The sequence below is a fragment of the Enhydra lutris genome, unplaced genomic scaffold (genome assembly GCF_002288905.1).
Source record: "Enhydra lutris kenyoni isolate GAN:26980312 unplaced genomic scaffold, ASM228890v2 scaffoldscaffold1, whole genome shotgun sequence".
Lineage (NCBI taxonomy): Eukaryota > Metazoa > Chordata > Mammalia > Carnivora > Mustelidae > Enhydra > Enhydra lutris.
The window spans coordinates 26,839,992-26,983,493 of NW_019154085.1; the positions used below are offsets into that span (position 1 = coordinate 26,839,992).

The window sequence follows — 143,502 nt, forward strand, 5'->3', positions numbered from 1 at the left end:
CTTCTCCAAAGCCCCAAACTGACTTTTTTTTCCCCAGTAAACACTTAATGGATGTCCAAAGCAAGAAACAAAGCAGTGAGTATTATGTAAAATGTCAGCACTGATTTTGCAAAGACTAGACCCTCTGGGCTCTCTCTGGAACAAGGGTATGCAAAAGGCTGGAGGAGCAGCGAAAGGACCAACAACCTCAAATGCCTTTTTCTTCTGAATTAAATACTCGTATTCCTGTGCACACATACTACCCACTCCCTTACATCCTCAGTGTTCTCTCTCACTCCCACAACATGTGCCCAACAGGAGGGGACACCTTTGCACTCTGACGGGACACCAGCTCTCATTCAAGGGCAGCTGCCTGGTTTGGGCAGCTGTTTCTAAACATGTTGGAGAATGCAGAGCCCTAGTACTAGAAAGCTTTTCTTTCTCAAGCAGCACATTGCTCCATGGAGTCTTAATTATGTGGCTCCTGGAGGGATTGCTACAGGATGTATCAAAACAGACAACCCACACTCACTCAATGTGCCAAAGCCCTCCTTTTGGGGTGTTAGGTTAAAAATTGTTAAAGTACCACTGCATAATGGCCAATGCTGTTTCTGCTGATGATGATTAACTCTGTTTATATGCCTAAGATCTCCATATTGGGAAAACTTCATTGCCCACTCAACACTTTTACTCCTCAGGTGTCACCCTGTCGATCTCAAAGCACTTAGCACACAGTACTTATACCCAGGGAAATGTGTGAGGCATGTTTATCGTCCTCCCCGGATAGAGGTGGAAGGAGCACACTGATAGAGAGTTCATGTTTATGGGGAGCCCCTTCATGCATTGCAGTAGGTGTTGTCTACTCAAATTCTTGTGACAATGCTATGACATATTTTTTATTTGTTCCCCAGTACCACAAAAGACACTAAGTTCAAAGGATTTAAATGATTTGCCCAAAGCCCACAGCTAAGAAGTTCTAGAGCTCAAATTCTAAATGAGACTTTTATAACCACTAAAACCATGTTTTTTTTTCTGTATTAGTAATTGCCCATTTTTCCAAATATAAGTAACTACCCCCATTGAAATTATTTTTTTTAACTTTTAATTCTGCAGTGATCTCAGATTCGTTTAAAAACTTATAAAAATAGCACAAAGAGTTCCCATTGACCCTTCAACCGACTTCCCCAAAGGTTAACATCTTACAGACTAGTGACCAAAACCAGGAGCTTAACATTGACACAATACTGTTAACTAGTTTACACACCTTATTCAAGTGTCACCAACTGTCCCACTAATGTCCTTTACCTGGTGCACAATGCAATTCAGATTACTCATTGTATTTAGTTGTCATATCTTCTTAGTCTCCTCTAACCTGGGACATTTCCCTCATTGTTCTTCCTGACCTTGACACGTTTGGAAAGTACTGGCTAGTTGTTCTGTGGAATGTCCCTCGACTTAGCTCCCTTTCAATGCATCACTTTCACAAACACTCAAGGGACTTGATCTGTACTTTGAGTATTTATTGATTGAGAATATACTTACTGACAAGACGCTACACTGAAGTGAAGGATGCTTTTGATTTCGTTCATCACAATGGCTTTCATACACATTTTTTTAAAACAAGTATGTATATCTGTGTGATTGTTTTCACTTAGTCTACCTGCAGTGCTTGGGTGTTTTTAGGTTCCTCCACCCTGATGATGTCTTGGTGGCACCTCCAGAGATCAGCAGCCACAGTCACACACACACCAAGGCAGAAATTCTCAAAGAAAATTTGAAGAAGTGAGTAAGGTCAGATAACAACATCAAGGGCTAATGTTTATTGAATATTTGCAAATTTATCATATGTTTGCATTCCACACTATGCCAAGAGTTTTGCATGCGTTATATCATTTGAACTTCACAGCAACCTCTGAGACAGATACTATTATTACCATTCCCATTCTATAGTGAAGAAAAATGAAGATTCTGGGTTTGTAAGTGATTTGCCCGATATTATACCACTACTACACAGCAACACTGGGATTTGAAAGAAGTTCTGCTTGGCTACATAGGCCCCATGTTCTTATTCACTGTCTTAACTTCCTGCAAAAGCATCTTTGATTCTTTGCTTCCATTGTTCCTATGCCTGGAACAGTCTTCCTTGTCCTATTTTCCAAATTCTTTCCCCGATTCGGTATTTAATGTCCAGTTCTAAATTCATTCTTCTAAGGAGACTGCTGTTGGTGAAGGGGGGACTTGGTATGCCAGCCCCAGGTACTGCTCCTCCACATAATATGGCATGAAGAGGATAGCACAACTAGAAGGGGCTTGGATATTTCTGAGGACAGCCTCTTCCTTTTATAACTGAAGAGATAGTAACAAAACAACTGGTATTTATTGAGTGCTCATTGTAGGTCAAGCGTTTCTACATGCTCGATATGTATTCTCTCATTTACATTTCTCACAACCCTAAGAGAGAGGTACTAATATTGTTGAGGGAGGGACATCTAGAATTCACCATAACTGAGTTTCCTCTCTTTCCAGGTGCCCAGGAGGATGATACTCCCCATCCCTACTGCTACTAGGTACTGCCATTCTAGATCCAACCAATGAGCTACAGGTGAAAGCATTGTGTCATTTGTAATTCATGTCATCATGGGTACTCAGTGAGCTATGCGGTGGCAAGCTGCGTACTTTCTGTTGCCTTGCCTTGGGACTCTGGGATTTCCCCCATGAGACCCCTGATTTGCCTTTGTTCAAGAATACTCTCTGAACGTAATTCAGGAGTGCAAATTAATGGTTGTATTAGCCAGGGAAATTAACATTAGGTGGGCAACAGACAACCCTCCAAGTCTCAGCATCTTAATATAATCAAAGTTTGCCTCTCCCTCATGTTACAGACCTGTGTGGGTTAGCTTTTCCATCTTGCGGCCATCCTGTTTGAACCTGATAGCTCTCAGATCACTGAGGAAAGGAAGGAGAGAGATGCAAGAGGTATCCCTTCCTGTCTCTGCCCTGAGTGACACATGTCACTTCCTTCTTCATCATATGGTCCTGTGTCCTCTCTCCACTTCCAGTGCCCACCTGCCTCTTCCTTGTATGTCTGAGAACCTCGGTCCAGGAGACATCTCTTCCCCCTCCCCTTTGGCTGCCTCTGCACACTGCTGCCTAATCCACAGTCTTCCTGAATCATCTGCCTTAGAACTGTCAAAGCCAGTGGTTGAAAATGCAGATTCCAGGGCAGCACTACCTTGGGGCCATGGCCTGGGACTCAGCATTCTTTCTCCCACCCCAATTTGGGGCACTTCTTGGTATCCACAGATGTTTCAGAATTATTATAAAGTATACAGCCCAGGTCAATGTCACCTAAACTTCAGTCACGTACACTCTCCAGGTGTACCATCCATACTATTACTGACTCGATACTTAACATTTTTCTTGAAATGTCTTACATTTTTACTTCAATAAATTTATTTCTAAAGGAGACTTTTGTCACTACCATAAATAAAAAACCAATGTCATTTATCAAAGTAGGAAGAGACAAGCTGTGTTTATATGATAGAATATTATTCAGTGCTAAAAAGAAATGCGCTGTCGAGGTACAAAAAGACATGGAGGAACTGTAAGTGCATATTACCAAGTGAAAGAAGCCAGTCGGAAAAGGCCACACACTGTATGATACCAACTATATGACCTTCTGGCAGAGGCCAGGCTGTGTTTCCAGGAGTTCAGGGGTAGAAGCAAAAGGATTAATGGCGGAGCACAGGGGATTTTTAAGCCATGAAACTGTAATAATACCATATATGGTAGATACATGCCATTAGCCATTTGTCAAAACCCTTCAAACATATAACACCAAAAGTGAACTCCAATGGAGACTATGGACTTTGAGTGATAATGATGTGTCAGTGTTGGTTCATCCATTGTAACAAATCACTACTCTGGTGCGGGATGAGGTTGGGGTAGAGGGTTGGTGAGGAGTGAGTATATGAGAACTCTGGTACTTTCAGCCCAATTTTGATTTGAACCTCAACCTGCTTTAAAAAAAATAATCTATTAATAAAAGAATAGATACACACAACTGCAAACTAAACAAGACTAACCAATTATAGCTAGATATTACTGTATGTCCAAAGACTCTGAGGCTGATGCCTTCTCTTTGTTTATAAAGGAGACTGACAAGAGTTAAAAAGGTGTTAAAGACATATTATCACTCCAATGAGATTTTCCATTAGACATAATCATAAGGCATGAGAACAAACTGAAAAGAGAACAGTGTTCTCACTTGATGATCAACATTATTTAACGTGGTATCTCCCCGGGTTATCCATGTCATCCCAGACTTTCAGAAATCCTTGTCTAGGGATGACCCTGAATGCAAACATCTTGCTGTCACATGTTGGGGAATCATTTCTTCTGCCACTTCCTCTATGTGCTCCTCTGCGTGCCTACCCTGTTTCTGGCCTCTAGGGACTCAGAGCCCAGGAAAGTGTCTTTCTGCATAGTTCCTGCCAAGAGTGCTACTTAATAAAGATCTGTCAGGAACATAGTGGTGATGGAGATAGATAACACTACTATGTTGGGGGTGAGAGACCTGGGCAGGAGAGCAGGGAGGTTGAACTGAATCAGGCAATACAAAGGCAGGAAGTCAGCTAAACAGAAACACTGGATCTGAACATGCATCCCTGAGATCAGGCACAAAAACAGCCAGGAGTTACAGTGGTCAAAGTACGGCCTTACTTAGAGCATCTGCTTTTTTAAGGCTGTAGTACAAGAGAGTTGTAGGAAAGGCAGCAGCGTGGTCTGGGAACCCTACTCCAGGTCTCTGAGCCACGTTGACAGAATGAGGGTAAATATCACTCCCATTTAATGAACAGCTGCTATGTGCCTAGAACTTCAATACAGCATGTTCATCACTTATGATAAGTGTTCAAGCTGAAAATTTTATTCCTGCTTTGTAGACAATGAAATCAAGGTCTAGGGAGATTAAGTCACTTGCCCAAGGTCACCCAGCTGGGAAGGGCCCAAACTGGGATTTAAATTCATGTCTTTCTGACTTCAATGCCTGTATTCCTCTCATTGTTCAGCAAAAGAACAAGAACTGGTCTACTCCTGGCCAAGTGGACTCAAGCCAGGACAACAATCACTATGATTACTAGGATAGGAATCATCACTATTTGTTATTATAGAATCTGAAAAGGAGGTTGGATGGGGTGAAGACAGATGTCGAGGGAGCTTCCATATCCTTCTTGCTTGGCATTTTTAATTTCTATACAGACATATAAACATATGAACACACACACACAAGGGACCAAAAATAACACATAACTAATAACACTATTAGTCTGGAATGAACATGTGCCAAGAGGGATACCAAGGGATCAACAAATTTTGAGCCTCTACTGTATGCAAAGTCATATGCTAGCCACTAGGGTGGCTTTGAGAGGCTTCTTCTGGAGAAGTTGATGTTGATTGACTTCAACCACATCCAAAGTGACCTTTCCATAAAGACGGAAACGAATTTGATCTGTCCACCTCAGCATCTCTGAGCAGTTTCCCTGAAGAAAGCCTCATGAGGGCAACAAACTAGGCCCAAGACTGGGGCTTGAATCATGGAGTTCCAAAGAGCCTCTTTTTTGCTGACAGTTTGCATCTACCTGGAACTCAAATTGTAACTAAATCAATTTTGCCTGTTTTGTTATGAGACCGCCAGTCCCATGTGCACCCCATTTTTGCTTTTAACATATACAGAGGGAGGTATCAAATATGTACTCCATGCAATACGCAGACATAAACTCTATCTTATATATGATACATCTTGGTAGGGGGATGGTGTGCAGCTCAGGCCACACAGTATTCACTTGCCAGCTCCTTTACATCCGGGATCACTTCCAACTTGGCTTCCTTCCCAGCAAACAAGGAGCAGCTCGCTCATTCCCACACTCCTTCGAGTAGCCCTTCTCCCCCTCCCCCCTCAACCTGCTCCCCCTCCCCCAACTCACAGGCCACAGCTGGGCCTCTCTAACACACCAGCTGGAAAAAGAGGAGAGCATCGGTGGAGGGGAGGGGTGGAGGAGAGGAGAGAGACAGAATCCCAGTATCTGGCCTTTCTCCTCCCAGGCTCTTTAGAAATCCATATTTTACTCCATACTACCAGCTTTATTAAGTACTTTTCTTTATGGGGGCTTCAACTTGAAGCCACACCCAATAAGTTAGCCAACATACCACATCCAGACGCAGGCTACAAAGTGAGGAAGGATGGTTCCAAAGTGAACACTGGGTAGAGGGTCTACAGACAATCTAGGTGAGATTCACTCTACAACTGTTAAGACAGCAAGTGCCTCTCTTCCTCCAAACCTTCATTCTGTCTGTGAAAGTGAGACAGGTGCACTCGATGCTTTATTCCTGCACATGCGTGTGCATATATGTGTGTGTAAAAAATAGATAGCTAAATCTGGAGAGCAGTCAAGGACTTGATGGTGAAAGCTGAACTTCCCAATAACAAATGAGAGCACTGGTGAGGACCCTGGAGGAGGAAAGGGTCCTTGGAGATTTTGATTTAAACAGGATCAGGACTGGGACGCCTGGGTGGCTCAGTTGTTTGGGCGGCTGCCTCCAGCTCAGGTCATGATCCCAGGGTCCTGGGATTGAGTCCCTCATGGGGCTCCTTGCTCGGCAGGGAGCCTGCTTCTCTCGCTGCCTCTGCCTGCCTCTCTGTGTGTACTCTCTCTCTCTCTGGCAAATAAATAAAATCTTTAAAAAATAAAAAATAAAAATAAACAGGATCAGGACTGACCAAAGTAGAAGTGGAAAAACCACAGCGGACAATCCAAAGAGGGGAACATGACGTGCTGCTCATGACTCTGGGTGAGGGGTAACTGGGCTTCCTCTTTCTGGGGATGTTCCGCAACCTTAGGTCCATGATGGTATCTGTTGCCTATTATTCATGACATGTGCCTAGTATAAATTCATGAATGCCAACAACTTAGGATTTCTGTGAACACAGGACAGAGACTATTCTTTGTGATCTCTGCTGAAGACACATTTGTACATGCCATCTATTGCATACACTGGGATTAGATACTGGGACAAGACGAACCCTTGGATTGACAAGGGATGCAAGTTCTTCTCTTTACACTTAGATTAAAAATGTCTCTGGACCTTCAAGCAATCTTGTAATGAAACCCAACTTTCAAGCTCAGCAAGGATCTTGAAGATCACTAGCTCCAATCACCAATTTGAGCTCCCTTTCTAAAGCAGCCTATATTATCTTGGGACAGCTTTGATGAAAGTTCTTTCTGCTATCAAAACCAAAGTTGGGTTCGCTGAAGATTTCACCACTGGCCAAGTCACTGACCATTGTGATTCCACAAAACAGGTCTGCCCCTTCTGCACAGCACATTTTTCAGCACTTGATGCCAGCAAATGTTTTTCTTCCGTATAGTCTCTTCTCCCCAGTCCCCCTATGTGTGGAAATGCTCACTGGATGAGCTCTAGAGGATGATTCATTCAACAAAAACTTACAGAGTATGAAACAGGCACCAGAGTGGGAGCTGATGACCCAATGATAAGCAAACACACACAAGTTGCTGCTTCTAGGGATCTTATAGTCCCTTTGCAGTGCCTCCCTTAGACCCAGGCAAGTCCCTTGCTTAGTCCCTTGCTGTAGAAGGCCCCACTCTGGCCCTTCTTCAGCTGCACTCTTCCCATAGGAAATCTGTGCAGTCAAGGAGCTATGCCTCTCTTCTAGAACTTGCTCCAATTACCGGGGACCCCAGAATTCCTGTGTATTCAGACATGAGCCTGCTCTCAGAACATTCTCTTCCTTGGGTTCAAAGGAAGAGGGGCAAGGGACATTAGCCATTTGTTAAAATAGTATGGACAGAGTTTGAGCAAGCCAACTGGATAGTATGGACAGAGCTTGAGCAAGCCAACTGGAGTGTCCATGCATGTGTGACAAAGGCTCATCCTGCTGCCAGAGGTAGCCAACAGTGGAAAGAGAATCAAAGTGGCTTGTAGACCAAGGGCTGGGTACCCCCATATGGCTAGCACAGAATTCTAAGGAATCTAATAATTCTAAACTCAAACCTGTCTTCCAGGTTGTTTTGACCTATTATTTGCCAGGATGGTAGGATAAAACTCTTTTTATTTAATAGTTATCTGGATTTATTACTTTTAAGTATTTTGGCTTGTGGTATGTGAGCCTCTATCTATACTTTTGTTCTAGAGTCCATAAACGTTAGGAATGGGCCTATTCTTTGTGGAGACTGATATTAATTAAATGATCATATAGGCACACACACACACACACACACACACACACACACAAATGTAAAATCGAACCATAGCTAAGCACTAAGAAAAATAATACTCTGTTTGGGTCTCTCCTAAAATGCTCTACTTGATCTCCATTCCCAGGGTTCTCATCGCATCTTGGGGTCTCCAGTTTCCCCTGAGCACTGCGAAGCTCTTCTCTTACTCTCCTGGGACCCAAAACACTGACGAAAATATTTCACACTATTCTTGCTCCTTCTGAACGTGGAGCTCTATGGAAGCAAACCCCAGGAAGAATAAGGGAGGCAAGCCAAGGCTGTTAATCTCTTCTATACTCATTTCCTCTTTTCCATCTGGTCCAAAACAGGTGCCCCCATGCCCAGACTGCCATGGTGGATTTCATCCTCATACCCACCTCTAGGTGCTCCACAGCTGACCCTGCCTAGGAAATGCTTTCACCTCTTTGCCAAGATATCCATGTGTCTCACAGCTCTTCTGCTTCCAGCTGCCTAAACTCAGCCAATAACCATTGCTTCTCACTTGGTCTTCAACAGCAACAGAGAAGCCTTCTCTGACTAATTGGGGAAAAGGTAGCACATTCCCCCCACTTGTGTCCCTGAAAAGGCACCCCATACACTAGCCGCTGTTAAGCACACATCTCTTTCTTGTATCCAATATTACTATAATTCACCTGTGACCCATTGTCTGTGTGTTCTTGATTTCTATCAGTCTCTCTGATGTCTGGGTTAGATTGTGAAACTCCTAGAGGGCAGGGCCACATCCGCCCTGTGTCTCCAGACCCTGCTCAGCAGAGCGGCAGGCATAGGTAGGCGCTTGCTTAATAAAGACTTTTGAAGATGGAAACAGAGGAGTGGCACTCTATGCCTAGAGGATTGTGAGTGCACAGGAAGCAATCTACTACCACCACCAGCCCACAGTCACAGCAGTCCTGCCAGGGACTAGCCTGGGAGCTGGGGCACACTGTTCCTTTTAAATGAGGCAGAGGGTGCACTGTCTCGCCTCTGAGATAGTCACAGCAAAACACTGTGACAGCATGGCTCTAGCTGTGTTGACCAATCTGACGCTCAGCATGACCATCAGTTGGGGGTCTATCATTATTATCCTTGTCTTACAAAGGGAGAACCTGAAGCACAGAGGGGCTGTGCCACTTGTCCAGGCCTCAGACTGGGGCCATCTGGTTTCAGAGACCTCAGCTTACCCACCATGGTCCATCAAAGTGAACCAATGCAGCTTCAACCAGAAACAGAGGGTGAAGAGATGCCAACTGGGCTCTTTTCCCACACTTCCATGGATCCTTGACCCCTGTCCAACCTGGATGAATGGCTGAGAGGAGGGGAGTGGCTACTCAGTCAGCTTTCCAGCATGGAGCCAACTTGGCTCTCCAAGACTTTATTCACACACCATCCGTCTGCCTCCTCCTGTCCTCTCCTCTGTTTCTCACACATGCTAAGCTTGTTCACAGTTAGGTCTTTGAACCTGCTATTTCCACCTCCCGGAATGCTTTTCCCCCAGGCCTACTTATCAGGGGGTTCTTCTTATCATGTAGGGGCCAGATGAGATGGCACATTCTTGGGAAGGCTGTCCCTGATCACTCTATCTAATGTAGTTGCATCTTTCTCAAACCCTCTCTTTCCTTCTTGTCTACTCATTATCCTGTTTGACTTTCAACATGGTGCTCAGCACCATCTGAAATCGCTTTATTTATCTACGAGTTGACTGGTCTGTTTCTGCATCTCTACCAGAATGTCAGCTTCTGGAGAGCAGAGATCTCACCTGTTTTGTTCCCTCCTGGATACTCAGTGCCTAGAACAGCATCTGGCATGCAAAAGTGCACAACAAACATTTTTAAAGTAAATGCATGCATGCATGCATGAATGAATGTAAAGACCACGGTGGACACGTGCAAACCTGGAACTAGTTGGACCCTCCAGGTGCCCCTTACAACATACAAGCCCTTGTCTGGAAGAGATCAGATCTTCATTTGGGACAGTCTTTTAGCCCCTGGAGCAGCAGGCAAATGACTAGGAGTTGTTTGGTTTCTTTGTTTGGGCAAAGAAAAGACCATGACATTAAGCCGCTGAGACTGCCGACTGCTCTCCCTTCAGAGCCACATGTGCACGACTGCCGGACAGCTGGCTCCCCGAACAGAAAATCAGATCCTGACATCTCAGCTCTTCACTTTTGTCTTTCTGTCTGTCTCTCTCTTCCTACTCTAGAGGGTTTTCCCCATCTCCTTTGTTGCCCTTCCTCACTGAATCCTGTGAAGAAAATTGAGTAAAAAGAGGGAAAATATGTTCATATCTAACACATGCTTCTCTTATTACTATGATAGCACAATCTCATTAAAATCTCCTGGCTCCTGCACAAATAATAAAACCCCCCAAATATAATCACCATATGCAGGAAGTGCTTGACTTGATGCAGTCTTATGCCGACACGATGCCCCTATTCCTTCCAAATAATAATAGAGCCCATTCCTTTATTGGTGTTAGCTCTTTTATTCAGTCCTTTATTTATGACACACCATAAAAATAATGAACAAGAAAGGAAAACTCCTAACCTCTGCCCAGATCCTCTATCACATGCAGATATTTCACAGTATTCCTAAAGATCCTTTTTTTCTTCCTTTTTTCAACAAAATACTGCTTTTCCATGATCAAAATACCTGCCATTGTATTTTAATCCCTTTCAAGATGTTTTCAGGCTCATTATCTTCTGAATCCTCCCAACACACTTACAAGGAAAAAAAGGAGGACAGTAAAAGGTGCCTCTAAATCACAGAAGTTGGAAAAGGGGCCCAGAGGCGTAGAATGATTTGAAGAGGTTCAAACCGTGAAATACCATCCAGATTGGCCTCCAAGTCCTGCTGTTTTCTAGAGACAAGGGTGTTTTTGCCAGAAGCCACACTCCCAGCAGCCCCTGTGACACACAGACCTAAGCCAACACATATGGGAGAAAACAGCTTAAGAAGTTGGAAGCTAAGCAATTCTTTCTTATGGGAAAGATGAGGCTCCTGATTGGGGCAAAAGGCTGACCAGGAGCATCCTAAAGTGAGGCCTCACTCTTGCTCTCAGCCAAGCCACTCCACCTTGTGCCCACCAGTGGAAGTGGAGAGAAGGGCTGGATGAAGGGCCCTGAGCAGGTGCCCTGGAACTCCTCACCTAACAAGAGTCCTCAACTCTGGACAGGACTTAATTTGGGACTTCAGTAAGCCTAGTCTCAAGAAGGAGGAACCCAACTCTTAGCTCCTCAGAAACATTTATTCACACTGAGATCTATGTGACCTCCTCTCATGATGCCCAGGCTTCTTGGCCCTAGTCATCTTCTGTCCCTGAAGTATGTTGCCCATTCAGAGCAAAGATAAAACAAATGAAAAGTATCAGCTAAGCCTGTCTCTCACAGAGCAAGCCTTCAGCAAGAGCCAGAGCCTCCTCAAGATCACTGGCATGGCATTCTGCTCTGCCCCTTGTTCAGGAAGCACCCAGACATCTTCCCTCTACTTCTGGGAAGCTACTGAAAAAGTGGCTGATGCGACCATGGAACCCCCTTGACCAAGGTGCAATTTAATATTCCTTCTCCAGGATCACGAACTAGATCAGATTTTTTAGATGAGACTTTTCTATCTGGGATTCTGTGGAAAGTGTTGCTATAATTCATGACTCTAGGATAATGTCCACATACTCTCTCCAGCCTCTAGCAGACACTAGATTGGAAGTGGAGCTGGAAGGGCTGGGGTGAGTCTATCTGTGAAAATCTGAATGAACAGGGAAGGGAAGACCTTCAGACTAGTGCATGATTATACTTGGCATCCCTGCCCTGGATGGGGAGGGTTTAAGGGATATTCTAAGTTGAGGTGCTTCAGGCCTGAGAAGGGGAGTAGATATGACAAGCTTCCTTACTTCCTTCTCCATATCCCTTAAGCTCACCCTCAACCTGCTTACCTATTTGCTTTCAACTTAGGAAAAAAAAAACTTGAGTCAGCCAAGAAGTGTCTCAGCAAACTAGAGAGTTTTCTTGGGACTAGAATCTCTCCCCATTTCTTCCTCACTGACTAAAATATACTGCTGAGGATGTCAGTGTCATTTGGGAGGGGGTAGTTCAAAGTGAAAGTATAGGGTCAGGCTTGTGTGTCAGTCTATGAGAATAGGGAAAGAGGAGATGATCTCTGCATATTTCCCTCCAAAGAGGGAAGAAGTTTGAATCTAGGACTGAAGATGGGCCGAGGGAAATGCCAGTAACAACAAATCATATGAAAAGATATCTTGGCTTCAAGCATGAATGTACCACCAATTTCCTTCATTTTATCACTTCTGACTTCTGAATCTTCTATTCTGAAGATGCTTATAGAGTTTTTGGATGGAATTGAAGACACTAACATTGGAGGAAAATGCAAAAACTAGGGTACAACTGAGTAACCAAACAGGCTCTACCAGGTACCAGACACCTTTTGGGCAAACTTAACCACAAGACATCACTGAGGAGCCCTTAAAACATATATTTCTTAAACTAAAGACAGCACAATGGCTCCCCAGGGCAAGCAGGTGAGTAGTAATCTGCAAGATCTGGAGACACCATCAGGCAGCAGGAAAAGGGAAAAAGAGTCTCACCTGTTCTGGCCCCTGGAAGCAGATGCGGCAGAGTGGGGTCCTCATGCCACTGTCCAAGCTGCTTCCCAGTGAGTAGCAATCCTCAGCCTTCCCCTTACAGAAGTCATCTGAGGAGGCACTGCTGAGCAGCGACGTGGGTGGCTCTGTGGCTGGGCCACTCCAGTCATCTTCCACAGAAGAAGGTGGCAAAGGTGGTGGAGGTGGCAGAGGAGTGGTCTCCCTGCCCACCCCTTCTCGAGGACCCCTCCAGCCTGCCCACCCCCCGGCACCCAGAGCCGGAAGGGTGTTGTTGTTGGCCGCCAAACTGGGGGCCTGGGGGTCGCCGTGCATGGGCAGGGGCGCTGGAGGGGGGCGCCGCAGCAGGAAAACCTTCAGGTCATTGAAGAGCATGCGGCAGCGGCACTTGAGGAGACCCTGGTGGCGCAACATCTGGGGAGCCGGGGCCCACGATCCACAGCGGTACCAGGCACAGCAGCAGCAGCTCCACCACCACCACCAGAGCAGCCCACTCAAGGGTATCAGCATGTGCCCAGTGGAAGCAGAGAGCCCAGGAGGGGCAGCCAGAGTCTTTGCAGAGGAAGATAGTAGAATGGTTTTGGGGGGGGGGGGGTCTACAGCAGAGCTGTGTTATGAAGGGGGAGATCTGCTTTCTCACTGGCTCTTCTTACACCCCCTCAAAGTAGCAAATCAATTGTTCCCAGGATGAAGAACTGTGAGTCACTGATTTTGAACTCTCCCTGGAAAGCCCAACAACAAAAAAGGTTTTCTTGCCTCCCCCTTACCCCCCCACCAACCTTAGCTTTGCTCAGGTAGTTTCCTCCTTTTTGCCTTTGACTTGGGGGTAGTGGCATGGGAAGGGGGGTAAAAAAAAATGTTGAGGAAGGGCTCTTTGGGCCTTGAGATCAAGGTCTCTAGTTGTCAGAAAGTTTCCCAGGAGAAGATATTTTCAGTTCTTCTCAGATTCCTAGGCAGTGGAAAATCTCTTTTCTTTTGTATAAAAGGGTGGAGAAGATTATAAATCAAATTTGGAGTGGACTGAGCTGGGCTTAAGGCAAAACAGCTCAGTGAAAAATTGAGGACTGCATGTGCAGAGTGAGAAGATAGTTTTCCTCAGGTATCAGGAGATTGGTTTGCGGGGGGTGGTGTTCGGTGGGGAGGAGAGGAGGTTGGAAGAAGTTTTAATTCTCCTGGGCAGAAAACTGGGGCAATTAATCCCCAGAAGCACCAGAGTTGCTTTTAAGAGAGCAGTTGGGGGGGGGGGTTGCAGGTGAAATTGGGCAAGGGGCTTGTGCTTTGCCTCTGCAGCCAAAAAAGCTGCAGGGAAGAGGGAAAAGCCAATTAGGAGAATAGAAATGGGAAAAATAATGGACTGAGGAAGGGGAAAGAAGGCGGGGTGGAGATCCTTTAACCCTCGCAAGAGCAGCTTCCTTCCTGAGCATTAAGATCCTGGCTAGAGGAAGGGTGTGTGTAGGGGGGACAGGAGGCCGTGGAGCAGAAAGAAGGGGTAGAGAAAAGGGGCGTGTGGGAAGAGACAGGAGGAAGGAGTAGTTACATGATCTCAGCCCCCAGCCCACCCCTGCGGCAGTCCGTAAATCCGTGGCCCCTTCCCTTTGGCTCCATCAAAAGTCCCTTTGGGCGAGGGGCAAAGGCCAGGAGAAGGGCAGATCCGGGCGGGTGAGTGGCCTTGCCTTCTCTTCCTCTTCCTCTTCTGGGCCGTTGTCGCCCTCCTCCTCTTGCTCCGAGTCTGCCCGCGGCCGCCGATGCTCCTGTGGTGGCGGCAGTGAATGCTGGTCTGCGTCCCGGTGTCTCCGGGGCCGGGGCTGCTCCGGCTCGTCCTCTGGCTGCTGCTCGCCGTCCGGCGCGGCCGCGACTCCCGGCTTCATGATCCTCCTCCTCCTCCTCCTTCCCTGGGGGCCGGCTCTGAGCCCCCGCGCCCGGGCAGTGCTGCCATGCAACCAGAGGCGAGGCAGGCGTAGGGGTGGGGGCGGCTGGGGAGTGAGGAGGGGAGGGCAATAAAAAATGAAATAAAACTAGTGGAAGAATAATAATCGGTTCTCAAATAATCAGGAATGGGTGCTTCTGGAGGGGTGGGGGTGGAGGAGGGCGGCTGCCGGGTCTTCACGGCAGTTCTGCCCTCACTACCCCCACCAAGGGCGGCCTCGGCCGGCTCTCTGCCACCCCCCCCACGCCCCTCCCTCCTCTCGGCTGCCTCCGGCTGGTTGGGCTCACTGTTGCTACCTCCTCACAAATGCAACGAGGTAAGGCTTGTTTGCGGTGCCAGTTGCAGGTGGGGAGGGGGAAACGAAGCAGTGTGGCCGAGGTGGGAGACAGCCAGCACTTGGCTGGGGCTTGGTCCTCGCGACTCCTCAAAGCCGTATATAAATATATCTCTTATAAAAGGCGAGAGGAAGCAAATCAGATTCCAGGCTGCTGCCAGGTGTTGTCTCGTCTTCCGCCGTTGCTCAGCACCCGCCGCCGCGACTGCTGCCCCCCTGGCTCAGTTCCCAAAGGGGTGGTGCTGTAAGGAAGGTGGCGGGGCGGTGAGCTGACCGTCCGAGAAATGGAAACAAGGTTCTTGCCGCGGAGAAGGCTCTCAGCTATCTCCGCCTCTGCCGCTGCCGCGGCCGCCGCTGCTGCATTCAGCACCCCAGGCGAGTGGACAGCTCCCACCCAGACCCCGCGCGTCACGCAAGTAGGGGCCTGACGCAGACGCCGCGGAGGGATGGAGGAGGGAAAGGGGCCAAGAGGAAAAGAGGCTAGGGAGAGAAAGAGAGAGAGAGGAGAAGAGGAGAACTGTTAGAGGGAAGGAGATGGGGAGGGACCAAGGGAAAGGAAAGGAAGGAGGCTAGGGAGGGATTTAGGAAGGAAGGGAGGAGGGAACAAGAAAGGGAGAAAGGCAAGTGGGGTGGAAAGGAGCAATTCAGGGTACATTTTCCCCCAGCTGGAATGTATCAGTGTGGATAGTAAGGTTGTAGGGTTTCCTCCCAATGTACACTATGACCAGCCCTCTGAACGCGCATACACAGAGCCTTCTACATCTCAACCAGAGTCCATTTCCAAGCTCATAAACATTGTAAGCAGATAGAAATCTGCAGGCTTTGGGGAAAAAAAAATAAGTTTTGTGACTCTCTAACGAACTCCGGGACTCGGTGGAGACTAAGTCCCTCATGACTAAAAACTCAAGAGAAGAAAATGCTTCAGAGAGGGAGGGGGATGCCAGCACCATTTTTGCCAGTTTCTTCTAGAAATTCAGTTCCAAAGGACATGATTTGTTTGTTGCTGTTGTTTGGGTCCATTTTAATCCTCTGTGCCTAGGTCAGTAATGACATGTAGTATGTGCTCAATGTATATTTGTTGAATGGAATATGACCACCATCGCCATCATCAAAGTCATCATTACTCCAAGGTATAGACCTCTCCCAACTGTGAATCATGAGAACCCAGAGCGATATTAACCCTCCTCCTAACCACTATCTCCAGCTTCCCTCCATCCAAGCATTTAACTGAGCACTGACAAGAGGTCATTTGAAATGGATTTTAATTTCCTCTTTTATTTCTGTTTCTGACTCATGTCACCCTATCTCATCCTTGTCAAGGAGTTTCTAGTAAATAGTAAGGGGTCCCCAAATGTGAAGAGCAAGAAAAAGAAAACTTAAAGTGGACTATACAAATAACTCAGTACTTACAGCTGTAGACTTGGGTCATTTAAAACTTAGGTTTGCTTTCTTGCCTTTCTTCATAACCCCTTTCCACCTCAATACACACAGACCACAAGAGTCATAGACATGGACAAGCTATCCCAATGAGTCATCTACAAAACTGTGGTTAATGCCTTTGGAAATATTGGAGCCACAGACAGAGAAGCATGTAAAATCTCCACACCAAAATATCACTGGCGTGAAGATGAGCCCTATGAATCATAAGAAAACTACCCCTTTGCTGCCATCTCCTTGAATGATTTATTCCTACAAGCTCTAAGGAGCAAGGACCTAAGTCTGGGTCTTGATTAAGCTGGGGTGCCTGCTTGTATGCATCATTCCTCAACACCCACCATGGATGCTGACCCCTGGTCCAAGGTGAGTGGTTGGAAGAGAATACTACAAAAATAACTACAAAAACAACTACAAAATAATATGTATATTACGAATATCAGCACACCCACTCTGCCACAAAAGAGAATTTCTTTGTTATAAAAATCCATCTGCTCTCAAGGAAAATTCTCTGTGCACCACATTACCCTGTGCTTGATTCTGACATTGCACAAATAATGATCTCATCATGTATTCATCTCCCTCTTTAAGACATAGAGCTCTTTGAAGGCAGGGACCAGTATTTATGTTTGCAACTTCAGCATATAAACATAGTGCCTAAACCCTACTGGGTGATCAAGAAAATGAATGCTAAATGAAAGAAGGGCCTTTTTGTTTCAGTGAAGCGACCCTATTTCTCCCCTTCAACCAAAATAGATTCATGTGAGTGCTCTCAGACATGACTGAATATCTACTTTACCTAAAATTGAACTTCAGGGTCTTGTAAAATGCTAATCCTCATAAAATACTAGTTTCAAGTATGTCGTGCAAGTAAATTGGGGTAGAATACAGAAGAGCCATACAAAACCTGTATTCAGAGTTAAAGAAAGGGGTGATATCCATAAGACTGTCTTTCCCAACCTTTCCACTGAAAGGAAGAAGATTCCTAGAAACAGGAGGCTGCTATGCACAGGGAGCAACAACAGGGCTGTCTTCAGAAAGACTGGAAGGCTTGAGGGCTCTATTTTGAATATAATGTAAATCCTGAAAAGCACCTCAGTGAGTGTCTCCTAATGCTGTTGATAAAACAAAAGTTGTGAGCCCCAAGAGTAAAAGCCACAGTAATGGAAATGTAAAAATCAATGGGTCTCCATTCAAGTATTCAAAAAATACTTACTGAACGCCAACACCAATGGTAGGCAAGGAATTGTGTTGGAAGATGGCAACACAAGAATGGATTGGTTGGAATCTCATCCTCAAAAGTCTAGTAGTATAAATATGTACATAATCATAATATAAAGTACAAAATAATAAATGCTACAAAGGTGTAAGAAGTTTGGGGAGTGTTTAAAATAAGGAGGTAACTATGTTTATGTCTTAGCGAAGGTGGAGAGAAGTGAAGATGCCACATCTCCAAGAAAGCCCTTTTCAAAAAGTGACATTTGAACTGAATTAAGATGTAAGTTAAGGTATAAGAGGAGGGGATGCTGAGTACTTTAGTTCTTCCATTTGACTGGAGCATAGGTGCTTGAAATTAAGCAGCTAGAAGATAAGTCTGAAAGGTAGGCTGGAGCCAGATCATAGAAGGCCCTGAATGCCAATCTGGGAGAAGATTTACTCATTGACCAGTTATTTGTTTTAATGGTTTTAAAGATTTGAAGCTGAAGGTGAGGGTGGTAATACACTTTATCACTGAGCAGGTTAATTAACTGGATGTGATTTCATTGCTAACAGGTGAGAAGCAATCAATATTTTTCATTTCATGCCAGAAAGTTCTCAGCTCCTTAATAGGTTTAGTCTTTTAAATGAGGTTGTTTTTCAAATATATTTCATTACATACAGAGATGCTGGGGTCATATGAATTAGAAGAGTAGAAGAATGAGAGGCTCCAAGGAATAGTCTTTAGGAATAAATACCAGGAGATGAAGATTTCAGAAAAGACTTATGGAGGTCATTGCACTTGCTTCTTTAAACAGGGGAGTCCTAAAGTGATCTCATACTAACTGCTACTGTTTCTTCTTTATCTAGACAGATAGTACTAAAGCTAGAAGACATTTTACAGAGACTGAAAAGAAAACAAAACAAAAACAAAAAAAGAGGTCCAGAAAGATTAGGTGGCTCTGTGCCCAAGATCCCACAGCAAAGTAAGTGTCAGAAAAGAGCTCAAACTTCTACATCTTCTGATCTTCAGTGTAGTTTTCTTTCTACTATATCAGTTGGGTCTCTTCAAACATATAGTTCGTCAAGAATAATTGCAGAATTAAAGTTATGCAAATCATCAATAGCTACCATGTACTGAGCCACATGCCTTTCTCATATATACTTAGAAATATCTGTGCATTTATTAAAAATAGAAATTATTAGGTGCCACCTAGGTCTACTGAATAAGAATTTCTTGAGGAGAACCTGGGAAAATGCATTTTAATCAATGCCTTATCTAAGTGATTATTTTATTTTATTTTAAGATTTTATTTATTTATTTGACAGAGAGAGAGAGATCACAAATAGGCAGAGAGGCAGGCAGAGAGAGGGGGAAGCAGGCTCCCTGCTGAGCAGAGAGCCCTACGCAGGACTCGATCTCAGGACCCTGAGATCATGACCTGAGCTGAAGGCAGAGGCTTTAACCCACTGAGCCACCCAGGCGCCCCGTAATTCTTTTATTTTAAAAACTTGTTAGGTAGTGGGTATTTTCCTTATTTGGGGGGTGAGAAAACCGAGGCTCAGAATAACTAAGTCTAAGATTATACAGCTGGTGAATACCAAAGCTGAGATTGTAACACTGTCTCTCAACCTAAAGTCTATGTTTCTTATGATGCCACAGTGCCTTTTAAATTAAATTTCTGTTCCACATAGAATCCCCACACCGTTATTATCTGTCTGCCATATTGTGTCCCATGTTTAAAACTCAGGCTAAGGTAGTGGTAGGCAGCCTCTAAAAGGGTTCCCCATGATCCCCATCTCTGGGTAGTCAAGCCCTTATGTAATCCCCCCCTTTTGAGTGTGGGCTGGACCTAGTGACTTGCTTCTAGTAAATAGAATACAGCAAAAGTGATGGCATATCACTTCAGAGATCAGATTACAAAAGGCAAAAGGCTGACTTTCATCTTGCTCTCATTCTCTCTCGCTCTTCTCACTTGTCCACTCTGATGGACATGTTGTGAGCTGCACTATGGAGAGGCAGGGAATGGAGGATAGCCTCCAGCCAAGAGCCAGCAAGTAACCAAGGCCCTTAGTCCAACAGCTCATGAGGAAGCAAATCTAGCCAACAGCCATATGAGTGAGCTTGGAAATGGATCCTTCCCCAATTGAGCCTTGAGATGACTGTAGCCCTGGCCAACAGTTCAACTGTAGCCTTTTGAAGGAAGCTAAGCCAGAGGACACAGCTTAGCTCTGCCTGAATTCCTGACCTACAGAAGGCATGAGATAAATGTGGTTGTTTTAAACCCTCTGTACTCTATCACAGCCCCTACCCCAACACACACATACAGAGACATCTACCTCTCAGCCAGAGTCCATTTCCTAGGATGTAAGGAAATACATGAGTATTTGAGTAGATATCCAACTGCAAGCCTTGGAAGAAATAAAGTTTTGGAGGTCCCTCACTGAACCTGAGGACTTGGTAGAGACTAAGCCCCTCATTATTGAGAATTCATAAGAAGGAAATGCTTCAGACAGGAAGGGAGATGCTAGCTAGCATCATTTCCTTCCATTTCCTCTTCTAGAATTTAAGCTCATGGGGCAGGGATTTTTTGTTGTTGTTCATTTCAATCCCTAGGTGCCTAGGTCAGTGATGGCATGTAGTAGGTGCTCAATACTCACTTGTTAAATGGATTGTGACCATCATCATCATCACCAAAGTCATTACTCCAGGCCCTAGACCTCTTTAAATTATGGATCACAAGAATCCAGAGCAATTATTACAGCCTCGCCTTAACCAAAAGCCTAGGCTCCTCATTATCTAAGCTTTTTACTGAGCCACCGGTAAGGGGTCATCTGAAATAGTTTTAATTTTCTCTTCTACTTCTGCCCCTGACTCATTGTCACGGCACTCCATCCTTCTCAAGGAGTTTCTAATGAGCAAAAAAGTGCCCCAAATGTAAGAAACACACTCACTTTGGGGGTAATTTCTTACACAGCAATTGGTAACTCTTACATAAAGGCACTGAGAACATCAGTCATTGTGCCCATGCTTTCTATGCCCCAAGCCACTCTACTCTGACCTCAGACAGTTTGATAAAGATGCAATGCAAGTATAAATGTGAGTACTCACCAGGAAAAAGCACAAATATTTTGTATGCTTAGCTGGTGGACTGAACTTAAGACCTAAGAGGGCTCCTCTGAAGCTGAAGTATGCCTCTAAGATGACCTGTGGTGCTTGTTAAAAGTGCAGATTTCCCAGTAGACTCTCACCTCCAGAGATTTTTACTTCCTCATCTATTATTGACTTGGGATATGTATTTCCTACTAGCTCCTTGGGCAATTCTGAAACCGGTGGTACTTGAGTTCCACTGTGGAGAAACTGACTTGGAAGATAAAGCTCAAAGTCAGGCCTCCACCCTCCAGTTACCAGCCATTACATGGGCAGGGTGGCCACTTCCCTGCTAGAAGTTGATATTCTCCTCCGGACATGAGTGAGGAAAGAGCACATTCCAAATCAATATCAAAAAGAGGCGACATAATGATATGGACAAGTGCTGAGCAGAGATTTGTGCGTTCACCACTGGAGTCCTAGACCGTTCTCAGTGATGAGGATACAATACAGAGCAAGATAGATGAAGGCCTTGCTCTCACAAAGTTCACATCCCAGTGTGGAAAACAGAGAAGCAGGCAAATAAATAAGTTAATTTCATACTGTGATAAGTGCTAGAAAGAAACTAAACAAGTTATGGGGCACCTGGGTAGGTCAGTCCGTTAAGCAACCAACGGGATCTTAGCTCTGGTCTTGATCTCAAGGTCATGAGTTCAAGCCCCACATTGGACTCCACATGGGCATGGAGCCTACTTAAGATAACAATAACAAAAACAGCAGCAGCAACAACAACAATAATAATAAAGAAACTAAACAGGGTAATGTGTGATAGGGAATGACCCAGTAGCCAGTGTGTAGGCTGGAGGGTAATAGATGGTGAGGACAGGGAGGGCTTCTTGAATTTAGACCTAAGATGTGAAGAGGAACTAATGATGTGGAGATCTGAGGCAGCATTCCAGTTAGAGAAGCAGCAAGCACAGAGCTCAAGGCAGGAATGATGTAACTTGTTAAGGGAACAGCAAAAAGGCCAAAGTAATGGGAGACTAAGGAATGAGAAGAGGTGATGGGAGATGAAACTGAAGAGGAGAACAAGAATTATATCATGTAGAGACTGTAAAAATGGTGAGAGAGATTGCATTTAATTCTAAGTGAACTGGGAAGCCACTAAGGAATTTTAGGTAATAGATTTCTGTTTTTAAAAGGTCACTCTGGTTGCTTAGTAGGGAAAGAATGAGAGGTCCAACCATTTCTTGAAGGCTTACGAGATGCCAGACACTGTGTCAAGCACTATATATGCTTTTTCTCATTTAGTCTGCACCAAAAAACGTATGGGTTAGATATTATCATTTCCCCCATTTTATAGAAGAGGAAACTGAGCTCAGAGTATTAAGCAACTTGCCTGAGATCAAACAGCTGATAAATGACTATGGTCATTAATTTCAGTGGTCACCAATATTTCTGATTCTCTTCCCTTTCCTGGATACATGGAAAACTGTTATTTCTCACCTCTCTTTGCAAGTGGGGAGGATTTTGTGACTAGTGTTGTCAATGGGTTGTGACTTCAAGGGGAAAAGTACTCCCAGGCTGACACATTTCAGAGCTAGCATGTGATCTGCAATCCTGATTCCTCTGCCTGTGCAGTCATGGTAGCATATGTTGAGATGGGATGCCATTAGATTAAAGCAGCCTGCCCTGCTGAGCACTATATGAAGGGAGCTGCCCTGCAGAGTTACTCAGACCTGCACTGACTTGGTGGAAAGGCAAAATAAACTTTTATTGTGTTAAGAAACTGGAAATGTGGTGCTGTTTGTTACCGCAGCACAACTTAACCATTTCAAGAATGGAAATAGACTCTTGTGTTATATGAAGTTTGCCCTCTAATCAGCTGTGCAACTTCAGAGATCAGTTGGCCTCTGGGTCTCAGTTTTCCAGTCTGTAAAATGTTAGCTTGGGATCAGAAGAGTGATGTGGTTCATTCCAGCTGTGCCACTGAGTGAAATACACTGCGTTAGCCTGAATTTGAGCCGAGCTCTTATATGTTAGTGGAAAATAAGTCTCTGGTTTCCCTCTCACCACATGCTATGGTCACTTGATACCAGATCAGCACTTCCTTTTCCTCTGTAAGCCTCCTGACTGGTGCCTGAAACCACCTGCATGGCCTCCTTTCCATGCCACATTCTTAGCTCAGAGCCATCTGTTGGGGTTTTCAGTTTGGGGATGCTCCTGGAGGGGAATGACTTGCCAGCCTGCTCCATATCATCACAGCCCTCCTGAACACCTACTGTACCAGTGTCTGCTCAAGCTTCTCCAAGTTCTGTTCCTGGGAAGGCAAATCGTATTATTAAATATTCAAAAAGCCTTCAATGACACAGTGAACATGAAAGACAGAATCTGGTTCTCAATTGTGCTGAAAGGGCAGTTGCCTGCTCAGAGTCATCCTTGGACAAAGAAAGAAGTGGTCTCAGCTGAAGAGTCCCCAGGCTCCACTGGATGTGCCTTTGATGGTCTATCCCACACCTGGTTCCAGAGCATGAGGGCTTTTGTCCTTTGTGGGGACCAAACCCTTCACCAACCAGCTCTCTTTGGGAACAGTGACATGTGACTATGCATGGAATTATAGGCACCTGAGATGTACACATACATATGTAATCCTAAACAGAAATATAATCTGTATTTATACCATGAACTCCCCCTGGTTCACACATGTACAATGATACCCACACCCGGCAAACTTCAGCCATGTGCTATATATAACCCATTCTAACAGAAAACTCAATGCAATGTGGCTTTAAAAAGAGCCTATTTTAGGGCACCTGGGTGGCTCAGTTGGTTGAGCGACTGCCTTTGGCTCAGGTCATGATCCCGGACTTCCAGGATCGAGTCCCGCATCGGGCTCCCAGCTCCTTGGGGAGTCTGCTTCTCCCTCTGACCTTCTCCTCTCTCATGCTCTCTCTCACTCATTCTCTCTCAAATAAATAAATAAAATCTTAAAAAAAAAAGAGCCTATTTTAAATGGCTGTCTGATGTGCACATGTAGATCGATAGCCAGACAGATAGAAATACTGATTTTTAGATACATACATAGCAATAATAAAACCTTGAATTTATATACCCTCCTTGTCCTGGGGAATTCGCAGAACATGTCGTCTCTTTATGTGGAGAGCACAAAAGTTTATCTGTGCATGAGATATGAAAAGAGTTAATAAAAACCGAAGAAAGCCCCTTAGTATCCTGATTTATGCTAACTTGCACCTCATACATCCTAAGTGTCTGGATTCCCTCCAAAATAAGTAAGACCTGAGCTCTATAACCAATACCAAGAAGATATAAGTAATACCATCCCTGTGCAGTCTATATCACTATATTCTAAACAATATTAACTGGAAATTTTTAAACTGCACCTTCATTTCCTGTGATATTTATCATCTCTAACTTTTCAGATTGGATATAGCTATGAATATAGAGAGTGCTACATGACTATTTAATTGTGCAAAAATCCATTAAGCTATCCACTAAATATTTGTGCACTTTACTGTGTATGAGTAAATAACTCTTTATAAGAAAGTAAGAAAACACAAATTTGCCTCAAGAAGTCCAGGATGCATTCTCATAAACTGGAGTCAAGTTAATAAAGGGTATAGTATATGGGCATGTCTCAGAATTCGGTTAGTGCAGATAATGTGGGACAGAGTCTTGAATCTGTTAGTTCCTGGTTGTCTGACCTTGGCCACCTCACTCAACCCTTCCATGCCTATTTCCTTATCTGTACACAAAATAGAAACAATCTTGCAGCATGATATAAAGATTAAATGAGAAAATTAATGTAAAACACTTAACATGGCTTCTGGCACATAGCGAACTCTCAATAACAGTTGGCTATTCCCCTTATGATGCAGGGACCCCTAACTCCTTGTGCTGACACAGCCAGAGACCACTCAATGCATGGCACTCTTCACATGCTGCAACTTCTGCCCCCAACCTCCACCACCACCACCACCAAAAGCATCTGCAAAAACAAAAAGGTTTAAATATGATCAGAAACCTAATGAATGACTTTTTAAGGTCCTAATTGTCCAACCCCATCCATAACAGCCAAATGAATAAATTTTGGTCTTCCAAATTTCCAGCTGAGCATCATGTTTTTTCTAACATCTTCAGCAAACAACACAACATCCCCCCCCCCCCACCAACTCCCCTACACTAACGTGCTATCACACCTCAGCTCTGGTTTTCTAATCTTGAGACTCTACCTCACAGTCCTGTCACCCCGCAATTCCCTTTTATATACACCCCTACAGTTCTGATGCTCCAGAAAAATTAGCTCAGCCAAAACATTCTCTTCCAGTTTACTTAGGTGGGGAACATGTGTGAGCAGTGTGTGTGTATAGAATGAACAAAGACATGGGCTTTGTAGTAAGAAAGGCCTGGATGCTCCTCCTAGGCATGTCTCTCAGGGCATGTCATGTGACCTCTCTGAGCCTTAGTTTCCTTATCTAGAAAATGGCAACATGGATCCCCATCTTAGAGGGTGTGGTGAGAACGGATTACCTGGGTTCTTTCCAAAACAAAACACTTGGCAAGTGCCAAGCACAATAGCTAGCATTAACACCACTGACCAGAAACATAGGTTACTGTTAAGTCGGATGGAACATGATGCACATTCCTTGCTGAGGAGACAGTTTGCAGTTCTGTTGGACAGGATAACTTTTTATTAGGTGAAATAAAATTGTGTGCCTCCTTGAGAATTATCTTCTCTGAGCATTTTCATTGAGAGTTGGTCCTAGCGAAGACTGGCAAGATTTGTGCAATTCATACATACTCGTGAAATTCAAACACATTATCCCTTACTGACAAACCATAATGACTATAATAAACAGGGAAGCCTCTGTTCTTCTGATAAACTTCTGAACTTCTAATAAACAAGTAATTATAGTTGACAATAAATGTGTAAACGTGATGCTAATTAGCAAATCCTCCCATAGCTGTTTCCAGTTCGGGGGCCCATACACATGCTTGGGAACATGGGTAAGACTGGATGGTCCATGTTCTCATCCATAGGTATATGAATATATGGGCAATTGGTGCCACCTTCCTTGTCAAAACTTTTTCACCCACAATAGAATTATCTTCTTCAGTGGAGAAAACAAAGTCATCTTAGCATCTTGGTTTCCAAAGTAATCCCTTTAAACTCAGGTTTTCTAGTAACCTTATGGAGCTGTGATTTATTTCACAAAGTGCCTTTAGATATGGGGACACTGGCCTCATTACCTGGGTTCTTTCCAAAACAAAGACGTGGCCTGTCAATCCTGGAATTTGGGAATGGCAGGTCAAAGAAGGCTGAAAAGAGAAAATGGTTGAGGTTAATAAACTTTCTTAAACCAACAAGTTGTCTTTATTGAACTAAGAGGGAGAAAAACCACACAGGGAGATAGTACCCAGAATGGAGGTTCTATCCTGCTTTCAGGCAGAAGCGTTATAGCTTGGAACTTCTCTTCCAAAGTAGAGAGCATTCCCATCTATGCTTCCCTAAAGATGAGCTGCAAAATTATTTCCAATGAGGAGCAGCTGCAATTAATTCCCTGGCCATATGCAAAAATGCCAGAGGCCCCAGTTATAAAAATTTTCCCAAGGAATTCTTTTTTTTTTTCTTTACTATTTTTTGTTGATATAATGACCAAAAGAAAGACAGGCATGATGTTCTCCTGATCTCTTTCCTAACTCTTTTATTCCTCTAGTAAGAGGATTTACAAGTATCACATTCCTTTCACATGCTCCCTTTCTCTCATCTTTCCATATTGACAACTTCTAAGAAGTCTTCTTGGAGAAAGAGGCAGAGAGAAGCAATATTGCTTAGTGGTTAAGGACACTGCCTTTTGGCTCAGAAAGACTTGTATTTGATCCCAGCTTCTCCACTCTTTCAGTCAGCACAGGTTAGGTTATGTTGCAGTAACAAACAGCACCACATTTCCAGTCTCTTAACACAATAAAAGTTTATTTTGCCTTTCTACCAAGTCAGTGCAGGTCTGAGTAACTCTGCAGAGCAGCTCCCTTCATGTAGTGCTCAGCAGGGCAGGCTGCTTTAATCTAATGGCATCCCATCTCAACACATGCTATCATGACTGCAGAGGCAGAGGAATCAGAATTGCAGGTGACATGCTGGCTCTGAAATATGTCAGCCAGAAGCACCTTGTTACTTGAAGTCATAAACCACTGAGAATGCTAGTCACAAGACCTTCCCCAATTGCAAAGAAAGATGAGAAATATAGCTTTCTATGTGTGTGTGTGTGTGTGTGTGTATGTGTGTGTGTGTCTATTTCTATATATTTCATTATTCAGGAAGGGGAAGAGAATCAGAAATATTGGTGACCACTAGCATTAATAACCATAGTTACCAGCTGTTTCATTTTGTTACTTAACTGTCTGAGTCTCAGTTCTCTCAGCTATGAAACAGGAAAAAGAATAGTATTTAACCCATAAGTTTGTTGTGCAAATTAAATGAGGTGAAGCATATAAGGTGTTTGGCACAGTATCTGGCATCTTATAAGTGTTCAAGAAATGGTAGGTAGCATTATCAAATACAACATCGTCAGCACACTTTCTACTTATTTAGACAATAGGGTAATATGTTGGCAGTGACTGGAAGTGGAGAGGGATAATAACCCTCAAATCCATAATTTTATCTAGTAGGCTTCCCAAGAAGGCTAGGTACTAAAGAACAAGTGTGAATGACTATCCTTTAGACTTATAGAATACTGGGTGTGATCAAAGCATGTAACACCGGGTATGACAGTGTGGCTCAGTGGATCCTGGACCTGTCACCTGCCTATTTTTTTATTATTCAGAGGTAGAATGTAGTGATTCATCAGTTGCATATAAGACACAGTTTCTCATTACATCAAGAGCCCTCCTTAATGCCCAACCCCCAATTATTCCTGCCCCCCCAGCCACCTCCCCTCTAGTGACCTTCAGTTTGTTTTTTAGATTCAGCATCTCTTATGGTTTGCCTCCCTCTCAATTTTTATCTTATTTGATTTGTCCTTCCCTTCCCCTATGTTCATCTGTTTTGTTTCTTAAATTCTACCTATGAGTGAAATCATATGGTATTTGTCTTTCTCTGACTGACTTATTTTGCTTCACATAATACCCTCTAGTTCCATCCGTGTCATTGCAAATGGCAAGATTTCATTCTTTGTGATGGCTAAGTAATAGTCCATTGTATATATGTATATACCACATCTCCTTTTCCATTCATCCATATTTTCTGCCACCTGCCTATTGCATGAGTCAGGATTCTTAGAGGAACCAGACAACACACTCTGAGACTTTCTACTGAAGCTATGATATACAAATGCGTAGTTAAGAATAAGGGAAACAATAGGGAGTGTTAAGCCACTCAAGAAGGTGACTTCCAGGGGTTAATGGCCCCTTTAGTTCTGAAGGATCAAAGGGAGGGATTGGTATGATGGAGTCTAAATGAAAGAAACATCATGAAAGAAGAATGACTCAACAGAAGCACTGGTCATAATGGAACGTAGCCACTGTAAGAACAGTGACAGCAAGAAAGAATCCGGAGAAATAAATATCTGAATCTCTCCTCCCTCCCTTTCACCTCCTGGTGATGTCAACTGTAGCCCAGCCATAAGCCAGAGGACAAAGGGGCTTGGGTGATGCAGTGCATAGAGCTCAGTTCCAGGGCGGAGTAGTCATCTGAGGCTGGGGACGCACAGCACACTTGTGCCTCAGCTCTCCCTCTCTCTGAACACTTCTTAGCCACCACCTCTTTCACTCCTTCCCTCTTCTCTGCCTCTCCTGCTTTCACTGTGCCAGGCTGACTGAGCATCTCCTTGGGTGAAAGGAGCTGCCTAGATGGAGGTAATTAAAGCCACAGGATGTCTACCTACCGTGTGCAATGAAGAATTCACTGGCACCAGTCCAGAGTCTTCCTAGACAGTCCCATTGACCTCCCACTGCTGCTGCTGCTATTTTGAGTCCAAGTGCAAACACAGTTCTTGCCTCCATAGCCTCTTGATGAGAGGAGGGTGGGTGGTGGGCATCTGTTGCTTTGCTGCCCAGCATCTATTCACCTCGTCTTGATTACCATCCCCAGCTCTCTCTGCAGTATCATGCTTTCTTCCCCCCACTCTCACCTTCAGGTAGGGTTGACTCCTCCTGACTCAGAGGTAGAACATGTGACCTAGGCTTAAGCCAATCATTGTACCTCATCCTCCCATACAAAACAATGGGGTCAGGGGTGGACATGATAGTGAGATTTTCTTAGAAATGCTGGGATGAAAACTGTTGTTTTCTGGATAGAACACTGTGGAAGACATTGTGGTTGACTCTTCACTAACCACTCCATTCTAGGTAATTGTCTAAGCCAACGTTTTTCAGTCTCAGCACTACTGACATGTTGAACCAGATAGTTTTTGTTCTGAGGGCTGTTTCCTGTGCTCTGTGGGATGCTTAGTATCATCCCTGACCTCTACCTACTTGATGCCCAGTCCATGCCCAAAAGTGTCTTTTGTGACATGTTGTGAGACAACATCTTCTCTGGTCAAAAATCATTGGTCTAAGCTAACATGATAATTGCATTCCACTTGTCAGTTGTTGGTTGAAAAATGGACAAGTGGAACCATTCTGTCCCTTGAGACATGAAAAGTCTTCTAGAAGATTCTGGGAACATTTCCTTTTTCTGAAGAAAAAGCAGGAGGAAGAGGAAGTTTTACTTCTTTTGCTGCATATTGCAATGTCTAGACATGACAGTTGGAATTCCAACAGCTATGTGTGACCATGTGGGGGAGGGACCATTCTGAGAGAAAAATTGATACTGAAAATAAAGGAGTAGGAAAACTTGGCTCCTCGATGACGTTATCGAGGCACTTAATTAACCAATCTGGATTGTGCTACATCTTTGGATTTTTTGTTGAGTAAGGGGAAGATTTCCCTCATTGATTAAGCTAACTTGAATCAGATTTTCTGTTGTCTGCTGCCCAAATTATCCCAGCCAATGAAGACTTTAATGTGGATGAATGTGACCCTGAGAGTTTCTAGATGTTTTTTTGTGATCAAAAGGAAGATCCTACCTAAGAGTTGAGAAAATACAGATGATGCAGAGCTGAGAGGAGAGAAGAAATGTATTTTAGTAACGATGGTTCATACATATGAGACAATATATTTTCCTCGCTTGGGTTTAGTCCATTAGAGTTGGGTCTTCTGTCCCTTGCAATAAAAAAATGATCTAACTGATACAGATGAAAGAAGAATAGAGCCTCTAACATCAGAAAGTCACTTCAGAGTAAGCAAGAGATGTGAGTACTTAAGATACCAGTTCACCCAAATTAATCTGAACCTTTCGGATGTGTATATACCAGCGAGTAAAGTAGAATAAGGCACTTCGCAACCTCCCCAGCCTACCTCCCCAAGGGTACAAAATATTCCTGCCCAAAATATTAATAACATTAAGCAAAGCGTGGCCCTCAAATATGGACAACTTCTCCCAGTTTCGAATTCCACTGACTCATACTAGATTTTGTCTAGATGCTCCCTGTAGCTATTTGATCGAATTGAAGGCTGTTGGCTCCCTAAAAGGAAAGAGTAAAACGTAAACTTAGATACATCCTGTCTGACTTTTTCATTTTTCCCCAGGAGGAAACCGAGGATCAGGGAGGGGGAATGATGACCAAGATCACACAGTTCCCAAGTGGCAGAGCCCAGACCAGAAGCCACGTGTCCTGACTCTTACCACTCCTGTTCATCCTTCCTCACTTCAGCTACCAGATATCGCGTCTCGTTTTCTGGAACAGTCCCTGCAGAGACTGGGGACTTGGCCAGGCTTTCCTGAAGTGCTAGAAACCACTGTCCCAGCATCCAAATATTCTCAGTCGGTGGCGCCCATGAAAACACGTGCTTTGGTATCTGGAGCAGCTGTGTCCGCAGCCCTGGGAAGCTCTGGGACAGCCGGGACCGTCCTCCTCAGCTGGGATGAAAGGCCCTTCTGGTGAAGCTAGTTCAGCTGCCTGCCCTCCCTTAGGCTGAGCCAGAGCCAGCTGGATGTTGGAGGGGGTTTAGCTGGAGACAGCAGAGTGGGAGAATGGGCCCTCCCAGCGGCAGGAGGCACAGCATCTTTTGTGCCACTGAAAATTCCATCCAAGTTTAAAGCTGACACAGGTGGAGTGGGCGGGCCTCTGTGATTTGATGGGTTCTCTGAGGTTCTGGCTGCCTAAAAATATCTTCTCTACCCACCTGCCTATGACACCCTCCCTTCTTATCGGGCCTGTGATTCCTGCCATTAGAGTCTCGAAGGTTTTAGACGACAAAGGATGGAGCATGTTTCCCAGCAGGTCACGATGAAAGTTTCCTGGGAGTGGAAGGGAGGCCCTTGTGTCTGCTCCTTTTAGCACAAAGAGCTAATACTGCCAGGAGCTCAGAGAAGACGAGACTGGCCTACTTTCGAGTTTTGGCTCCTACTGAGACGCCAGTCACTCAATTCATTCATGCCATATGACCAGGGCTTTGAAGAAATTAAGCAGCAGGCTTTAACAAAACTAAGGTGAAGATGCTGACAGGCGGGGAGATTCTGCCTCTCCCTCGAATTCGTATCTAGGTTTCTTCCCCCGTGGGAATCGGGGTCCAAGTTGGGGAACTTTCCCATGCGCCTGCTGCAGCCCACCAGAAGCCTTCCAGAGCTCTGCAGGGTGCGCCAATCACTGTTGCTCCCATTTTCCCCTAAATCCTTTCCCATTTCCTTTTGTCGTCACTTCCCTTGGACCAATCCCAGAAAGAAATTGAAAATCCTGGCATGCTCCTGAGAAGTAGAGGGATGAAATGGTGAAGGGTAGGGAGGGGCAGGGGGAGAGGTTCGGAACCCTGTTCATTGATTTTGTCCATCCCATTCAGACAGGTGTGAGCCTCCACTCTGCTCTGTGAGAGACTGGGGCGAGGGAAAAAGATGGACAGGGAGGGTCAGAGGGAACGGTTGCTGACAGAAAGGGCCTGGCAGGCTGCAGAGTGATTAATGGTTTTGGGCTTGGGGAACAGACAAGGGCCACAGGAAGGGAGGGTAGTGTTGATGGGGTTGGGAGTTGTGCTAAGAATTTATAAGCTCTGGTGTGAAGGGGAAGCTCTCTGAATACTTAAGAAGAAGCTTGGTGTAGGGCTGATTGGTTGGGATGCGTGTGGATGCCTTGGGTTTGGTCAGATGATGCATGCATACATTTACTAGGTGCGGGTGGATAAGACAGGAGAACCCAGTTGAATAAATGGATTAATGTCAGACCAATTGGCAAGATGATCTTATCTGGGCCAGACACACCCTGGTGGCAGGGGGTGGGGAAGATGGGGCGTGGGGGATGGCTTGCCCTGGAAGCAGATGGATCCTCCCATTGTTGATGGTCCTGGCGAGACTTTAATCAGTTGTTGGCTGTGGGAATATAAGGAGAGACTTCCATTGGGGGAAAAAAAAAAGCATATTTATTCTCTTCAGAATACACCTTCAGCTGGTGGGTCAAGGCCAAGAACAGCCCCAGGATATTTCTGGTGTGAGCACATGTTCCGGCAGGGGGAGAGTTGCCCTTTGTCCATGGAGGTCAGCCAGAGGCCAAGCAAGGGAACAGATTTAAAGGATGGGCTTGATATGGGGCAAGAGTTTTTGACCATTCTCAGTTTTCACAATTTCCTCTCATTAATCCCAGACTTAGAGAAAGTTCTTCTTAAGATATATAACCTGGTTTCAGTGACACTGTCGTGGCTGACACAGCAGCTGGCACCTGTCCAGGACCCAGACGCAGAGCAGTGAGCAGCGGCCCCACTTCCTTGAGGCTGAAGAAGTAGAAATAGTGGCAGTCACAGGGCCCTTGTATGCAGTAGGAATGCCATGGAAGTCAGGGGCTGAGGCAGTGGCTTGCAGATAAGGCAGAATGAAATAACCTCATAAAAAAATGAAACAAAATGAAACCAGAGAAGAAAACAGACCATCAGAGACTCAATCTCAGGAAACAAACTGAGGGTTGCTGGAGTGGAGGACGTAGGAGGGGTGGGGTGGCTGGGTGATGGGCACTGGGGAGGGTATGTGTTGTGGAGAGCACTGGGTGTTGTGTAAGACTGATGAATCTCAGACCTGTACACCTGAAACAAATAATACATTATATGTTGATTTTTTTTTTAATGTGCAAAAGTGAAAAAAAAAAAAAAAAAGGAGGAGGAGGAAAGGAGAGAAATAGGCCAGAGGATTGTTCATGACTTTACTGAAATTCTTCTTTTTGGTATACTCTTCCTCACCAATTGATAATATTACTAGTAATAGCTATCATATTAAATCTTACTATTTTATTTTGCAAATAAATAAATAACCTCATAGACTTGTTCCTGAACAATGGGTAAGGCAGCATTCTGGGAAGCCCTCAGAATGGTCAGAGAGAACTAGGATCTCAGCTCAGGCCACTGTAATCTTGAAGCACTTTCTTTTATAATATCAAACACATCCTGAGGGCCCCGGCATTGTGTTAGGCTCTAAGGGTATAGGGATGAAATGGACATGATCCCTTCCCTCAGGGCCCTTCCTGACTAAGTGTCTTTACCACGTCCCTCTAGGTGTCTGGAAACTGAGGGCCATGGTAGGAAAAGGCACTCGGAATCCCAGGCTCAGAGGGAGTACCCCCACTCGATTCCCTTTGCATTGTTCACTTTGCCAGGCCTGTGGCTTAATTTTAGGAACCACCAGTTTGTAAGATCTGGGGACAAGGCTGGAGAATATCCTATTCAACCCTCTGATTTTGCAGACTTAGGAACATCTATATAGTAGGATCCTGTGGGTGGGGTGGGGGGGAAGGATCTGATAGGATGTGGTGTCCAGACCTGCCCTTACCAAAGGGGCTTTTTCTGGAATTTGATAGCAGAGCCTTACCCTAGAATTGAGGGTACATTAACATTTGTGGCCAAGTGTGCAGGCTCACACGCAAGGATTCAAATCCTAGTTCCAGCTCTGTAACCATAGACAATTGCTGAAACCCTCGAAGCCTCATTTCCTTGTCTATGAAATGGGGACAATAACAGCAACGATTCACGGGCATCCACTGGGGATTAAATGAAAAAAAAAAATCTGTGTCAAGAACTTAGCACTCTGTACAGTACATTAAAAATGCTCCATGGGTTTTAATTATTTAAGAAAAGCTTTTTCTCAAAGTATGCTCGAGTTGGGATTGATTGGCCTTTCTTTCTGCCTCAAAGTACGTGTCAGCTATAAACCTTGCTACTTTTGATATCATCAGTCATTACCAATGGATGAATAGACCCTTGCTGAAGCTCTTGACTCTCATTTCCCTGAAACTCTAGTGCTTTTTCCTGCATCTCACAGCTTCTGTAACACTACTGCAGGTAAGATGTAATGTTCCGGTTAGCTACTCTAATGTAACAACAGCTTAAAACGCAACTGTCTATGTTCTGTCTCATGGGTTTATGGGTCCAGAACTTGAGCAGGGCTTGGCTGGGTGGTTCTTTTGCTCCATTTAGTGTTGACAGAGGTTATTTGGTGATACTGAGTTTTCCCTGGTGCAAATGGCTAGAATTCTGGGCTCAGCTGGGGTGGCCAAGTGCTTACACTTAAGCTATCCATCAAGGTGGCTTTTAGGGTAGTCAGACTTCTTCTTTTTTTTTTTTTAAGATTTTATTTATTTATTTGACAGACAGAGATCACAAGTAGAGAGGCAGGCAGAGAGAGAGAGAGAGGAGGAAACAGTCTCCCTGGTGAGCAGAGAGCCCGATGCGGCGCTCGATCCCAGGACTCTGGGATCACGACCCGAGCCAAAGGCGGAGGCTTTAACCCACTGAGCCACCCAGGCGCCCCAAGGTAGTCAGACTTCTTACCTGGAGACCGGGGACTGTATGAGCCAGTGGAACAAGGGTATAACCTTGCTTCAGAATTCCCAGGACATCAGTTCCACTATATTCAGTGGGTCAATCAAATCACTAAAGCCAGATTCAAGAGAAGAAGAATTAGACTCCACTTCTCAGAGATAAGAGTAACAAAGAATTTGCAGCCATATTCAATCTACCAGAGGTAATGAGAGCCTACAGATCAACACTTTTAATGTAAAAATAGAAACCACTGGGGGAAAAATAAAAGGAAATATATATGATTGTCTGTTCTCCCTCCCCCACCATGGATAGGGAAACTCTAAGCATAAGAGAATTGAAAGAAACCAGTGACGTCAGTTTTGATAGAGTTCAAACTTTTGTATTTCAAAAGCATTATAAACAAGACAGAAAATAAAACTCAAGCCATAAAAAAAAAAAAACTGCTACAACATAGGTTAATGTTTCTAAGGTAGAAAATTAATAGAAATAAATAAGAACAAATAAAGCCAATAGAAAATCAGGCAAAATAAATGAATAGACAATTTCCCCAAACAAGAAATGCACATGACCAAGAAACACGTGGAAACACATCCACTTCAGTCCAAAAATAGAAATTAAAACCATTATAATATATTTTACAATCTTTTTGACTTTGGATGACCAAAAATACTCTGCTGGATCCTGGCAAAGATGATGGGGAGACAGATATTCTTCCTGGAAATCAACTTGATAAAATATATCAAAAGCTTTTAAAATGTCATATCCTTTGAACCACTAATTCTGTTTCCAGCAATCCTAAGGAAATAATTATCAGTATGCACAAAGACTTAGAGACAAAAATATTCACTGTAATATTGTACAAACTAAGAAAAAATGGGAAGAAATCTAACATGAGATTGCTTAAATAAATTATGGTATGTTTGCATAGTGTAATACAATGCTGCCATTGAAAACAATGTAAAATATGCTAGTGACACAAGGACATTTTCAAAATACATTGTTGAAGGAAAAACTTGCAGTATGATTCTATTTTTGCAAGAAAAAAATATATATTTACATAGAAAACAACTTTGGTACCAGACAACTGTCATTGCTTCTACTATGGCCACTTAAAAGTATAAATTTACTCTTTCAATGTGATGGTCATGGGTTGCACTGTGTTTCCATAAAAAATATTCAGGTCCTAGCCTCCAGTATCTGTGAATGTGACCTTATTTGGAAATAGAATCTTTGTAGATTGCCAAGTTAATTTGAGGTCATTAAGGTGGACCACAATCCAGCATGACTGTGCCCTTATGGAAAGGGGAAACATGGATACAACCATATACCTACAAGGGGAGTGCCATGAGAAAACCCAGCAGAGATGTTGGTGCTAACTGCAGAAACCAAGGAATGCCAAAGATCCCGGCAAACCATGAGAAGTTAGGGAAGAGGCATGCATGGTATAAATCCTCCACCCAAGCCCACAGAAGGAACCAACCCTACTGTCATCTTGATCTTGGACTTTAGGCTTGCAGAACTATGAGACAAGGGATTTGATTTCTGTTGGTCGCACCCCTGGTTTATGGTACTTTGTTATTCCTGCCTTCACAAATGAATAGATTTGTGACCCTCACTACCAGAGGAAGCTTCCTGGCCTAAGCTGGTGGTCTTCCTGGACTTGGAATTGGAACAATGAAAGATGGAGCCACTGAGACTGAAGAATCATAGAGGCCCCAGAGCAGACATGAGGACCACATGAGAACTAATGAGTGAGCAAAGGAAAGTGGTCTTCGGAGACAGAAGATTGAAGCAGGTAGACCAATAAAGCAGAGATGCCCTGGGAGGGAGGTCTTCAGGCCCCCTTGGAGCCAGGGAGGGCAGCTTTGGTGTCTATTGGAGTTTAGTGCCCTTGAGGCCCCAAGACTGTGTGTCCTGTAGGTTTCTCTGGAGTCCATGGCAGCCTTTGATCAATATTCTTGTGGTGGGGCCAGCTGAAGTGGATTTCCATTGCTTACAACTCGGAGGGCATTGAAATGAACAGTCAGGATGGATCCATAGTAAATGTCAGCACTGGGTATTTCCAGATGATGGTTCTTATTTCATTCTTAAGTCTTATTGTAGTTTCTTATTTTTCTACAAGGAACCCATATCATGTGTTTCATTTTTAAATTAACTAGATTAATTCATTTATTCATTCACTTGATGTAGTTATTGAAAAACTTCTAGACCTTGAGGATGCAATGAACAAACACACAAAAATCCGTATTCTTGTGGAGCTAAAGATAAGGAAGATGAGTCAATAAAATATAACTGGTGATAAGGGTTATGGAAAAAACAAGGCAGGGGAGGGAGAGGAAATTGCCAGGTGAGGGAAAGACTTTTAATTTTAAATACAGTGATCAGGGAAGGTCTCACTGAGAAGGGGAGTCTTGAACCAAACCTTGAAAGAGGTGAGAGAGCAGGTCACTGTGTATCTGGGAGAAGAGTGATTCCAGGGGTGAAACCCACAAATGCAGTGTCTGGGGCAGCAACATGCCAGGAGGCTGCGGAGCACAGACCTCCACAACCCCAGTGAGTGACCCAAGACAGACAAGGTGAAAGTCTCAATGTCTTTTCTGACCTGGCCTAAGAAGCCGCATTCCATACCCAGCATTTGCCATATTGTATCGGCCACACAGATCAGCCCTATTCAACAAGGGAGGAGACTAAAACAAGAATGTGAATACCAAGCAGCCCTTTTGGAGGCTGGCTACCACAGCTATTCTATTTAAATGATAATTTCGAACACATGCAAAGACTGATGATTTGCCAAGTTCAACCCAACATACTTTACAGGGTTTATCGAAATATAACTAATTTGAAGAAGCTGGTAATTCTCTAGTTGTGACCTCCAAGGGACCTAATCTATGGTAGTCAGTCTTCAATCTGCTAATCTACTCCTGATTGTCATTTGTCCCCAGAATCAAAGAATCTTTAACAGACATCAAGGTAGCCAGCTTGAGCACAAAGAAATGGAATTTGGGGAAAGGATATGACTTTTCACTAGGAGTTGCTTTTAATGTAATTCATCTCCCACATCCAAGACTTCCCATCTCTCAGTTCAAAATGCCAAGTTCCTGTGAAAGGGCTCTGATGGGCTTGAACTGGGTCAGGTGGGTCCCACCCCAACCTAGACCAATCACGCAGGGGTTGGCGTGGGGGGAAGTGGAGGTATGTGATACAAACTCCACAAGTGAGGACTTACCTTTGTGTTATATGGAGGCAATTTCCAGAGAAGCACAACACCCCAAAAATATTTTCTATAAAGCTCACAGACATACTGTACTCTGATGGTCACTACTGAGATTGTAATGTGAGATTGATTTGCTTTTTTGTATTATTGTATGCACATTTGTCGGTATTCTGACATGAAATTATTTCATTTTTCAATATTTCAATATTCAACTTCATTATTGCATTATTCAATAATGAGTAATTATTTCATTGTTACATTGAACAAAATCAATAGCCAATCTTTCATATCATCCTAATATCCAGTTCGAAAGTTTCTCGATTGTCTCAAAGTGGGTTTTTTTTTTACATTTAAAACATCTTCGTTTTCATTTCTTTTTTTATTTTAACCTTTTATTTACCTTGACTTACATTTTGCATTTAATTAATTTTACTCACACTCTAATTTTTAGCCTAGCACAGGATGACCCCTCCAGGGGTCACTTTGGAAGGGTGTGGCTTGTTTGGGCTGGCTCAGGACTGGGTAGGGGGTGGGTGCACAGGTATAGCTTGATCTTTTGTAATCTGTGGGACAGTCCTGCACATGCCAGACCCCACACTGTGCACAACTTTCCCATGTCCCACCACACTTTTATAGAGCTGGAAACTTAAAATCATCTGATCTTTTTTATTTTTAATTTTTAAAGAGATTTTATTTATTTATTTGACAGAGAGAGCACAGCAAGGGGAGCAGCAGGTGGAGGGAGAGGGGGAAGTAGACTCCCCACTGAGCAAGGGGCCCAGTGTAGGGCTCCATTCCAGGACCCCTGGGATCATGACCTGAGCTGAAGGTAGATGCTTAACCCACTGAGCCACCCAGGCTCAGCCCCTCCTCTGATCTTTAAAATATAATGTTGTACACACAAAACAGATAATCATGTCAAAAAATGGGCAAAAGACATGAACAGACACTTCTCCAATGAAGACATACAAATGGCTATCAGATACATGAAAAAATGTTCATCATCACTAGCCATCAGGGAGATTCAAATCAAAACCACATTGAGATACCACCTTACACCAGTTAGAATGGCCAAAATTAACAAGACAGTAAACACCATGTGTTGGAGAGGATGTGGAGAAAGGGGAACTCTCTTATACTGTTGGTGGGAATGCAAGTTGGTGCAGTCAATTTGGAAAACAGTGTGGAGATTCCTTAAGAAATTAAAAATAGAGCTTCCCTATGACCCTGCAATTGCACTACTGGGTATTTACCCCAAAGATACACATGTCGTGGAAAGAAGGGCCATCTGTACCCCAATGTTCATAGCAGCAATGGCCACGGTCGCCAAACTGTGGAAAGAACCAAGATGCCCTTCAATGGACGAATGGATAAGGAAGATGTGGTCCATATACACTATGGAGTATTATGTCTCCATCAGAAAGGATGAATAACCAACTTTTGTATCAACATGAAAGGGACAGGAAGAGTGAAATAAGTCAAGCAGAGAGAGTCAATTATCATATGGTTTCACTTACTTGTGGAGCATAAGAAATAACATGGAGGGCATGGGGAGATGGAGAGGAGAAGGGAGTTGGGAGAAATCGGAGGGGGAGATGAACCATGAGAGACTATGGAATCTGAAAAACAATCTGAGGGTTTTGAAGGGGCAGAGGGTGGGAGGTTGGGTGAGCCTGGTGGTGGGTATTATGAAGGGCACGTATTGCATGGAGCACTGGTCATGGTACATAAACAATGAATTCTGGAACACTGGAAAGAAATTTTTAAAATTAAAAATAAATAAATAAAATGTAATGTTTTACATGTAAACAGAAGGGCTTTTTAAAATGGTTTTTCGTATACATTCAGTGTACACTAAGAATGGAACTGCTAGGCAGATTACAGGAAGATTGGACTTCATTGGGCTCAGTGCTTTTCCAGGGGTTGTCCAGTGTTTTGCTAAGTCACATTACTGACAGCCATGTGCTTGTGGTAACTGAGTCTCCGACATGTCTGCCTGCACTAGCCTCCATCCGTAGCAGTCCTGATGCGGTGATTTTACTTGTAGGGTCTGTTTCATTGTCTTCCGGTGCTGGCCTCTCTGTAAGTGTCTGCCAGCCCCTCATTATGGCCAAACCGGACACAGATGTCTCCAGCTGCATTTCCCTCCAGGTTTGGAGGGGGTCAGGACAAGAGGTGAGCATGCATTTCCCAAGCTCCCTGACATTCATTCAGGGGGCAAGGAATGTCCCTGTGGGTCACAACAGAAGCAGAACCAGCTGGGGCTTACCTAGGAAGAAACATTTAGTTGCCTCCCTCCCACCCTCCCTGACACCCCCTGACACCTGACACCACCACAGCTGCCCCCAACCCCCCCCATCATCACCACCTACCTTCAGAACAAAACTCCACTGCACTGGCTCCAGGGTCAACTTACATCTCTCCAGGTGCTTCCACTCTGCCTGTCATTGGGCCTGGCATCTCACGAGCATTGATGCAGGCATTAATGTCCCATTTCACAGGTGAGGAAACTGAGACCCGGTTTCCACAATGTGGAAAAGACCCTGAAAAATTCTCCAAAATCCCTCACCTCCTTTCAGGAAGGGCTGGGTGGTCCTTTTCAAGTGCAGGCAGAAACAGTTCTTCTCTCTGTTCATTGCCTTTGTCCCTTTTTATGCCTGGGCAGGCTTGGAGGAAAAGAGGGGCTGGGAGGAGTTCTGGCCAGATGGCAGGGTAATAAATGACTCTGATTTAATAATCTGCTGCTCTCCTCTTAATTAAAAGGCTTTTCCCTAAATGACTTGCTGATCACCCAAGAGCATACGCTGCTTGGGTGAGGTCTGGGGAGGGGGGCAAGGGAAATCTAGACTGAGAGAAGGAGCTGGAGGGCCAGCTTTGGGGGCTCCCTCCCTCATCAGGTCTCAAACATATTCCATCTAATGACTGAGCAGTGATTAGAAGAAGAACGAATTCTTCTTTGGGGTCTGGACTGGCCTGGAAGCTGACTTAGCCATAGGGTTTTTTCATTTCTAGAGCCAAATATTTTATCTAACATATACCTTGGCACTCAGGTTCCCCAAAGCCCTTTCTGGCCTTGGGGGTTGGTCAGATGACCTATGGCCAATTTTGTGTACGTAGTGTTTCTTACACCCTTGCTCTACGGGGCAGTGCCGGGAGGAGTTGGGGTGCCCATCGTTCCAAGCACTGTCTACATCTTCAGTTGCAATCAGATGACATTGTTTAATAAGCCCCCTATTTCGTCTGTACAATTATAACCTATAAGTCCCGGTGACTAAAATCTGCTTTACAGCAATTATTGTTCAGCCGCATGCTTTCAAAGCCTCGTGTGTAATTAGAACATGGTATTGATAAACTGTTAGCTAAAGATTTAGACTTTGAGTTTGCTCATGAGGGATTGGTGTAGTTAATATTGATACTGCCCTCCCCCCAACTTAAACTATAGTTAAGAAACTGAGATGTCAGATTAAATGGAAGCCCACATAACACCCATGACCAAGAGACTGGCCATCACTGACTGCTTTAGATTTGTTCAAAGGACCCCAAAGATCATGCTATTCCAGAAACTAGCCTGTCACACTGGAACTCTTTTAAAACATATTTAATTTAGGGGCACCTGGGTGGCTCAGTCGGTTAAGCGTCTGCTTTTGGCTCGGCTTATAATCTCAGGGTCCTGGGATCGAGCCCCACGTCGGGCTCCCTGCCCAGCAGGGAGTCTGCTTCTCCCTCTCCCTCTGCCCCCCACCCCAGCTCATATTTTAAAAAAAAACCCATATTTAATTAACCACATTTTCTTTTAAAAAAATATTTACTTATTTATTTAACGGAGAGAGACATCAAGAGAGGGAACACAAGCAGAGGGAGCTGGAGAGGGAGAAGCAGACTTCCTGCTGAGCAAGGAGCCCAGTACAGGGCTCGATCCCAAGACCCTAGGATCATGACCGGAGCTGAAGGCAGACACTTAGTGACTGAGCCACCCAGGTGCCCCTAGTTAACCACATTTTCCTCAGCATTTGTCATTTTGTCAGATTGGATCATGCTTGTAACTAGCCTTTTCCCCCTTTATTTTTGGAGGTCAAAGCCCTACTTATTCTTCAAAGGCCAGTTCAGACAGCACTGCATCCACTTTGCCTTCTTGGTCCTGCCCTGGCTCTGCCGTCCCCAGAGGTCTAGGGGAGAAGCTCTTTCTATATCATGTTTTTGACATGCCTCTTTTTTCTTCCCCTAGACTTTAAGCTCCTTGAGACAACCTTTTTCTTTTCAGTGTTTGCATTCCACCTACAGACACAAATAAAACAGAGTTGCAGGTTTCATTTCGTTCACCAGCTTCTATGTTATCAGTACCATACTATTTCCATTACTGTAGCTTCATTGTGTATTGCAATTAGTAAAAATGGAATAGTAACTTACCTCCATTGATCATTTACTATGTTCTCTGCAATGGGCTAAAGGCTTTACATTATCTCATTTAATGGTGATAGGCAGTCTCTCAGATAGGTACAATGATCTCCATTTCACAGAGGAAGAAACTGAACTACAAAGAAATTAACTTGCTTCAAAACAAATGCAACAAGTAAAGCACAGAACTGTGTAGAGCCTATTACCACTTATATAAAAAAGGAAGGAGGGCTAATTATGTTTTTCCTCAAGTGTGCACAAAACATACCCAGAAAAATATGCAAGATATGGCCAATGTTTTTCTGGTTGGGAAGGGAATGGGGTGGTTGAGACAGGGATGGGGGCAAAAGCAGAGTCAAGTTTTGGAGGCACCGAAGTGCATACAATTTGGGCAAGGGAAGCTTTTAAAGAAAAAATAATGCAGGGTGATGAATAAAGAAACATTGGTGCAGGTCTCAGAAGGGGCCTATGCAAACAGGGGTCCCTGAAGCCAACGCTTCTATAGCTTCATGTTCAATCCTCCTCCAGCCAGAAGAGAACCTTTCCCTGTATGGCCTTTTGCATGTTGGACTTTGAATCATGTGACTGTACTGCCTATCCAAAAAGTATATAGTTATTTTAATTAATATTTTAAAATGCCATCTCTCCAACTGACAGCGTGAAACGGGCCCTTTAAATTTTTCAAAAAGCAAATAACTGTTTCATTTATTTACAAGCAGAGAAGGATGTATTGACAGCAAGCTGGAGGGGTGCTGAGAAGGAGTTCTGGAGCTGTTGAATGCAAGTGGGGTAGCGGAAGACAGGCATTTGCTCTCCTCGTTTAAGAAGTAGAGGCTTGTCCGGAAGCCTAAAATCCTTGAGTGTGTAACACACACTGGACGACACATCACTTGCTGTACAAGTAGGGCCCAGAAGAGAGTCCTGATCTTTCAGAAGCTGACAGGGGAAAAATAAAATAAAAACTAGAATAATATTGAAGTGATGGCTAAGAGCTGATTTTCCGAAAACAAGTGCTGGAGGACCAAGGAAGTGAGTGGCCTGGATGCTAAAGCTCTTTCCCAAATGGATCTGATGGGCCGTGGTTTTCTATGACTGCATCTAGGAGTAGGAGGTCCTTACCGTACACCACGTAGAAAGCACTCGTTCTCTTAACCACTCAATTAGGATAATTCACCTTCATGATGAATGGCACAGCTCGTTCTCTCTGATTTAGTCTGTGCTGGCCCTCATCGAGTGCAAAGACAGATGGTTCTGTTTGCAGCAGAGAGCCGACCCTGCGTCCGCCCCATCCCGATGCCTGAACCCGCAGTTGCGCGCATGCTCCGCGGAAGGGAAGGGTAGGAAGCCCCTCGGGTCAACAGAACATAAGGTAGCTAGCAGTTCTTTCCATTTACCTTTCTCCTGTGGGCAGAACAAATCTGAACTTGCAGAGAATTCGGAGTGGATGCCCAGGAGAGTCTTCTGACAGTAAGAACTGAAATACTGGGATAAGGGAAGGAAGGCTTTCCCCCCAATCCATAGGCACGCCACACGCTGGGTAGTTATTTAGATGTCCTCTTGGTTACTGTGGAGACAGGATACAGCCGCCAAGGCCTGTTAAATTTCCCCCTACTCTTGAACTTCCTCCACAGTCGAATGACGTTTTGTATGATGTTTTATTTGGGTCAGGAGTGGGTCACCTTTCCTTTTCTATTGAAGCAGAGGAGGCAATAGATATGACCATGGAAGTAAAATAAACAAATGAGAGTGGAGACTAGGGGAAAGGGCTATGAAGTGTTTCGCTTATACTCTCTGAGAACTGAAAACCGGGAAGCAATTCAACACATACACGGAAATACGGAAAATAAGCTTTGGTTCATGCTGTGGCCAGACTGGACACAGGGTGAGAGGAGCAGAAACAAAAAGAGAAGAATAAGAAGTAAATAAATGGAACATAAAATGAAAAAGAAAGAATTAGGAAGAGAGGAACATACACAAGGAGACACAAGATGTAAAAAGAGACCCAGACAGAGGGACAGGTGTGCCCAGAGGGACAGGTTAACATGATAGGGCGGGCCAGTTTTCATGGACTCTTACTCGCCCCCTTGTGGCCTTCAGGGATAGTGCGCCAAGCCAATGACAATCCAATGTTAAATTTACACTCCCCGTAGAAGCAAATGGGGTGTCATCACGTGAGCAATTTCCCATGGGAGAGGTCAGACTATATCCAGAGTAGAATACTGAGCAGGGGCTGGTGGATGTCCCCCTCGTTGTAGGATCCAAGGAGGAGGAGCATAGTGAATGAAGGGTAGGAAGTAGGGCATCTGAGACAGTGCTCACCTCAGTGTTACTTGTGCCTTTGAAGAAGCTACTTTGCTTCTCTTTGACCCCATTTTCAATGAATAATCATGAAAAAAAGGAAAGGTTCCAATTCGTACTTTGGCAATGAAGTTTCAGAAAAAAAACAACAGTCCCTAAGAGAGTTCCATATACTACCCTGATTTTCTAAGCCACTTTCACGTCTCTTGCAGCCAGTGGGAGGTGAGCAATGGAGCCCTGAGTGTGGGTGTGTGCTGGCCTCAGACATTCAGGCTCCTGGAGAAGGAGAGACGGTGCTGGAGCCTCCCTCCAGGCAGCTTTCCAAAATGAGCATCCAGCCAGGCCAGCATCATCTCTTCCCTGGACCCCTGCCATGGCTTCTGAAAAGGCCTTCCTGTTGGCACTCTTGCCTTCCTCCAGGGCACGCTCCACTCAGAGGCAGGAGCAATCGTCTCAAGACACACATCGGATCACACCATTGCAGCATGGATCCTTCAGTGTTTCCCTACTGTTACCGCAGCAAAATCCAAACTTCTCAGCATGGCCTGCAGGACCCTGAAGTTCTCTGTCCTACTCGCCTCTCCAGCCCTCTTCTCTCACACTGTCTGCAGCCACACTGGCCTTCATTCAGCTCTGCAAACGTACCCAGCTCTCTTGTCTGGGTGGACTGGTACTGGCCATTGATCTGGTTCAGAATCCTCCTCGCTCCAATATCTACAAAGCTGCTCCTCTCCTTCAGTCTCAAGGTTAATGCCTGCCGCCCTCCCCCCCCATCCCCAGGAGGCCTTTTCTAACCACTCTGAAATGGTTCCCTCTTTAGTCTCTGCTTGAATTCTCTGTTTAGGTCCTTCAGGCCCTTATTTTTTTTTTTTTAATTCTTTCTTTCTTTCTTTCTTTCTTTCTTTCTTTCTTTCTTTCTTTCTTTCTTGTCTGCCTCACCAAATAGACCATAGGCTTTATGGAGAAAGGGTGACATATTCAGGTTCTTCTTCACTGTTCCAACCCCAGTGCCTTTGCACTGTATGTGGCCCCTAGTAGGTCCTTGAATTGTTGTTAAATGAATATATGAATGGATGGATAAATAAAGCAGAGTTTGGGATTTTGGAGAAGCGGGAAAAGTGAAATTTTACAGGTCTAAAAAAACTGGATGAGGGTGTTGAGGGGGATGCTTTTGGCAAAGGATATACAAAGCCATCCTAGGCAGAAAATGCGCCAGATTTGAGAGAGAAGCTTGTGAAGTAATCACAGCCACCAAGACCAAACAGTTAGAGAAATTAAGATGCTTGGAGAATACTCACACCAAAATATGGAATGCACAGCATAGAAATAATCCTGGAGTTTCTGTCTTCATCATACATTTCAAGTTTTTGGGGAGAGGAGAGCTAGGGAAAGGCAGACCCATGAGAGAGAAAAACTGAACTGTCAGACTCAGAGCAATTAAGTCTATCAGAACGGAACAACCGCTAAGGAAGGTGAATTTCTTGGCTTATAAACCTTCACATTGCTCCTCTGTGCTTTGGATATGTAAATGCCTTTGCCAACTGGCAGCACCAGAGGAGGGAACAGCCTCCTTATCCACCCAAAGTCTTGCATCTGCTCCAGAATCTTATCTGGTATAATTAACTTGAGCGATGACATGCCCTTGAGGAGGCTGTCAAAGGTCTCTCCCCAAAGAGCTGTCAGGCTCTCTTGGGGGGCGCGGAGGGGGGTCAGAAACAGAGGGAAGTGGGAAGCCCACCACCTATGTCACTAGCATGTACGCTCCAGGCAGAGGGACCTTAACCTGATGTAGGTTCCCACACATACTATCAGGCAAGGGCAAGCATGCAACAGCTGTGTAATTAGTGTCTAGAAAGAGCCCCACACTGGGACCGAGCTTCCCTTTCTATGCTGGTCTCTGCCTGGTCTGTGACATGCAAGCTAACTTCTCCCGTGCATTTTTACAACACACAAAGGCTGATCTGACCTCTATATCCTCCCCTAGGAAACTATATAGGTTCTCTAGTCCCTTCTAGCTTTAAAATTTGGTGTATCAATATTGCTGTAAATCATCTATGTATCAATGTGTATCTGTCTGTAGCTCAGCTAAGCCTGACTGATAACATAAGTGGACTGCTCTTATGGTTGTCAGATAAAATACAAGACACCCAGTTAAATTTCAATTTCAGATAAACAACAAATTTTTTTTTAAGATTTTATTTATTTATTTGACACACAGAGAGAGATCACAAGTAGGCGGAGAGGCAGGCAGAGAGAGAGAGAGGAGGAGAAGCAGGCTCCCCATTGAGCAGAGAGCCTGATGCAGGGCTCGATCCCAGGACCCTGGGATCAGACCAGAGCCGAAGGCAGAGACTTTAACCCACTGAGCCACCCAGGTGCCCCAACAAATACTTTTTTAGTATAAGTAGGCCCATGCAATATTTGAGACAAACATTTAGGACCTTGGCTAAATCTGACAATTTTAATTTATTCAATTAATAATTTAATTTATTTAATTTATCTTCTATCCTCCAGATGTTGTAAACTTTTGGAGAGATGGTAATAGATCTTACTCATCTTTGGAATCCCTTACAATGGTGTCTGCCAGATTTTTGGATTTCACAGACGAAACATGATAGGATTTTCTTTCAGGGGAAAACAATTTTTTATTTTGGTAAGTAAAAGTATTTATAACCATCATGGCTTTACTAAAGAAAACCAGGTAAACATGAAAAAGTCTGACACAAACTCTCAAATCATTTTATACAATTACGTATAATTATGTAATTATATAAATAATTTTAAAAACTTAACTTTACAAAATACTCATTACATTGTCCTTGTGTGTGTGTGTGTGTGTGTGTGTGTGTGTGTGTGTGTGTGTGTGTGCGCGCGTTTCTAAGGCAACCAGGCGATGCTTCCAGGCAGTTTGGCGCTGCCCAGCTGCCCCGTGTTTGGGAACTTCAGCTGTGTGGTGTTTGCCCGAAGGCCGGGCATCACTTTTGACTTTTCTACTTCATCTGCCTGGGAGGGTGAGTTCAGTTAGAGCTCAACTGTCTCAGCTATCCTCTCTTCTCCCTCCATCCCTTGACTCATGTGCTGTCCTCCAGGCCTTCAAACTTTTAAGGAGGGAATTTTCACTCTAAGTTGGCTTCAAAACCTCAGAAGTATAGGGGGGAAAAAAAACCCTTGCCTACAGTAAGTCCTCAACAAATAATGCTGTTGGCAAAGCAGATGTAAATATTAAGTGGTACCTGATTATACCACTTTCTGAAGATGATTTTTCTTTTTCTTTCTTTCTTTTTTTTTACTGAATTATTTTCTTTTTTTTTAAAGATTTTATTTATTTATTTGACAGAGATCACAAGTAGGCAGAGAGGCAGGCAGAGAGAAAGAGGGGGAAGCAGGCTCCCTGCTGAGCAGAGAGCCTGATGCGGGGCTCGATCTCGGGACCCTGGGATCATGACCTGAGCCGAAGGCAGAGGCTTCAACCCACTGAGCCACCCAGGCGCCCCTTTTTTATTGAATTCTTATATTAATTTCCCATTCTTAGAATTTTAGAAAGTTAGGAGCTAGAAATGTAATTGGAACTCCCAATGCCAGACCTACTGAACTGGGGACTTTGAGCGATAAGATCCATAAAATCTGGGACCCGAGTTCCCCTGGTCCACATGCCCTCTTGGTAGGTATCAAAGGGCAATCTGTCATTTTCCAGGAGAGAAGACTGAGCACAATAGAGTGAAGTCACTGTTATATAAATGGGGGCAGACACGGGTGAAAAGTATAGCACCCAACCTTCTTAGCAAATTAATGGACTCTGTTGGGGGACTGGAAGGGCAGGGAAAAGTGTTCATTAGTTTCTGTTCATCTGTATAATAGAGTTCATGCCGGGTGTAGAGAAATGAAAGACCAAGAAGATTTACCTCGAATATTAGCAACATCCATTTGGCATCTGTTTTGGGATTTTGCAGTTCACTAAGCATTTCTCTTGTCTTGTTTTGATCCCCAGCACAAGATTTGGCAAGGTGGTGGTGTTTTCTACCTTAACTTTGTAGAGGAGAAAATGAAGGCACAGTCACCATGCTTATGTGGCCACAGAAGAGGTAGAGTGAGACTGGCCCACTTTCTAGTACTTAGCATCACTCAAGTGGGCTAAGACAGGCCAATGTCTTTATAAGTTCAAAAAAAATTTTTTTACATGTTCCAAAAACGATTTTGTGTTTCAAAAGTCAGACAAGTTCTATATGAGTATTATAAGAAAATCCAAATCATTCAGGAAAATATAGGTTAAAAAGAAGAGTGAGTTTTGATGTTTCCTTTCCAGACATTTTTCTATGAGTTTACATGCTTTTATAGTTAAAACAGCCTCCTTTCCTCCCTCCCTCCCCTCCTTTTTTTTTTAATAAAGATTTTATTTATTTATTTGACAGAGATCACAAATAGGCAGGGGGGGGGCAGGCTCCCCGCTGAGCAGAGATCCCAATGTGGGACTTGATCCCAAAACCTTGAGATCATGACCTGAGCCAAAGGCAGTGGCTTAACCCACTGAGGCACCCAGGTGCCCCCCTTCCCTCCTTTCTTTTGAATAGCTCAATATATACACATTGCTGTACTTTGTTTTTCTTAAAATTATGTCTTGGCCATTTTTCCAAATCCTTAAACAGAGATCTACCTCTTTGTTTCTAAGTGAGCCACGTTTGAAAACTGAATAGCAACATTCATGTACACTGACAACAGAGAAATATTATATTTACCACCAATATGTAATAACTGAGTTGATTGTAAGAAAAGGGGTATTGATGCTCAGAAATGGGGTAAACTGACTCTAACAATGTCAGTTTAGTAATTTCCCCTGAAGAGTGGGGACTTCAGAATCACAATCACAGCTAGCCTAACACAGCCTTGAAAAAAGTTAGCAAAGAGTTGTCTTAGTTTTCCCACCTATAAAATGGGAATACTAATAACACACGTTCCATAAGGTCATCGTGAGGATTAAGAAAGAAAATTTACATTAAATGGTCAGCACAACAACCGACGAAAACAATGATGATTGACGACGCCAAAATTCCTTGTCCGGAAAGGTCAGGTTGGAGTTGAACAACGGGTGGGTCTTAAACGGCGAGGTGATCAATACCTAGAAATGATGCTCCACCAGATTTTTTCTTTTTTTTTTAAGAGCTACCAAATCAATGTCTGGGATGCCCCTTGGTACAGTTGTGACCCCGAGACTTCAGCTTTGGAAACCTCAACTTTCCAGGCTTTCAAGATATGGTGTTTGGCCAAACCTTTGTGAAAACAAAGACTACAATTCCCAGGCTGCATCACTACAGCCCCGCTCCGCCCCGCCCCGCCCCGCTCACGTCGTTGCGTATTCCTAATCATCGCCAGTCTCTTGGCCGGAACTACAGATCCCAGAAGACCTTGCAGCATCGGTCCTGCTCTCCCGGCCCGTCACTCCCACTTTGCGAAGCGTAATTGCGGCCGTGTTGCTCATTGGGAAGCGTAGTTCTGCGGTGACCGGGCCCCTCCCCCTCCGGGCCCAGGCGCCGCAGTAAGAAGGACGAGCTGGCGGCGCTGGAATACCTGCCCTTAACCGCCCACCCGGAAGGGTAACCTGGCTGGAGAGGGCTCTGGAGACGCTCCCGGGGTCGGGGTGGCCGGCAACGTGATTCGAGTTCCACGCCTGTATGGGTGAGAAGTCGGACGAGACCAAATGCCAGCCAGGAAGAGGGAGTGGGCCAAGGGGACGGGTGAATCCAAGTGGAGATAATGGGGGTGGGAGTGGGGCGTGGCACTCCCTTATTGCCTGGCCTGGCCTGTCCGAGGCGCGCGCGCGCGCGCCCAATCCGGTGGAGCAGGGTGCGGGCAGAGAGGCGGCGGGGAGTCTGGGTGGTGGGCTGTCTTTAGGGTTTGGGGCTGACTAGTGAGATTTCTTCATTCTCAGGGGCTCACCTCCCCTGGCTCCTGGAGGCGGCGCATCCGGCCTTGGGTCTGGGGAGTTTGGGGGTGTAGGGGAGCCCTGGTGGGAAAGTTAGGAGTGTGTTACCCAGGGAGCCTAAGCGCTTCAGCTCTGCCCCGGGAACAAAGCCTTTCCCAGATCCTTCCTTATGGGTGGTTGGAGGAAGTGAGAGGTCTCTGGAGGTACCCCAGAGAGGTACCATGGACACCCCATATGTTTTGGAGCTCTTCCCAAAGGGAGTCTTCAGCAGCAAGAATAGCTTTGAACGCTCTCGGTCTCAACAGTGCTGCTGGAGTCATCCCCATGTCATCACTGTAAGCATTACATGGCAGTAGGTTGAATGGAGGCTCAGTCTGAACCAAGCCAGAGAAATTGGGGTCCAGCTCCTTGGTTCTAGAATATTGTAAAAGATTGTATGGTTCGTAGAGAAATGTCCGGAGTAAATTAATTGAAAAAAAAAATCAGGATACAAAACAATGTGTGTGTATGTATGCATATATATATATATATATATATATATATATATATATACACACACACACACATATACATATATAATGTACGTTTATATTTATATGTATACACATATATAATATACATATAATGTACAGAATGATCCTTTTTTGTGATAAATACACATCTCCTAAATATGGGGCATGTATCTATGGATATGAATAGAAAAAAAGAATAAATTAAACCACCAACAGTGCTTCTTGATGGGTGGTGAGATTACAGATTAATTTAACTCTTTTCTGTACATCTTTTTGTAGCATCTGAGTTTCTACAATGAGCATGCACTACTTTTTTTTTTTTTTCTCCTTATTTTTCCAAAAAGTCACGGTTGCTTCGCAGTGGTGCATTTTGAAAGGCAGGCTCACTGCTTTGTGGCTTGCACCTGCCACCTGCAGCTTGGTTTGCCAGGAGTGATAACGGGATTGAATTAAAAGGGTGAGTTTAGTGTGCAGTCTACATGAAGCTAATGTTTCTTTCCTTCTTCCAGCTTGGCAGGAGTCTGATAGCAAGTGTCTCACCATGGTATGTGGCTGTTTGGGTCTGTGTCAGTCTAATCCATTACTGCTTCTGGTTTCAGATGTCATCCTTCTCATTATCTGATAGATGAGGGGGCACTGCCTAACTTCCTTGGGGTCTGCTCACTCACATTGGCTGGGGGATGAGAGAGAGAATAATACTACAGCTAAAATACCTGCTTAGTTTTGGATTCCATCTCACCTTGCTCTTTGCTTTTTGTCAGGGTCTTTGTTTTAGTATATGCTACCTACTGTCCCTGTGTGTGTCTGTGTATGGTATGTGTGTGTCTGTGTTCAATTATAAAAGAAACCTTTCACATATCCCTTGATTGTACAAATTGTGCATTTCCTGGAGGAAAGCTTTTTAAAATCAAGGTAGGAGCATGAAAAATAAATACATTTAATGTTTATTTCAATATTGTTTTTCCTTTCTCAGCTTCTGCCAATTTTCTGATTAAAGACTGACGTCCCTGCATAAGCATTTCCCTGTTAAAATGTCCCTGCCTCTTACAGAGGAGCAGAGGAAAAAAATTGAAGAGAACCGGCAAAAGGCTCTGGCCCGGAGAGCTGAGAAATTATTAGCAGAAAAGCATCAGAGCGCAGGCTCTGGCTCCTCCATTGCCACCAACTCTCCCCAGTCCAAGCAGGGCCCTCTCCCAAACTTCCCCAGGGATCCTTCTAAGCCAGCGAACCATGGTGTCATTTTCAGGCAACAGAATCTCAACAGTTCATCTAATGGTGACCAAAGGCCTCCTAATTCCCATAGTTTTCATCTAAGTGCTCCAGAGCAGGCAAAGGGGATCTGGAAGAGGCAAGATGTGCCCACAGCCTGCCAGAGCCACAGCCCATCAGGTCAAATGACTCACACTGGCATCTCTCCTCCCTCTGCACAAAGTCCTCCAGAGGGCCCCAGACAACAAATGTTGGGTGGTCCGTTAGGTAAAGGTCATCCTCAGGCTTCACAGGAGATCAAATCCACACCCGTTGCTAACACAACTCAGGAGCCTTTGTCCAAAGCCAAGAGTTTCCAGAAGACACTAGCTTCTTTCTTTGGACAGCCACCCAGGGATCCCGGAGTAGAGGCCAAGGCAGTGAGGCCCTCTACCTCGGGGCAGAACATTTCTGACACCAACTGTGGTTCAGGGAGCGTGACACCTGGGACAGAAGGAAGGCACCCACAAAAACTGGGGGCCTCACACCACAAAGCAGGAAGCTCCCAGGAGGGAAGGTGCATAAGAAGCGGAGATCGTTTCCAGGTGAAGATTGGGTACAATGCCGAGCTCATCACAGTTTTTAAGCGTCTCCCCAGCAGAAGTTACGGTAATGAGGCTTCCATCTTGTTCTTCACATGGTTTTGTTTTTGTTTTGTTTTTTTTTCTTTTTTCTATTTTTAGAGTCTCTTTTAATCTAACAGTTTCTCATAAATATGAAGAGAGTGCATTGGCACATTCTGTCCGTCCAGTTATTGAAATTTTTGTTTTAGCTCATATTTCCTTTTGTAATACACGTTCTTTCCAACAGCTGCCAAACTTGGGGGCCGCCACATGGCCAGATGGAGAAGGGATGAATATTTACTGGGAGGCCAGTTCCCCTGCCGGGTGCTTTGTTTGTGTTGTAGCACTTAAGCGTAACAACAGTTTTTTGAGATAAGTAAATGTTAATTCCATTTTCAAGGCAATAGGGCTGGCTCAGTAAGGTGAAGTAAGATGCTTGAGTTGGTTCCTGTTGGAAGTGCAGAGCCAGGCTGTGCTATCTCTACAACAGCCCAGAGGGCCTGCTCTTTGTTCGGTGTGCCTGGCTACACTGGGTCCCAGAGAACTTGGATTCTAGTCCCACCTCTGTCCTCTGCCCCCTTAGGCGAGGCCATAAGGTTCCAGGGCCTGATGAGTTGCACTATATGGAGTAATAGCACTGTCCTTATTTGTATTTGCCCTTTGTCCCCCACAGGGAATCTGTACATCTGTAGTGGCTCTCCACTGACTGTTTTTCGAACCGAGCACTCATTCATTCATTAAACAAGCTTTTACTGAATGTCTCAGTACAACTCAGAATGACAGTCATCAACCTGATTATGGGCAACTAAGTACTTCTGTTTCATTTCAGATCCTGCCACCAAGACGTGGAACTTCAGCATGACCGACTATGGTGCCCTAAGTAAGTAGGCACGTCCCTGCCCTGCATGCAGGGAAATCCTGGTATTGGGAGGCCCCTAGAGCAGCAGATGTGGTCTAGCTTCTGGTTTAGATGGCGTTTAGGGCACTACCCCAGTGCCCTTCTCCTTTCTCACTCAAGGCCAGCCTACTGAGGCAACTCCCTGGGTGAAGGTCACTGTATTAACCAAAGCCAGCACTTACTGGAGCCACTCTGCCGAGTTGTTCTAAGCCCCTCATACAGGCATACCTCGGAGACATGGTGGGTTTGTTTATAGACCCCCACAACAAAGCAGGTAGCACAGCAGAGTGACTCAGATGACTTTTGGTTTCTCAGTGCATATAAAAGTTATGTTTACATTATACTGTAGTTTGTGAAGTGTGCAATAGCATTATGTCTGAAAAAACAGTGTACAAACCTTAATTTAGAAATTGGTTGCTCAAATGTTACAACCATCACCTGAGCCTTCGGCAAGTTGTAATCACTCATCCCAGATCACCATAGCAAATGGAATAATAATGCAAGAGTTTGAAAGACCACAAGAATTACTAAAATGTGACATCGAGACAGGAAGGGAGCAAATGCTTTTGGGCAGATGGCGCCAATAGCCCTGCTCCGTGTGCAGGGTCTCCACGGACCTTCAGCGGGTAAAGACAACTCTTTATCTGCAACACGCAACACAGCACAGAGCAGTAAAACGAGGCATGGCCATATACACTAACTCTTCTGCCTCTCACAACACCTGTTTTACAGTTGGGGAAACGGAGGCCCGGAGAGGGTAGGTAGCTAAAATGGGATCACACAGCCAGTGAGGCATACACCTGGGATACAGACCCAGACTGCCTGACCTCAGAGCGCACATTCCTACGGGGCTCCTGGCTCCAGCCATGACCACCCTGACAGGACTGCTCAGCGGACAGCCACATCCTCACAGCTCTCCGCACGGTCAGCTCACCTGTAGGGTAGGGAGAAGGGGTTGCCCGGGCAGGCGCCAGTGGGCCCCTTTAACCCAGTCCGTCGTCAGAGCTCTCGAGGGGCACCCCTCCGTCTTCCCAGATTTTGTTGACTCTTAAGCGAAGGTTTCCATCAGCCCTTGGAGCCTGGAGCCTCTTCCTCTGCCAGCACTTCAGCCCTGCGTGTTCTGGCCTCCCGTTTTCCTCCTCTCCTCCTGCAGCCATTTCACTCCTTTCTCTTTCCCCACCCAGTTCAGACAGGGGAAAGGTGAAGATGCAGGACGGGGAGGTCACTTCTTTGCAGGTGTGGGGCCTTGGGTGGGATTCTCTGGAGTCACCAGCACAGCTTCTGGGGGCAGGGGAGGGGCAGCCCCCTGCACAATTCCCTGTGTCTCTCTGTGGCATCCACTGCTTTAAATGTGTGGCATCGGGTGGGGTCCCTTGCTTTGGTAGTTGCTGGTGACCTTTTGGGGGGGAGGGGGGTGACACTCACTGTTATTTTAATCCCTGTGTTAGGTGTTGGGAGAGGGAGGGCCTGTACTCCCAATTAAGACTGCTGCAGGTTTCAACACCTGCATTTCTCATTTTTCTCATTTTAAACCAGTGATTTCCACGACTGTGGTTTTTGTTTGTATTACCGTCTTTCTACTCCTGTACTCTCATTGCTTGGGGACTTGGATAACTTCTGGTTTTACAGATTGATTTTGGTTTTCCTTGTGGTGTGGTTGCTTTTCATAATGCCCTACATCTTTTTTAAAAACCGGTTATTGGACACAAAATTCTCTGTATGGCTTTCAGATGAATGTTACTGATTATGAATTAGTTAGCTCATTTGTGTCCTTATCAGCATTTCGCACACTTGACTTGCTGTCTACAGAGATGTCCCTTAAACACTGGTGTGATGGTTGTGGGTTCTGCATTTATCCCTGTTCTTTTTTCCCCTCTGTTGAAGTACAGCTGACACACGGTGTTACATTTGTTGCAGGTGTTCAACATGGGGATTCCACAACACTGTGTTGGTCTGTGATCAGCACAAAGGTAGCTCTCTTCTGTCCTTGTTTAATTTTCAGATAGGTTTATGGTGTGCCTTCCTAGTAGGTTATCCTTTTTATCCGTGTAATCAGTGTGATGTGTAAAGACTGTCAGTCTTTCTGTCATTTTGCTTTCGGCATACCTGTGGATTTTGCCTTTTTAACCCTCCTATACATACATTGCAGAACATGTGGAAAGTATATCGTCTTGCAAAAAACGACTATTCCCCCATAATCTCCTTACTCAGTTAACCACTATTATTATTTGATTTTCTCCTTCTAGCCTTTTTTCTGTGTGTTATAATATACACACTTTATCTACATTATATGATTTTTATCTTGCCGTTTTTTACTTAGTGTTCCAGCAGAAGCATTTTTATTTTAATGGTGAGTGTTAGCTGCTAATTCCAAGTAACTGCAATACAGGTATCCCCTATCGGATACTTTGAGCCCTAAGAAAATGATTTCATACTGTTGAACTAATATTGGTTTTTGTATTTTTGTCTTTTCCAAAACTTCTTGCTAAAAAAAAATTAACGGCTATATAACATTCCATGGTATAAATGTGTCATAAATGGCTTCAATCATTTCCTTTTTGCTTCACTTACCTTTGCTCCCGATTTGCGTAGGATTAAAGTTGCAAGGAGTAACTTTCTCCATAAATCTCTGTATTTTCAGTTGTTAGTTTGGGCAGATTCCTAGAAGTGGAATCATTATGATCACTGTTTAGGACTCTTGTTCTAGATTACCAAATTATCTTCAAAGGTTTTATTCCCAGCTAGCAATGCAGAGAACTGGTTGTTGTTGTTGTTGTTTAATCTTGCAAATTTGATGAGTAAAAATGACTTTTTATTTCTCTGATTATTTGTGAAGTTGAACATTTTTCCAGGTGTTTGTTGCTCATTTGCCCCCCTCTTCTGAGTTCGTGACGTCTCTGTCTTCTTGCATTTTGTGGTCTTAGTATTTTCTCAAGTGCTGGCTCTACTCAGATTTCTTGCAAAAGTCTCGATTCAGTAGTTTTGCATTTCAATTCCATTTCTTTGTTGGTTTAGACAGTTTAGTTTTACCTCATCAAATTGGCTAATCTGACAGTGCATCCATAACAGATAGAATCGGGCTCAAAACTTCATTTATGGGCTGATGGTTCTGTGTCTCTTTCCCTGGCTCTCCAAGCAAGAGCAGCGGTGACCTGGGGGTTGGGTTCCAGGGCCGATTCCTGGGCCGTTGGCTTCAGTGGCTCCTCTGACCCAGCAGCAGCAATTACCCATTGAGTTCGCACATCTTGGTGAGGCCCCTCCTTCCCCCGTCATTTCTGAGTTGCAGGTTTTGTAACTTGAACACTTGAGGAGCAGACGTTACATTCAGTAAAGACTGGACTTCCTGATGCCCCAGCGAAAGCTCACTTGCAGGCCTTCCTGATCGAACCGTGTTTCTTCCCTCCCTGTGTGGAAGTCAACCACCTTGTCACATCTCTCCTTTTCTTCTGCAGTGAAAGCAGCCCAGAGCCTCCCCACGGTCACCCTGCAGCCTTTGGAAGGGGCTGAGGACAACAGGGAGTCACCCTCCACTTCTGGCGTAGCCCAGACCTGCCTGCCTTTAGCTCCCTCGCTGGCCTTTGTCAAAGGGCAATGCGTGCTCATCTCCCGGGTCCGCTTCGAGGCAGACATCGGCTACTCCGAAGACCTGATCGCACTGTTTAAGCAGATGGAGTCCAGAAATTACGGCAAGTAATTGGCTCTTGCCTGGTTCCTAGGCTGCATGATGGTCTGTGATCTCTGAGCAGGTTATTTCTCTCTCTGTTTGAATGTTCGGAAATGACTATTGTCCCTTAAGAGAGCTTGAAACACAGGCATATGCCATTAAAATAAATGCCCTTGAGTAGACTGAGTCCATGGTTGTCAGATTTGAGCATGCATCCAGACTGCCTGGAGGGCTTGTTAAAGCAAATTGTCGAGAGCCACTCCCAGCCCGATCGCTGGTGACTGGTGCCCACCCAGAGATGCTGACTGAATTCGTTTACATGGCCAGAATCGAACACCACTGGCCCAAGCAGAGCAGTTTTGCTTTATTTTTTTGTGTGACTCTTTAGAAAGTGCCTGGTCAGAATCAGGATCTGAAGTTGTTTTGGGATTTGGAGCTGCTGGGTCTCCTCAGCTTGGGCCGTGTCACTACAAAACCACATGGCTTGTATGGATCGCTGATCTTCCATCCTTGAGGTGGTTTTAGTCTTTTCCTTAGGTAAATAGGAAGCAGACCCTTAACACCTCCTGTTTCGGAAACCTCATGTTCAAGCGGTGTTGGGGGGCAGCCTCTCTAGAATTACTTGCTTGGTGAGCTGTCCTCAGGGTTTGGGGCTCTTTCAGGAGGAGGGCGATGCCAGCTATTAGGTTTGTATTAACTACCAAGGGCAGCCTGCTAATAGGATTTAAGGGAGAGGGGCCGGGGCCTGGCCTGAGTCATGAGAGGGGCCACACGCACGAGAGCCAGCGTTCTCTGCCTCCCCTGCTCCCTTGGGATTTTGGCTTCAGTGTGGGGTCACCCTTACAGGCCAGTGCAGATGGCCTGTGTGCATTCTGCAAGTGGGATCTTTGAAGTCACACTCCTGGTGTGGCCTGCTGTGCTGGGAATGTGAATGACTAAAATATCTACCCCCAGTCCCCCCCACCCAACTCAGATATGCAGAAACCGTGACTGGTTTTTTTTTTTTTTTTTTTTTTTTTTTGCCATAGTTACTCTTTAAAAACTTTCCTGTTTCCTCTTCTGCCCCGGGTCAGGATCGGGCTGTTGTCAGGAGGAGCCTCCCATGCAGTTCCAACATCAGGAGTCATCTGTGTGCCTTTGATCTGTCAGATTATATCCCGGCTACCGTGCTTTTTTCCCTGACACCAACTCGCTGTGTTTGTGCTGCTTGGTCCCTCACCACCTTGTCCTCTCAGTGGTCATGCAGAGAAGACTGAACGTCTGCTGTCCAGAACACCTTTATCTGGTGGAAGTTGTCATGATTTTCTCAGGAGGTAGATCAATGAGAAAACTCTAGAAGAACTTAGCCAGTGTTGGGGACTGAGATGCTTGCCCATTTTGGTCAGTATCGGATGTAGTGTGTGTACATGATACGCATCAGCAGAGGGTTTCCTACTAATAACAACAATAATAATTTATAATGGCCAGCTTGCTTTTGAGGGCTCACTGTTTACCAGATACATGTTCATAAACATGTTATTTATTTTTTGAAGGGGAGGTGTAGAGGGAGAGAGAGAATCTTAACCTACTGAGCCACCCAGGTGCCCCATCATAAACATTTTTTTTTTTAAGATTTTATTTATTTGACACAGAGAGATAACAAGCAGGCAGAGAAGCTGACAGAGAGAGGGGGGAAGCAGGCTCCCTGCTGAGCAGAGAGCCCGATTCGGGGCTCAATCCCAGGACCCTGAGATCATGACCTGAACCAAAGGCAGAGGCTTAACCCACTGAGCCACCCAGGCGCCCCCATCATAAACATTTTGAGGCAGGGGCTCTAACGTCCTGATTTTTCAGGTGTGGGCACTGAGGCCCAGAGAAGGTACATAATTTGCCCAAGGTCACACAGCTAGGAAATGGCAGAACTGAGATTTGAATGTTGGCTGTTTGTCCTCTCTGACAATGTGCTGTTTGTTTCTGTGTAAAAGGAAGCTTATAATGGTGCCCAGCTCTTAGGGTCGTGAGGAGCAGAGGAATGGCATGTGTGAGTCTCTTGGCACCATGCCTAGCTTAAAGTAAGCACTGAATAAGTGTAAGCTACTATTATTACCCCCATCTTGGAAATGGAGGGCATTTCTGACTTTCCGGGCCATCCCTGGTCACGGATCCCTGTAGGTCCCCGTAGGACCCTCTGTCACTCCCTTAATAGCACAGTATTGTTGGGGTGTCTGCTTGTCTTTTCTCCCCTAATTCTGTGGCAGCCTTGAGGGAAGGTACTCTCCGTTTCTGTATCCCTAGTGCCAGGCGCAGGACTAGCCACAGCGTCCTAGCTTACTGGAGATTTCTGGAACCGGGGAATGAATGAGTAACGTGACGACGCATCCGGAGGGTACAGGGTGTCACACTTGCTTGTTTCCTGTCATTGCAGATGTGAAGACCAGGAAGTGGAACTTTCTCTTGGAAGAGCACAACAAACTAAGTGAGTTGCCTACCTTGCTTATTTTATATCATGCTGTGTTAAGCTTTCATTATCTGCCTTAAATTTAACATATTTTAGAGGAAGACCCCCCGCCCTGGCCCCAACTCCGCACCTGTGGTAATTTCACATGCTTGTGCGCAGGACAAGTGAGGGGGAAGATGTTCCCAGGCAGCTGAGAGGGTGGCTTTCCAGCCGCCCACAGACTCAGGACCCCCTCTTCCATCAGAGTGTGGCGGTGTGCATCAAATTCCTAGGGCCTGTGAGACAAGTATTAGTTGGGGACCTTGGGCATCAGACGTGAACTCAGTTTGCTAGTGTAGATGGGAGCCACTGTAGATTCCCCCTAAGAACAGCCTCTCGGTTTACTTTAGAACTGGATGACCAGCGAGGGTCAGAGAGTCTGCGTGGTTATGGGCTTCGGAATAGGCCTGGGCGCACACGTATTTAATGAGCACTTTGGAGACTGACCAAGGAAGGGGTGTGTGTACGGGTGTCAGTATAGGAAGCAGAAGCCAGTTTGGGCTCAATGTTTGTCTCTGTGCTCTGCACGGGCGGGGCCGTAAATTCTAGTGTGCCTGAGAAAGGGGAACGTGGGCATGGCTCTGCCTGTCCCGGAACACCCATCTGTCACCCATCTACCAAGCTGTCACATGCCCACAATGGGTCTGCAGCTGGCACAACTTATGTTCCTCCTGCTTGGCCCCCTGAGGACTCGTTGGGCCTCCCAGGCAGTGCTGGTCCCAGTCAGGCGAGGAGACACAAGCTCCAGCCGAGGAGCTCCAAGTCATTGCCCATCTTGCCCAGCAGGCCAGGGCTCTCAGCAAGAGGGAAGAGCTGGGTTTCATCCCTCGGTCTCCTCGTGTGATTTACAAGGTGAAATCGGGCAGATGATTGAACATTCTGGGTTCCCTCGTCCTTCCCGTGAAAGAAGGGGTCTCCAATCCGTATCTGCCCTACGGACAGAAATTCAGTATAAGGGAAGCGCCTTTGACTCCTTGCAGAGAGACATGCTGCAGACTCAAGGTTCAGACTGAATGTGATGAGATCCTTATTTAGTATCAGCAAAGGCTAGCGGAGGCAGAGACGATGCCTGACATGCCGAGACTCCGTGGCCCTGCTGTTTGGAACTTGTGATTTGCAGCGAACTGTTTGGCCAGAGCTGAATTATTGATGAGCAATGGGCCTGAGTGTTTCCTTCTTGACCCCTTGTTTTCCAACCACAGAAAGACATATAAATATGTGAGCCATAAAGACTGACTTTTGTGGACCAACATGTGAAGCAGGATATGGACAGTGTTAGCAGAGGATTGTAACGAAAAACCATGGCTTGCGACTCACATGACATTATATAATGATGGATCCACATCTTGTGTGGGCCATAGACTTTGGAAGGTCTGAGGGAAACGATGGATTCTTCACCCAGAAATATGCACATAATGGCCACACACAAAATTTTGCCTTTTATATTAAGGACTCCATGGGTCTGGAGTTAGGAGTTCTAGAATTAGGGCTCAGATTGCTGTTTTGTGTGTTGGCCTGTCAATATAGTGTTTTATAGAAAAGAAGATGGATTCTCCCTACTTTGTAGTGTGTGAAAAGCTTGAACTCAGAGAGAGAAGCCTGTTGTTTTCCCTTCCAGGAGCATTGCAGGGTCACAATAAAGTCCGTGATGGAGATCAGGCCACATGGGTGATCTTGACTTTGTAATGTGACCCATTCGGAAACATAGAAGCCAGACCTGTGAACAAGAGGCTGAGGAGATGAGGCACTGCCCAGTGACCCAGCCTAGTCCCTATTCCACTGCTCACAGACTGTAAACCTCGGGGGCCCCACGACCCTCCCCTCACCCTAGGTCTTGTTCCTGACCCTGAGCTAGTGAATGTGTGCATCCGAAACTCATTTAAAAATGACAGTAAGACCTCCTGAGCATATGAATGACGTGGTGATGATTATTTCCTCCAGATAAGGCAAATCTAAGAGTTTCCCTCCTCCCTCTTTTCTCACTGACTTGAGGCCATTTGCCCACAGTGAGATTGGCAAACGGCCTTTTGTTTTCCCCGGGCTGTCACAGTCCAGAAGGGCTCTGCATCCCCCTCACTGATCTGGTCTTGTCAGCTGCTATTTGAAAACATTAGCATCTCTCTGCTGTGTGGCTCCCTAGCATTCTGCCAAAGAGCTGTTTCACAGAAACGATTTCTAGATGACTCATGAAGCCAGACAGCACACTCCTGTCATCTTCCAGCACCTGGAAAGGACATCCGTGAACTGGGGGGCTGTCTCAGAAACACAGCCGCGTGGCTGAACTGGCGGCACAGGGTTAGGGAGGCAGTAGCTGGCGGGAGACAGAGCGGAGGTTGCTTTTTCCTCCTGAACGGCTGGAAGAACATAATACTCGCTGAGCTCCACATCTCGCACCAGCCAGATCGTCAGGCCTTTTCTAAGCTTCCATCAGGTGTGCGAGTGCTGGCGATCAGCAGGATTAAAATGAAAATGGTTTCTGAAAGCACATGTGGTGCTCGGTCTCCTGAAGTGTGCAGAAGTCAGCATGTTCAGATGGAATTCGGAGGCATAAAATGTATTTCTCCATCAGTACGGGAAGTCTTTTTTATATGAAAGCCACCAGCCTCACCTAATTTCTTATCGTGATGATTGTGCTCACCCAAAGCATTTCCAGAAATAGCTGGTATATACATTTAGCGAAAAATGGAAGTGGATTTAAATATATTGAGAATACAAAGAGACTTAAGGTGGTGGTAGATGGCTCGGCCCTCCATGTTCAGATCAGTATTTGCTATGGTAGCCAGCTGATGGTGTGGCAGAGAACTTGGAAAATGTTGTGAGCATATTAGGAACACACATAACTGTATGGAGTACAGAACCAACAACCGTAGAATTTCGAATAATATTGGGGAAGAGTGAAATATACCCAGTTTCTTATTTGGTTCCTTTTACCAAGTTCCTGGAAGCAGCCCTTTGGAGGATGACAGTGACTCCCAGGGTGCCCACTTAAAGGTAAAGGATGAAGAGAGTCGAAGATCTGCAGACGGTAGTTACTCTCCCAGGTAGATTTTTCAAAGGACAGTGGTAAAAGGGAAGGGCATCTCGAAAGCTACCACCCATAAGACAGCGGGCTGTAGTAGATGGGTAGTAATTCTACCACTAGGGATGTCTAGGCCTGTCATCTTTAATTTTTAACTTACCTCTCTCCTACCTCCAGAATTATCTGTTTTATTTGTATCTCTGGTTTATTCTTTTTCTGTTTCTCTATTAAATAAAGGGGCTTTTTTTCCCTTCTTAATTTTAAAATCAGATGAGGCTAAATTCCTTCAAAAAGCAAAATCATTGAGATTAATTTGCTTTCATTTCATGAAGATCCCAAGTAATTTTTCCCACTTGAGGTAATGGGTCCGACTGGAAGGAGAGAGTTCCCCAACCATTATACAGAGAGGTCTGGAACCACTCACTTGGAAGGGAGGTAAAAACCCCTAAATACAAGCTTTAATTGAAAGAGTCAGAGTAGTGATCACTCCTAGTAATAGTTGAGACTCTGAGCTTAGCAGGGCTTGGTGAGTTATTTCTGTGAAGATAATAAAGACTTGAGGCTTTGTAGGCTCTGTGGTCTCCCACCTGCTCAAGTCAGCCACTGCGGCAAGCCCGCAGCCATGGATGTTCCATAAGCAAATCGTCGTGGCTGTGTTCCCGCCACACTTTGTTTACAAAAGCAGGCAGTGGGCCAGTTTGGCCCACAGGTCTTGCTTGCCAACACCTGCTTTCGAGGATGGGTGAGGTGCTGTCAGGTTACCTCCAGACCAAGGGACTTGCCGGCTGCTTCACCGCTGATGTCACTGCTCAAACTCCCCTCTCTCAAGGGGAGATCCGCATTCTCTTAGGGAAAGGGTCACCAGGGTGCAAGGCCACTTATATTTTTATCACTTGGTAGGCTTTGACATTGCTACTGTTGTCTGTAAATAGCCCTCCTATCCTCCTGATCTTTGTTGGAAACCTAAGAGCTGCTCTGAACAGAGCACAGCGCACTGGCAGCAGGTAACGTCGAGTTCTCATATTCTCAAACATCAAGACCCAAAGAAAACATGAAGAGAATGGAAGCAAGACAAGATTTATTCATTCTATACCTTGCCTTTTTTTAAATGGGTCTTTCAGGACTGATTTTTAAGAATGTGGGACCTTATTTATTTGAATGGGAATACTAATATAATTTCTTTTAAGTTACTTTAGGTCAAAGAAGAATCAGTCACAGAAACATTTTGCAATACTTCCCAGCATCCGTGTAGTGTAGGAAATCAGTCTGACATTCGCGATTGCCCTCTTATTTGCAGGAGCTAGTAGAGAGGGAGCATTAGGTCTCTAGGATTATGTACTTGCTCAGGATATGACTGTCAGCCCTCGGTTTTCTCTCCAGTTATGGTTTTGAGAAGGTGACACACAGCAGAATTCCAGTCACTGAGCTCTATCTCAGAGTCTCTTCACGGTCCTTCGCTCTCATGGGCATTAACCTCCAAGTCACACACCTCTGTCCTCCTTCCTAGTCCAGAGCGTGCGCTGCCTTCCGCAAGTTCATCTGGACCCTCTGCCCAAGACACTCACCCTGGCATTCGCATCGCAGCTAGAGAAGACGTCTCCCTGCCTCACAGAACCCATCCCTGAGGCAGACCTTTCTGGAGTGGACCCCAAGCTCGTGTCCAATCTGCTGCCCTTCCAGAGAGCGGGAGTCAAGTAGGTTCTCGGGTCTTCCTCTCTCCTGGACTTCGTGACTCACACAAACTGGGTTCAGCTGCTCCTCACTCTTTTAAGAACACTCATCTTGCATGCACATCTGGAAGCATCTAGGCACTGCACAACCAGGTGTGCTGTAAGCAAAGCCTGATTACAACCATTGATTTCAAATTCCATGAGTTAATCAGGACTCTAGATTGCAGGTGTGCAGAAACCCAACTCAAGACGGGTTCAAGAAAAGAGATTTTTCGGTGTGCGTAGTAGAAAACCAAGGGTCTTCAGAGATCTCATCAGAACTCTCTGTCCCACTCTCAGTTTGGCTCTCTCCTCTGTTTGCTTTGTTCTCAGCCAGGTGCTCCTCAGATGTGGCGGCTAGGGCACAGCAACCCAGTGGAAGCTCTCTTTCCTGATGGCCCGACACTGAAGGGCCTGGAATCCGGTGGCCATGCCAGGACCAGTCACTGTGGCCTGGGGACTGGGGAGTCTTACTGGTGAGACTGGATGACAGGCCCATCCCTGGAGCCAGCTGGTAGGGCCCCAGTCCCCAAGTTACTTGGACTGAGAGTGGAAGGTGTTGGTTTTCCAAAAGAAAGTCAGGGTGTTCTTATTACAGACAGAAAAGAAGATAAGCCCACATTGTGACCTGTCCTGTTTTCCAGAGCTTCTTGGGAGAAGCCAAATGACAGGTTTGAACTTGCCTTCTAGTGAAAACACTGGAGGTCAAGGAGAGGAAAGAGATGGTAAGAGCTTCATCTGTCATTCAGCAGTGTAGCTGGGGATGTAAGCCAGGATAAGGAGAGCAAGTCCTTGTGGACCTGGTGAACAAAGACAGCCTGCCCGCAGGCAGCCTGCTCATGAGGTTTTGGTAAAATCTTGACCACTGTCTTAGGGTTTTGTTCTGAGATTTGGGCAGTCATACCTGCATTCCCGTGGTCCCAGCTCTGTTCACACCCTTTCCCTTGTTTTCCCTCCCAATTCCATCTGTCTCAGATAACACGCTTTGCACAACTTCATCTTGCTTGAGAGGTTGCCCACCCCCACCCATGGGCAGCCTCTGTATCCGGTGCCCAAGCTCCTCTGGGCCCCATTAGAGATCCTGGGCCCGTGTGGTACGTGCTGCCTTGCCAGTTAAGCCGTCATCACCAAGAGGCTCTATGTGGATCCCCCAGGCCTGATGTGAGCCCGAACCAGAGCCTGGCCAGCAGCTTCCGTCTTTTCCCTTGTGGTACTTACAGCCTTTCTTCGAAACTTCCAGTTAAATCCAGATATTAACTGTCATCCTCTGAAGAGGAGGATTTGAGTGTTAAAGAACAAGGTCTGGCACTTCCAAGTTGGTCTTGTAAGAGCTATAAGGAAAACACTCTTAAATTTATGTAGTAGTCTCTAAGATCTAGATCAGGTTCCTGTAACGTCTAAAACGTCCCTTTGAGCAAATGAGTGAGGTGAGACCCAGCATGACAGTCGTGTGCCCAGAGTCACTGAGCTTCCAAGAGTGGAACTGGAGCTGAAAACCACGTTTTGTAATGATGAGCACAGCCCCTGTGGTCCTCCAACTGCCCTGTCGGAAATGGCGTTCAGATTGTTTCTCTGTTAGGCAGGCATTTCCTTTGTTCTTTTTTGTCTACTTTGTTTCTTAGTTGGGCTACTTCAAAGCAGGGAAAAAGAAAGGGTCTGTTCTGCTTTGAGAATGCCTGGATGGACAAACCACAGGGACGCGGCTAATGGCCGAAGCAGAGGGTACTCAGGTGTGTTGCCTAGGTGCCCCCCTCCACCCTGGCCGTCAGTTCTGTAAACTAAAAAGTGGGGTAAAAAATGAATCTTTCCACACTTCCTCCCCCATCTGTGTGGCGAGTTGATCCTGGAGATAGTCGAGAAGATTTAACCAAGGCACATGTGCCGAGAAGAGGCTGGGCCTGTCTGAGAGGCGAGGTGGCCCCACTCTGGGCTCCCTTCCTTGCCACTGAAGGCATGTGGTGGTCATGGCCAGGGGTGCAGAGGGGCTGCTACCTGCCCTGGTGGGTCGTCGTGGTCCCTGGGGGGACAGAGCAGCACTGTGATGTGGTAGGTGTCATCCACCAAGCCCAGGAGGCTGGCTCCTGCCACCTGCAGACACACTGCTCATTTTGCTGCCTCTGCTGAGCGGGCGCTGGCTTTCAGAGGGCGGACAGCTCAGAGAGGCCCCTGCAGCTCCTGTCAACCGTGCTTCTGCTGATCAGAAGGGGCTACACTTGCTGCCTTGGCTGTGTGAGGAGGAAAGAAAAAGGACTCATCGACCAGCTTATTCTCAGGTTTCTGGGCGAATGATCAGTTTTTCAGAAATTGAGATGGAAGAGGGCTGGTGTTTGGAGCAGGAGACCAGACATCTGGCACTTGGGATCCTTTTCCCTTTTCACTGATTCATTCGTGAGTCAAGCAAGTCCTTTTTAGCGTTCATCTTGATTGTTTTTCTTTCTGTGGGGTAGTAGTTAGAAGAGAAACACTTCCCAGCATGTACGATGGTGCCAGGCCCTGTAGTTGGTGTCCTAAACATTAACTCTGTTAAACCCTGTCCACGGTCTCTGGGGCAGGCCCTTTTATTTCCATCTCATGGCTGAGCCACTGAGGCACCAGGAGCTGAGGTAACCTGTGGGAAGGTACCCTGCTGTGAAGCAGCGGAGCTGGAATGCCCCCGCAGGCCACTCGGGCTCCCAGAGAGTGGAAGAAGGTGCCCTTCTTCACAAAGCGTCTTCAAGAGCTGTCACGCTGGAGGGGCCCCAGTGGCTGCTGGTGGAGGAGAAGCTGCTGAGGCTGGTGTTCTCTGGTAGACAGACACCCTGGTGCTGTCCTCCCCTCGGCCTGTCCTGTTCTGCAGTGTTCTCTTGTCTTTGCCAGTTCCTTCCCTTTGCCTCTGTGCATAAATGTCCTCTCTGACCTTGAGAAAGCCTGCTTTTGATGCCACCTTCCTTTCTAGGCATACCTCTCATGCGAACAAGGCCACCCCTCCTGGACCCTGTTTAGGGGCTGCTTCCAAATCTCCTCCTCTCTCACTCCCCCAGGTCTTGCCTGCACTGGGCTGAGGGGCCCACCTCTCAGAAGCTCCCTCCCTTGGCTTGCTTGACCCATTGCCTCTAGAGCCTCTCTCTACCTTTTGACCGCTGTTCCACATTGTTCCTATTTTGACTCTTCAATTTTTTTTTTTACTGTCATGCTGTCCCCTGCTGGCTCCTGTCTTCCCTTTCCTGGGGAGCAGGGCCCGTGCTGCGGACTGCGGTGGCCCATACCAAGTGCTATTGCTTTACATGGTGGCATGATGGCAGGTTAACCCCTGACAGATGTGCCATGCCCCTGTCCTTCCCTCTTCTGCTTTCAGTTTTGCCATAGCGAAGAGAGGCCGCCTGCTGCTGGCTGATGACATGGGCCTGGGGAAGACCATCCAAGCCATCTGTATTGCAGCCTTTTACCGGAAGGAATGGCCGCTCCTGGTGGTGGTCCCGTCATCTGTGCGCTTCACCTGGGAGCAGGTCAGTCCCCCTTGTGTTGTGATTTTAACCAGGAAGTGTTCTCAGTGTTGAAGCAGTCAACTAACAATTTGGGGGCAGGGCCTGGGGGAGCTTTAGAAGATCCTGTGTCAGCTGAAGGAGGAAGGGAGAGGAGGTGGCCTTCAGAGGAGAGACTCTTGGTTTTCTGAACTAGAATCAGGTTATGCCCTTAGGGAAGAAAGCAGAGGGGTTAGGAGCTCAGACTTGCCTCCGTCTGGCAACAGATGCTTCCTGAGCACCTCTCATGTCCCTGCTGCTCCCCCCTGCCTGCCAGTACCACACAGAGGTTTCAAAATGGCTGCCTCCTTTACGTCCCTGGATCCCATAGCAGCTGTGTGCGCGTGCATGCAGTCGGTATCAACCCCGTTTATAGATGACAAAACTGAGTCTTACCGAGGTAAAGCAGCAGGCTCACTGGTAGTCAGACCTTGAAGGGGCATCTCCTGAGCTGTTGGCCTAGGTTTTGTGCACCTGGAGAAGGTGGCGTGGGCAGGATGGTCGCTCTCAGCCGGGTGCCGTTAGAGCTGGAGAACTTGATGTGGGCACTGCGTTAGCACTCGGCTGTGAGCTTTGTCTTCCATGAATCCAGGGATCAGAGGGCTTCCGTGAAATGAACACCCAGAGAAGCAAACCTGGTGGAGAAAGGAGGAGACCTAATTCATCGTCCGTAGTTTTTCCCAGCTCTCTGCTCTTTGTGGCAGCTGTCCACTTCCTCACACGTTGGCTTCTTCCTAAGCTCCCCACCGTTAGCCACTCGTGGAGAAGAGGCAGCTCCGCCTCTTGCTGGTCAGCCAAATGCCAGACACGCCCTTCCAGCTGAAGAGAAAGCAAAACTTTAAAAATGTGCATCACAGCAATACCTCTTTTTTTTCTGTCCTTGTGACCTGAATTCCACCCCTGCCTCTAGAAACGAATAGTTCAACACATATTTATTTGATGTGGTTGGGTTCCCACAGCACCCTCAAAAATTCTCAAAAAAAAAAAAAAAAAGAAAAAGAACCAGGCAGTCACTTAGAGCAGGACCAAAACTGGAGGAAGAACTAGCCCTTAACATCACCATAGTGTCAGCCCAGGGACCTAGCCACTGAGATGCAGGTACCTGGTGGCCTTCCATTGTCTCCAGGCACTGGCTTGGGCTAGGGATGACAAGGTTGCAGGAGAGCAGGTGATAAATATTTTTGTCATTATCCGTGTCTTTGGTATATACCAGCATCTGCTAAAAATTCCTTTATAAAATTCCTCCTAAAGCTGGTGCAGCCACTCAGCCACTCTGGAAGATAGTATGGAGGTTCTCAGAAAGTTCAAAACAGAGCCACCCTACAACCCAGTAATCACACTACTGTGTATTTACCCTAAAGATACAAACGTAGTGATCCGAAGGGGGCACGTGCACCCGAATGTTTATAGCAGCAATGTCCACAACAGCCAAACTATGGAAAGAACCTAGATATCCATCAACAGATGAGTGGTTAAAGAAGATGTGGTATATATACACAATGGAATATTATGCAGCCATCAAAAAATCTTGCCATTTGCAGCAATGTGGATGGAACTAGAGGGTATTATGCTGAGTGAAATAAGTCAATCAGAGAAAGACAGTTATCATGTGATCTCTCTGATATGAGGAATTTGAGAGGCAGGGTTAGGGGAGTCATGGGGGGTTATGGAGGGAACAAATGAAACAAGATGGGATTGAGAGGGAGACAAACCATAAGAGACTCTTAATCGCATGAAATAAACTGAGGGTTGCTGGGTGCGGGGGGATAGGGATATGGTGGTTGGGTTATGGACATTGGGGAGTGTATGTGCTATGGTGAGTGCTGTGAAATGTGTAAGCCTGATGATTCACAGACTTCTATCCCTGGGGCTAATAATACATTATATGTTAATTAAAAAATAATTTAAAAAAAATAAAATTCCTTCTAGAAAGAGTCCATTCTTGCGCTGCAGAAACTTGCCATCTAGTTAGATATTTGAGGCCTGAAATCCGCAGACAGCACAGTGACTGCTAACAAGTGCTTCCTTACAAAGGCAGGCCATGTGGTGTTAGTGGAACGTGAAGGAGTGGATGAGTGGGAGGGCAGTGGAGGTGATTGTTAAATTTATGGGCCTAAGGGCTCCAGCAAATACAGGGGCATGAGGAGAGAGAGGCGCTGAGTTCGTCTTTTGGGAAGCGTTAACATTGTCTACTGAGAGGGCCGCTGATGGGTGGGCTGGGGTCCCAGCTGGCAGCTGCCGGCCAGATCCCCGAGGTTTCCTTCTCCCCTGTCATCCCCAGGCCTTCCTTCAGTGGCTGCCGTCTCTGAGCCCAGACAGCATCAATGTCGTGGTGACTGGCAAGGATCGCCTGACGGCTGGCTTGGTCAACATTGTCAGTTTCGACCTTCTGAGCAAGTTAGAAAAACAGCTAAAAACCCCCTTTAAAGTTGTCATCATTGTAAGTGACTTGGCAGAGTCTTTAAGTGCTTTAACTCTGGGGAAACTCGCTTCTTAAAAGCTCCGGGAACTTTCATGTCTGTGCTCTCCTGGAGCTTCTCTCTGTTTCTAGGAGAATAGAAATCACTGTCTTTATTTTGTGGGAAACTGGCATTTTACTCATCTCAAATAACAGTTCTCAACCCTGGCTACATATTAGAATCTCCTGGGGAGCTCTTTGAAAGTGTCAAATATTTACTAGGCCTGAGCTGTGGGGTTGCAGCCCATCTCCCTGCCAGGAGGTCATGGATAGAGGCCAACTTGGGGGCCCTGGGCCCCAGCCTGAACATTAGGGGCGTCTGCCTTCATCCGGTGGCCTCTCTTGTCCAAGTGTCTCAGATCAAACAGTAAGTTTTTTCCCAGCCAATATAAAGATACTCCCTCCCTCCCCCACCAAAAAAAGTACAGCTGACCCTTGAACAACATGGGTTTGAACTGCGTGGGTCTGCTCATAGGCAAATTTTTTTCAATAAATACAGCACAGTATGGTAAATGTGTTTTCTCTTAGGTTATTTTAAAATATTTTTTTTCTCTAGCTTTATTGGAAAAATACAGTAAGTAATCATATAACATACAAAATACGTGCTAATTGTGCATGTTATCAGTAAGGCTTCTGGATGAGATGTTAAGTTTTGGGGGAGTCGGAAATACGTGCTGACTTTCAACTGCAGGAGGCGGGTGTTAGCAGCCCTAACCCCTGCGCTGTCCAAGGGCCAGCTGAACTTACCACAGGTTTTTGGTCTGTTTTTTTCTTAAGTAGGCTTTACTCAAGTTCTGCTCTCAGATGAGATTGCGTCTCTTTCAGTCAGCTGGTTTTCCTGCTTTTCATTCCTCAAGTCCTCTCTGAGGAAAGTCTAGAAAGGCCTGGAGCCAGCCACGTGGCAGAACTCCGTGTATTCATGGGGCTCACAAATAAAGATGAGGAAAAGGCGTGCAGCTCCCAACTCCAGAGCAGCTAACCATTGACAGACGTTCTGGGCCACAGAACCCAGTGGAGGATTTTCAGAAGTTTACCTTTGTTTTTCCTCTCAGCAAAACGGGAATCCACTGCCTCCAGATGATATGTAAGGTTTTTCTTTATTCAAACCTGTGAATTTTAAAAGCCCATGGTATTTTCCTTCTCTTAAAAATAGAATTCTCTGCTGACAGTGGCTTCCCAAATCCTGAGGCTCAGAATGTGTACTGCATGTCTTATCTAGAAGGAGGGAAAGGAATGCGTTTTTAGGAGGTCCAGAAAAGTCAACAAGATTGCGGTGGAGCCTGTGGGTTTCTCAGCTCGGGGCTGGCTGTCAGGGAGGCTCGTTCATCCATGGGTTCGGCCAACACTGAGCACCAGTTTCACACTGAGGGTGTGGAGGGAGGAGAGTCGGCCCCATTCTCCAAGATACCACAGTCCAGTAGACAGACTCGCGTGCAGAGCATTAGGATACATTTTAGTGCCCAAGTCTCGTGGGAGCTTAGAGGAGGGAAGAAGGCACAGTTGCTGTCCTCGGGGATCTGCTGTCATTTGGACATGAGAGCCACACTATGTTCCTAGCCTAAGCAAACTTAAATGTCTGTGTGTTTTCACAGCTGTAAGGTAATGAGTCTTTAGGGAAGTTGTTTCTGGTTTGGCATAAATTCAGGTGTGGCTCTGAGAGTATGTCCACATACACATGAAATGCAGACCTTTATTTTTTTTTTTTTTAAAGATTTTATTTATTTATTTGACAGAGAGAGATCACAAGTAGACAGGCAGGCAGAGAGAGAGAGAGAGAGAGAGGGAAGCAGGCTCCCTGCTGAGCAGAGAGCCCGATGTGGGACTTGATCCCAGGACCCTGAGATCATGACCTGAGCCGAAGGCAGCAGCTTAACCCACTGAGCCACCCAGGCGCCCGAAATGCAGACCTTTAAAGCAGTATCCTGGGATGGCAGTGATGGTTCTCGAGTGTGTAGGAAGAATCATGCGCTCATTTCTTTTTTTTTTTTTCTTAAGATTTTATTTATTTATTTGACAGATAGAGATCACAAGTAGGCAGAGAGGCAGGCAGAGAGAGAGAGGAGGAAGCAGGCTTCCCGCTGAGCAGAGACCCCCCCCCGATGTGGGGCTCGATCCCAGGACCCTGAGATCATGACCTGAGCCGAAGGCAGGGGTCTTTACCCACTGAGCCACCCAGGCGCCCCAGTGCTTTCATTTCTTGCGTGTTCTTCTGTGTCAGGTACTTGACGCGTAATTGCCCCTCTTCCCCGAGGCCCCTGAGGCAGACACTGTGTCCTTTTCACCACTGATGGAACTGATGTTGAGAGTGCTCACGTGATGTGCCCACAGGCGTGAGGCCAGCAAGATGGGGCATCACTGATCAGAGCCGGACTGCATCATGTGTGTCTGGCTCAACACTTCAGTCTGCCAGATGATTTTTGGCAAGCCACTCACCACCCGTGTTAGTTTGTCTTCAGTTATTTAAGAGCCCTGTCCTCTTCTGATTTCAGAGAAATGTTACAGGAAGGAATAAAGTGTCAGCTCTAAGATGTCATACTTCTTAGAAGAGAATTCAGATGGAAGCCACTCCCGGTGGTTAGTTATAATAGTGCAACATTTTAGCCCATTGGTTAAAAGGGTTCATTCCCTTCCCCATCCTCTGTCTTTCCTGCTATTTCTCACTATAAACCGTTTCCTTCTTGGCTGTCTTGCGGGCTCATTGTTAGACAGGAGTACGAATGTTACACCCCAGGTTTCTAGGAACAGATGTTCTGACATTTGCGGGTTCATCTTGCGCTCCTCTCTGTTGTGCTTTTGAGAACCATATTGGTTCATCATAGCTGAAATGGAACAGCAGGTTTCTTGCAGATCACCTCTCGAGATAGAGCCAGGATCCCCTCTATGTCCCCATCAAAGGGTGGCCCATACCTCTGAGTGCTTACTGGGCTCGGTGGTAGGACTGTTCTAAGGGCTTTATGTGTGTTAGCCCTTATGACTTACGGCAGCCAGGTAAGTCAGGTAGCGGTGTCTTACCATTTTATCCATGGAGAAATTGGCACCGTAGAGAGGTCCGTATGTACCTGTATGTATACTGTGTGTGCTCAGGTCCATAGCAGGTAATTTGAATGTGTACCAAAATAGAAATTTCTTTCCCAAATACTAAGAATGTGTTAGTTACTCATTTGGCTTTGGAAAATACGACAGGGGTGGCTGACTGGCTTAGTCAGTAGAGCACATGAGTCTTACCTCAGGATTGTGAGTTTGCATCCCATGTTGGGTATAGAGATTACTAAAAAGTAAAGTATCTGGGGAATCTGGGTGACACAGGTAAAGCACCTGACTCTTGGTTTTGGCTCAGGTCTGCTCTTAGGGTCCCAAGATTGAGCCCCGCATTGGGCTCCACGCTCAGTGTGGTGTCTCCTTGAGTTTCTCTCTCCCTCTCCTATAGCCCCTCCCCTCCGCTTATGCACTTTCTCTCTCTTTCCTAAATAAATAAGTAAATCTTTAAAAGAAAAAAAAGTCTTTAAAAAAGAGAAAATGCTGTATTCTAGTTTGCTTATAATCAAGCTCTGTGTGATAAACCTGACAGTGCCTTCAGGATGGGCGTTGTGTCTCCTCCCCCTCCTCAAGTTCCCACAGTACTTTTTCACACTTCCTCAGTGACAGGCACTTACAACGCTGTCTGCTCGGTTGTGGCGTCTGGTGAGCTCCGGGGGGGCAGGAGCTGGGCGCCACTGCCGCACACCAGGGCGAGGCACGCAGTGGGCCCGCTCTGGCGTCGTGCTGTGCAGACGAGAGGCGTTTCTTACTAAGCAGCAAACCATCTCTCAGCAGTTCCCGTTGAGCGCTGCCTGCAAGGTGGGCTGGGCAGAGTCACTAACCCCACGTCCCACTTGGCCAGCGGCCCCAGAGATGGAGCGACTTGTCCGGAATAAAGTGGGGAAGCGGCACCAGAACCTGGGTCCTTAACTGAGGCCCACAACCCTCTCCTTGAATGAGAAACCAAGGGAGGCGTCCCCAGTGTGGCTCCGTGTCAGGGTCAAGGTTAATGTGGGCTCCGGCTCCATCATCCACTCAGGATTTGGCCTTGTTCACCTGTGTGACCCTTTCTTTTCAGGATGAGTCTCACTTCCTCAAGAACATTAAGACCGCCCGCTGTCGTGCAGCTATGCCCCTCCTCAAGGTGAGTCCTGTGGAGAACAGGTGTGGAGCTTGAGGCCACTCAGCATTGAGGGCTCGCTGTATCTTGCTCAGGCTGGCAAGGGGGTCAAGGAGAGCAAAGGCTTTCATCCGAGGCGAGGGGCTGCGGGCCATGGACATGACTTAGCGTGGACTCCAGCTGTCACTGTGTCGGGCTTCAGCACCAGACTTGTTTTTCTTCCTAACTTCCTGCTAAGGAACTGTCTTCTCAGTCTCTGTGGGGGCAGAGCTCTCATGGTGCTGAGAACCAAGGGAGATGAGTCCTATAGACTTGGAACCAGGCCGTCAGGAAGCAGAAAGAAGCCCCACAAAGCTGAGGCCTACCTCGTAAGCTGATGCTTTTCCCGGGGCTCCCTAAGCCTGTTTGGTCATTGAGAGGCTCAGCCACCCACAGCCCTTCCTCTGGTGGGCTCAGTTGGGGCCTGAGTGCTTCGGTGGGTCGAACCTTCAGAGCAGGCAGTGGCGTGGACCTCGCGTAGCTTCTCATCTGTATCTGAGTGTTCTTTTCCCACATCCCACCCCAGACAGTGCGAAGGCCCCCAGACTGCCTTCCGTCTTTTTATGGTGAGCTTTTTCTTAATATCGGGGAACACTAGTACAATTAGGAAAGTTGCTTTTTCTCAGAGCCAGATAGAAACCTCTCACAGATGCCTTCGGGAGAATCTACTTTGGTTTATGTAGACTGAGCAAACAAAAGTCCGTGTTTATCGTGTGCTTTCCTAAAGCAGCCTTTGTGGTGTGCCACACTTTCGAACTGCACCTTTCGTTGCTTAAAAGAAGCTCTACGTTGTACGTCAGCTAGGGAAGACAAGTATGCTCAGTGTTGGTGAAGCTTATTAACATTTGAAAATTAATTTTTCCAACTCCCCTGTAAAGCACAACTGTCTACTCGTTTCAGGCTTTGTTTTCTTTTGTTTTAGGAATAACAAGTTAACATGATACGTCTTCCAAAGCAGGATTACGTTCTGTGCTTCAGATTTCAAAGTCCTTTACTTAAAATCCTTGATTCTCTGCTCACATTACCTATGAATATTTATGGACACACTGAAATGAAATGTTTTTCTCAGAGTGGCGGTCCTTTTAGGAGGCTTCAATATGTTTCCTTTTGAAAAATGTTAATGTTCGGGGCGCCTGGGTGGCTCAGTTAGTTGGGTATCTGCCTTTGGCTTGGGTCATGATCCTAGGATCCTGGGATCAAGTCCCACATCAGGCTCTCTGCTCAGCGGAGGATCTGCTTCTCTCTCTCCCTCTCCATCTGCCTCTCCCCCTGCTTGTGCTCTCTCTCTGTCTAATAAATTTTAAAAATATTTCAAAAAATGAAAAAGGGGGCGCCTGGGTAGTTTAGTCATTGGGCATCTGTCTTTGGCTCAGGTCGTGATCCTGGGGTCTTGGGATCGAGCCCGATGTCAGGCTCCCTGCTTGGTAAGCCTGCTTCTTCCTCTCTCACTCCCCCTGCTTGGGTTCCCTTTCTCTCTGGGTCTCTCTCTGTCACATAAATAATAAAATCTTCAAAAAAAAAAAAAAAGAAAAAGAAAAGAAAAGAAACATTAGCAGATCTTCTTACCGTGGTTCTAGTATTACAGCCATACCTAGAATTAAATCTGTGCCCCTGATTGCTCAGAAGCAGCTGTGCAGTAAGTAGGGTATATCACTACAGGTGCAGAGGAAAGCTTTTCTTTAAAAGATTTTATCTATTTGAGAGAGAGAGAGATCAAGGGAGCACAGGTAGGGGGAGGGGCAGAAGGAAAGAGAAGCAGGCTGTCCACTGAGCAGAGAGCCGGATGTGGGGCCCGACATGGGGCTCGATCCCAGGATCCTGGGATCATGACCTAAGCCGAAGGCAGACACTTAACCAACTGAGCCTACCAGTCGCTGGCTGGGCAAGCTGGACTACATACTTATTTCTGAAACATAACACTTCTAGGCCAGACCTTTTAAAGCCACATTTACATCTTTAATATCGTGGGTATATTTCAAATGGATACATTTAAGACCAATCTTTTAGCTGTTACCTAGTTTAGATGATTCTGCACTTACTACAGAACTTGGATGAGTTAACACGTTGAAGGATAGGACCGTGAACATAGCCTGCTGTTTATGGGGGTGTCTCGAAGCCCCTCTCGTCTGAGATGTTGACTTCACAGGATTCCAGGCTGCTGGTGGGATTGAGTGGAGGCAGGGCTGAGGCATTATGAGCCATTCTGCTAACCAGACCTTTCATTTCTCTGCTGCATTTTCATCTGGATCAGTTTCTCCGGCTTGACAACATGGACACTTTGGGCTGGGTCATTCTTTGCTGTGCAGAGCTGTCCTGTGCCCCGTAGGGTGTTTCGCAGGATGCCTGGCCTTCACGCACTAATCGCCAGTGGCCCCGCCACCCCCACACCAGTGGTGACAACCAGAATTGTCTTCCGATACTGCCAGACATGTGCTGGGAGGGGCAGATCACTCCTCTCCCTCTCTGTTGAGAACCACTGATCTGGATACTCTAAAGACATGGACCTAAATGGTTTTGAACAAGAGGAGACTTGGGAGAAGTAAAATATGGCTTTGAAAAGCCACATAAGGGCTTAATTTAGTACCTCTTGATCCTCTGACTTGTGCATCTCCTAGAAATGTTCTCTCAGAGTTAATGTTTCAAGCCATGTTCAGCAAATGTGTGTGATGAGGTAACTTGGCGATATCCTACAGTGTGTGAGCTAGCCAGGCCAGATTGTGTCCTGCAAGTGGGGGTCTCGTAAAGGTACATGTGGGGCACACGTGGCTTAGGTTGTAGGAAACTGGTGTCGTGGTCCCCTGGGGAATGTGACGTCTTTTCCCCCACAGCACTATTCGTTCGGGCTACTAAGCAAGGTAGTTCTGTTTTTTATGTACACGTGTGGAAGTAGGCAACAGGAAGCTGTGAGGAACAAAATTCAAATCACCTTAATTCCCTCCGACAGAGGAAACCACCATTACCATGTCCATTGCAGGGCAAGGTCATCATTGTTAATGGCTCCAGAGCCTTCTGCTGGATGGATGCATCCCATAATTTAACCCTTAGTGTTGGACATCTCTTTGCTATTTTATAAATAATTCTGCAAGTGAACGTCATCAGCATATTCGTAGCTTGCACACTTTGACCTAGTGGGACAGATTCTTATGTACAGAATTGCTGGGCCAGGAGTTCACTTTTTGATCGATGCCTCTGAAGTCCAGTGTGACCAGGCATAACCATCTTCACTCCCCCTCAGCCCTAATCACCCAGTCTTCTCCATAAGACTGCAACCTGAAGGCTATCAGTCTCTTATTTTAGAGCAGTGAGGTATGTGTTTGAGTTTTTCTTTGATTTATAGCGCTTTTTCTTGCCAGACCAGTGTTCGATTATTTCTCTACAGGAAAAAGCCCTCAGAATCCCACCGTCCTTTCCTACTAAATAGCTGTTTTTCTTTTTGTGGAAAGAGTCCTTTTTACATCTCTATTGATTGGTGAAATGAAACAAGAGGAGCGGCCTGAAATGTACGAGCTTTTTCTTTTCTCCTTTCTCATTAGAGGAGTTTAAGTAGATGATATATTCAAAAGGGTGTACCGTGAAAAATAACTCTTTCTCCCACCTCTGGGCCCCTCATTGCTTGATTTCTGTCCCGGAAGGCGGTCAGCATTACCAGATTCTCACTTTCACTTCTAAAATTTAGTCTGTGCCCAGCTAAGCATGTGTGTACGTGTTTCCTTCCTCCCTCCTTATCCTCCCTCCTTATAAAAAGGCTCCAGCCTTTTTTCTGTGAATAGTGTATCTTGGAAATCATCCCACCTCATTTCGGATGACTCAACCTCATTCTTGCAGATAGTATTGTATTGTGTAAATATATCATAATACATATCATCTGCTGTCTTTTTATGCGTTTGTAACCAGTCTTCAGCCATTACATACAGTACTGTGATGACCATCTTTTCACATCGTATGCAAGCACGTGGTAGAAAACCCAGTGTCCCCGCGTCTAGAAGAGATGCTCTTGGTCCCTCTCAGCCCGAAGGGAAAGTGCTGTCATTGGCAGGGTCCGCTCTCCCAGTGTGATGAGGCTGCAGGAGGAGTCCCTTGTGGTCCTGCCGTTCTGGTGAATTTCCTCCATTTTATCACAGAATCAGGAAGGAAATTACTGGAGTCTCACACTTAAGGGAAATAGACTGTTTTTTCCAGAGGAAAAAAATGTACTTAATATTTAATTTGAGCCTCTGTGTTAGATTAATAACAGCTATGCCCATGCATGCCTTGAAACAACGTAACTTTCCTTAGCTGTAATTATGCCATTGGATGTGTTCTCGTACATTTTGGTATTTTTGAACCAGAACACTTATAGTCACATCCTTCTTTCTGTTCTTCCCTCAGAACTCGTTACCTTTTACGTAGCGTCAGTATTTCGCTAATGTCAAAGCAATGACGCTTGCTTGCCTTGAAAGCACGCCAGTTCCCGTGCAAATCAGTTTGGTGCTGGCAGTAGCACTCAGACTTGTGACTGGAGCTTTGTCTCCTTTTGGGAGAAGGCTGGATCCTAGAAGGAACCGTTTTATGTGAAATATGCTGACCCAACCGGAGTCAGAAAGGCCATTTATGAGGTATCATTGGGCCGTAGGTGGCCCTCTGCAGATCCCTGGAGTGGCTTCTGGTTAACAGAGGCCGTAAATGATGCCGTTTGTCTTGGTTTGGCCTTGCGTGTCCCGGAGAGAGGGAAGAACTTCGATCTTCTCCCAGATTCCAGTCACTGGATGGCTCTTGAAGAGTGAGTTTTCCCTCTTATTCTCAGGGTTTAGATTTAACCACGGGTGTTGACTCTTCTGTTGCTTCTTGGCTCGTGCCTGTGATCTGCCTTTCTTCTTGATCTGTGTACTTTTGGTCCCATGCCCCCAACCTGTGTTTGCCGTTCTCCTTGTTTTTGAAGATTTTATGATGACTGCTGAAGTCGTGACTGCGTAGCTCCAGCGTCCCTGTGACATGGGGCTTGTGTGTATCAGGACACTTGGGTGGCATGGGCGTGACCTTCTCTTTGATGTCCCCAGCCTTCTCAAGCGGTACTTCTGAATCACAGGGGACTCCACCTATAGACCAGACTTCATTTAGAGTACCATTAGGAATAACATGGGGCAAGAATGGGGTGCCGCTTTGGGGAGCATGACTTTCCCCAGTCTTGAGTCTTGCTGAGGTGTGTTATACCCCATCAGAATAATTTGGTAAAGCAAGTTATCGGCTAAGTTGGAAAAAAAGATGTAACAACAGAAAATGATGAAGAATTCCCAGGCTGTTTCTCGTATGAACTTAACAATTTCAGCTCTTCTTTGCAACAGAACATTCTCTTGGCTGATCCAAGATCTGTGTGTAGTTTATTTACTCTGAGTTGGATTGGATTCTCCTTGGCAAATTACATCCACTAACTTGTCCTGCTAGCAACTTGTTCCTCAGGGCTGAACTGATGACCTTAATCTCTGAGGAGACTGAACCTGTCTTCGAGGGTCATCTGCCCCCAGTGGCGTCTGCTCCTGTGAATCACACCATTTCTCTCAGACATCACACAGAAATGACTGTTTTGCATCGCTCCATGATGGGTTTCCTGAGTGCTGCTCTTTTGTTAGCCAGAGGAATTGACTGTAAAGTGTTCCGTTCTGTGTTGACTTACATAGTTTTATGCATTTCTGTTTTCCGGAATTGGAGGTTCTCCAGGTGGAGGGTGCCCACAAATCATGGGCAGCTGGGCAGGATTAAAGACCGTTTGGACGACAGTGATGACGGTACCAACTTGTTGGGGCTGCGTGGGGAGCAGGCTAAATCATTCCAGAATAAAAAAGACGCTGTTCTGGTTTCTTTTCAAGGCTTGCCTTTTTCTTTTTCCATAATGATGCCTCCGCTTTTTAAGCATCCGCAAATGGCCGTCTTCAATGGTCACATCACCCCTAGTCTGGGCAGTGTATGGGAGAATGGGCTCAGAATTAACTCTGTCCTGTAAGTACCAGCCGAGAACCTGGGAGTTATTTTCCATCACCTGATTGGTGAGCTGTCTCCACCCAGGCTCCATCCCCAGACAGCAGCAGCGATGTGGGGAATTGGTTTGGGATGATAGGCCGATTTTCTCTTATTGATAAGACTTCTCATTTTCCCCGTTTCATTGAAGCAGTCTTGAGCCATGGCAAGGGATGCTACAGACGTCATTCGAGAAGCTCATTGTTATTTTAATGAGGCTGCATTAAACCGTGTAGGAAATTAGAAGCCTTGGTAATTGAACTGTGGGAAATTATAGCTAGAGAAATTCAGAGCTCTCCTGTCATAATGGAATTAGGTATTGCCAGTCACTGTGAGGGCAAAAGTGCGTCTTGGGAGTTGTATAGATTGTATATTTATAAAGAAACATTTTTCTTCCCTCTGTTGCACCTTTATTTATTTATTTTATGAGGCAGCATATCCATTTGAAAACCTCATTTTCTCCCCTAGGTGATTTACTGCTTGCTATTGCCTTATACTCTCCTCATTAACTCAAGGTTACAGTGGTTAACAAGGTGTTTGTAGACAACAGGGCTGAAATGGATTTTACTTCTAAGAATTTTTGGCCGTTCTGTGTCCTAATACAGTGGGGGGTGTCTTCTTTATTCTCACCCTCCTTCCCATCTTAGGAAGAGGTGCAGTACTTAGGTCTGATCTCCTCAGGTCAGGTTGGGGTCTAGCCAAGTGAGGAACCTGGAGTTCATCATTGGAATCGACCATTTATTTCCATCCTGCCCACTGCTGAGCAGGCTGCTGCACACACAGGCTGAGTTTAGGGTAAATGGACCTGTGTCCCCCTTTTGAAAGTCCTAATTACCTGCAAAATGAGTGAAATTAGGGAGCTCTGGGGTCAAAGCATTGTGCAGCTGAGTTAGCGACAGCCTTTTTTTCCTCCGAAGAAAATCAGGGAGAGGCTGGTGCACAGGCCACCCCGACTCTGCCTCCTGGCGGTGAGAAAGGCTGGCTCCTCCGTGTCAGGATCTGACCGGAAGTTCAACCCCGATATCAGAGATCCGCTCTGGAGGCTGGTCAGACCTCCTTTCCCCGCCACTTCCACTTGCTCTTCCAGTGCTGGATTCTTGGAGTTTATCTATCTTCCCCAGGGACATTGGGTAGCGGAATATTTCTCAGCATACAGCAAACATTTTTAAGTGCTTCAGAAGATAGAGGTGACCACAGCCCTGATCTCAAGACGCTCGCAGTGAGGGAGATGGAGAGGTTGGAATTCAATATCACATGCTCAGTCCTGATGGAGGGACTTGTGACAAAGCCAGCCTAGGTGCAGCATCCCGCTGCTTACATGGGTCACACCATGAGGGTCTCAGAACATGTGTGTTCCTCTTCTCTGGCCACAGTACCTTTGCTTAGAGTCTCCAGGTTTGGGCCACACTAGGATCTGGAGTGAGGCCAGCCTGTGGAGTCGTTGGGATGTAGATCTGCCTGGTTTCCAAGAGGAGCAAACTGCAGAACTGCCAGCAGTCAGGGTGCCCGGGAAGGGAGGGGTACTCTTATTGCATTCCAGGGGAATTTTGTTCTTCCTGGGACATCCAGCTCCAATCCTAGTGGGGCATTTGGGATAGTCCCTAGGTGCTCCTCTGTGCCCTCTCAGCACCTTTGGCTCTTTGTCTTCTAGGTTGCGAAGAGGGTGATTCTGCTGTCTGGCACACCGGCCATGTCCCGGCCCGCAGAGCTCTACACCCAGATCATCGGGGTCAGGCCAACTTTCTTCCCTCAGTTTCATGCTTTTGGACTTCGCTACTGTGATGCCAAGCGGGTATTTATTCTTCCTTCTCCCTCTCTACCCCTCTCCCCCACCACCCTGTCCCTCTCCCTGATTTTGATACTTACCTTTTGTTCCTTCTCTTTGGCCATGGTTGATCAGAAGCACACTGGCCAGGGAGCCAGACCCACATTTTCGTCCTGCTTTGCCCCTAACTCTGACCTTCCTGTGTCCTTGAGAATAAGAACAGTCCTTCCTAGCTTTAACGCTTATGATTCTAGGGTAGTGTTTCCCGATAAGGGGCCCAGTGGCTTTTTTATAGGTGCCTGGAGCTCTGAGAAGTGCCCAGAGGTGAGCTAGGGGTATGGCAGGGGCCTGTACCCTCTGCACAGAAGACACAGCAGAGGCCTTGAAACAGGTAGAGGGGGAGTGATCTGGAGCTGCCTCAGTGGGCTCTCATCAGCCAAAACATGGACTCATCACAGTGAATTGTGCCTGCTCAACAGGCCAGAAGCCCTGGACCTACAGATTACCTGTGAGAACATAGTGCCAGCAGGGCAGGTGCCCCTGACCTAAAGATTACCTGTAGGAACACAGTGCCAATGGGGCAGGTGCCTCTGGGGCTCTGGTCTCCGCAGCTTCAGTCTTCAAGAATGGCAGAGGGAGCTTGTAACAGTGAATGCCGTTGCAATCACACCCTTGATTTCCAAAACCTCGATTTCTTTTAACTGAAAAAAAGTACTTAATGACTTGGGGAAATACAAGAGTGGGGGAAAAAGTAGGATGCGAGATTTTTCCCATCATTCATTCATTCATTCCTTCTCTCTTTCTCCATCTCCCTCTCCTTCCCAAACCCTCCTTCTCCTCCCCGCACCTCTCTTTCATATATGATTGGAAAATAATGTACACCAAAGTGGATTACTTTTGTAAGCCCGAAAATGAACATTTTAATGTTTAAATGACATTGTTCACTGATCTCCATTCCTCTTGATGGGCCATTGCGTCAGTCAGTGTTCATCAGTCTGATCAAGCCAGCTGAGCATGGGACACTGTCCTTCTCAGCAGAGAGGCTCCTCACCAGATTCCCCACGATTTCCTCTCTCCTGTCTGCGGCCATGCCTCCCTCCATGTCAGCAGTGTGTTCATGGTGGCCCCAGCGTGTCTCCTGAGCTGGGGGTACCTCTCAGTGTCAGGCAGCCATAACCGGCTTGGCCAGAGCCTGTGCACGTTTCCAGTGTTCTTCCCCAAAAACAACTCGAGAAAGGATGACATGGAGAATCAGCTGCTTGTTTGCCGAGGTGTTCATTTTTTTTTCCTTACTCAGCTGAGCTGTTTTCTTCTGGGACTGGGCCACTTTCTCTTCGGGAGGGGGCTCCTCCTTCTTGGCTGCTAGTGCCTTCTGCACTCTCTCCAGACCTGCCAGTGGGATACAGCTCATCTGTTTGCTGGGCTGCCAGGGTCTGGCGTGGCTGTGGGAGGTGGAAGGCCAACTCCTGCTTGACGACCTCGCAGATGAGGACGGTTGGGTTGTGTGCCAGGCTGGCTGGCATTGCTTCCTGGGACCCTGGTAGCTCTCTCTGACCCAGGCTCTGGAACTTCCACAATTGGAAAACCCAAGGAAGGATTCATTGATTTTTCTTTCTCATCTCTGTTTTTGAAAGTGGCCAGGGCAGTGAATTTATCCTTCAGCGGCTGATCTTCATCTCGCAAGGTCAAACTCCCAAACTCTGTTCCCACGGGGGTCCATATGGCCATGAATTAGAACGGCAGACTCCAGCCCCTCTCTCAAGTGTAGATCACTTCTCCTTTTCCTCAGTTGTCCTGCTGTAACTTCGTAAACCTCGACACTACAACCCAAGCTATGCCTTCCTTTTTTCTTGTGGTCATAGCCCCTGCTGCAGAGGCTCCGACCCGACTTGAAGACTCCCATTAGTTCAGGCCTTCAGGATTCCTGTTTTGTGATCAAATGACAAGCATACTGAGCCACTATTTGCATCGAAGATGCTGACACTTTGGAGAAATGGCTGTTGCTTACCCATGACGCATGCCATCTTGAGGAAAAAGCCTTGCTATGCAAGTTTGTGATGTAAATAAGATTGTCTGCCTTATTTTTTAAGTACTTTTTTCAAAAAACTTTTCAAGTACTTTAAAAATACCCATTTACATTCAAACAAAGTACTTATAATGTAAATTGTAGTGCTTTGCGAAGTTAATTGCAAACCATTTTTAGCCGCTTATTGAGGCAGGAAATTTCTGTTATTAAATGTATTTAAAGCCATACACTTCTTTAACAAAATCCGTAATGCACTTTCCCCGTGAATCAGTCCAGATTAGATTCCACATGGTTGTCATGGTCCCGCAAAACTCGTCATGAGTGATTCGTACCTCCGTCCTATTTGCAAGTGACCCACTTTCTGGAAAAGATCTTTTCTTCCTTGGCTATCTAGGCTCATGGTATAATGATCAGCTAGTGACGGTAGGGGCCAAAGACAGAATTTGTTGCCTTTACTCCCAGACTGTCCCTTCCCATGTCCCCAGTCTCTGCCCACCATCCCTCCAGTCTTCATGCCACCCTTATTAAATTCATCCTTTCTCTCCGTCTCACTGCGTCCCCCTCCCCACCACTAACAACCAAGAAAACAAACACAGACAGTGCCTTCCTCTCCTTCCACGTAGCCCAGTGCCTGCTACAGGGTAAATTTTCAGTAAAAGCTTGTTGGATTGTGAATATTCTAAATTTTAAATCTTTGGTAATATGGGGTTTTAACCTACAAGATTAAAAGCTGACATAGGAGCAAGCTATCCAAATTAATTATGGTATCTGCTTGTTCCCAGTAAGATTTTTATTTAATGCAGCCCATATAGCAGGGCTGCCTTTTTTTTTTTTTCACTGTGACTAGCTTCTTGCATTGAGAGAAGCCACTGAAGAGAATGCCCCCTGCTGAGCTCATTTTCGACCCCATTGCCTGAAGACAGTTGCTGAGAACTTCTAGTTGATTTCAGAGTGTTTTCTTAAAGAAGAAGCAGTTTTTGATCATTTTACTTCTCCGCCTTTGACCATCTCTTTCTGTTCTCTGTTTAGCAAAGGACACCTGCCATGTCTTCACCATTGGAGACTAGGTCCACTGACCATTGAAATTGAACAAGCCTAGCTTCTACCTGAGGCGGTTTATGGTCACGGGAGGTGGAGACAGGAAGGGAGACAACAGCTGGAAACATAAAGCAGCAGAATATACATCACCTCATTTTCTGCAGGACTGTAGATGTTGGTTCTATTTTGAATAAGATTGTTAGCGCAAGACACGGTTTTCATTTTAACATCTTCTCTAGCTGTGTGACGGAATAGATATTCTTGCTCATTGCCTCCCATGAGCTACTAAGTGAAGAAACCATTTTTATGAAGGACTGCCTGGGTACCCTTAAACCCACCTCTGGTCTCAGGCAGACTAGCCAAAGCCTGTGCTCGCGGTTCCTCCCTTCAATCCCCACCACCAGCAGCAACACACTGTGTTCATCTCACTTGAACAACCAAGCTCAGCTTTGTTGTGCTGGGCTAGCTTGTGCTGAGGAATAGCAGCTTTGTAAATCTCAATACATCTCCTCAAAGAAGGCTATTACTGAAAAAACGTGATTTATTACCACATGCAGTGGACTTCAGGATAAGCCCTGGGGAAGACGATTTCCTTATTTAGAATACAGGAGTAGTCTGACAAGCAAAGCGTCTTGTTTGTTTTTAAATGTAATGGACACCGGAGCTCTCAGCGTCTTGAATTTGCTGCTGGAAAATTCAGCATGTAGAATACCAAGATAGATGTTTTTAGTTCGTTTTATTCCAGACTTTCTCTTTTTCTTCCTCATTCCCATCTGTATTATATAAGGTTTCATTCATCCTTTAGAGCCACCTGAAATTCTCTGAGCAAAGCCACAGGGAGAGGTCCTCATGAGCCCGCCGCAGTTGCAGCCCAGTTAGCTTGGCCCTAGGAGAACCTAACTGGCTGTGTGTTTTGGTTCTCCCTTCACAGCATCCCTGGGGATGGGATTACTCAGGCTCCTCCAACCTTGGCGAGCTGAAGCTCTTGCTGGAGGAGGCAGTCATGCTACGACGCCTCAAGAGCGACGTCCTTGCCCAGCTCCCGCCTAAGCAGCGCAAGATGGTAGTCGTTGCCCCCGGCCGGATCAGCACCAGGGCCAGGGCTGCCCTGGATGCCGCGGCCAAGGAGATGACCACCACGGACAAAACTGTGAGTCTGGGGCTTGAGGTGGGGATTTGGAAGTCCATGTGTCCATAGCTGTTCCTTCCTGGGAGGGGGTCTGCAGGGGTTACCCAGAGTTCTCTGAACTTGGCATTCCCGGGCCTTTCCCCACGCTCCTGGGCAAGGATAGTGAGTCCATGTCATCTCTCAGCCGACCTAGTCTGCTTCCAAAATCTCTTCCTCGTTTGTGGTTTTGTATGTGTGTAGATCACTATTGACAGATGGTCATAAAAGTAAACCCCATGGCAACTGCAGAATGGTGATGTATATTCAGAATGTCCCAAGGACAACTGGAATTTATGTGTGGTGTTTTTTGAGAATGCCTTAAAGTCTAGTAACTGTTACTCAGTCTAGTAACAGTTAAAAATTAGTTCTAGGAATATTTGTTACATATGTTAACCTTCTTTTAACATTTTTTTTTAAAGATTTTATTTATTTATTTGACAGACAGAGATCACAAGTAGGCAGAGAGGCAGGCAGAGAGAGAGGGGGAAGCAGGCTCCCTGCTGAGCAGAGAGCCCGATATGGTGCTCAATCCCAGGACTCTGGCATCATGACCTGAGCCGAAGGCAGAGGCTTTAACCCACTGAGCCACCCAGGCGACCCTAACCTTCTTTAAATCAAAATAACAAATCGACACTTACATAACAAAAGTAGGGTTTTCAAATCCTCTTAGCCCTTAATCCTTATTATAGTCGTTTATGATTGGCAAGGAGCTGGTATCCCCATTTCATAGAAAAGGGAAGCTAAGGCCCACAGAGAATGTGATTTCCTCAAAGTCTTACAGCTGCTCCATGGCAGAACTGAGGCTGTAACCAAGCCTGTTACCCCTCCATTTTAAGGTCTTAAAACTACGGTGGTTTTATCTTTTCAAAACACTTTTGTATCTGTCTTTAGTGTCACACTGTGCTAAGTGCGGTAAAGTAATTTACACTAGCTCCATTTCTGTCCTTTTGGGATAAAACCTTGCCGTTTTCATTGCCAAGAAAATAACAGTCATTGACATTTTTTGACATTATCATAAAGCATTATCTGGGCTTGTTATTACCCTGTATAAAGACAGTTACATCAAGATGAGATCCCAGGGGCGCCTGGGTGGCTCAGTGGGTTAAGCCGCTGCCTTCGGCTCAGGTCGTGATCTCAGAGTCCTGGGATCGAGCCCCGCATCGGGCTCTCTGCTCGGCAGGGAGCCTGCTTCCTCCTCTCTCTCTGCCTGCCTCTCTCCCTACTTGTGATCTCTCTGTCAAATAAATAAATAAAATCTTTAAAAAAAAAAAAAAAAAAAAAAAGATGAGATCCCAGCCTTCTGGGAGAGCACAAAATAAATAAGAATGACAAGAGACAGAATGCGTGGGGTTTTCTATGTTATTTTACCATGTTATGAGCAAGACCACTGGGTAACTTTTAAGAAACAAGAGTGTAGGGTAGAAGATGCACTGGTAAGTTGTCAAGCTGTATGTAGTTTATGGTGTATTATATATAATAATCTGGGTAGTCTGGAGGAAGTGAGCAGGCATAATCTCTTTGCTGTGGGGTTTTCTAACAATATTCCCCATTTGCCACTGATGTGGAGACATGGACCAGTGGTTCTCAAACTGTATTTCAGGAGAACCCGAGGAGAAGCAGGTATTCTGTTGCCAAAATCACTGCTGGTGTACCATCTTTTTCTAATTTCTAGGGATAAAAATTCAATGAATGGAAATTCCTTTTTTTTTTTTTTTTTAAGATTTACTTATTATTAGAGAGTGAGGGCTGGGGAGAGGGACAGAGGGGGAGGGAGAATGAGAATCCCAAGCTTGGGGCTTGATCTCACAAGTCAGATCAGGACCTGAGCTGAAATCAAGGGTTGGCCGCTCAACCGACTGAGCCACCCCTACCCCTGAATGGAAATCCTTTTACTCAGTTTTAAGCTTTCCCTTATAATTCTCTTAAATCTGTTATGTCTACTAACTGTTGCCCACGAGTGAACTCTGCCATCAGGAAAACCAGTGAACAAGTATAGCAAATATAATATTAATGGGAAAAATTCAGATGTGGGATATTTTTAGGTGCAAAGATCTGAATGTTTATAATTATTTTACACTTTAGTTGCTTGGGTGTGTGGTGGAAGTAAGCCTATCGATATTTCGTGGAATTCCCCAGAGGACCTCCTCACCTATCCCTGGTCTCCCTCCCAAACTAGGCAGAGGCCAGCCAGTATAGACCACAGAAAAAGGGGTCAGTAGGCATTTAAACTGAAGAGGAACAGTGTATCGAGTGGCCAGGGGGCAGCTTCAAATTGTGCAATGTAGCTCAAAAGGTGTGGAAATTTTTAACTTAGTGCAGCAAGGTTTGAAAGCATTTTTAAAATTTTTTGCCAGTTTATATAGTTCCTTCCCTTAGGTTAGGGGGCTCTTTTTAAAGATGATTTCAGATGCAACCTGGAGTTTGATTGCTGAGTTTATAGGCAATAATGTGAAATTTACTAGGCTAAGCCATGGAAATCAGGAATGTTGGGTATTTTTATAACTTCTAGTAGCTATGTAAATCCCCTAAATTCTTTGGGATATTTTGATATTTTCCTAACCTAAAAAGGGGAGCTATAATGTGCCTCATAGGCCTGGCGCTGGAGAAGTCCCCAAGGACAGCATAAGTCACTCTGAGTCCCTCCTGCTGGGTGGTTGTTCTCTCTGCTTCTTCACCCCAGAGTTGTACACTGTTGTGCAGATTATGAAAAACCTCGATTGCAGTGGAATTTAAGACTCCAGCAAAGAAAGGGTCTTGAGCTCTTCTCAGCCCAATTCTCGGGAGTTGCTGTTTTCTTGGCATCTTGGGAAAATTAGGAGTTGGTTCCTAAAAGAGAGAAACTGAGTCAGTACAGATAACCTGCGGTGTGACGCTGAAGACAGATACTACATTCTTTCCGATAAGTCCTTAATAAATTGGTTCCCTTTTGTGTTCTTTAATGTCCGTTCATTTTTATGATCCAACATCCAAGTAGAAAATGAATTTCGGAGCTTTGCCCTTTGGACCGCTAGAACCTTTCTTCCTCCAAAGCCACTGATGTAGTACATCTGTCTGCTGTGGATCTGATCGGAGGTAACACCCTCCCTGAATTCAGGATGGGGAGCTGGTGTCAGCTGGAAGTCCAGCCAGGTAGCCCTTGACACCCCTTCCAGTGGGGTGTCACCCCTTCCACTGGGGACTGGCTGTGAAGTCCTGAGTTGAAAAAGCGAAAATGGGGGTTGGTGGTTTTATGGTTTTAGGCAAGTCAGGAAAGCCTGTGAATCTACAGAAAGTTGCCCCTCCCACTTTTAAGTTACTTTGTAGCCCCAAGTTTCCCTGCTGAGTTGCCCTTGGTGGTGGTCCCAGTGCAGCACTGCTGAAATGGGCGATTCTTCCTTCCCTCACACCTTCCCATCTGGAGGAAGACATTTTTTCAAAAGCTTTTAATCACAGAAGCCAAGGTGAAGCGGCCCATTTATAAAATATAATGTACAATGAAAGCTCTTTCTTATTTTCAGCCGAAATAATAGCTATCTCTTCACAGGCTAAGAAAAGCTGACACTAATCCTCTTTTGTCTATAGTAATTTTTTGATCAGCAAGACCAGGAACAGAAAAATAGAACAAGTCCACACAGACTTCTGGTGACAGTATCAGTTCACCCTTCTGCCGTTCGACAATGCATTCAAATTCCAGCAGAAAAAATAAATTCAAAACCCCAGTGGGTCTAATTTAGTAAAAGCCTAGGAACAAAGAACACAGGTTATTTGAAATTTCCTGGCCCGTGGCTGGCAGAAGAAGTGAGATCATTAATGCAATAGTATTGTGTCTACTCAGTTTTGGGGAGGTTTGCGTTTTTTGTTTTGTTTTTTTTTAAGATAAAACTATTGATCTCTCCTACATTAAAATAGCTGTCTATTGCATAAAATCTGAAAGGTGAAGAAAAGTACTTAAAAGAAACATCGATTAAGTGTTTCTTATTGCTGTTCTGTGAACAAGAGTCACCTGTCTTTTATATCATATAATTTTGGCATCTGTCATTTGGGTAGTTTTTCTATAAACTGTATGTATATTTTGCTTTAAACTATGCATTATTTATGTATACACTTATACATAGATACAGATATAATTTTACGTGTATAATAAGTAACATTTTTAAAAGCAGAATTGATACCCTATAAACATCTATCAGGTGGGGAGGAAAACGGTTTACAAAACTCCATCCTGAGCACTTCTCTGTGTCGTTAAATGTTCCTTTTAAGCACAATATGTGTTTTTCTCCCATGGCCATATTAGAATTATGCCAGTAATTTTGAGTTGGACATTTGGGTTATCAGCTCCCTATTCGAAGTAACCAGACACTGAGAAGGCAGCTTCCGTAGGAATTTATGAAGATGGACTGTATGGTGAGGGTAGACGTGAAGGAGTGAGTTGCTGTGTCCCAGGGCTGGGCACACTTGGAAGCATCCCACAGGTGCCCCCCAGACCGACCCCGCAGCCGAGTGTGATAGGGGGTTTGCTCCCCACACCTCATCCGCGCTCAGTGGCGAATCTCAAACAGGAGAGGTTTTTCAGCATTCTTTATGCCGCTCGCCCATCTGTTTGTTCCGCCCTCTCCTTCTCTGCTTAGCAGGTGTTGCGGGAGCGAGTGAGGGTGAGAGGGAAAGACCTCACGGGAGCAGGGGGTCATCTCCGAAGGGCACGGGAGTCAGTGTGAAGACAGGACGACTCTCCTTGAGGCATGCCCAGTGCGGATGAGGTCAGCGCCGGGGAACCTGGCTCTGTCCCTTTGGTGTATCCTACCAGGGAGCACATTATGTTAGAGGGCCTGGCCTGCTGTGAGGGACCCTTAAAGGAGACGTGAATGCACCTCAGAATGTCTGTGAGCCCTTCGTGCAGAAGGGAAGAGTCGTGTGTGTCCAGAGCTTCATCAGAATCTATACTGGGTCTGTAGCCAAGAAAGAGTTTAAGACACACTGTCATGGGGTCGCATCTCCAACAAGAGTTCTCAGGAGAGTTCAGCTGGACCTCTGTCACAAGGCAACCACCACCGCTACAACAATGACATGGCCCCACTAGCCTGGCGGTGGCCCCCCAGCTTTCTGTGGTTGCAGGTTATCTTCCTTGTCTCTTGTCAGGTCCTCGAGGAAAGACACTGGTGGGAGGCGGGAAGCCATTTGGACCAAGCAGCCTGTCCCACCACCTGTGGTGTCTGTTGTTTAAGGTGCAGCCTGGCTTCAGAGCCACGGATCTTATAGCTGTGGGCTCCCTTCTGTGTTACATGAAGGAACTATCGTGTCAGTCAGGGCCTCACCGGGCCCCAAGGGCATCTGTAATCCACACTTGCTAGTGGAAGGAGAGAGCCACACTACCAGTGATGGTAAGGGTGTCTGTCATCTCTGGAGGCCCAGAGTGATAGTAAATGTTTTCTCATAATATTGTGAAACTGTCTGTCTCCTGTGCTAGCGTCCTTGACTAGTATTTATTTAGATGCCAACTGTAAAGAAAACATGGTTTCTTCTCCTGGAAGGTCAGTGACCTAACATGGGAGCCAGGCCTAAAGACACGTGAATAATGGTTTTGAGATGTTACTAGAAGAGACTAGTCGGGGTCAGTTGGAACTGATTCAGTAAGTCTTGGACAGAAGGAAGCTTCGTCAGTTGGGTATGGACACAACGTGGCAGAAGAAAAAGGGGAGGCAGAAAGCAGCTTGGGCCAGTGTCGTGTGTAAGCTGTCAGCCGGCTGTAGGAAGTGGTTCACAGCATTTCAGCTGATCCTCTGGGCCTGTGTGGATGGCGGAGCATGGCTGAGACGCCTTTCCCAAGGGCTCTCATGTTGCTGGTCTCACTGGCTGTTCTCAGCAGTTGCTGGGAGTTGACAGAGCACCTGCATCGCCATGTCTCCAGTGACACACTAGAGTCTCTACAGCTCCTGTAGCTTGACTTAACTGAGTGGATAAGTCAGGGTTTCCCAGCTCCGATACCTGGCATTAGGATTTGTAAAGCTCCAGGCGGTGATAGTTACATTAGCTCATCCCAGGGTTCACAGACTGGGAGACTTTCAACCCGAGACTTCTCTTTCTACAGAAACGGCAGCAGAAAGAAGCCCTCCTTCTCTTCTTCAACAGAACAGCTGAAGCTAAAATCCCATCTGTCATGTAAGTGGCCACCAAGTGTCGACTTCTCCCTCCCACACTCTGTCTCTCTCTCGTCTTTAAAAAGAAATACCTATTACCTTAATCTGCCAGAATGGTTTTGCTGCTCTGCAAGAAGGGATCAGAGCCTAGAATTCTAGCTGCCTTCGGTATAAAGTTCAGGACAGTGTAGCCTCCTCAGCCACAGAGCAAGGCCTGTCACAGGAGCACTGCCAGTCAAGTTTGGGGTCCCTGAGAGCTCCTGTCTTAACCAGTAGTCTAGAGCTGCCGCCACTTACAAGGAGGGTAGTGCTGGCCGAACACTAAAGTGAGCTTTTCCCCTTAATTGGAAACCTGTGGTCATTTGCCTAGAGACACAAGTGAGGAGTTTCATGGAAGACCAAGAAGGCTGCCTTATGGGGAGTCTCTGGTATTCTCCAAAGACTTCATGTCTCAGCCATTATTTACCCACATAAAAAGGCAACTGTCAAAGTTTGTTCAGAAGATACGGGCAAGGGGCCATTATCACACTGAAGTTTTCCTTCCGCCTTCTAAACTAAGGCTGAAGTCATAATTCCTCTTCTTAAATGTATTCACTGATTTGAAAAATTGTCTGCCTTTCTCAAAGAAAGGAAAAACCCACTCATGTTCAAATATTCACTGTGGTAGAAACTTGAGGCAATTCTCATGACGTGCATTTGCCTGATTTTTTATTGTTTAACATTCATGTGAGACTCTGGCAGGATAATGGTCCAAGTGATTTAATTACAATGAAAATGAATTTAGCGTGGGTTGAGCGGTGCCAGCTTGGCTGTGGGGACCAAGATATGTGGATAAATTGAGACACACACAGCCTATCCCACCCTCTCACTCAGCCTCCAGATCCCCCAGCCTCTCCGGCCTCTCCCTCTGCACCCCTAAATACAGTAAGAGAGTGCGCTCACCACATGATTCAGATCTCAGATCCCCACACCCCAAAAAGACTGCTGAATGTTGGCCAGCTCTCCTTCACCCTCGGGGCACTGCCCTTTTCATTTATGAGACAGGGGACTAATGAACTCCAGATGTGGTTTTACAACCTGGAAACTTCTCTCTCCAAAACTCATCAGAATTGCCCCCACCAACCCATTTCTCACGAGCTGCTGAAAAACAGATGGCAAGGGTGTGATCCTTTTCCCTCGCCCTCTCTGCTCATGACCTACAAAATTCAGGGTCTACTGAGTGCTGGGCCCAGAACCACCCATTTCTCTTGGAAATTTTAAATCTGGCCATTCCGCCGCCTCATAAATAAACTTGGGTGCTACCTGGTTTTAGTGTGTATAGGCTGCTGTAACAAAAATACCATACACTGAGTGGCTTGAGCAACAGAATTTTTTTCTCACGCTTCTAGAGGCTGAGAAATCCAAGGTCAAGGCAGCAGCAGATATGGTGTCCGGTGGGGACCCTCTTCCTGGCTTGCAGACAGCCGTCTTCGCCCTGTCCTCCTCGACAGAAGGGGCGAGGGTGCTCTTTGGGCTGTGGAGGGGTCTCTGATAAGGACATTGATTTCATTCATTAAGGCTCTGCCTGTGTGACCTAAACCCTTCCCAAAGGTCTCATCTTATAATAACCTTCCCTTGGGGTTATTATTTCAACAAGATATGCGGGGTGGGGGGGGGTGTAAAATTCCATCTATAACATACTTTGCACATACTTTTTCAAAATTCTGTGATAAATAGTATAGTGCTTTCTAATTTCCAACCAGTTGTGACATCTGCTAACTCATTTCACACTTATAGCCTCTTTATGAGATCAGTCAAGTAAGTCGAACTGGCCCCATTTTTAAAAAATGCAGAGACCAAGTAAATTTCATGTATATCTCTGGGCCTCAGAGTCACATAACTCTTAAGTGGAAATTAGATTATAAATCTTAAAACCCCAATTTCCTTTGCTAATTGTTTTTCTTCCTCTTTTTGCTGTCTTCATTTGTTTTCATTTTAATGGGCATCTTTTGATATAAAAGCCAGTGGTATTGTGGTAGGCAGATATTTCCAGCCTGGTAACTTAGGCACTCGGGAAGGATAGGAATAAAAAGCTACATCTGAGATGTAGAGGGGAGAGAGGAACTAGGAAGACTGGGACCTGTAGTTGTTAATGAGCTGTCCAACTTGATTTTATGGCCTCGTGACTTTTTGATGCTGTAGCAATAAACTTTCTTGCTTATATCATGGCAAATTTTATGTCTCTCAAACTAATTAAAGTAGATTCTATTAGTACAACTGTTCACAGATTGAACTCAAATCCATTCCCTGGTTGACCATAGTGTTGCTTGAAAATAACTCTTAGATGCTTAGAGGATGGGTCACCACCTGCCTGACAGGAAACCTTTGAGATTTTGTCCTTCTCCAAGGAGGGTAGTGTCTGTTCTGTGCCCAGACACACCCATGTGTGAGGATCACCTCGGGCCAAGTGAGTCCTTCTTGTCAAATGCAGTGACTATATCCTGGACCTACTGTTTGTGTCCAAGGAGGCTTACCTGCCCGTTGCCTGTGTGGGAACAGTGACCTGTCCTGGGATTGTGAACCTCCTGCAGGGCCTTAATCCCAGGGAAGCCATCAGAGTCTGCCGACTGGGTGATCCCCACCCCTTCCAGGGCCTGGCATAGCTGCCCTCCTTCAAGGCCATGGCTGAAGATGGTGGGGACGGGGGGGAGTCAAGAAAAAAACAGTGATGCAGGAGAGAAGTAAATCAAGGGGAGAATAAAGAGCAAGCAAATAAAGTTCTTCGCTCCATCTTCCTTTGCCTCAGAAAAAAATTCCCTTACCACCGATTTAGCTGGTGGCCCTGTAGCTTGCCGTCCACTGTGTGAGGGAGCTGGGGAGCTTTCCCCGACTATCTCTTCAGTACTATTATTTATGTTTCAATATTACACTTCCAGAAATTTGATTACTGTCTAAAGTCCCCTAATCCCCTGCCTAGACATTTTCAGTTCTTAGGCGACATTTCAATTTGTATTGAAAACACATTATATTGATAGTAGCAGCGAAAGTGAAAACTGGTATGTATCTTCTGTGATCCCAGATAGTAAGAAACTTTCAGTAACATATCAGAGACACATAAAAAGGAACGATACTTTGATTTATCTGCATATGGGAGATGACTTAAAAGCAGGGAAGAACTCTTTCTGCACAGAGCAGCTCCTAATTTGGCTGCTGCTACTCAGGTGACTTGGCCTGAGGGGAAGGGGGTGAGAGGTCAGCTCGCAGAGAAAGAGGGAAAGGGCAGGGGAGAGCAGCTACCTCGAAGGTGTCTGGTAAAGATGCAGTGGAATAATTTCAGCTAGACAAGTATATATTAAATTTATTGTGCTCTCATTGTCCAACACAGTGAATACATCCTGGACCTCCTGGAAAGTGGGAGAGAGAAGTTTCTAGTGTTCGCACACCACAAGGTAGTCCTGAGTGCAATTACAACAGAGCTTGAGAGAAAGGTAAGCTCCCTTCGAAATTCAACACAGGATGCTTCTGTTGTTTGTGTGTTGGCTGCTGAGTTGTTCTGAGCAGGTTGAGGGCAGGTCTGAACCAAAGAAGTGAGGTGATGTTTCCAGAAACATTGCCGAAGACTTTCCAAAGAATTCTCGCTTGTAGAACAACACTAGGGTCAGACTACTTCCCAGCAGTGTCCTTGAACGTCTTCCTGCCCTCTACAGATAGCGCTGGAGCCTTGCTTTAAGAACAAGGATCCACTGCAGGGCACCTGGGTGGCTCAGTGGGTTAAAAGCCTCTGCCTTCGGCTCAGGTCATGATCCCAGCGTTCTGGGATCGAGCCCCACATCGGGCTCTCTGCTCAGTGGGGAGCCTGCTTCCTCCTCTCTCTCTGCCTGCCTCTCTGCCTACTTGTGATCTCTGTCTGTCAAATAAATAAGTAAAATCTTAAAAAAAAAAAAAACAAAACAAGGATCCGCTGGGACCAGGAGCTCTTTCATGACTCTGTAAATAAGTACAAGATTGTCAAGAAAGGAGGTAGCGGAAATTCTCTTGTGTGGAAACAAGTATTTGCTTGAATACCCTCCTCTCTTCCTCTTGTTCTTCCTTAGCACCATCAAAGTGGCTTCATTAATTCTACATGGATTACATGCAGACTTCAGTACAGAGTTTGTGGTCCTTACTACATTGAATGAAAAATATCCAGAAAGATTTCCAAGGATGTTCATTAAAACGAAACACATCAAATAAACAAAACTTGTGAAGTTGTAACAGTTATGGAAATGTTGCCCGATCTTCACCAGTTTCTGCATGTAGAATTAAATCAGGACAGTTTAAACACATTGTATTTTTACCTCCCTTTTCATTTTTGGTTAAATTTAGGACCATAAATTGCTTTTTTTTTTTTTTTTAAAGGCACCCCTGTAATGTTTCAAACATAGAGAGGAGTACAGAGAAACATACAGCAGGCACTTACATGTTCTCCACCCAGATTTAATAAATTAAATGTTTTGCTATATTTATTTCAATATTTATGATTTTATAGATTTAATAAATTAAGTGTTTTGCTATATTTATTTCAAAGTGTGTATGTTAAGTAATAACATACTTAGGCCCCTCTGCAGCCATCTAACTCATTCTCTGTCCTCCCCACCAGATGTAACCACTGTCCCTAGTCCTTTTCTCCATGTTGTCATATTTTATTCCAAAAGTATGTATTCTTAATATATAGTCTCCTCTATGTATTTAACATATGTAAATGGCAGCATAGTGTGAGTATCCTGAAATTTACCTTTTTGCTCAATGTTATTTTTGAGATTTTTCCGTGTAGTATTATAGCTATAGGTCATCCGCCATAACTGCGGAATAGGATCTCATTGGGTAACTGTAGCACAGTTTATCCATTCTCCTGGTGAGAGACATGGAATTTTACTTACAGTTTTTGCTATTATATGAATACTGTCACATACATGTGTGTACGTGCACACGTACACGTATGTGTATGCATGTGGGCATGTCCAGGCGTGATGTTGCACAACCATTGGACAGGCTTGTCTTCAGCTCTACTGGGTATTGTCAGATTTCTCTGCAAGGTGTGGTAATTCACATTTGTAATCGCACCAGCAGCATTTGGAAATTCCTGCTGTTCTGAGTGCTCACTAACACTTAGTATTATCAGACTTTTTACTTTTGCCAAGCCAGTGAAATGAAATCTCAGCTCATTCTTATTTTCATTTGCATTTCCCTGACTACCACTCACAGTTGTGTCTTTTTATATGTTTAGTGGTGATTTCAGGGTGTCTTCTATAAATATTCTGCCTGTTTTCCTGTTAGATGATCTTTCTCTTACTGATTTAGAAATATTCTCTATAAGTTTTGGGTATCTATCAGTTAACAATATTTTCTTTTCGTTTTGTTGAAGTTTTATTGAGCAAAGTTTAATTTTTGCTTTAGTTGTTATAAATGAAATACATTTCAAGTTTATTAGTTTTTCCTATATGGTTTTTAATTTTTATGAGTGAGTTAAGAAATCTTTCCTTACTTAAGGTCATAAAGATATTCTCCTGTGATTTTTTTTTCCTGAGAATTTTAGAGGTGGTTCATTAATACACCTGGGTTTGAATTTTGTATATGCTGTGATCCAGGAAGCCAGCCAATGGAATTAAAAGCTATGATCCCTGGAAAGGAAAAATCAGAGCTGTCACTATATTCAAGCAACTCAAGACAGTTAATTAGAAAACTATCAAAATGTGTAGGAGTTTAATACGGTGCCTAGATTCCAAATAAATATACTAAAATAAATAGCTTTTTTAATGTACCAGCTATAACTAATTAGTAAATACAGTGGAAAACAAGATCAAATTCAGAGCACCAAAAACATATAAAGCACCTAATAGTAACCTCACCAAAAAGAGTGTAGAGACTGATGAATTGGAGGGACTTGGGCCATGCTCCAGTGCAAACACTGTAAAATACTGGTCCTTCCCAAATGAGTTTGTAGGTCTAACTCAATTCAAATAAAAATGTCAATTGGGTATTTTAAAGGAAGGAACCTTATATTATTATGCTAAAGGAGTCTCAAAAATAAGGAGGAGAGCTATCTAAGGCAACTTCGAAAAACAAGAAAAATGATAGACTTGTGCCTCCAGATATTAAAATCTGTTATAAAACTCAGCCATGCTAGTCCAAGAAATGGTGGTCAGAAGGGTGGAATAGAATGGACAGCCCTCTTCAGTATTAATAACTCTTTAGTTGAATAGTCCTGTAGTATTAAGAAAAAGTATAATCAAGGAGTCATCAAAAATTAAGCTTAATTTATTCAACAAATAAAGTTTGGGTAATTGACTAAGTAATTGGGTGGAATACTTAAATGAAACTCAGCTTCACTATTTATTAAATCTCAGACAAACCAAAGCTCATTAAGACCATAAAGCGTTAGAAGAAACTATAGATGAATATATAGCTGATCACTGGGTGGGGAAGACTTTCTACACATAAAAACAGTGAAAGAAATCACAAAGGAGAAAATTGGCTTAAATTACCTAGAACTATGGATCTGTTCTTTCACACATATACACAGTGGCTAGACCATGGGGGGTTTCATACATTTGGTACCTTTTCTTGGCAATTTGGCACCTTTTCTTGGCAATTTGGCAGTAACTTAAGGCACACTCAAATTTTTCCAAGCTCCTCTTCTAGGAACTTATCCTAAGGAAATAATGAGACCAAAGATTTATTTATAAGATTAGTGATGTTATTATTTATAATAGCAAATAATTATAAACCTAAGTGTTTGTCAATAGGTATTCTGTTAAATAAGAGCCTGTTCAGCCATAAAACATAATAATGTAGATCCATCGTTCTTAACTTCGTGGAGATCACAGGAGCCTTTAAGAACCTGAGATGAAAAAATTCAACTCCACTGAAAATCAAATAAATGAAAATTAACCTATCACATCAGCAGAGGTTTTATAAATGTGCAGCGCTTAGCATAATCCCCTCCGGTTCCATCCATGTTGATGCAAATGGTGGGTATTCATCCTTTCTGACGGCTGAGTAATACTCCATTGTGTATATGGACCACATCTTCTTTATCCATTCACCTGTTGAAGGGCATCCCGGCTTTTTCCACAGTTTGGCTATTGTGGACATTGCTGCTATGAATATTGGGGTACAGATGGCCCTTCTTTTCACTACATCTGTATCTTTGGGGTAAATACCCATTGGTGCAATCACTGGGTCATAGAGCAGCTCTATTTTTAACTTTTTGAGGAACCTCAACACTGTTTTCAAAATGGCTGCACCAACTTGCATTTCCACCAACAGTGTAAGGGGTTCCCCTTTCTCCACATCCTCCCCAACATTTGTTTCTTGCCTTGTCAGTCTTTGCCATTCTAACTGGTGTGAGGTGGTAACTCAGTGTGGTTTTGATTTGAATTTCCCTTATGGCTAATGATGTTGAGCATTTTTCATGTGTCTGTTAGCCATTCGTATGTCTTCTTTGGAGAAGTGTCCGTTCATGTCTTCTGCCCATTTTTTGACTTGATTATCTATTTTTTGGGTGTTGAGTGAAATAAGTCAAGCAGAGAAAGACAATTATTGTATGGTTTCACTTATATGTGGAACATAAGGAATAGCATGGAGAACATTAAGAGAAGGAAGGGAAAAATGAAGTGGGAATAATCAGAGGGAGAGATGAACCATGAGAGACTGTGGACTCCAGGAAACGAACTGAGGGTTTCAGAGGGGAGGTGAGTGGGGGGATGGATTAGCCTGGTGATAGGTATTAAGGAGGGCACGTTTTGCATGGAGCACTGGGTGTTATAAACAAACAATGAATCGTGGAATTCTGTATCAAAAACTAATGACATACTATATGTTGATTAACATAACATAATAAAAAATAAATAAAAATAAATCTTTCTAGAAGATTTGGAAAAAAATGTGCAGCCCTTACCATTGATAACAGTGCAGCAAGCTGGACGTGCTCAGACATTACTTATTGGAAAGCAATTTGGTGATAATATCAGGATCCTTAAATTAAGTCTCCCTTTGTCAAAGTACTTTGATTTTTAGTAGTGTAGTCTAAGGAAATAATCAAATATGGGCAAAGAACCATGAGCATGTTTATTTTAATCCATCCTAGAAACATGTTTTAATTCTAATAGCTTTATAGAGATATACTTGGCAGGCAATGAACTGCATGTGGAGTGTAGTTTGGTAAGAATCAAGACAGTGAAGGAGCATCTGGGTGGCTCAGTTGGTTATACATCTGACTCTTGATCTCAGCTCAGATCTTGATCTCAGACTTGTGAGTTCAAGCCCATAGTGAATGTGTCTGTTGGCCCCAGGAGTTTCCTTGTGCCCTTTGAAATCCCTCCCATTTCTCCATGCCCTCCCATCTCCAGGCCATCACAGATCTGCTCTGTCACTCTAAACTAATTTGCATTTTTAGGGCTTTATATAAATGTGGAATGATTCAGTGCGTACTCTTTTTTTAAATTTGATTTCTCTTAACATACTCTGAGATTCATATCTGTTATTGCACATATCATCAGTTCATTCCTTCTTATTGCTGAGTCATATTCTGTTGTATGCATATACCATGATTTTTATCCATTCACCTGTTGATGGGTGTTCACCAGCTCATCTTTTTTTAGTGAAAATGAAGCACCTGGGTGGCTCAGTTGGTCAAGCTTCTGACTCTTGGTTTCAGCTCAGGTCATAATCTCAGGGTTGTGAGATCGAGCCCCCAGTCAGTCTCTGTGATCAGCAGGACATCTGCTTCAAATTTTCTCCTTCTGCCCTTCCCCCAACTCATATTCTCTCTCTCTCTCTCACTCTCTCAAATAAATAAATCTTTAAAAAACAAACAAAAAAAAATCTCCCAAATATGAAGAAATACACAAATGGATAAATTATACTGTTGCCACATAATTATACGGGCGTTAATAAATATGTTTTAGAAAACCTTAATAATTTAGTTTATTTCCAATATAGTGTTTTGTTTTGTTTTGTTTTTAAAGATTTTATTTATTTTTTTGACAGAGTTCACAAGTAGGCAGAGAAGCAGGCAGAGAGAGAGGAGGAAGCGGGCTCCCTGCTGAGCAGACAGCTCGACATGGGGCTCGATCCCAGGACCCTGGGATCATGACCTGAGCCGAAGGCAGAGGCTTTAACCCACTGAGCCACCCAGGCGCCCCTACAATATAGTGTTTATTGGAGAAAAGCAGGATATAAAACTTTGTGTTTAAAAGATTATCACACACATTGAGAAGAGAGCGCTTGGCAGAAATAGATTGGTGATAGGGGCACCTGCGTGGCTCAGTGGGTTAAGCATCTGCCTTCAACTCAGGTTGTAAAAGGGCCACAGAAGAATCCTTTTGGTGTTAGAACTGTTCAGTGTCTCTTTTCTTTTCTTTCTTTCTTTCTTTTTTTTTTTTTTAAAGATTTTATGTATTTATTTGACAGAATGAGCACAAGCAGAGCAAGGAGAGAGGCAGAGAGAGAAGGAGAAGCAGGCTGAGCAGGGAGCCCAATGCAATTCAGTGCTCGATCTTAGGGCCCTGGGATCATGACCTGAGCTGAAGGTAGATGCTTAACTGACTGAGCCACACAGGCACCCCTTTTCTTTTTTTTAAGTAAGCTCTGTGCCCAACACTGGGCTTGAACTCACAGCCCTAAGATCAGGAGTCGCATTCTCTACTGACTGAACCAGCCAGGTGCCCCTTAACTTTTCAATGTCTTGACTGTGACAGAGATTCCTTGCACATGAGTGATAACACTGGTAGGATACGCACATATGAGTTTAAGTAAAGCAGGACATCTGAATAAGACTGGTACATCGTATCAAAGTCTATTTCCTGGTTGTGATATACTATAGTTTCACAATATACTACCACTGGGGGAAAGTGGGCCCAATGTGCAAGGAATCTCTGCATGTTTGCTTAAACTAATGGGAATCTGCAAGTCTCTCAACACAAATTTCCATCGGAAATGAGAAGACAATTAGCTCTAAAAGCAGGGTCAGGGGAGGACTCAATGCTGTGGCAGGTCAGAGCCAGAACGGCAGCGTGGCTGTGTCCTCAGAGCCGCAGCTGCTGAGTCCCCCGCCCCGGTGCTGCCCACCTCGCTTCCCTCCTTGTCTCCGCAGCACGTGCCGCACATCCGCATCGACGGCTCGACTTCCTCCGCTGACCGCGAGGACCTGTGCCAGCAGTTCCAGCTTTTCGAGAAGCATGCCGTGGCCGTGCTGTCCATCACCGCGGCCAACATGGGCCTCACCTTCACCTCAGCTGACCTGGTGGTGTTCGCCGAGCTGTTCTGGAATCCAGGGGTAAGGGACACAGGGGACTTGAATGCCCCAGGTGCGCAGGCGCGTGGTTGTGGGGCGGAAGGCGTGGGTGTCAGTCGGAGCAGACAGGGTTTCCAGGAGCTGTCCCCAGCACCAGTTTTGTCTTCCATCCGTTTCTGCTTGGCCTCAGAAACGTGTTTCTACTTCCCACGGGTCAGTCTTCAAAGAAGTGAGGACTCGCACATCTGTTGGCTGGTCATTAGATGTTCATGGCAGTCTTCTAAGTAGTAGGATTATCGACTCCATCTTATGAAGGGAATACTGAAGTTTTAGAAGGCCAGGAGGAATCTCAGGAGGCATCCCTCTGTGAGGAAATGGGGGCATAATAGTTCGAGTGCACAGCTGTCCCCGAAGGGGAGCCTGTGGCCGCAGCAGCTGCAGCCCAGGCCTCTGGCCTTCCAGCCTGGGGGTTTGTATTAACCATCACTGTGAGCTGCTTAGCCGATGCGGCCAGTGGGCAACTGCCCGCCCTGGGGGTTCCACTGGCCTTATCTCCTGAGCGGAGAGCTGTGACAGCAGATATGTCATTGGCCACACAGTGCACTGTTTCGTGATGGGTGGACTTCGAGGCTGAAGGCATATATAGTAGAAACGATGCCCTTGGGCCTTGTTATTTATTACAGAGCTTACCATGTTAAAGAGCCACCCGACCCCTAATCATCCATGACGTCTCCCTCAGTTCTTTAGAAGGTCATGGTTTCTGTCCCAATAAGAAGAGCAGAGGCGTGCCGGGCTTCTGTTATTTGCCGTCAGCACGGCCTCCTAGCAGAGTCAGCGCTGGCTGTTCGTTCCTCCCGGCACAGTGCTGGGCCCACCGCTGGCTGGCTGCAGGTTCTAGTTCCCCCAGAACTTGGGTTTGGTTTGGTTTGGTCCTCTCTTGTGTCTAGTGGCAGCTTGTTCGGAGGTAGAGGCTCTCAACCTGCTGCCTTGGGTCATGGAGTGAAGTCCTCTGAGAGGGATGGTGTGCTGGGCTCAGGGGCAGGGGGCTGTGTGCTGTGCTAGCTGGAGCCCTTTCAGGCCTTGGCCCGTACACATCCTGATTCCCGGACCCCGCAGATACTGCTCCAGGCAGAGGACCGGGTACACCGAATCGGACAGTCAAGCTCCGTGAGCATCCACTACCTTGTGGCAAGAGGCACAGCTGACGACTACCTCTGGTATGGCTGGCCACGGGGGTCATGCGGGGGTTGACACCAGTGATCTATTTCCTTCACTCCCTAACCGCTTCCGCTCTTGCTGATGTCTTCAGAGCCCCGTGTTGAGGAGCCCGGAGTCATGCCCTTCCCCTTGCACCCGTGAGCATGCCGGGCCCCCTTCACAGCATTCACTCATGGCTTGCTGGGTGAATGAGGATGAAGGGGATGTGGCTCCTTTCCCACTGGCCTGAGACAAGGGGGTGGGAGGAGCCGATGGTGAGGAAACATAGGTGCAGGTTTGCTCATAAGACACTCTGTCCTGCCCATGAAGGCATTGCTGAGACACGGTGATGTCCCCCTCTGCCCCTTTATGCCGTGTATTGGTACATAAGGCCATCCTACAGGGCTGCTGCTGACGTTTGGGAGAAAGTGGCTCCCTGTGGGCCATGTAGTGCTTCCATAGCAGACCTGGGGTACAGTGTTCAACAGTAGGGTTCATGTCTGGTACCTAAGCAAAAAGATCTCCAAATGCTCCTTCCCAATCCCATTTACCCCTTCCTGATTCTACGTTTCTTGATTATCTCGTTAGTTTCCACTACTCGCCTATCTCCAGCTTTATGACTAAGGGGTCTTACCTTTGCCACATGTGTTGGTTTTTCCTACTCCCGAATCTTTGGATTTGTGGATTTGTTCACTGGGCCCCAGGTTGAGAATTTTGTTGTAATGAGACATTTATTTTCTCTACATTTTCCGGTAGAAAGAATTTTGAACCTGATTGACTCGAACCCTAAATTGGTTTATAGCCGAGAGGAGGCAAATATTTGAGGTTGGGCATTGGCGGTTTGAGAGCTGCAAAGAAGTGGAACATGCCTCTGCCCCATAAACACAGGGAGGGGGATTTCCTTTTAATCAGCCCCCTGGCTCTGTGCAGCTTATATTCACTGTGGCGCCTTTGTCCTCAACAGGCCCCTAATTCAAGAGAAGATTAAAGTTCTGGGTGAGGCCGGACTTTCTGAGACCAATTTTTCAGAAACGACAGAAGCTACTAATTACTTCTACAAGGTAACACCAGCAAATGGCTCCTTGCCCCTGGCTGGGGGGTGGGAGGGGTGGAGCATTAAGTTGTCTGCTCAGCCCTTGGGTCCCTGGAGAGGTGGTGTGGGTCATTCCTATGGATCTCACTCAGCCTCATGCGGAAAAGCAGTTTTACTGCAGCTCGTCTGGAAACCAAAATGTCTTCTCATGGAACTGCCCAGAATCAGAGTCTGAGTGAAATCAGCAAAATCTTCGAGTGACAGGAAGACTAGAGTCTGAGGATTTGATCTTTCATTTACAGTGAGGAAGCAACTAAATGCTTCCTTCCAGAAGTAATTATTGAGATAAATAAGATTCAGAAGTCTTATTTTTATTTTATTTTTTTTAGTTCTTATTTAAGTAACCTTTACACCCAATGTAGGGCTTGAGCTCATGACCCCCAGATCAAAAGTTGCAGGTTCCTCCAGCTGAGCCAGGCACCCCCAGAGATCATATTTTCTAATGTAGAATATAAATTATCATCCTAGATGTAAAGAGTTAATAAGCTAATTGTGAAACAACCTTATTTTTAAGCTTTTTAAAGAACTCTTTAATTCAGTTGAATGGTAAATATTTTCACAGAGCCTAGGTTATTATGTGCCCTTTTGAAAGCAAGGAACCTTATTTTTAAAGGATTCTCAACCTTCTCAAACTCAATAATGAGTTTATTTAGAACTCATTTATTTATACTGCCCTTACCCTCACTCTGAATTAGTTAAGAATTTCTGCCTGAAATACAAGTACAAGATAATATAAATGCCATTTATCAATACTTATTTTGATTAATAATTATATCTATCTTTTTATTAAAGTGGAGCTGGAAATTTCATCAACTACTAGAAAAAGAAAATGTTGCCTCTTCAGAGGAGATTAAAGCAAAAGCGGTTGTCTTGCTGAGACAGCCTGCCTTCCCAGAGGGGAAGTGAAATACTGATCAGATCTTGGACCTTGCTTCCATTAATCAGGCATGCTCTGAAAGCACAGTATTGCCACCACCATAATCAAAGGCCATACTCAAGTGCAGGTTAACACTTATTTTACTTGGGGCAGTGTTTCCTTAACCTTGTAGTTGTTCAGACAGAGACTGATGAGGTTAGTTCTTAGAGGAGGATGTGCAGATCAGGGGAGGCTGACCTTAATGACCCTTAATACCACTCCTCATTGGGAAGGCTGGGATCCTGAAAGGTGAGGGAGTGTTGGGTGCAGGTATATCAGATAATCTGAAGTTTTCACAGGACTGCTCCCACAGTCAGATTTCAGGGCCCCCCATCACCAATGCGGGAGGGAGTGGGGGGCCTTCTGTTAAGGAACAGTGAAGAAGTAGAGACCAGCTGGAATGAGACCTGATTGTAAAGGGGCTGAAAAGCCAGGGAAGCTGCTTCTGCATTGATGAGGTCAACACAGGGGGCCTCCGAGACATGACGAGAAAATCCTGTGAAAGGACAGTGAGGGGCAGAAATCAGCCCGGCAGAGACCTGCCAGGGATTGAAATGGGGGTGCACCACTGCAAATCTGTGCAAGTGCCAAGTGTTGAAGCCCGGGGAAACAGTGTGCCTGTGGAACATCATGGAGGAAACAAGACAGGAGAGGCAAACTTGCTGCCCCTTCGAAGTGTGAGATAGACTGTCGGGACGCCCTGGTGATGGCAAGCCAGGGGGAGGAGAACAATGTTGGTAGACCCTCTGTGAAATGCATTCCTTTCCTCTGAGGTCCCAGACCCCTACCTCCTTCTGCTTAGTTCAGATTGACATGTATAACCTCATTTTGCCTGACCATCTTTGGCATTTCCACGTCTGTGTGGGTTCCCCGTATGTATGCCTATTGATTTTCTCCTGTTTAAAAAAAAAAAGTTGGCAGACCATCGAAACTAGGCTTTGTCCAAGAGAGTTGCTGGTTTGAGGATGTAGGATTGAGAGGAGAGATGACTTTGGTTTTTAAACTGCCATTTGTTTAAGGAAACCACGATGTCAGTGGAAACATTGAAAGCACACCTGGCTTGAAAGACGGTCAGGGCTGGGAATTCACACTTGGGAGAGATCAGCAAAGGGGTGACAGTGAGCCCATCGCGTGCTCTGGTTGCAGCTGCTGAGCATGATTTTAGCACTGCGCCGTGGCCGACAACGCACAGAGACGGCTGATGGGTCTTTTGATCATTGGCAGATTTTAGATAGTCAGAAACAAAAAAATGGGAATCTACTTCTCTGTATGTCTAGTATGGGTATGTTTTGCCAACCACTCCAAAAATTAGGTGTAAGCCGTGGCTGAGCACACGGGTTTGGCAGTTGAATTCCAACCTAAGCCCTCGCTGGAGAACGGCTCTGCAGGAAATGAGAGCTTGGGAGCTATTTCAATACCAGTTTGGAAAGCTAGAAAGAAGAAGGCATTTTCAACATGAATTCTAGTTTGAGAGCAGGTTCCTTATTGCTCTCACACCATTTCTCCACCACCACCCCCTTTTCCTTTACTCCACGAGCAGCAGAGAAGAAACAGTGTCAGGCCGTAAGGCCGCTTTGGTCTGCGCTGGCCATCATGAGGCACCTGATGCCATAAAATGGGCAGCCCCCACCTCCGGGTCTCCTCCCCAGCCTCAGTGGCACAGGGAGAGTCGGTGCTGGAGCCTGCGCTCTAACTTTGTTGTTTTCTCTCTCTGATGAAGGACCCAAAGCAGCAGACGATCTATGACCTCTTCCAACAGTCCTTTGAGGAAGATGGAAGTGACTTGGAGCTCCTGGAGGTGGCAGAATCCTTTGACCCCGGAAGTGCATCTGGTGCACCTGGAAGTGATTCTCAGGACCCGGGAGGCACAGTGGATGAATTCACGTTGACCGGCAGCCCCGTGAAGAAAAGGAGATTTGAATTTTTTGATAACTTTGACAGCTTTACCTTTCCCCTATAGGCAGGGCCAAAAAAAAAAAAAAAAAAAAAAAAGGCATTTAAAAATCATGGAAATAAAGCTTGAGCTCCCCTTGACGTTACAGCAGTGCTGGCGTCTGTCTCCAGCCTTGCAAGTTACCAGGCCTTCCCTTTCTGATAAGGAAAGGAAACAGGGGCATTTCCTTTCTGGCTTTTCTGTACGGGTCTGCTGGGGTCTTAACCTTAGCTTTTCTGGCTGAGAAACAGAGACAGCCCATTGCAGTAGTGGAATTCATGTTCTTGAAGTAACGTGGGGCTTCCTGTGAAACCCCTGAAATCTGGATTTTTAAAAAATGTACTGTTTGAACAAATATTTGTAGAGCACCTGATATGTGCCAGGCAGCGTTCTAGGTGCCGGCAGTAATTCCCCAAAAGAGAGCAAGCTCCTACCTTTGCAGAAGTTATATCGCAGGAGAGGTAATAGTTATACATCCTTCAAAGAAAAGTAAAGTGAAGGAGGTAAGGGTTTGGAGCAGGAGGTGAGATGCTTTTCTGTCAGTCGTTAGACAGTAGCTGTATTTGGCTTCATGAGCGAGGTTGTCTCTGTTGGAATGACAACTCTGCTGCTGTAGGGCAGAAACAACCATAAGTAATACAGAAACAAATGATTATGGCTCTTTTCCAATAAAACTCTGTAATGGACACTGAAATTCGAATTCATACGATTTTCATGTGTCGTGAATTTTTATTTTTTTGATTTATTTCCAACCATTAAAAAATGTAAAAACTGTGCTTTGTCCACGGGCCATACAGAAGCCTGCAGTGGGCAGGACTTGGCCTGCAAAGCATGATTTGATAACTTCTTGTTTAGAGCAGCACCATCTAGCAGAAATACACTATAAGCCACAGATGTGATTTTAATTTTCTAAGAGTATTTTAAAAAATAAAGGATCAAATTAGTAGTATTTTCTTTAACTCATCTTCAAAACATTGTTCAACATATAATCACTATTAAAAACTTAGAAACTTAATCTTACATTCTCACTTTTTTTTTTTTCATGCTAAATCTTCAAGACCCGGTGTGTAATTGATGCTAACAGCGCCTTCCAGTGTGGACTAGCCCATGTCAAGTGCTTGTTTCAAGTGCCCTTGTGGCTGGTGGCGCTTGTGTCGGCCAGCACAGGTTTAGAGAGCAGTGAGGGGTGTGGGGTATCATGTGAGATTATAGGTCATGTAAAGAATCAGATTTAATTTTGAACGTGAAGCCACTGACTGGTTTTGAACAGGGATAGGAGACAATCTGATTATATTTTAAAAGATCCCTCCAGGGGCGCCTGGGTGGCTCAGTCTGTTAAGCGGCTGACTCTTGATTTCGTCTCAGGCCATGATGTCAGGGTCGTGAGATCACACCCATCATCGGGCTCTACTCTGGGCATGGACTCTGCTTGAGATTCTCCCTCTTCCTCTGCCCCTCCCCCACTCACGCACACTTTTAAAATAAAAAAAAAAAAGTCTTAAATAAATTAAGGAATGATAGATCCCTCCTATTTGTGTACAGACAATAGATCGGGAAGGATGGTCAGGGAAACAGTTTTGAGAAGGGGCTAGTGAACTACTACAGCTGACCACAGGGCAACAGTGGGGTGGGGCCCGGCTGAGCAGCAGTGGGAAGGACGTGAGAAGTGCTTGGATTGGATACATCATGATTGTGGAGCTGAACGAATTTGAGATGAACTGACTGAGAGGCATTTGAAATGGAGGAGTCTCTAGACCTAGGATTTGGCCTGAGCAAAGCTGTAGTGCCGTTGACTGAGATTTTTTAAAAAAGAAAAGAAAAAAGATGAAGGACAGCTAGGTTGGGCAGCAAGGCAAAATCAAGGGTTTGGTTATGGACTTGGTGAATTAGATGGAGACACCCCACCCAGCTTCCCCTTCAAGAAGCTTCCTGTCCAGCTTCAGGCAGCACAAATAGCATATAGCTTCCACCCGGCCACAACCAGCAGTCCAGGGAAAGCCACTTTGTCCAGGGTTGCACCCTTCCGGGAGCAGCCTGTGTCAGTGACTGAACAAGGAGAGCACAAAGGCCGAGCCCCTTGAACCCTGATGCGAGAAACCTCTCCGGGACCGTATTCACTGACAGAGCTGCCTATTGCCCACTGGGCTGTCTGAGGCTCCAGTTTGCCTCCCTCGCCTGCCCTCCTTCCTCCTCTTCCTTCGCAGACATTGATCTCTGATGAACACCTTGGACCCCACACTCTGTGTTTCTGTGGCAAGATCCAAGGGGCTAGGTTATGTAGGCTGTAGGATTTGGGTCTCCAGCAGGAGAAGGTCACCCCTCAAGCTATGAATTCCACCCTTACCGGCTAGAAATGGTGTTGATAGTCTGGGACTGGATGAGAATGAGCAGGTAAAGTGGCTTTCGGGGAAAAAGCAGATCTAACTTATCCCAGAGCATGCCAACAGTTAGGTCTGGGAAGAGAAAAAGGAGGGCAAACAGCAAAGAAAAAGGAAGAAAACCAAAATGGGTGTCCGGAAGTGGGATATTTAAAAAGTGTTTCAGGGGTGCCTGGGTGGCTCGGGCTGTTAAGTGTCCGCCTTCAGCTAGGTCATGATCCCAGGGCCCTGAGATCGCGTCCCACATCAGGCTTCTTGTTCAGCAGGGAGCCTGCCTCTCGCTCTGCCTGCCTCTCCCCCTGCTTGTGCGTGTGCGCTCTCTCTGACAAATAAAATCTTTTAAAAAATGTGTTTCAGAAAGGAAGGAGCTGGCTGCTTTACTTGGTATCGTCAAAAGACGGTGGGCCAGGGTTAAGTGATTGTTCCGAGTTAGCCCAGTTCTCTTGGCCGCCATGCAAGATGTCTAAGTTGTTCCAGCATGACTGTGTGTGCATTTGTTTGTTAGCCTTGGATGGTTTTCACTCTCGTACTGTTTGCTGTGTGTCAGGCACCAGGCCAGACACTTTACCCGTGTTGACACTGTGAGCCCCGCCTTGGAGGAATGTAGTTTGATTTTCATGGTGCAGATACAGAAACCAAGCCAAGGGGGTCTCAGCCAGGAAGTGACAGAGCAGGACCTCCAGCCAGGCCACTCCCTGCAGAACCCACCGGAGGGAGGGTGCACACTTCCTACACCAGGAGGCTCGGCAGTGCTTTGCTGGGTCTGGGAGCAGTTGACTGCACCGCTGTCTTCCCGAGGGGCCTCAGCCTACCTGCAGGCTCCCAGCTAACTCTGTTCTCACTAGAACGAGACCCTAGAGCGCACCATTTTCTTGTGCCTTTCAGTCCCCTTTCCAGGGCTCCTAGACCGCTCCAATGGAGAGAGAGATCCTTGAGAGCCACCCAGCCCCCTTTAATTGATGCTCAGGGATGGTCAGGCACACCGACATGTCAGTACTGTCCAGTCCGGACTGCCGGGCCATGTCCGGTGGGAGGCTTTGGCCTTGGCAAATAACCGGCTGGCTTCTTGCCTTCCTCAGTCGGACCAGGCATTTGCTTATAGAACTTCTTTTAATCACTGTATTGATCTACTGCTGGGAGCTTCTCTGCAGGGTCAGAGCTCCTCAGGAAATCCAGCCTGAACACCTACGTCTGAGGACTATGAATTACTGCTCCTATCTTTCTGCAAAGGACTGTGGAGATTATTAGCAGCTGAGCCTGCTTTCTGCCAGCTTATCCTGCCCTGAGAAGCTTTGCCATGGTACCAGATCTCCACAGATAATTAGGCCTTCCATTTCCTCTATCACCTCCTGAAACAAGAATGACCCAGTGTTACCTAGAAAAAAAAATCCAGAGTCACGGGCCTGAGAGAGAATGCTTGTCTGGGCCCTCCCCTCGGCCACCCGAAATGGTCTTACACTATCTTACCACCTCCAGCTCTCTATTTTGTTTTTTAAATTTTGTAAGCTGTACCAGTTTGTTTATATTAGTGACATGTCTTGTTGGAAGCTTCCAAAGGACAAGTAATGGGTCTCTCTAAAGTTTACTCTAACATTGTTCCAAATGGCTCCTTAAAATAAATATTTGTCTAAGAGTAATTAAGAGCAATGGCTGCTGTGTCATCAAATAAATTGTCCTAAGTTCCCTTAGGAGCAGGTGTTCTGGAAAGCCAACTTCATCACTTCACGGTTGCTGCCCTTGGAGTCCATAATCAATGTGCCACAGACACAGCTGTCAGTGTAGATCTGGGGAAGGATACAGATGATCCTGCCCTGGGTGGCCTGCTGGGCGGTGGCCCAATGGGGACAGAATCTGCAAAGAAGAAATGCTAACATCCTACCTCAACGTTGCTCACGAGGTTTTTGCAGTGATTTTTTTGCAGCCTTGGTGGCTTATTGATGGAAACAACATGGTCCCCTCATTAGGGAGAAGTCTGTGGAATGAGTTAAGGCCCAGGAAGCAGAAAGATTCTGGATCACAGTTAGATGCTGAGTTACAGGAAGGAGGATTTCTTCCTCGTCTGCCCCAGAGCCTAGCCACAGCCTCTGCTCTCTGTCCTGACATCACATGGCTTGAGGAGCATTACGAAGCCCTCTTCTGGGAGTCTGTGGATGTCTCCAGAGACTCATCTGCTGCTCACTCAAAGAAGATTGGGTGCAGCTTTCTCATGAGCTCTGCTGGAGTTTGGTCAAGTTCTTTAATGTCTCGGAGAATGAGATCATAACATCTCATTCCTTATTTTTATTAGGAGTTCCTCTTTACTCTAGAGCTGTGGTTAGTCTGCAATGGGTATGCTTCAGAAATACAGTGAAAGGTACAGGTGATTTTGAGACATATATATCTAGTGTTGGGAGCATTGGTGGTCATCGTTAAATGAATAAATCTCTGCTTTATTCACCTTGGGGCCTGCCACAAGGTGTTGGATCAATGCCTGCCCTTGGGAGGGTTTGCCCTTGGTTCTTGCAACTTGGTGTCCATGTGCGAAACCACTATTCCACTGTAAATATGGTCTGTTGAGCCTCCGTCCGAAGCCTCTAGCTAGTCCTCAGTCTCAGCTGCTCTAGAGAAAGACTCGCCATCTCTGAGATGTCCTTGAGGTCCCCCAAAGCATATTTATTTATACCATGAAGACTGTATATTCTAAGTTATACCATGCTGAATGTACCTCTAGAATTTATTGAGAACCATCCAGCCATTTCTGTGTGATTCAGAAAAGACACTTGGACTTATTTATAGAGAGTGAATGCCTTTGGGTTTAAGTAAGGATTTCCGCAGTCATTCTTTTTCCTCCTTTACTTCACAGCTCAGTCCAGACACATACCTGCCACCATCCACTGTGTTTCCTGGAAATGTCAGTTCTAATGAAGAAAATCTGGGCCTATCTCATCCCACTTCCTGTCCCTGCGATTAGGTGGCCTCTTAAAGGGTTTTAGGAAAGGTCCCCCAGGCCTACCTGAGCTGGCTCTGCCTACCCTCACCAAGGTCATTATTCCCTGAATGACCCTGGTTAATTTCTGCCTCTGGGGTTGTCATCAGGAAGACTGCTAGAGGGAGCAAGTGATCCTGTAAGCCTTGATCCATTTGTACTCGAATTAATGGTGTGTTTTCCTTCTTGGCTTCCCACAAGCCTTTTTCTAGGTTGGAAAGAAACAGAGCTGGAGGCACCATCCCCTCACTGCTGACTCCTGGGTTTTGCCTTATCTTTGCATTCTTGTCTACTGGAATCTTGATGCTTTTCTTTTTCTTCTTCTTCTTTTTTTTAAAGATTTTATTTATTAGAGAGAGAAAGAGAGCAAGAGTGCATGAGCACGAGCAAGGGGGAGGGGCAGAGGGAGAAGCCGACTCCCCTCTGAGCACGGAAACCCTGGGGTCCTGAGCCTCAGAAGGCAGACGCTTAATCAGCTGAGCCACCCCGGAACCTTGATGCTTTCTGAAGCTCTTTGTAGTGAAATTTAAGCTGCAAAAGGGATGAAAAGAATTCCAACCTTATTTCCTGCCCTATCCTCTCACTTTTTACCACGTGTAGGATTACAAGGTTTAAAAAAAAAAAATGGCACGGAAGCTTAAAGAGATTTTGTTGGAGCCCTCTCTCATACCTGCAGTTGTGGTTTTGTCTTTTCCTGTGAGGTCCCAGGGAAGGAAATGGATTCCTAATCATAGCAGAAAACATCCAGAAGCCTGTGAGTCACAGTGTTTGGGATATTATGACAGCCAACAGTTATTTGATTTTGCAACACCCTCTGCCCACACCTCCCCCACCTCAACCCATTCATCTGACTTATGGAGTGCCAGGCTCTCCTCCTCTTTGTTTTTAACTCCCCTTTTCTAGGATGAAATATCATACATAAAAGAATTCATAAAACAAATTTACAGCTTAACAAAATATTACAGAATAAATAGTCATGTAAATCACAACCCCCAAAGTTGTGAATATATATTCTAGAAGCTTTATTGTTTTGCTCTTCATGTTTAGAACTACAATCCAATTGCAGTTTATTTTTGTACATGGAGGTAAGGTCAAGGTTAATTTTTCCCCATGTGAATATGCCATTTCTCAGCATCACTTATTGAAAAGACTGTCCCTTCATCTAGGGCTCTGCAGTGCTTTCTTTTCACTATTATAAATTTGATGTAAAATTTAACTAATTGGAACATCTGGGTGGCAGAGTCCATAAGCGGTTAAGCGTCTGACTCTTGATTTTGGCTCAGGTTATGATCTCAGTGTCGTGGGATGGAGCCCCGCATCAGGCTGTGCTCAGGGTGGAGTCCCTTGTCCTGCTCCCTCTCCCTTTGCCCCCCCTCCCGCTCATGCTCTCTCTCAAATATATAAATAAATAAAATCTTAAAACAATAATAAAAATGAAAAAATGAAATAATAAAATAAATAAAACAAAATAATAAAAATTTAAAAATTAAAATGTATAAGTAAAAAAATGCAAGCCCTGCATTCTCATCCCTTGTACTCCTAGCCCTGCTTCTTACAGGTAATAACTAATACAAATAATTTAGGACGGAGCCATTGGTAATTTATTCCCAATGCATATAAATACATACATATACATAGAATTTTTTCTTCAAAAATGGAATGAAACTCTTCATATTGGAAATGGCTCATTTCACATAATATATTTGGTCATTGTTTCATATTGATTTACCTTATCTCTTTTAAGAGTTACCAAGTAACACCCATTCTGATGGGTACATTACCTGTGAAATGTCCATTAAAACAAAAAGCAAACGACGAGAATGATGAATTTAAAGTAAATTTGTGGAGAGAAGAGAAGAAGGAATGAATCCACATACTGAATTCTTTTCAGACACCTGATTATTTCTAGGTGTTTAGGAGTTGGCCTCAGCAGGGCTCCCCCTCCCCTAGCTGAGTCTACTGCCCCTTGTGGAGGCAGCCTACAGTGCTCTTAACATTGTGCGCAGACTTCACTCTTGCCCTTGAGCTCAAGCAAGAGCTCTTTGGGCACGAAGGAAGGAACAGCATGGAGCCTGGGGCTCCCGGATAAACCCTTTTGGTCTCCAGCATGAGATCAATTGTGGATGACATTTGCCCCTCAGATTTCCTTCAAGAATCAAATGTTCCATATGCCCCAAAGACAACTGGTTGGCTCAACAGCTAAAAGAACTCACCTCTAGAGACAACTTTTAACTTATCTTTTTAAGGGCAAAAGTGAATTTTGTGACTCAGCAGAGATTTTTACTAAGATTTTATGGATACATATTACAGTTCATCTGTACACCTGATGGTCCTCTAATGGGGTTGGGGATTTATTAGCCCACAGATAAGACAAATTGAGACTTTGTCCACAGTTCTCTGAAGCCACTTAGAGCTGATTTCATGAGAGTGCTATTTGCACATCCTCAAGCTCGCTATTTAAGGAAAATTGTTCAGTTTTGAGAAAATTGCTCTGAGCATGAACAATTTCCTCCTATTATGGAGTGTCTCATTTTCAGGCAGTCTACTGCATTCTTACTCAGGCATTCTACCTTCTCTTGCTCTCTCTCAGACCCCCTGAAGGAAAGAGATGTAGGAGGGTACACAGGAGATGGGAGGGGGAGGAGGTGGTCAATTTCCTAAATGATGATCTGAACTGGGCTCGCAGCCAGCCCAGGAGGGCTCACCTTAGAGAGTGGAAGTTGGCCATGCTTACGCACTCACTCAGGGCAGGTGAAACCCACTTCTGCTCAACCTGCACGTGCAGACGGGAACAGGAGGACTATTGGAGTGCTTGTTTCTCAACTCTTCTTCCACCAATCCCATTTGTTTGCACCGGTAGGAATATATTTTGCTTTTATTTGTAGTTTTCTAGAAGCAGGACATAACTTGGTTGGGGAGGCATCCAGAAATCATCCCCAACAGGCAGTGTATTTCTCTCCTGAGGGAGGAGAGACTTACTCCCTCCGCCCCTTGCCATTCTTCACCCTATAGGAGCAGAGGGTACTTGGAGGCTGTGGTGGAACTGGGAGATCTTGAGCACATCTTGTTTCCCCAGCGGGTAGATGTGTTTGCACAGTTGTAGTGGTGTGTAAAACAAGGTGCTTGCTGTGTCTCCAGGCATCATTCTTCTTGATGTAGATTTTACCGAAAGGTTAATGTTTTCAGTATGCTAATGCCAAGGAATACAATATATAATTTAATTGGTGAAAATGTGTATTTATTTAATTAGAACATAAAAATAATCTCCCCAAGTCAGTACATGAAGCATTTTTTTAAAGATTTTTATTTATTTATTTATTTGTCAGAGAGAGAGAGAGAGAGAGAACACAAGCAGGCAGAGTGGCAGGCAGAGGCAGACTCCCTGCTGAGCAAGGACCTCGATGTGGGACTCGATCCCAGGACCCCGGGATTATGACCTGAGCCAAAGGCAGCGGCTTAACCAACTGAACCATCCAGGCATCCCCAGTGCATGAAGCATTTTTTAAAGAAGGGATGTAGTTATTATGTTTTAAAAGATGTGCCTTTGTTTATTATACTACTTTTTCTGCTTTTGTCTGTATTTGAAATTTTCTGTAATGTTTTTAAAATGTACTGTGGAGATTAATATCAACAGCTTCATCACTGGACGTTTTTCGTTTGAGTATTTATGTGTCAATTTTAATGTGTACTTGGAAAAACACTCACATAGAACATACGCCCTGGATTCCATAGATAGTTCTGGCTTAGGACGAAGCTTCGTTTCGTTAAATTTTCTAAAAAGTGATTCAGTTTTTAAATAAATGATAAAACAGTCAATCCCGGTATGGCAAAAACTGAAAATGCAATGTTCGAGGGACTGGAGTTTGAGAAATACCGGTCTAATATTACCAGAAGCCAGTTAATTAAGTAACTAACTAATCTCCTTCCATACCTAGCAATAAGCCTGTGATAAATCATTTTATTTCTATTTAGCCTGCTTAAACAATACACATTTTCAATACAGAAAACAAAAGAACCTCATTCCCCACGGAAGGCGGCAGGGAGGAAGAGACCTCCGGAGCATAGAGTTCAGTTCCTAGCTGGGCCTCCCATTCGCCACTTCCGCCTGTTTGCCTAAAACTGCGCTTGCGCGCTGAGTCTCTTCCTCTCGGGGCTCAGACCTAGTTTGAGGCGACATGGTGAGTGTTGGTAGCGGTGAGGCCTAGAGGTCTATCCGCCCGCATCTGACCTTTTCTTGCTATCTTTGCCCCCACCCGGCGTCTGCTTACCGGCCCTATTCTGCGCCGTCCTCGGCCTTCGTGCCGTGACCGCCCCTCTCGGACACAGACCGGGGCGGAAGGACGGAGGCGGCTTGGTGGCGCCTGACCGATCAGAGCGGGTGAAACGGTGCTGTCGGAGCCCGGGGCCCGCTCTGGCCTCACATTTTGCCAGGATGGAATGAGGGGGACCTAGGACCTGGCAGCGGCTGGGGTGATTGGAGGAATGGCGTTTGGGGCGGGGAGTGGGTGGCAGAGGCTCTGTCAGCGGGTCCCAGTATCGCTGGTTTCTCTCTTGGCTCTTAACAGGCTAAACGCACCAAGAAGGTCGGAATCGTGGGCAAATACGGGACCCGTTATGGTGCCTCCCTCAGGAAGATGGTGAAGAAGATTGAGATAAGCCAGCACGCCAAGTACACTTGCTCCTTCTGTGGCAAAGTAAGATGGGGGGGGGGGGGGGGGGCCAGAGGGAGGGGAGGCTTTCCGGCACGTGAGCTGGCTCCTGAGGGAAGTGTGTGGGTAGTTGCTGGGTTGTTGGTAGCTCGATTTGGTGGACTGCTTCCCGTTTACACTTGGGGACTGAAGGGTCACACGTTGGACAAGGAGCCCCAGCCTAAGTCAAGCCCGCTTTGTGGGAGATGACTCTTGTCAGTTTTGTCTCCTGGTGTTGCTAGAGAGTTCCGTGTAGCGTTTGTATGTCTATGGTGTGCTGGAATACGGTTGGAGGGGGTGTCTTTGACATTCCTGGCAGTGTAGCATTGTGGCGAATGCCGGTTTTGCATTAGAGAACGTAGGGTACTAGGAGCACATAGAAACTCATAAAACACACCCATTTTCTTTCTTTTTTTTAAAGATTTTTTTTTTTTTTTTAAGAGCAGCAGCAGGGGGAGAGGGAGACACAGGCCCCCTGCTGAGCCGGATCCTGAGCCTCCATCCCAGGACCCTAGGGTCATGACCTGAACCACCCAAGTGCCCCCAAAATACACCCATTTTCTAGTGCAATTTAGACTACTGGATGTTGCTGAGGTAAAGGCTTTTATTGATTCATAAGGAAAATTGATTGTCTTTTGCAGACCAAGATGAAAAGACGAGCTGTGGGGATCTGGCATTGTGGCTCCTGCATGAAAACCGTCGCTGGTGGCGCCTGGACCTACAAGTGAGTCCCTTTTCTTTGTGACCTTTGAAGTGTGTGGATCACCTCAGAATTCCAGGTTTGACGCTGGACGGGCTAGTTTTAACTCTTAACAAGACTGAGACAACAAGAATGCTTTTGTTTTTTTCATGACTCATTGAGAATATGGTTTATGTTCAGTGTTCAAAGAAAAGAAAACCACTGAAATAGAAAAGTGTGACAGGACTTGAGGATTTCATAGAATTGAAAGGGTCACCACTGTGAGCACAATGATACCGTACAGGTCCTTTAGTGGGACTGAATCTGTACTGAACTTTGATTTGTATGGCAAGCTGATTTTATAAAAATGAGGTCAATTAGCTTGTTTGCTGTATATGGAAACTTGAGGCCACCTGGACCATTACACTTTTGCTGTTCTAAACAGTACTAGCTGGACCTCAGCAGCTTTGTGACCCTGACAAGTGCCAGATGATGGTGCTGAGATAAATGTACCTGTGCTGGTTATTGATTGAGTGGACTCTTGAGTTAATCCATTTTTGGAAATGAAAGCCACCTTGAAGATCTCTAGTTTTGGAATTCATCGCTGATCTTAAAGGCTGAAGTGTTCTTCCTTTAGCCAGTATCTAGATGTGTGCGGTGTGGTACACTAGCCTCCCATGTATAAAATGATAAGACTAGTGTGGTTGAGTTGAAATTTTTAATTTTAGTTGATTTAAAACTGCAGCAGTGTAAAATATTGGGAAGTGTTGAAATGATCATTTTTATTTATGTGTGTCTTGTGTGGGTTTATGAGGTCAAAAAGGCAAATGAAACCTAGCTTTCTCTTGGTTGTGATGATAAAATGAACTAGCATTCCTGTACCCACCCTATGTGATGGTTATGGGTTTTCCAGGTACAGTTCCAGAATCTTTTGGTGTAACGTTTTATAGTCATTTTCATAGTTTTCTTCCCAAATTATACTCGAGTCTGTTCTTCAGATACTGTTTTCTTGATATCTCTCATTTATAATACCTTCTTAGAATTTACTAGTTTCTTCTGACGTTCTGTCCATTCTTTTTTATGAGTTTAGGTCAGCCTCCTGGAACCATTCATTCCTCCCTGTTCCTCCCTGTTACTTATTTTTTTTTTAATGCTGCATGATTAAATGCATGAGATTGCCTAATTCTGCAAAACCCTGAAGACACAACTCTTACTTGCTAAAAGATATCATTAAGATTGTACTGTAAAAAAAGAGGCAGGATTTACTCATTTGCCATTTCACATGTTAGTGTAGCTAATTATGTTGGATCCAACTTTGTTTTTCTTTCCAGCACCACTTCTGCTGTCACAGTAAAGTCTGCCATCAGAAGACTGAAGGAGTTGAAAGACCAGTAGAAGCACCACCGTTTGAAACATTGCTAGCCTATAATAAATGGGTTAATTTATGTAACAAAATTATTTTGGCTTGTTAAATTTATTGATTAGATCTTTCAATTTATGTTGCATTAATTTTGCATTCTCAGAGAACTTGAAAATTAAAAATCCTTCTAATTTTTGTTGGAAAAGCGTACTGAGATTGGGTTATCCTAATACAGCTTTTTTTTCCCCCTGTAGTCAAATGTTAGATGACATAAGAATATAAGTCTTAGAGGTTGGGTATGTGTCTTCACTTTCTGTAGGGGTATCCTTGCCATTTCAACTTCTTTGGAATATAGTAGTTCAAATTTTGAGGACTTTTGTTTTTAGGTCATGGTTAATTTTTGTTTCTAAAGGTAGGATGCCATATACTGCTTCTTAACTTAATGGGTGTTTTGTCTGACCACATGTTTTATTAACATCTTGAGAAAACGGTATGAAACAATTAGAATTTTAGGACAAATTTTGCAACTATCTATGCCATTCTCCTATTTTTCAGTTTGCAAAGAATGATGGACAGGACTGAATTATTCAGCCTGATACAGGTGGTCAGTTATACTAATAAACATGAAGATCAAGGGAGGAATTTGAGTTGTGAATAGTTAATGATGATGATTAACTTTTTTTCACCTTTATTCAGTCTATCACTTAATTCTCTTGCCTGTTTTCCTGGTTCGCCTTTTCTCAACCTTGTCTAAGCTACCCTCTGTGTTAAGGAGTCCTTAGGAACCTCCTAACAGGTATGTCTGTCAGTACTCCAAAGACATTAATTCCTTAGGAATGTAAATCTGATACGATGAAAACATGGATTTCCTTTGCCCTTAGGATAGAGTAAAAACCTTTGTGGCTCTTCATGGGCTGCGCTTTTCTTTCATAACTCTTTGGCCCATTATTAGCTCTCTTAAGTTCTCTATAACATCTATTTACAGATTTTTTTACCTTTACTTCCATATTGGCTCTGGCACAAACATTGCCTCAGGGTAATGCTCTGTGTCAAGCCCTTATTAGACCCGTAGCTATAATTCTACGTTTGTATTAATTGTTACCCCCAACAGTTTTGTTCATTAATGCATCCCCAGTACGTAATATAATTCCTTGCACATAGTAGCCTTAAGTATTTGATGAGTAAATGTGTGCCTCTCATTTTGTGGCAAAATGTACCTGTAGATTTTGTACCAGTGTGATTTCGTACTGTGAAACCAGTGAGTTCTGTGAGTCAATAGGAATAAGTCAGGATTGACAAATCAGGATTTTCAGACTTCCTGGAAATGTTTGACACAGGTCTTCAGAATCCCCAGATTTTGCATTAACATAGGGAGTTAAATAAACATTAGGAACCTGGGGTTAGCAGGTACCAGCTTAGCCAAACTGCCTCCATAGTTAAGTGGTCCGGGTTACTTAGCCTGTGCTTCAGTTTCCGGAACAATGCCTGGTGGTAGAATGGAGTATATGAGGAGCTAGGGTTTACTAATTGAGAATCTTGTTTGAAAGCCTTTTGTGTTACTTTGTTTAGGAATTTGGATGTGATTGTGTGGGTAATAGAGAACCATTAGAATTTTGTAAGCAGTGATGTAGTATTTAACATCTTTGAGCCTGAGTAGTCTAAGCGCAGAGTATCATTTAATCCCAAAACAACTTTATGAAATGCAGATTATATCTCCATTTACCCAAATGAGAAAGTTATACAACTTGTAAACGATGGAGCTGAGATTTGAACCTGTACGTTGTTGGCTACAGGATTGATAATACTAGAAATTTTTTTTACTTTTAACAAGTTTTTCATGATTGTTAAAGAACAGATGGGGAACATAGAGGCTGCTTTGAAGGTTGTTGAAATAGTAAATATTTTGTGGATAGGAAATGACTTTCTCAAGGTTATGGTAGGTGGTGAGGGTAGGGCTGAAAATTAGGTTCCTGACTCCTTAGTCCATGATTTCCCCACATTGCTAGGCTGCCTTATTATGAGCTCAAGAGTATGTTTCTTCTTAATTTGCCTCTTTATAGACTAAAGATCCCCTCCTTTTATGAAGCAACCCCTGGCTTGTTTTCAGGTTTTTGGTTTGGTTCTTAAGCCATTTAACTGACTGTCAGGATACAAAGGTGAATAAGGCACATGTTCCTCATTAGACAGGCTATCTCATTGTATCTTAAGTATTTTTGTCTGTGCTGTCATAAATGCACAGGTAGCCAGAAAGCCAAAACATACCTAACTGCAAGTTTGTTTTGGGCTTGGAGATGAGGGGTGGGGACTACTTAAGAGATACGAGAGTTCAAATCCTGGAACCAAAGATCTGGGGCTGAGAAGGGATTTTACAGGGGCCTAGCTAAGATTGGAAATAATATATCTGCAGCAACAGTTTTGAAATGTAGCACCCAGAACCAAGCAGTCTGTATGAAGTTAAACATTTTTTTTACTTTCATTGTCTTCCTCAGGAAAACCAAAAGCCATTTTATTGTTGCTAGCACTTTGGGCCAAAATGGAACAATAGGGCAGGGAAATGGATTATGTGTTTTGGGATAAGTTAGCAAAATGAGTCAAGGGTCAAGTAGATGTCGTGCCATGGTCAGCCTGTAGGCCAGAGCCTTTGAGAGTAGTTTCAGGACAGTGAGTGGTATGGCTGACAGCAAAGACCCACAGGTATTTTTGTGGTTTAGCTATGAAAGGGGTTAGAGTGTAGAGACCTCATTTGATCAGCGTACATTGACCACTCCCTGAAATAGGGACAAGATTGACAATCTTAGCTTAGTAGTGGGGCAAAACAACATGCTTCATTACACTTAACAAATTCCTGGTTTGGAAAACTCTATGGTAAGTGTTTCAAAGCAACATGATGTGGGGTGCCTGGGTGGCTCTGTTGTTAAGTGTCTGCCTTTGGCTCAAGTCAGGATCCCAGGCTCTGCTCAGCATGAGGCTTGTGTCTTTCTTTCTCTCCCTGTCTCTCTCAAAATCTTAAAGTAATCTATAATTTGTACATGTGGGTGCCTCCTTACATGTGTGGCAATTCTAGTCAATATGTTAATTTTCAGAGCCGATCAGAATGTTTCTAAAATTTATTTGGAAACAAGTAGAAAGGATCAGAAGAAAGTCAGTGTAGCTTAGTGATTTAAGAACATGGACTAGGGTCAGAAGTAGTTTAGATTTCTAGTAAGTGACCTTGGACAAGTTTACCCGTTTTTTGATGTTAAGTTTCCTCCTCTGTAAAATGGATATAATGGTGTTTTTTTCAAACAACAGATTAGATAATTTTGATTCCAGAACACTCATTAATGGTATGGTACAGGAACCCGGGATAAGTGGAACCCTGGATCATGGAGGGGAGAAGTAATAAAGATTCTGGTACTGTTTCAGTGGGGGTGTTAGGTCTCAGGTGATAGGAGGGAGACTGCCTGTGGTAGAAGAAGTAATGTTGAGGAAGGAAGAAAAGATTGGAGGTTCAGGCTGAAGAACCGCATAAAGTACAATTTTGGGGGATGCCTCGGTGGCTCGGTCGGTTGAGCATCTTCCTTTGCCTGGGGTCTTGATCCTGTGGTCCTGGGATGGAGTCCCACATCAGGCTCCCTCTGCAAGGGAGTCTGCTTCTCCTGTTTGCCACTCCCCCTGCTTGTGCTTTCTGGCAAATAAATAAAAATCTTTTTAAAAAATTACTAAAAAAAAGTACAGTTGTGTCAAAAAGAAAGGAGCGTTAAGCAAGACCTTTGAAAATAGGAAGCCAGTGTCACACTGTGTGTGTGTGTGTGTGCATGCATGCACGCACGCATGTGTGCCCATGTGTGTATATGGCCACGTGATGGGCTAACAATGTGGAGCACTGTTAGGATTTTTTTGAAGGCTCTTGTGATACTCCCTGTAGGGGTATTATTACTCTGCTCTCTTGTCTTCAGTTTGCTTGTGCTGTTAATGTCTGCAAACTTGTCACATAGACCTGTACATCATGGGTCAGGTTGAAGCACGTATGTGCTGTTTCAAGCAGTAACTTTTTCAGGTGCTTTACATAGGTATTTTAGCCTAATTAATCTCTCTTCATTTTACTCCAGGCTGTAGGGAAAGTAAGTTCAGGTTTAACTACATTTGCACAGGAACCCTAAAAGGATTGCCCCAAGCACTGTGGAAAAAGGGATGGACGTCTGATAAAGAGTAAATGGAACCAGTCAACTCTCTTCAGAGAATTTCAGTCAAATGATAAAGGAGCAGAGTTACACAAAGGCGGGGTGCTAGGCTTCAGGAAAAGTTCATGGGTTTCTCCTGGTTGGATCACAGGACTGCCCCAATTCTTAGCTTATTTCAGCTAGAGTTCTTTGGTCGTGTGCAATACAGGCCAACTCAGGCTAATTAAAGCAGAAGAGATCTTACTGGAAGGTAATAGAGTGTTTCACAGGCTGGAAGAAAAAGATCCAAGTTTGTAAGGGGGATAAACCAGGGAGGGCTTTTCTAGTTATCACTGGTAGATGCTTAGAGTCGCCCCCCCCCCCCCCACCAATCGCCACTGGGGGAAGGAGGATCAGATCAATGTTTTGTCTTTGACACTAGGAGTGAAAAAACTGAAGAAAGTATCTCACTGGCCTAATGAGGGCTACCTTTCCATCCCCTGGCACCTGTGTAGACAGTCTCACCAAGACTGCACACAAGAGGAAAAATGTCCAGAAGGAAATCAGATTGGCAGTAATTTGAGGAAGGAAAATGTCTTTAACATAAAACTTGAATTATCATTTGGATTGTGTTCTTACTAAACCATCTAATTTATTTTATTTATTTATTTTTAAAGAGTTTATTTCTTTAACAGAGAGAGATCACAAGTAGGCACAGAGAGAGAGAGAGAGAGAGAGAGAGGAGGAAGCAGGCTCCCTGCCAAGCAGAGAGCCCGATGCGGGACTCAATCTCAGGACCCTGAAATCATGACCTGCGCTGAAGGCAGAGGCCTAACCTACTGAGCCACCCAGGGACCCTAAACCATCTAATTTAAAAGTAACATTGGAGTTTTGTCTCTCACCATCTGGCAAATTGTAGCTCATGGAAGAACACTACAACATGGCCACGGTATACCCTGTAAGTTGTTCTCCAGTTCTTCCCCATGGAAACCTGAGGCCACTGACCATGGTCAGAGTGGGAATATATGAAGTCAGGTGATAGCGTGACGTATCAGGTCTCTGGGGGGTACAGAATGACAGCTCCCATCCTGTGGTTTTTAGCCCCCTCTTCAGGAAATAGTGTGGGATAGATAGACTTAGTAACTTGTGGGGTACCTTCAGGTGGGGAGGGCTGTTAGATTGGAAATATCAAATGCTGCAAACCTCTAGAAATGATGCTCTCTCTCTGCCCCCCAACACCATACAGCAAGATAGTAGAACAGAAGGAATCCTTGGAGAATCACAGATTAATGGTACCACCTGAATTGTCATGAGCAATGGTCTCATGATCGTAACCAATCTCAGTTATGATTTTTTTTAAGGATTTTACTGACTTATTTGAAAGAGTGAGAACACAAGTGGGGTGAGGGGCAGAGGGAGAAGCAGACCCTTTGCTGAGCAGGGAGCTTGATCCAGGGCTCAATTCCCTGGACTCTGGGATCATGACCTGATCTTAAGGCAGATGCTTAGCCAACTGAGCCATCCAGGCGCCCCAGTTATGGTTCTGAATATAGTTCTGTATTAGAGGAAATCAACACATCTGGCCCTGACATACTGCTGTTCACCTAGCTAATGTTTTCCCATCATCCCTATTTGCAATGTAATCAAAATTCGCTTGCCTTCACATTACAGGGATAGCAGTATATTTTTAAAAAAATTTGGTGGGCGCCTGGGTGGCTCAGTGGGTTAAGCCGCTGCTTTCGGCTCAGGTCATGATCTCAGGGTCCTGGGATCGAGTCCTGCGTCGGGCTCTCTGCTCAGCAGGGAGCCTGCTTCCCTTCCTCTCTCTCTGCCTGCCTCTCTGCCTACTTGTGATCTCTGTCTGTCAAATAAATAAATAAAATCTTAAAAAAAAAAAAAAATTTGGGAGCGCCTGGGTGGCTCAGTGGGTTAAAGCCTCTGCCTTCGGCTTGGGTCATGATCCTAGGGTCCTGGGATTGAGCCCCACATCGGGCTCTTTGCTCCGCAGAGGGCCTGCTTCCTCCTCTCTCTCTGCCTGCCTCCCTGCCTACTTGTGATCTCTTTCTCTGTCAAATAAATAAAATCTTAAAAAAAAAAAAAAAAAAAATTGGGGGGGGGCACCTGGGTGGCTCAGTGGGTTAATAAGCCTCTGCCTTTGGCTCAGGTCATGATCTCAGGGTCCTGGGATTGAGCCTGGCATCGGGCTGTCAGCTTGGCAGGGAGCCTGCTTCTCCCTCTCCCTCTGCCTTTCCTCTCTGTCTACTTGTGATCTCTCTCAAATAAATAAAATCTTTTAAAAAGCTGTTTTTTTAAAGATTTTATTTGAGAGAGAATGCACAAGCAGGGGGAGGGGCAGAGGGAGAAGAAGTAGGCTCCCCACTGAGCAGAGAGCCCAACATGGGGCTCGTTCCCAGGACCCTGGGATTGTGACCTGAGCCCAAGGCATACGCTTAACTGACTGAGCCATGCAGGCACCCTGGGACAGCAGTATACTTTAATTGTTTCGCTTTAGGGCTGTCAGGTCACATATTCTCTGTCATTACCCTAAGGACATAATTGGACTGAGAGGTTAGGATGTCTTGTGAACTTTATATATGCCTTAATAGACATGCATACCGTAGTTTAGGTCATCTTTGGGATATCCTTTATGAAGTGATAGACAAGTTTCATCACCTTAGATACCCCTCAGTTAAGAAAGAGACCTAAAATTGGATCAGTTTGGATTTTGGAAGCAAAACAGCACATTTGGATGTGCTTCTCTCTCCCATTTACTGGGTCAGGCTATCAATTTTGAGGGGAGACTGGAGAAAGCAAGGACTTTGGAGTGGTCCAAGTCACTTTGTTATTTAGTCTATGACTTAACCAAATTCGAACATACTGGAAAGGTTGATGGCAGACGGATGTTCTCCGATGCTCCAAAAGAAGAATCAGTAGACGAGAGGTTCAGGGATAATGACTTCTGTTAACATCTGTTAACCTTTTGAAAAGTATCCCTTGTTTGCTACTGGACCCTGGTGAAATGCATGGACATAGATCATAGATCTTCTGTGCAACTGAAGTTACCCATTATAAACTTGATGTCACCTGATTTATAAAGTAGCGCAATCAGATGCATGCAGCAGCATTCTATTCTAAAATGGAATTTTCAGATTTGGTAGATCATAGAGACTAAGTAGCAGAACAACTTGGACCACAACTTAACCAGAGCCTTTTCTTTCTCTAGGCTGTGGGCTTGGACAATGGTCAGCTAGTTAGAAAGTTGGGAAGAACAAGAATCAAGGATTGGTGACAAGATGTTAAGGTGGATAGAATTCTTAGAATAAATAGAGTTGATAGTATTTGCACCCCATGTAAATGCCACTGGAAAATAACCACTATGGATGTTGCTCCCACTAGGCCAGATAAGTAAGAGAACCCATTCTTTGGAGGTCTGTCATTTATTTTCCTCAGCCACTACCTTGGTGCTTGTTCATGAGGCACATAAACAAGATCATAGTAACAGAGATCAATCCTGTGTCTGAGCTCAGAAAGTTGGACCTCCCCTTACCAAGGGTGACTTGGCTATTGCCTCAGCTGGAGTGGCAGACTGCAACGAGGAAGGCGAGTGGTGAGCCCTCATAGGCCCCATTCCTTAGGGGCACCATTTAGCCAAGTGATTACATTAGATACCTTTCATTATGCAAAAGTCAGCAGTTTGTCTTCTTGGGGATAGATGTGTGGACTTGGCAGAATGCCTTCTCCATCACTGTATCCCATGTAATATAGTCTCTTGACAGTGAAGGAAGTGAAGAAAATACATCACCTGGCTCACACTTATGGAAATAATTTTTACCATGTGCCCCATTATCCAGAAAGGGCTTGCTTAATAGACTTATGTTTGCCAAAAGCTTAGCCGTAGAACAGTCTGTGAGTTAACTCATTATGAAGCTAGATACTGTCCTAAAGGACACAGTATATGGTGCTTTCCCCCCTAATCAGGATGCATGGATCAAGAAATGAAGGGATGGGAGAGGGACTCCCACCATTGAGAATTATGCCAGTTGACGCACTGAAGGCATTTTTGTTTCTCTTGCTTGTGACCTTGAGTTTGGAGGGCTTAGTGCCTAAGGAGGTAGTATTTCTTACAGGGAATACAACCTTAATTCTATTTAAGTTGAAATCTTGTGACCCGATTTCTGATCGTCTTGGGCTCTTTATGCCACTGAACCAATAAGCTAGAAAGGAATCTCTCCTGATATATCACCTTTACCACCCAGCTCTGTGCTCCAGGAGATTCTGTGCTCTGTGTGGGCTCTAGCAATGGTTCCCTTGTTTTCTGACTTCTGGTTAGGTTCAGTAAACAGGAGGCACCAGCAGAAGCCTTGGCAGATAAGAAGTGGAGTCATGATATTATTTCCCCTGCTCCTTGTGGAGTTGCTTCAAATGTAATGGTCTAAAATGTACAGCTTGGGGTGCCTGGGTAGTTCAATCCATTAAGTATCTACCTTCAGCTCAGATCATGATTCCAGGGTGCTGGGATTGAGCCCTCTGTCAGGCTCCCTGTTCAATGGGGAATCTGCTGTTCCCTCTCCCTCTGCGCACCCCACCCCTGCTTGTACTCTCTACCTCTCTCTCAATCTTAAAAGAATAAAGAATACACCTCTGTTAGGTGGCTCTTTCCTCTCTATAGCTACTCTTTCTGAGATTTAGTACCCACTTTTTTCCCCTTACTCCTGCAGACCTAAGGTGTTAATGGGTCCCCATTGTTATTGGTCCTGGAGGGCTTCATCCATTATTGATTTCCCTTAACCCTACCCACATTGTTGACCTTAGTCCCATTATTCAGCTCCCCTCAATTACCCCATTTGAGTATCCCATCTGTTTTGTGCCAGGACCCTGACCAAATCAGATGTTTCACAATAATCTGTTTGGAATTTCTGGAGCTGAGATCATACTCTCCCCCAAATTTGTTCCCTATCCTGTGTCATCTATTATTTCTTCCTCTTACGTTCTATAATAAGACATGTTCTTGTTTCCCCAAATCTCTTTTTTTGAGCAACTACCTCCTCCATTCCAGTTGTTTAGAGTGGAATTACCAATAACAGGATCCTTTCCTTTGGCCACAAAGGGATGGTCACATGATACAAACTGGTATAACTGATCAGATTATTTCTTCTGAGAATTTATAGATTGTGCAGCATAACACAGAGGTGGCTAGTTGGAATTACGTCTTCTAGTGGAAGTATCCAAAGAAATAGACCATGAATTGCTACCTCTAAGATTTCCTAAAGTTGCCCTGGTTCTTGCCTTGGTATTGGCTCTTCCTTTGATTTGATGAGATCCCACTGTGGAGTAAGACTCCCAGCAGCCTACACTCTCAGGCAAATAAACAAGAAATAAATAGGCCCTCACTTTTTGGGGATTGAAGATGAGTTCCAAATTATCTTAATGATTGGATTTAGTTAATTAGAATTAACTAGTGCCCTAGCTGCCTACAAGAAGCAAATGTAAATCCTCTCTGGGAGAAGAAAGGTACCCTAAACTTCAAGTTATCTCTATACGTTTTTGTATATGATGTCTGGCACCCAAGTAAAAATAACCAAGGAGACAAGACAGTTTCATTTAACAAACCAAAAGAGGCGCCTGGCTTGGCTGAGTCGGGAAAGCATGTGGCTCTTGATCTCAGTTGGGAGTTTAAGCCCCATGCTGGCTGTAGAGATTACTTAAAAAAAAAAAAAGAAAAAGAAAGAAAAAGAAAATAAACCAAGAGACACAGTAGAAAACTGAGAAAGATACACAGGGTATCCAAATAATGGAGCTGTTAGACACGGACTTAAAAATAAATGCTTAATAATAGACAAGGAAGTAAAAGACAAGACTAAGAATTTCATCACAAAAAAAAGACTATTCTTGTACTTAAAGATTTAATAACTAAAATTAGAACTCCATGGATGGATTTAGCAGCAGATGAGATGCAGGTTAAGAGATAATCAGTGACTAGAAAGATAAATCAAAAGAAAATATCCAGAAAGGAGCACAAAAAACATAGGAAAGGAACAAGTAAGTATAAGAGACAGGAGACACAATGAAGAGTTGTAATACATGTGTAACTGGAGTCCCAGAAGGAGAAAGGAGAGATGATAATGGCTAAGAATTTTCCAGAACCCCCCCAAAAATTAGAAAGTCACAGATGTAAGAATTCCTAGAAGCCTTAAGCAAGATAAATACAAAGAAAATCATACCTAAGGATATCACAGTATTAAGAATACCAAGGACAAAAGGAATATCTTAAGCTAGGAGAGAAAAAGCACTAAGGCTGTCAACTTTTTTTTAAGGAAATCTCTGCACTCAACATAGGACTTGAACCCACAACCCAGAGATCAAGAGTTGGGTGCCTCACCAACTGGACCAGCCAGGTGCCCCTTAGACAGTTGACTTCTTAACAATAGACTCTACAAGACAATTTATATCTTTAAAGTTCGTCAAATTCTGTATCCAGCATCCACATCCTTAAAATATGAAGATAAAATAAAATGTCAAACAAACAAAAAAAACCAGAGCTTTTATTACTGCAGACCCACCCACTGGACAGAAAATAAATACGGAGGAGACTTGAAGATGTGGGAAGGAATGAAAGTGAACAAAAAGGAACACCTTAAATACAAGTGACTGTAGGGTGTATATATAATAACAATAATTAGGGAGTAATAGTATTAAAGTATAACAGTATTAAAGCAACAGCATATAGGCCAAGACAGAGGGTAAATGGCGTTAAAAACATAAGGCTCTTGTATTGGGAAGGGGTCAACTACAAATCAAATACATGTTGTAACCTCTGGTAATCATTAAAAGAATAGAAAATAATGTATAACAGCACTGTGGACACAATTAAAAAGCATTCGGGATAAGAAAACTAGTAGGACAAATAGTGCACAGTAAGGGGATAGATTTAAGTGTTTACACATATACAACATATATTTGTTTACATTGTATATATATCATTAATAGCATTACTTACAAATAGACTAAATGCTCCTCTTACAAATAGACTAAATGCTCCGCTTGAAAGATAAAGTTAGTCAAGTTGGATTACATACACAAAGTATCAAGATTAAGGAAAAGACATCTAAAGAATAAGAAATCATAATACAAGGTTGCAGACACAACCTAAAGATACAGAAGGGCTTAAAGTAAAAGGATGGGAAAAGATATACCCTACAAACACTAATCCATGAGCTGAAAGCTGTATGAATATTTGACAAAGTGGACCTTAAGACAGGAAAGCATTGTTAGGGACAAAGAGGAACATGTATACAGTGGTCCTCCTTTACCCGCGGGGATACTTTACAAGACCCCCAGTGGGTACCTGAAACCGTGGATAGTCCTCGACCCTATGTAAGCTTCCCATACACATATGTACCTGTGATTCAGTTTAATTTCTAAATTATACACAGTAAGAGATTAACAACAATAATAGAACAATTACAACAGTATACTGTAATAAAAATGAGATGAACGCGGTGACTGTACTCACCCTTCTTGTGAGATGCTACAATGTCTACCCGACGAGAGGAAGTGAGGGGAAGGATGGAGGCGTTGTGATGTAGCATTAGGCTTCTACTGACCTTCTAACCCTATGGCAGTAGGAGACTCATCTTTTTCCAGACCGCCGCGGACTGTGGTTAACTAGGAAGCCAAACTTCCGGTAAGGGGAGACTACTGTATCACTACACATGTAGAAACATATGTGTGCATTTTTCAGCATTTCTGCGCCATTGAGGAAGACAAAAAAACACTACATAATTAGGTGATGATGCTCTGAATTTCTTGAGGAACAAATTGAAGAATTAATGGAAGAACTTAGAGAAACACCGACTAGAGAAAATTAAGGAGAACTGATAAATTCTACAAAGTCAATGCCAATTGACCAAGGAGACCCCTCAAGTGGGAATCAATATAAGCTAGAAAGCATATGAATTAGTTAACTTCTAAATAATAGATATTTCTATGAAGTGAAAACTTAAAAAATGTTTCAGCAGCTCTAAGTATAATAGATGGTAATCATCAGAAAAAATATCAGTCTGAACTAGAGCCATCCCCTTGGTCTCTGGTTTGTTCTCTGTTACTAAAAGCCTAGCTGCTCTATTTGTTTTCTGGTTTGGTATTAAACACTGATATATCCCTACAAATGTCAACAGGGGGAAACCAGTAATCATTTGGTGTGTGTATCACTGTATTCACTATGTGTTTTGTGTCTTGACTGGAAAACAGACTTCATAAGGTGTCAGGTATAGTTCTTTAGGTATTTTTGAAAGTTTACATAGTGGACTTGGGCATTAGAAGCCAGTGGATTTACATATATTCTTTGGGAACCTAATCTGTAAATCAGGAAAGTACTCATCTACAGGTAACATATTTTCCCTCAAAGAAGCAGACCCAGAGCATTTGGTCAACTCGTGTGGGTTGCAAAGCATCAAATATAACACTAGGGGGCGATGCAATGTAAAGAAGAAAGGAACATACCCTGACAAGTAAGCAAAGTTTGGAAGATTGAACTTGAGGGCATGTATAGAATGGTTAAGAGCTTGTGTAAAATTTCAGTTTAGTAAGTACCAAGTACCTTTTCAATTTCCAGGATGCTATATTGTGACTAAGCCAGCTAAAGTTAAAAAGAAAAGTAAGAAAAAAGACCAAAAGAAGTTAATAATTACAGGTTGTTTGGGACAAACAGCCCACTAATACATAATTAAGATGGACTTGGGAATATTTTCTAGGGCCTGTTAGTTTGAAGAGAAAATTTTAGTATTTTCATTTTGCTAATAATACTAAAAATTTATTTTTTACAAGTTGTAAAAACAAGATTTCTTCATTGGTAATGCATCGTTGAAATATGTTTAATTGAATAGGATTTTATTTATCAAGCACCTCTCAATCTGGGGTGTACAGGTCTCTAACTACATTTTCAAAGTCTTCAAGAATTTTTTTTCCTTTAAAAAGTTCAGTGCTTTTTAAAGGAGGAAAGTATGAAATACACTGTCACAAAACACTGGGCTTTGTAATTGAGTAACCAGAGCAATGAAGACATGAACCAATGGGGAAAGCTAAGTGAGAGCGCGGCCCCCCCAAAAGTGGGTCAGAAGGTTACACTGATGCAGGGAGACACCCTAATGGCGCCACCACTGGGCAGAGCCAATGGGATGCTTGGTAGAAGTATGACTTGGAAGGGAGCCAGTAGGAGAGGGACTTCCTCTGGAGGGGGAGATGTGTGTGTTTGTGTATGTGCACGCACGTGTGCATGTGTGCATGCATACACAAGAGATGGTGTAATTTGCCGAGATGCAAAGGCCAGTATTATATGGGTGACATGAAGATTTTCTCTATCCTGATACTCCTTTTCCACAGCACCTGTTTTTTAACTCATCAACTCAAGGCTGTTGTGCACATAAATTTCCCTGCTTTAGTTTCTAAGTCATGATTAACAGTGGTTTTATTCATTTATTCATCAACATTTAGGTTTCATTAGGAATACCTAATCATAGACCTTGCTGGGAGCCTGGCTGTGTTCTAAGGGCTTGACCCTTGTAAGCTCAGCCCTCTCAGTAGCCCTGCACTGGAGAACTGTGGGACCATCTTTTACGAGGCTCCTCATGACTTGACTCCTCATTACCTTTCCAACCATCTAGATAGTGAGGTCCTTTTCCTCTCTCAGCACCAGCCATGCTGAACTTCTTTCAGTTACTTGAATACACTGCACTTTAAGACCCTAGCTAGTGTTGACCATGCTCTTTATATTCTCCTTTCCTCTTGCCTGGTCTCCCCTTCTCACACCAAACTCATGGGATCAATAACGATTGTTTCTCCCATCCTACAGATGGGGGAAAAGAAGCTTAGGGAAGTTAAGTATTATGTCTAAGTTCACACACTTCAGAGAGGGATGATAATGTGGACGAAGGATGAGCTTTGGACCCAGAAGTTATGTTATCCAATTTTCCCTTTGTTTTTTACTGGTTTGAACTTCAGAGAATGTTTATTCTTTTTTTTCAGATAAAGAGGTTTTCTTGAGTAGCATACTGTAAAGGATTTTGGTGATAGGAGGGCCAACCTAGGCATGAGACAAAGGCATACAATTTGGGGAAGTAAAACAGAAAGGAGAGGAAAGAATGTTTTCGAGAGACAATGTTGTTGATGAAGTCAGGGCACGTGCACATTCTGCACCCCGGACTGAGAGACGTCTGGGCACGTCCTGTTTTCTATAGGATGGCGAGTGTAGAGAACAGACAGCAGAGGGAGCCCTTGAAGGGTTTTGCTCCAGTCTGGGGACAGGAGAATGAGAAAGTGTCCTCAGGAACTTGTTTCTTCCCTTTCTAGTCTCCACTCAATGGCCACATAGCATTTCCCTAATGGAAGTACCTGTAAAGTGCTAGCAAGGCCTGGGGAGGGGCCGCCTTATCCCTCTAGGCTAGAGGAGGAGACCAGCCCCAGAGGGATTGAATCACTGCTCCCAGTTCAGTTACACAACTGGTAAGCTGTTGAGGCAGGATTCCAGGTCATAGGGCTCTGGGACTCAAAAGTGCAGCCTCCTTCTCCACGGTTGTTCTTCTGTGCCCCTCATTCCCTCATGGGCCTGTGTCTCCACTCTGTAAATGCCATCCGGGGCACAAATGGAGTTCAAGAGTCCCTCAGAATAGCGGAGTTGGTTCAATTTAGCAGGGACAGTTTAAAAACAATGTTTTAACTCGAGTTGCCCCACACCCAACAGGAGAGAAATGTGGGCAGGTGGCGACAGCCGTTCCAAGGGTGTGGGTTTGGGGGCTTTAAAATCCCCCCATTATTTCCATTTACTTCCTCTCTCTCTCTCTCCTCAACAACTGACGTTATCTTAAGCTTACATCCAAAGCTTTGCAAACACAGCTTCAAAGCCCTACCCCGGCTGCTCCCTTCCAGCCTTCCCCAACACTCCACTGTGGCAGCCTCTGCTGGCTGTCCTCAAACCCTGCTCCTGGGAGCAATGGTGAGTTGCCTACTTGGGTACCCCCAAAAGGAAAGAGCTCCAACTTTGCATCTTCAGTTGCAACAGAATAAAGACTCCTGTCTTCTCCCCTTCCTCTTCTGGGACCCCACCGTGCAGGTTGGCATGGGACCAAGTCCTGGGGTGGGGGGGGGGGGCTCAGCAAAGACTTGGTGACAGGCTGATGGATGGGTTTCCCGCCTCTGCTTGCCCTCCCGCCCACTCCTGCAGGCTCTGGCCCAGGGCCACCATCCGGCTGCCTGAGGGGTCTGCTTTTCTTTGTTGAGTCAGCACCAATGAGTCAGGGCCAAGATCAGCTGGGGGTCCTAGGGAGCACTGCAGGACACTGGGAAGGGAATACGAATTTAGTGGCCCAAAGGAAGGCATCACAAGGAGCATGTGAATGGAGGCCACTGGGGTTGTGGTCAGAGGAGCCTGGGCAGGGAGCTGACCTGTTAATGTCACTGACCATCATCTGTCGGCAGATCGCTTTCTCGTAGAAAAACACAGGTCACCGAAATCATAGTGCTTAGGCCCCTAAAAATTCCCAGTCTTGTCACTCCTGCTTTTTTACTCTTTTAGAGATGCCAGAATGGAACCAAACTCTCAGCCAATGGAAGATGAGGAAAAAGCAGACAAGTGAAATTCTCAGATACAGTGCAGTGGCAAATTCAGCCATTTCTTATTGTCAGGGCTGCTGAGGGTCAACACAGAGCTGCTGATGACATTTGGTGGCACCCTTGCGTACTGCCTCTTCCATAGATAGGTCCCGTACACTGGTAGTGGGGGCGGGAGGATAGTTGGATGTGGCTAAGTAGAGGGACAGAAATTAAAGAGACATCAGCCTTCCAGTAACAGGGAGGAGCAAGTGGAGGGGAAGAGGTGAACCAATGATGCTATTCTTGCTTGTTCAGGCATGACAGTTGTACCAATGTCCCCAGAACCACAGATTCCAGGGTAGCCTGGAATCACATTCCTGGGCGCGAACTTAGAGGCCATCTCCTCCAACTCCGTCACTTTAAAGAGTAGGAGATGCAGATCCAGAGAAGGGAAGTGACCTGTCTCAGTCACATAGCCAGATGACAGTGACAATGCTAGAAGCCTAATTCCGAGCTCTTTCCATGACGAGAACCCAGGATCAGACCTGTAATAGGCCTTGGCGGAGTGCAGCATTGCCTTGGACACAGATTTGTGGATGAGAGATTGACTACTGCTCAGGGGCTGAGAGACTCTAGAGGCCCTTCGTTTGACATTTCTGTTCCTCTGAAGGAGCTAGTGTCTTGAACAGACCAATCTGAATGGTTGCTTGGGCTCTTGAAATTTTTTCATTCTCAAAAGCAAGGTCATCAGGAGAAGGGGCCATGAAGAGTAAAAAATGTCTTCTCAAAAGAGTCTCTTTTTTTCCTAACACAAGAAGGGAGATCATACAGGAAGAGGATCTGGGCTCAAGATATGGGAAGTCCGTATGTGTTCTACCAATGCCATTCTATGAAAATAGTAGGGTTTCTTTTTTTTTGTTTTGTTTTGTTTTTAAGATTTTATTTATTTATTTGACAGAGAGAGCTCACAAGTAGGCAGAGAGGCAGGCGGGGGAGGGGGGGAGCAGGCTCCCCACTGAGCAGAGAGCCCAATGTGGGGCTCCATCCCAGGACCCTGAGAGCATGACCTGAGCCGAAGGCAGAGGCTTTAACCCACTGAGCCACCCAGGCACCCCGAAAATATTAGGGTTTCTATTCTTTGGAAAATTCTTATCCCTTGCACCCTTGCTAGGGGGCTGAGCAGTGCCTGTTGTGAGGATTAGTAGGGTAGAACGAATCCATCTGGAAAATTCCCTAGGATGAGAGGCTGCAAACCCAAGTCCAGAGTCACAGGATGAGGCCAGCCCACCCCACGCCGGCCTCCCCAAGAGAGACCCCGCCCACAGCCACCACTTCTCTGATTTTCATCTCTTTACTTTGTGCTTTGGTGGAACTCTTCTCCCACAGCTAGGCAGCAGCGTCAGATAGGAGGGTGTCTGAAATGGACTTTCTGCTTCTAGGGGGAGGTTCATCTTCCTCTATGGACAGGGGCACCCACTCCATTTTTCCAGTGCCTCTAAGATGTTCAGAGCGCAGCACAGATGATTTTCTTAACCCTACAAGATTTGGGCAGTAGTGAAAATGGGTCTTGGTTTCAAAATCAAAGACCTGGGTGGGGAGCAGTTGTTCCCATAAGGCGATGTCACAGACTCTTAGTAGGTCCAGATGGACAGGATCTTAGAAATGACCCCACAGATGTGGCACAGAGGTCAAGAGACTGGGCTGTTGTGTTAGACCATCTGCATGACATCACTAATTATTCTTAGTATCCTTACTCCCCTGGGCAGCTTCCTAACCTCTCCAGAGCTCTGTTTCCTTGCCCATAAATGAGGACAATAATCATTCCAATACCTTCATCTTAGATTTGTTGTAGGATAAAATGAGATACTTTTCCTAAAGTGCTCAGCCTGACACATGATAAGCATTCAATTAACCTTTTATATTGTTATTATTATGTCATTTCCTCCCCTCACTTTATAGAAACTGCGGTCCACAGAAGCATATTTTAAGAAATAGATTTTCTTGTCTTAAAAATCACAAAACCAGCTTAGTGGTCTGTGTACATTTTCATTGATTTTAAAAAAGGGGGACATGTGGGCATCTGGACTTGAGCCAAGCAAGGCCAGGTTATATGCAGTAACAAATCCCAAATTCTGGCTTTACAGTAGAAATGTTCACGTCCTGCTCAGACATTTTGTCCACTGTGGGTTGGCTGGGGGCTCTGCTCCTATCATCATCCTTGTTCTAGACCTGGGCATTGGGAGCACAAGCCTACTCTTATGGCATCCATCTGGAAGTGACTCTGATAATTTCTGCCCATAGTTTTTTTCTGGCCAATGCAAGCCATATGGCAGTTCAGCAATGTGGGGAAGCATGATCCTCTTATAGGAGGTAACTAGATATGGGGTAGAATAATACAATTTATGATGATCTGCTACATAAACAAATATAATGCTTAGTGTAAGTGATCATCTGACATGAGCCCATTGAAACACCTGCCCTAAGATGTTAAAATTGTTACGAAAAATGAAAAGACACTTTACATAGCATTAAAAGGAACATCTGTTGATGCTTAATCCTTGAAATAATTTCTCAAAACCCCCAAACCATGGCCAAGATAAAAATCTCCATTCCTTGGGGTACCTGGGTGGCTCAGTCAGTTAAGCATCCAACTCTTGGTTTCGGCTCAGGTCATGATCTCAGGGTCTTGAGATCGAGCCCCGTGTGGGACTCTGTGCTCGGGAGGGAGTCTACTTGAGATTCTCTCTCTCCCTCTGCCCCTTCCCCCCATCTAAAATAAATAAATAAATAAATAAATAAATAAATAAATAAATAAATAAATGTCTTTTTAAAAAGTCTCCATTCCTTGGAAAACCAACCACACATGGTGATGTAGCTCATCCTAGAATGAGAGGGAGCTTGTAATAGGGTATCACAGAGGGTTCACATCCTCTCCTGCCACAAATTGTTTGCCACCCACCCCATCCCACTGCATACCCTTTGTGGTTCATTCATTAACCACCACTGATTTAGTGATGATCACTGATCCAGATGATGGAAACAAAAATGAGGGGGGACACAGCCCTTGTCCTCAAGGAAAGGGACCAACTTCCTCCAAATCGGTAAAGACTAGCAGTAAAGCCAACAAATAGAATATAAGATAAGGGCTCATATGGTCTGTGAGTTGTCGAACCATAAAGAGAGGTCACTTACCCTAGCCTGGGGGTGTCAGAAAGACTCAATATGGGAAGGTTGATATTGCGGGAATTTTATTCTTAAGCAAGGGCAGAGGTATTGCAACAGGTTGAAGTTGTACAATGATATTGGGGACAACGTATTCTGTCCTTCAAGAAGTAATTGTTCAGCCTTACCTGTATTTCTCATTTATTAGCAACTATCTTCTGCGTGTTGGCCATTGGTGGGCATACAGAGGGCAGTTAAGTGACACAGGCTGTGCTCTTGGAGACTCAACGAACCCGAAGGTGGGGTTCTGAAGGAATGGGTCAGGGTCACCCACAGGTGCAGAGTTGTGGGGCCCATGCCAGAGTCTCTAGGCATAGATCCGAGAAACTGGCATTTTAAACAAATTCCTATGATATTTTTATCACACCCCAACTTTGAGGGCTGCTGCTGAAAGGGCAGCCATAATATTGATAAATGTGGAGAGGACCCAGGGAAAATGGGACGAGAGTATTGAACTAAGAAATACATTGAAGTAAAAAATATTTGTGTTACCCTTGGTTCAGGGGCCAATGCCCTTTAAAGTGGGGTGCAAAGGTTAGGGATTTTGACATTTCTTTGTCAAGACAGCTCCTGGCTTCAGAGCACCCACTGGCTCTCCAAGGCAGCTCTCCTATGCTTATGTTTGGTTTTGTTTTTTAAGTTTGCATTGCCTTTTTCTCTCTTCCAGTAAAACAATTTAATGGCAGAATCTGATATTCATTTTGTGCATAACAGCCGATCAGGGGTGCAGGCGATAAATGACTGAAAAACAATGACATCTCTCTGTTGGCTTGGAGTTCACAAAGAACTTAGATCATCTCATTGGATCTCCACCCAATACTGTGGATGTAGGTCTCTCATAGTTGAAGATACTGAATTTGAAGAGGATAGATAACTTGCCCGAGCTCACATTAGGTAGCTGTGTCGAAATTTGATGGACTTCTTTGAGATTTTAGCCTCGGGGATTATTCCTTTGACTCTAAGGATCTGGGTGAAGAGTTTGCCTCATTTGCCGCCGGACTGCCGCTAACAGAGAACTCGCTCCATCAAGAAAGCCCCATGTAGCCCATCCTGACCATGTGATTCCCCCTCTTGAGTCCTGGCGTCCTCTCATACTGCTAGATCAACAAGAATGAGGTAGCCCAGGTTAGTGTGAGGGACAGAAAGCAGAAGAGAGGATCAAAGAAAATGTCAGAAGATGGAGGCCCCCTTCTCCCACTGCCTGAATTCAGGACCCTGTCTATAGCATACTGGACCAAGCTTGGCAAAACTATAAAGAAGTTTTATATGGCCTGTAGACCCCTCCTCTCCCCTCAGCTGTCTCCCTAACCCCTGTCAGTGGTCCACTTTCTGTCCCAAAGAGACTGTGAACTTTCTCCAGATGGAAGAATTAGGGGGCTGAGATGTGACTCTCCCCAGGGGCATGTTTGTGCTTTGAGCCTTAGGCCAACAGTGGGAACTGCAAGACCGGAAGGAGCAGATGATTAACGAGAGTCTCAGCTGGGAAGGAATGGCTGCCCTTGGTCATTATGGAGAATCCCAGAGAACTGTTTTTCTGACCTCTGGTAAGAGAAGGACCAGCCATAGAACCCAGGACCCTGGAGGGTCTCCTTCCCCACCTCATTACGACCTCAACATAGCAGCAAGAGCTGATGGCTTTGGCTTTAGAAAACTGGGCTAGAATTCCAAAGCCACCAATGCTCAAAGTGACCTTTGGCAAGTCTCTTATCCCCTGTTATGCTCAACTCCCCTGTGTGTTGAGTGAGGATGGAAAGGCCTGCCCTGCTGTCCTTACAGGGTGGCCACAAGACTCGAAGGAGAGGATGTACAAAATAAGTTAATGCCAGCTGCACGGGGTAGTGGGGTCGAGTGAGAATGGAGATGGGGCATCCCTGAGGACAAGTGTTTATGAATGACCACTCTGAGTCCACTGGAGGATTCTTCTCTTATCCTATAAAGGGCAGGAACACAGGTCATTAGCTAACCTGTGAAAACAATTAGAAGTCTGTTAAAAGACAGTAGATGGGACTGGTTCAGAGGATGGGCTTCAGCCCCACTACCTGGGTTTTTAATGGTTCTGGCTCTCCCAGCTGTGTGATGCTGGGGAGATATTTAACTTCTCTGGCCTCAGTTTCCCAGTGTGTGAAATGGATAGAATAATGATCCCCATTATCAGTGAGTTGCTCAGAAATTTAAATGAGACAAGAGTGGAATGCTTAGCAAAGTACCCAGCACAAGAGAGAAAACAAAAGTGTTAGCTGGTAACATTTCTGTTACATTTGACCAGGGGGTGAGCTAAGACCAGCGCTTTCTGAGAGCTGTGGGCTAAGCAACGAGCAAGTGCAGGAATTAACTAAGTGGACACCGGATACAGTAAATGAATAATGCATCGGCACTTGTCCATACCAAGGACCGGGTCAGTGTCTATCTGCTTGGGTGCTCTGTCTCCTATGTGCTCTCGGATGAAAAGTGGTCACATGGCAGTCCCTGCACTGCCCCACCTGTGTAACACGCAGAATCCGACCCTTTGTCTTGCCTTGCAGTCTTCCCGTGGGTCCCTAAAGGGAAGAAGAAGTTGTGACACTGTGTCTGGGAGCCTTTTCATCTTCCAGCCACGCCCGCACCTTCGTCTGCAAGTATACTGCAGCACTGAACCCCCCTCCAAAATGCTCCCCCTTCAACCCCCAACCTCAAGTGGAAATGAAAATGAGGCTGCAGGAGAGCTGGTGGTGCTGTTACTGAAAACAAAGGCCTGGATGGCAGCCGCCCTTGTCCCTAGCTCGCAGTCTCAATTTCCTTCTACTTGTGCCTGGATCAGCCCCTCGGGAGCACCACCCTTGCCCATTGGTTTCACTTAACAGTGATTCTTTCTGGGAAACCTTGGAAGGGGGATTTGTGGGGTCTTGGTGATTTACAGAGTCAATGGGAGGCTTGATGGGAGGCACTGAAAGAGGCAGATTATTTCAGGGATGCTGGGGTGGGGCTGGGTGGAGGGGGGGGCTGGACTCTCTGGGCTCCCATCACCTCCACCAATGAGCAGCATCTGTGTTGGGTGGAAGTGGGCTGGAGACCACCCCTCTGTCTGACAGCAGCACTGCTTGGGAGGGTGGGGGGGTGTTGGAGTAGGGGAGACCTGTGGCCATGGGGTGCATTGATTTGGGAGGAGGAGAGAGTGGGTTTCTACCTCCTGTGCACTAGCTCGCCATGCCTGTTGCTTATGAGCTTTGCGGGAGTTAGGAAACTTCTAAGTCTTGGGAAAGAAAAGATAGCAAAATGAAACTGCAAGATCAAAATTAATACATGTTCAATGAAAACTTCTTATGTCACCTTCATTAGCTACTAGATATAACATTTACAAATTTCCTGTGAAAACATTTTTTTAGTTGAGGTTTTTGGACTTTGCAGGAATCCCAGGAAACACAACTATCAAAATACCCTGGGATCACAAGCAACCATAAATTTAGTAAGTTCCGAGTAGTCAAACCACCTCAAAAGCAAAATTAGAAATATGCTTTAGAGATTGTGTGGACAAAGTTTCTGCAGGTGCATTTGGACCTGCCAAATGTGATGGAGAGCCCCCCAAAGTCCAGATGCCCAGGGCCTACGAGCTCTCAGGCCACTCTGCCAACAAGCCTGGACCAGTCACTTTTTGTCCCTGACTCTTCCTTTTTGCTTGGTGAGGTCCCCCAGTGAGAAGCTCCCTCAGTGTCTTCTCGATGTAAAAAATCTGTGAATAGCTCTACTGTTTTTTCCTCTCTTATTAGTTTATTTTTTAGCCCATAAGATTTAAAGGGTGATGAATAATCAATCAACAATAGGAACCCGACTAGGGCTCCACTGCAGGGAGGCAGTTGGATGAGGCTGGCAATGTTTTCCTACACTAATTATTTGCCCAGGACCTTTATGACTTTTATCATAGTCACATAGCACCTTGCTATTATTCAAGTCAATAATTTCCCACAAATCATCCCATTCTGTTTTTTTCTCCAATTTATTTTTTGAATAAGTACAACATTAACATGTTTCACAAGTAAAGCAACAGAAGCAGAAAACAGAATTCCTCCCCCTGCCCTGCTCCCATCACCCCATTTCCACTCACTTCTCGTTGCCCACAACCGGTTGGTTTCTTGTATAACCTTCCCAAGATATTTTGTGCGCATATGACAACATGCAAATATACTTACTCCCCCCATGTTTTTTAAACAAAAGTTTTGCAAGTTAAATAGATACACACCTACTCGTTTTACT

At 45.0% G+C, this 143,502-nt stretch overlaps 3 protein-coding genes across 4 annotated transcripts in view; 2 read left to right on the plus strand and 1 right to left on the minus strand.

The window, feature by feature from the left end:
- Window positions 1-13,388, minus strand: part of LOC111145852 (membrane associated ring-CH-type finger 4) — a 106,767-nt gene extending 93,379 nt beyond the window's left edge. The window contains exon 1 of the mRNA XM_022501132.1: window positions 12,864-13,388. Coding sequence (XP_022356840.1) covers window positions 12,864-13,388 — 525 coding nt within the window. The remainder of the gene's footprint in view (window positions 1-12,863) is intronic.
- A 36,728-nt stretch (window positions 13,389-50,116) lies between these two features.
- On the plus strand, window positions 50,117-108,314 carry LOC111144079 (SWI/SNF related, matrix associated, actin dependent regulator of chromatin, subfamily a like 1). Of its 2 annotated transcripts, XM_022498193.1 has the most exons (18): window positions 50,117-50,289; window positions 51,558-51,592; window positions 52,022-52,905; window positions 53,689-53,739; window positions 57,210-57,443; window positions 59,826-59,876; window positions 64,424-64,610; window positions 67,960-68,110; window positions 70,407-70,565; window positions 74,680-74,745; window positions 82,403-82,543; window positions 86,512-86,730; window positions 92,813-92,883; window positions 96,226-96,328; window positions 102,976-103,158; window positions 104,233-104,333; window positions 105,278-105,374; window positions 108,043-108,314. In XM_022498193.1, the coding sequence occupies exons 3-18, from the start codon at window positions 52,080-52,082 to the stop codon at window positions 108,280-108,282; spliced, it is 2,880 nt and encodes a 959-aa protein (XP_022353901.1). In that variant the 5' UTR covers window positions 50,117-50,289; window positions 51,558-51,592; window positions 52,022-52,079; the 3' UTR covers window positions 108,283-108,314. The 2 variants fall into 2 exon arrangements, with proteins under 2 accessions (XP_022353901.1, XP_022353892.1); XM_022498184.1 differs by lacking the exons at window positions 50,117-50,289; window positions 51,558-51,592 and adding an exon at window positions 51,381-51,505 and having other exon boundaries at window positions 108,043-108,282.
- Window positions 108,315-117,712: 9,398 nt separating this feature from the next.
- LOC111141277 (ribosomal protein L37a) lies at window positions 117,713-120,530 on the plus strand. The gene is made up of 4 exons (XM_022493730.1): window positions 117,713-117,776; window positions 118,164-118,292; window positions 118,928-119,010; window positions 120,297-120,530. The coding sequence occupies exons 1-4, from the start codon at window positions 117,774-117,776 to the stop codon at window positions 120,358-120,360; spliced, it is 279 nt and encodes a 92-aa protein (XP_022349438.1). The 5' UTR covers window positions 117,713-117,773; the 3' UTR covers window positions 120,361-120,530.
- The last annotated feature ends 22,972 nt before the right edge of the window (window positions 120,531-143,502 follow it).

What these genes read in the sequence shown, in the direction of transcription:
- LOC111144079 (XM_022498193.1), top strand. Translation starts at nt 52,080, where the DNA reads ATGTCCCTGCCTCTTACAGAGGAGCAGAGGAAAAAAATTGAAGAGAAC. An exon ending in TCTCCCCAGCAGAAGTTACG is followed by an intron (nt 52,906 to 53,688) that starts GTAATGAGGCTT and finishes GTTTCATTTCAG; the next exon opens with ATCCTGCCACCAAGACGTGG. An exon ending in ACAGCTGACGACTACCTCTG is followed by an intron (nt 104,334 to 105,277) that starts GTATGGCTGGCC and finishes TGTCCTCAACAG; the next exon opens with GCCCCTAATTCAAGAGAAGA.
- LOC111141277 (XM_022493730.1), top strand. An exon ending in CTTGCTCCTTCTGTGGCAAA is followed by an intron (nt 118,293 to 118,927) that starts GTAAGATGGGGG and finishes TGTCTTTTGCAG; the next exon opens with ACCAAGATGAAAAGACGAGC. An exon ending in GGTGGCGCCTGGACCTACAA is followed by an intron (nt 119,011 to 120,296) that starts GTGAGTCCCTTT and finishes TTTTCTTTCCAG; the next exon opens with CACCACTTCTGCTGTCACAG.